The 119,320-nt window shown below is 42.8% G+C and overlaps 6 protein-coding genes across 14 annotated transcripts; 4 read left to right on the top strand and 2 right to left on the bottom strand.

Annotated features, from left to right (window-relative positions):
• The first annotated feature begins 5,710 nt into the window (after positions 1-5,710).
• Positions 5,711-15,613, top strand: LOC103057222 (suppressor of cytokine signaling 3-like). Of its 2 annotated transcripts, XR_015796509.1 has the most exons (3): positions 5,711-6,184; positions 13,608-15,420; positions 15,486-15,613. XR_015796509.1 is itself a non-coding variant. In XM_088142689.1 (2 exons), the coding sequence occupies exon 2, from the start codon at positions 13,658-13,660 to the stop codon at positions 14,270-14,272; it is 615 nt and encodes a 204-aa protein (XP_087998815.1). In that variant the 5' UTR covers positions 5,711-6,184; positions 13,608-13,657; the 3' UTR covers positions 14,273-15,593. The 2 variants fall into 2 exon arrangements, 1 of the variants encoding a protein (XP_087998815.1); XM_088142689.1 differs by having other exon boundaries at positions 13,608-15,593.
• Positions 15,614-16,449: 836 nt separating this feature from the next.
• Positions 16,450-22,154, bottom strand: RPS9 (ribosomal protein S9). Of its 2 annotated transcripts, XR_456615.4 has the most exons (6): positions 22,045-22,154; positions 20,122-20,245; positions 19,656-19,778; positions 18,488-18,674; positions 18,186-18,366; positions 16,582-16,721 (listed from the first exon to the last, which is right to left on the bottom strand). XR_456615.4 is itself a non-coding variant. In XM_007439872.4 (5 exons), the coding sequence occupies exons 2-5, from the start codon at positions 20,216-20,218 to the stop codon at positions 16,544-16,546; spliced, it is 585 nt and encodes a 194-aa protein (XP_007439934.1). In that variant the 5' UTR covers positions 20,219-20,245; positions 22,045-22,154; the 3' UTR covers positions 16,450-16,543. The 2 variants fall into 2 exon arrangements, 1 of the variants encoding a protein (XP_007439934.1); XM_007439872.4 differs by lacking the exon at positions 18,186-18,366 and having other exon boundaries at positions 16,450-16,721.
• A 118-nt stretch (positions 22,155-22,272) lies between these two features.
• On the top strand, positions 22,273-70,533 carry LMTK3 (lemur tail kinase 3). 5 transcript variants are annotated; one of them, XM_088142684.1, is made up of 15 exons: positions 22,273-22,378; positions 39,133-39,266; positions 39,494-39,644; positions 40,295-40,371; positions 41,430-41,548; positions 42,390-42,477; positions 43,119-43,267; positions 45,043-45,127; positions 45,468-45,589; positions 48,850-48,999; positions 52,455-54,961; positions 56,027-56,397; positions 57,046-57,157; positions 62,913-63,173; positions 65,020-69,188. In XM_088142684.1, exons 1-15 carry the CDS (start codon positions 22,363-22,365, stop codon positions 65,034-65,036), a joined length of 4,359 nt encoding a protein of 1,452 aa, XP_087998810.1. In that variant the 5' UTR covers positions 22,273-22,362; the 3' UTR covers positions 65,037-69,188. The 5 variants fall into 5 exon arrangements, with proteins under 5 accessions (XP_087998810.1, XP_087998808.1, XP_087998809.1 ...); XM_088142682.1 differs by lacking the exon at positions 65,020-69,188 and adding an exon at positions 70,319-70,533 and having other exon boundaries at positions 22,276-22,378; XM_088142683.1 differs by lacking the exon at positions 65,020-69,188 and adding an exon at positions 70,319-70,533 and having other exon boundaries at positions 22,276-22,378; positions 42,393-42,477.
• Positions 70,457-96,502, bottom strand: LOC103058022 (BAR/IMD domain-containing adapter protein 2-like). 2 transcript variants are annotated; one of them, XM_088142688.1, is made up of 14 exons: positions 96,484-96,502; positions 88,320-88,395; positions 88,093-88,179; positions 85,751-85,812; positions 85,430-85,501; positions 84,183-84,320; positions 79,443-79,595; positions 78,111-78,305; positions 77,592-77,820; positions 76,569-76,770; positions 75,682-75,753; positions 74,441-74,609; positions 74,218-74,258; positions 70,457-72,924 (listed from the first exon to the last, which is right to left on the bottom strand). In XM_088142688.1, the coding sequence occupies exons 2-14, from the start codon at positions 88,348-88,350 to the stop codon at positions 72,852-72,854; spliced, it is 1,524 nt and encodes a 507-aa protein (XP_087998814.1). In that variant the 5' UTR covers positions 88,351-88,395; positions 96,484-96,502; the 3' UTR covers positions 70,457-72,851. The 2 variants fall into 2 exon arrangements, with proteins under 2 accessions (XP_087998814.1, XP_087998813.1); XM_088142687.1 differs by lacking the exon at positions 96,484-96,502 and adding an exon at positions 92,678-92,781.
• Positions 96,503-97,781: 1,279 nt separating this feature from the next.
• LOC112542164 (uncharacterized) lies at positions 97,782-107,825 on the top strand. The gene is made up of 3 exons (XM_025174257.2): positions 97,782-101,683; positions 103,978-106,755; positions 107,663-107,825. Exons 2-3 carry the CDS (start codon positions 104,003-104,005, stop codon positions 107,823-107,825), a joined length of 2,916 nt encoding a protein of 971 aa, XP_025030025.1. The 5' UTR covers positions 97,782-101,683; positions 103,978-104,002.
• Positions 107,826-107,833: 8 nt separating this feature from the next.
• Positions 107,834-114,689, top strand: LOC103060658 (neuronal pentraxin-1-like). 2 transcript variants are annotated; one of them, XM_088142691.1, is made up of 5 exons: positions 107,834-109,536; positions 110,936-111,116; positions 112,627-112,910; positions 113,089-113,268; positions 113,361-114,689. In XM_088142691.1, exons 1-5 carry the CDS (start codon positions 108,820-108,822, stop codon positions 113,568-113,570), a joined length of 1,572 nt encoding a protein of 523 aa, XP_087998817.1. In that variant the 5' UTR covers positions 107,834-108,819; the 3' UTR covers positions 113,571-114,689. The 2 variants fall into 2 exon arrangements, with proteins under 2 accessions (XP_087998817.1, XP_015745679.2); XM_015890193.3 differs by having other exon boundaries at positions 107,836-109,536; positions 112,663-112,910; positions 113,361-114,688.
• The last annotated feature ends 4,631 nt before the right edge of the window (positions 114,690-119,320 follow it).

Genomic DNA, 119,320 nt, shown 5'->3' on the forward strand with positions numbered 1-119,320 from the left:
TCATTAAGCAAAGCAGTCACTAAGTGAAACTGAGACTCTGTTTACGATCTTACTTCAGCTTTCCTTTGCTTTACATACCTGCAAAGGTGGTAAATGCAAGAATTGGTCATAAAGTTACTTTTTCATCACCATCGTAACTGTGAATGGTAGCTAAATGAGGCAGTCACTAAACAAGGGCTACCTGTATTTGTCCCTTGTCATGGACAGATCACTTTTTGATTGCTTTTGATCTCTCCATCTCTGCTTCCTGCTGCAGGGAGGTAGGTGACAGCCCTTCAAAGTAGAGCAGGTCAGGAAACAGGCCCCACAAGAAATACTAGAACTCTACTTTCTTGATATAGCCTGTAATAACAACAGAATATTGAAAGTCTGAAAGCATTTCTCCTTCTTTCCCTATTATACCAAAGACAATCAAGAAGGGGCAATCTTGAGTTTCTTTCTCATACCTTCCTGGTTTCCTGGGCTGAGTTCATGTTTCCCCAATGGTTGTGGTGTATCTTCTTCAAGGTCAATTCTGTACTCCTTTACAGTAGGACCCATTTGATTTATCTGCCTCAGTTACCTGGTGGACCCTATTGGGTTTTGGAGGGTACTTGGGAAATTCTGGAAGATCTGGTTGCAGTTCAGCTAAGACCTTAATCACCTTTTAGAAGGAGAAGTTGGCTGTGGCTCTGGATCAGATTGCATCTGGGCTATCTTTTTCTGCACACAGATTCCAGAGAGTCCCCTGGTTCCTAGAGGAGCTCCAGTAGGTAAAGCAGCAGAAGAGATGCATAAAGCACCAGTGGAGGAAAATGAAACCAAATCTGAAAGGAAGAGCAACATAACATAGTTACTCTTCTACTGTTATTATGTCCATAGATTGCCATCAAGTGGCCCTGTTTAAGGTAAACCGGCCTCTTTTAGGGAAGGATGGATCAGAAGATCACTTGAAGGCGCACAATGAGGATTGTTCATGGATGACATCACTCTGATTTGCTGTACAGGTCCTGTTGAATTGGTTGAGGCACAATCTGGTGTCGTTACCTGGGAAGAGTTTAAGCCTGTTGGTTTGGAGGAAGCGATTAGGGTTCTCAGATCTGTGAGCTTGGCCAGGTGTTCATTAGAGCCATATCCTTCTTGGTTGATTCAGGCAGGTGGGAGGTAACATGTGGCTGGGTCCAAGCAGCGATGAATTCATCCTCGAGGGAGGGGGTGGTTCTGCCTACACTGCAGGAGGTAGTGTTGGACCATTTCTGACCCTTTGGCTGCAGCTTCAGAGGGCTCTGGAGGAAATGGACTATTCAAATCCGTTCCTGCTGGGTTTCAAGCCTAGGTACAGTATGGAGGCAACAGCAATCCGGCTTGTGGGTAACCTATGGCAGGACCAGGGTGGTGCATCCATCCTGCCCCTCCTTGGATTTCTTGGCAGCTTCAGTACCATCAATTATGATATCCTTCTGGACCAGCTCAGAATGAGAGGCCCAGTGCTGCAGCGGTTCTCCTCTTTCCTCCAGGGACGGTTCCAGCTGGTGTTGATGGGGTGGGGAGGGAGAGATCTGGCCTTTGACCTCTGTTCTATGGGATGTGTCAGGGCTTTTCTCTCTCGATTTAACATCTGCATGTGGCCTCTAGGTGAGGTCATCTGTTGACATAGGCTTAGGTAACATCAGCAGACTGAAATGAAACGAAGACTGCCCCCAAAGTGTGGCCCTCTTAGATGCATAAAACTGTCTTACAAGCCACCACCAGCTTGAGGGCCTCCCTGTGACTATATGATGTTACCTAAAGACGATGGGAGCTGTGGCCTGACACATCTGGGTAAGAGCGAAGAATTACTGAGGCAACATCTCAAATCCAGATTCCGTCTCAAAATAGGTGTGGGTAGGAGAACTCTGCCTGGCTGTTTTGAGTTCTCAGCTTTATATTTCCTACCCCCATGCACACATGCACATCCACACACTCCCTCTGCCATGCTTCTCCCAAAGCCCCAAGGATTCTGGCTGCTTCTCCATGTGGCTATTGGCTGTTCAGCATTCCATCACGCACTCACTTCCCCCCAATCACTGCTAGGAAACCGGTGCCTTTACCGGCAACTTCAGACCTCCAGGAACAGCTTACAACCCTGACTGCACACGATTAGCTCATAAACACCACCCAAGCCAGGAAGAGAAAGACAGCAGAGTGCCAGGATGCCTGGGTTCCTGGCCAGGCAGGGGTAGAAGAAAGCTACGCTCTTTCATGATGCCAAGGCCCATTGAAGATTTCTGATGCATCAATAGCTTTTAGAGGCTGGGCATCTTGAATGAGCGAACAGGGGCAGGACTATTAATAAAATACAGAAACTCCCTCCTCTTCCCACCCGCTTTCTCCTCCTGCTTTCCTAATGGACACACTTACTCCCTCATTCTCCATGGCACATATGACTGCAGAGATGCGTGGGTAAACACAGTTCAGAGAAATGACCGTGATTCTGCATTCAAAAGCAACACGCCACTGTACATGCCACATGTTTAACTGCACTAGAGACAAAACTATGTTCACCCACTAAGCTTACCCTTCAGGTGAGCATTTCAGACAGAAGCCAGATGCTTCAGTTATTAAAAGGGCTTCGCAAATGGGAATCAAAAATAGTCAGTTGATGCACACTTACTACAAATGTGCCAGTTCTCCATACATATTCAGCACTGTGTATTGTATGACATATACATAGATATATTTACTTGCACCCATAACAATGCAGGCACTTACAAATATGTAGCCCACTAGAGAAAATGTTCACCTTCATACCATCACTGTAGTACATATCCTTAATTGTACTGACATAGGAGCAAGATGCATTATAATACCCCTGCATATTACTCACAGTTCAGATCTGAAAAGGAAAGTCTCCTTCAAATCAGGTCCAATGTCTGCTGACTACATGGATATGTCCATGTAATCTTCTGGTTGACCGTGCAGAAGTGGTGTGCCATTAGCTTCTTCTAAGATGCTTTTTAAAACTTCCCAGTCTAGCATACAGAGCTAGGATATCCCAGTGGTCTTCCATCCAAATGCCAACCTTTTCCAATCCTGCTCAGTTTTACAAGATCAAGCAAAGATGGCTAGGTGTTGCCACTGAGCTGGGCAATTCAGATATAGATTCAGCATATATAATAGTCCTTGTATGTATGGGTCTCACTGATGTTCATATATAAATGGGATTATTTATTCAGAGTACACAATGCATATAGTATTGCTCTGAAGAAAACACATATTAATCTGGCTTCTCTCAGGCACATCTTCATGACATACTGTATGTTTTCTATATCCGTGCAAAACCTTGTAGCTATATATAAAGAAATATGCATAAGGGCAAATATGCATTTTCTGGCATGCACATACTCCAAACATACGTACTGACGTGATTTTACAAGGTGTGTTTTCTAAAGTTTCAGTACAGCTTTTATGATAGATTTGATTGGACCCCAAACTGGGCTATTTGGAATGGGGGAAACATGTATCAAGTAAAAACTAAATGTATTTGGGAGTGCTTGTGTGTGCACACCTTTGAGTCAGTGCTGATTTCTGGTGATTGCATAGAAACATTTCCTTAGCAATATTTTTGGAAGTGGTTTGCCTTTTTTCCTCAGGCTGAGAGAGAATGGCTGATCAAAATTTGCCTAGTTGACTTTCATGCCCAGGGCAAGGGAAGAACTCAGATCTCCCCATTCCTAACCCAGCCCCTCAACCAACAGAACACCCTGGCTCTTCCAAGCTAATATACAGACTCATAATATAAGAGAAAATGCTTGCATCATAGGTGGGCAATTTCAGTCCCAAACAGCCACTCTCCATAGGTCCCAAAGTCCCCACTTTTTCCCTTGCAGGCAAGTTGATCAGCCGTCTGTTGAGCGGTGGGCAAAGCTTTTAATCCATCGGCTGTGCCAAAACAATTTTCACATATTCTTTTTGGTATTTTCAAATGCTCCTGGTTGAACATTTCCATCTTCATTTTGCTTCTGTTTTCAAGTGCACAGACATAATGCATACACCTTTTCACATTCAAGTGCATTGATTTTAGGCTCTCTCTACTTTCCAGAGACTCATACAGTGGACTGAAATAGCCTATAGCCATAAAAAGAAGCTTGTGTCACATCACATGTGCATTCGCAAATGGTTTATTACACTTTTCCCACCTGTCTTTTAAGCAATTCAAGTTGTGTGTATCTGGTCCTATCACCCTTTTCACATGACACTGATGGACTGAGAAATTTGGGGTGGGGGGTGGGGGGGAGGTGGTGAACTCAGATCTCTCAAGTCTTAGCCAAGCACTACACCATGTTGTGAAGATCCTATATGTACCTCTCTAGCTTCAGATATTTGAACCCAAACCTTCATCCAGCTCCCTAGCTACCTTGCCACACTGTAAAGTAACAGTAATAATCGGAGTGATAGTAACAATACAGAACGTTTGTATACAGTAGTACTATTAAATATTCAAAGCACTGCATGTGCAGTTTTATCCTAACCCTTACAGCATCTTCAGGGTAGAAAATCAATGTATCATCTCCATATTCAAGATGGGGCAGATGGAGGCTGAAACGGAAGTGGCTTGTCAAAAGCCACCTAATGATTAGTTCACCCTGGTGTAGTTCACGGGGTGATCATTGGGGTTGTGAACCAGGTGACCCCATTAAGTTGTAAGGTGATCGATTCCTTTGGGCATGCTATGGCATATAAACAATCCGGATTTAGGGTTTAGCGCGTCGTGTGAATCTGGCCATTACATTATGGCAGCAGCGATCTTCGAACTGGGGGCGTTCAGTTCTGCGGCTCCGTCGTCTACAAACCGAAAAGCCGCTGGAATCCACGAAGCTCTCTCCACGGAGAAGCCACGCACACAACGTGCTCCTTTTGTGCAGCGATCCAAGCTGCCCGCATTCACACCGTGCGAACGCGGCCTACGGGGGACACGAGTTACAGAAACGCACGCGCGCCCAACGCGCACCCAACACAGACCCATGCAGCCCGCCCCCTTCGCTCGCATGTCTTTTCCCAGCGCGGGGAGGGGGAAGGGGGAGAGGGCAGCCTGCAATTGGCCGCTTCCGCGACCTTTTTCACGCCCCCCTGCGCCGAGAGGGTTAAAAGGGAAGGTGTGCCGCTTCGGGCGAGCGGGGGATCTCCCTCTAAAGGCCCGATCACCTTACCCAACCCGTCTTCCACTGCAGAGATAGGCGGAGGCGGGAACCAACTCGCATTCCCCTCCTTCTTACCAACAGTCCCTCACACTTCCAGGAATCACCCAGAGGAAAAAAAAAAAAAAAAGCAGCAGCAGCAAAAGGGGAGGGGGAGGGGGAGGGGGAGGGGGAGGGAGCTTGCTGGGGTTTATACAGCCACTTGCTGCCAATCAGAGCCCTGCCAGCCACTCCCCAGCGGCCAATGAAAGTTGCGACCATTCATAAAAATAAATACTCGGCCACGCTCCCCCCGCCCCAGCCACACACAGGCTCAAGGCATCCAGCGTCTCTCCTCGCTTGTCTCCGTGAAATGTACATACAAGCTTTTTTAACACACACACACACATACAGTACCCAATCCGAGCAGCCAAACTATTATTGCAAACTCTTGTGCACTTTTCCCCTCCCCCCTTAAGCTTCCCCCCCTCCCATGCCGACACACGGAGGTTGTATTCGAAGTCGTCGGACACCCCGCCCCCCCTCGCCTTCTCCGATTCCTCCGCTAACGGGAAAGGCGCTTCTCGCTTCAGAAACGCGCACGTACATTCACACGCATTTCCAGGAAACCACAGAGGGGCCGCGGTTCTTTGGCCAAAGGAAATAGATTGGCGCTGTTCTTCCATACTCCTCCTCCTCCTCCTCCTCCTCCTCCTCCACTTCACTCCCCCCACCCTCCGCAAACTTCTACCTCTTTCTACTCTTCCTGCGTCCTGAACCGGGAGCGAAAAATTCATCCGTCCGAATTGGGGAGGCGAAAGCTCCCTCCGAGACCATCCCGGCGGGCGGTGCGCCTTCGCCCACCTCCATCCTCCCGCCGCCGACGCGTGAAAGATGGGGAAAAGGGGCGCCCGCGCCGGACTTGCTTCCCGTAGCCCAGCCTGCAAAGCGGGGTCCGTGTTTTAAAGCGATCTGCTGGCCCCCTTCTCCCGCGCTCTCCCCCTTCTCGGAGAAAGACAGGCACCTCTCTGCTTTCCTCGCGCCCAAAGGTAAGCTTCGGGGCGGCGGCGGCGGCGGCGGCGGCGGCAAAACTCCGCGGGCGTTCTGAGGGAGGGAGGGAGGGCGGGGGAGATTGTTTCCCAAGCCGGGGCAGGGGGCTGCGAAAGTTGGCAAGAAGGAAAACCCGTCCCGGGCACCCTTAAGCAAGAGACGGTGCACGGGCGCTGGGGGCTACTAGCTGAGTGTGGAGCACTCTTTCAGGGCTAGTTTATTTGTGGGTAAATCAGGGCGGGAAGCCTCACTCTGGTTTTGGCGCTGACTTTTTAGGAGGGGGGAAGATGGAAGACCATCTTTAGGCTGCCGAATAACAGCAACAACAACAATTCGAAAATCAGATCCTGGAGGAATTCGGAATCTGGCAAAATTCAGAGCAACGTTTTCGAATGTGCAAACTATTAAGCCCCGTCGGAGGTTAAAAGCTGTTTTCTAAGATTACGAGTGCCACAATGCAAACAACCAACTTTTAATATGCAGTACTGTACTGGAACCCTCTCAACTTTTAAACCCAACAGCATTGCATGCCTAGGAATACTGGTGTGTGTGTGTGTGTGTGTGTGTGTGTGTGAGAGAGAGAGAGAGAAATAAAAATCAGCCAGATTTTACATTGATTTCATGCAAGTGTGTTTTCTTCCAGCACCAGATGAAAACTGTAATAAAGCTTTGTTTACCAGCCATGATTTTCCCATTTCTTTCTATGAAGACATAAATATTATTTTCATTACTCTGTAACATATTAACTAGCACCCTCCTCTCCCTTCTTCCCATTTCTTGCTATTTCCCATCTGCAGTTATGAGAAAAGACTAAAAATGAACAATACAAATCAAGCAATTGGTAGAACATCATTTGACATGGAGAAGTACTCAGTTTCCGTCCCATCCCGCTGCAGGCTGAGTGGGGCTTGTTGAGAAAGCTGCTGCGTTATATATATTATAGCAGAGAAGCACAATCTGAAGTGGAGGGTCACTTGTGCCCCCCAACCTTTCCTCAAATTGTTATTTAATGATCATTTTAAATGTGCCTAAAAGAAGAAAATATTTCCTATGTAACTGGAGAATTAATCACATCAACTCTATTTACATACAAAGAAAATGAAATTCAGCTGGGTGTGCTATATTACTTTTTGGAATATGTGCTCACAGCATGCGTGGCCCTTGGCCCAGAAAAAATGTGCAATTTCTGTTTAGAACCACAGTCCAGTCTAAGCTAGTACTGTAGGGTTTAAAATAATCTAAGTGGAAACTTAAAGCATGACTCCTGCTGTATTCACATTCTGTTGAAACATATGGGGTTTAAGAGTTCTTTCTCAGTGGATGATGTTCTACCTTTTTTGGGAGGGGGTTAAACCCTCTGTAACAACAAAAACATTCCTCCCTCCATCATGTAGAGATATATAATTAAATCAAAGTGCCTTAAGGACGCTAATACATTGGATGATTTGGTAGACTGAACCAAGAAGATGGTTCTGTAGTTGTGTTGCTTTATTTGTGCTTTCCCCAATGTGGTGCCCACCAGATGTCAACTCCTGTAACTCTCCTCTGTCACTCAGTCTCCTAACAGCTCCATGAATTGTGGCATTGACCTCATCCCTGAGAAACAGCATTACAAAAGAAAGTGGGAGATGACCTAGAGTAAAGCTAGTTGGAAGAACTCATGTGCCAGAAATGTTCACAGAAAGATGTGGGGTTTGGGGAAGATGCTTAGCTATACAAAACTCACCTTGTACAAAGATTCAACAACAAGGAGGTATCTGCAATAGCTTCTGTGACTTGAGAATTACCCAGTTGCACCTAATGTAGAAATGAGGTGGATCTAAAGGTGATTGGGTGGGTGTTTAGCATGGACTCACACGGAAAAGTGACAAGACCACTTTGTTCAAGACAAGTTAGTTTGATTATATCCTAAATGGTGGAAATTTCCTCTTCATATTCAAAATGTAAGATAAAGTTGGGTGCAACTCCTGGAGTTATTGGCAGATAAGAAAAGTCTCATTCAGAGACATAAGAGTCTCTTTTGAGGGTGGGAGTGCTTCAAAGCTACAGGATCTGCCAGTAGTTGTTTGTACATCAGTTCAAACTATTGGTTTATCTAGCCTGTTAATGTCAGCTCTTGCTCCCTACTACTTGCTACTCAGTCCATTTCTAAATGGAGTTGACAGGGACTGAACTAGGACCACCTATATTGAATGTACTCACCCCCCTTTTCTCTGCTCTCCTTATTTTCAATTGCACAACCGAACCACCCTGGAGGTAGCTGACTTCTGTCCAGGATTTGTTCATCTAAGCAGAAGAAGGGTAATTGAGAGGATTTTGGAATTTGGAGAGACGGTTGAGATGGATAGGAGTGGGTGGGGACTAGCAGAGAGTTCATAGCCCATGTGTTGTGTCCAGTGGACCGGACTCTGTCCTCTTTCTTCCTGCTGGCAGCGAAGTAGTTTCCTTCTAGGATGCAGATTGGATATGACCTAAAGCTGACAGGTTTGAGTTCAGATGCTGCTCCCCTTAAAATGTGCCACATTTTCCTGTGTAAGGCTACTTCAGGGGATGTTTTTGTTTTTTTTTAAAAAAAGAAAAAAACCCACATGGAAAGTATTTGCACAGAAGCTATAACTCACTTGGATCTGTGAACAGGATACTAGAATCTTACTGCTCTGAGACTGTGACTTTTGAACTGTGCTAAATTTACTCTCTGCCCAGTAAAGTATTATTCACAGATTACTTAAATATGTAAGTGTTTTACAGTTTTCAGTAACATCGTCTGCTCATTTTTCAGTGTAGTGGTTTGAGGCACCAGGTTAGAACCGGGAGGCTTTGAGTTCTAGGTGCACACTCTCTCAGCCCTGGGAAGGAAGCAATAGGAAACACTTTGAAGAAATGTGGCCAAGAAAACTGCAGGGACATGTCTAGGCAATTGCCAGGAGCCCTGAAGGCACCTAAAAAGAAAAATCGCCTCTGTACATAACTTTCTTCCTTAGTGCTCTTGCCTACAATATTTCATTGTTCTCCAGAGGCAACTAATATATAATGGAATTAACCCTCAGATTGGTGTAGGCACTCCCCCCCAATGTGCATTGCAATGAAATTTTCTAGAACAGTTACTTAGGGTTAAGTGTTTATGGAAGGGATTTTACAAGGCAGCCACAAAGAATGGTTTCCCACATGAAAAGTACTGCGTCCTCAAAATACAGTATGTTAGGAGAAGAGACTCTAGATTTCTATTTTTTTAATACAATTTTATTAAAAGTTTTAAAACGAGTAAAAATTAATACATGCTAAAATAGAATAAGAAGGAAAAAAGAAAAAGAAGAAATAAAAGAGAAAGTTAAAGTGCAAAAAGAAAAAAAAGGTAGAAGAAAAATAGAAAAGAAAGAAAAAAGATATAAAGAGGTGGTTTCTGATCTTCTTTACAGCAGTTATAAGTACAATTGTAGATTTACCTCGTTCTCTAAAGTTACAGAGACTCTAGATTTTTAGATACAGGGAACAGTTGATGAATATGAGCTGTCAAATATACCATCTTCAACCTACTGCTTTCTAGTGGTATAGTCCCAGAAAGATTTTTCCCCTTTATTCTTATGAATCTGAGATTAATTTTAGAGTTGAAGTTCACCATACTCCTTTCTTTGTTGGTATCTTTGTTTGTAAGCAAACTGACAAAGAATTTTAATCTATCATACATTCTTCCTGCCAGAGATTTACTAAGAAAAATATGGTAACAGTGGGATAAGATTAATCCTTGTTTACTTGACTGGTTACATGAGAATGTCTGGAGTGTGGTGCAGATAAAGCCTTCTATCCAGGTATGGAATAGTGACTCAAGAGGCAAGGTGGTATACTATTTATTATTAATTATAATCAATAATTTATTAATTATATACTATTCTGGGATAAACAAAGAGCACTGATGGTGTTACTGGGTGAGGTAATGAAATGTCTGCAAAGAGAATGCCAAGCTCAGAGATCACCGGCAACCCAACAGTCCAACCCTGATTTATGTAGATTCTCCATTATTGCAATTACTTTTATCAGTAAGTTTAGAGGAAATAAACTCAGTAATATACAACATTACAATATATTGCTCAAGACCAGACATTTTCTTTGAGTCAAGCGCAGTTCCTGTTGATTTCATGGCCATGGCCATTCAGTTTTCTTGGCAATGCATAGTAGTGATTTTGGTCAACTTCTTCTGTTGGTTTGGTATTTTCGCTTCCTGGTCTAGCTTTCAGCCGCGATATTCCCTGGAAGACTGTCATCCAAATCCTGACTAGGACTGACCCTGTTTAACTTTGGAGCCCAGATAAGGTTAGCCAGGAGCTACTACCTGCTGAGACTCCCAAAACCTTAAGGATCGTTCAATAGCAGGCTTTTTATAGGGTCAGAATGAAGATTTAGAGTAGGCTTCTTCAACCTGGTGGCCTCCAGATTCATTGTACTACACCTCCCATTATTCCCAGCTGGCCTATAATGATGAGAAGTTGTAGCTCAATGCATCTGGGGGCCACCAGGTTGGGAATGCCAGATAGCTTACTACTGTACTTACTTACAAATCAGTAAGGGCAACAATTTGAGAGCAAGCTGACTTCAGTCAAATATACAATGTAACCTTTGCTTCCTGAAAATATTTGGCAGGAGCTCCTACAGATTCTTCCTCAAAACTGCATTTCATTGCAGGTGACCACAGCTAGTAACCTTGACTGATCTTAAACACAGTTAAGCAGGATTGGACTGGTTAGTACCTGGATGGAAGACTGCTAGGAAACCAAAGGCTAGCTATAGGCTAAATGGGGAATTTGAGAAAAACATCACATCTTAGAAAAAAATCATGGCAAACCACTTCTGCATTGTTGTCAAGAAAGCAATGTGGACATGTTGGCTAGGCAGTCATTAGACATCGAGGTCAACTGAAAAGGGTCTTTGCCTTTTTTCCCGAAACTGCATGCTAGTTATCTTTCCCATTCTTGGACTGGCTCCCTCCCCCAATTCTGCTTTTCAGTGGTTGCTGAGTTAGACTTTTTCTCTTTCAAGGACCAGTTAGCTCTTTCAACCAATAACAAGCTCTCAGATTATGAAATAGAATCCTGCTTTCTCTGGCCTGAACATGTTCTGAGTTACGTAATGGTTTCAAAGCCATCTTGTAACTGAGATCCATGGTGAGATTAAACACTTTTTAAAGAAGTTAAGTTTATCATAAAAGGAAGCTGTCATGGTTGGTTTCTTAGCAAGAGAAGCGTCCAGGCTTGGTAGCAGAAAGAAGGAAAGGAGAAGCAAACGTTAGCAGTATTTCACACTGCTTCTCAGAGTCTTCTTAAAAACTGCCATCAAGTGAAAAACTAGCAACCCAAACCAGAAGTTAGAATAACATTCACTTCCATGCTGTGCTTTCTGCTTCAGGGGAATTTATGTTCTGGGGCATTTCAAACTGGATCCTCTGACTTCCATGCCAGATTTTCTGGTTAGTGAGATTGTCCACAAATCCACCGCCGTGAACTGCTCCCTACAAGTGACGGGTCTTGGGGGAAAAGGGAATCCCAGAACTAGAACAGAGCTGCAAGGCTGCACCAACAATTCTATTTTCTTATATGATTCGTGGACACTCACCCACCCCTCTGTTCTTTGTAGCCTTTCCTGAAATACTGTCCCAAAGGGAACCTCTTGCTCCTCCTGTTTATCAGTCAGTTTAAGAAGCTAACAGTTTGGCTCCTCTCTTCTATGGATTTTGCAGGGCTAGCTGGCTCTATTGCAGGAATGAATCTGCATCTTCAGAAGGACAGCTTTCTTTGAGATATGACTGTATGGGCAGCAGTATAAAAATACATGAAATTAAAGACACCAGGTTAGAAAGTGGAGACCACCAAATCAGACCAGTCCTAGTCCTTATAGTCATAAAGGGTTAATGCCAAAGGCTCAACTGGTAGAAGCTGGCACACAGGCCTTAAGTAACAAGATCAAGAATTTCTTATCCATCATGCTCCTCCTGGGAACTTTGGTCACTGTATTCTACCTTCTATTTTTACTGGAAATACTGTAAATTATTTGTGGCAAAGAATATGGGAGAACATGTGCAATTTAGCGTTGTGCTGCTTCATTGTCTCATATTTACACTAAAAGGACATTTAAAAAATGACTAAGGAATATATCTACCCTTTACCATCAGAAGTGGAAATTTATTTCTACCTCCTTACAGTAATTTTCTTTCCTGAACCCCAGGCTCAATAGAGCCAGAATTCTTCATAAAATGTCAAATTCCATATTTTGGGACTATAATTCTTTAATCCCAGTCTCATTGGACAACTCAGTTCAGGCTCTTTGCAAAAAATGAAGTGCCCTGTACTGTGATGCTTAGACAAGCTAAGCTCCATACAATAAAGTATTAGTAAATTGTTTAGAATATGTGGGATTTGGCTACTCTAGGCTATTTTCCCAATACATTTTACTAAACTTGCTAAGCTGGATAAGGCTTATCTAAGATTTTGCAAGTAAACCTTGTCAGAGATATATGAACTCAGAATGAAATATTGTGGGCGATCTAATCTCGATTTGAGAGACAGTTTGGTGTAATGGTTAAAGACACCAGGCTAGAAAGTGGAGACCATCAGTTCTAGTCCTGCCTTAGGTACAAAGCCAGCTGGAGTCCTTGGGCCAGTCACACACTCTCAGCCCTAGGAAGAAGGCAGCAGCAACCCACTTACAAGAATATTGGCAAGAAAATTGCTGGTACATGTTCAGGCAGTGGCCAGGAGTCAAGACACCCTCCCCCCCTCCCCCCCACAAAACCGGCAACCATTTAGTGTAAACATTGAAGCTTAAGCAGCTTTCTAAGCTCAGCCAATGAGGAATTTGAGATCAAGAGAAAAGCCTAACGTTTGAAATGTAAAAAAAGTGGGTGAAGAGTGGACCACCTTTAGCTTCCAGGCTGCAATTAGTGCCTCTACACTTAGGCACAGCCCTAGAGCACCTCCCAAATTCTAATCCCAAACCTATGATGTTTCAATTTTTATTCATTGGATTTACATCATATCTTTAAATAGGAGCTTAAAGTAAGATAAGTAGTACTCTCTTCTAACTTATCTTCATAAAAAGACCCTGTGGAGTAGGTTTGACGAGACATTGTCGTTGGTCCAGTATTAACTAGTGGAGGTCCATGGCAGAGTTTGAACTGGAACCTTAATCTCCTTGGTCCTTGTTCACTATACCACACTACTTCTCTCTGAAAGGGGGAAAATATTAAATGCATGGAGAAGTGAACTCACTGCACTTATTTTTTTCCTGTCTCTGCCCATTTTTTTCAATGTGCACCCTCTTTCTTTCTACTATTCAAATACCAAATGTCTACCCCCAGTCAAAACTGGGTGAGCACCCTTGATATAAGTGATGTTCGTGTGCTTCTCTGTGAATTGACTTTACCTTCCTTTTCAGATGCAGCTCTGGTAAATGATCAAACTGTCCTCTAGTCAACTGGTGGCGCGATGGTCCCCCTGTGCTGTTGCTGCCCGCCGGCATCTGTACCAGTCGTGGTGGCCATGACAGGTCCTGCCGTCCCTTCCTACCATTTCAAGAGTTTCTGTGGAGAGTTTGAGCGGGTGGAAAGTGCCTTGGAACGACTGGAGGCCAGTGGCTTCTACTGGGGCAGCCTGTCAGGGGCTGAAGCCAAGCGACTCTTGACTTCCCAGCCTCCTGGTGTCTTCCTGGTGAGAGATTCCTCTGACCATCATCACCTCTTCACCTTGAGTGTCCGCACCAGGACAGGCATCACCAACTTGCGTATTCAGCAGCAGGACTCAGCATTCCACCTGGAGGCCTTGCCAGGGGCTGGCCATCCCCCAGCCTTCAGTTGCGTGGTCCAGTTAGTTGAATATTATCTCTGCCTTGGGGCTGTAGAAGGGGGTCCCTGCTACTTGGAGAGTGAGGGTCAGCCTCCAGTGCCTTTGGCCCTCTCACAGCCACTCCGTTGCAAGGTGCCCACTTTGCAGGATCTGTGTCAGCGGGCTGTACGCGCCAGTGTGCAGGGCAGAGGTGACACCAGGGCTCAGCTGCAGAGGCTGCCAGTCCCCCAGGCATTATTGAACTCAATCTGCAGCTAAAAGGAAGAACTGGGGCACCAGTTTCAAGACCTTGTAATGAGTGCAGAGTTGGGCCCTTCTTAGAATTGATGAATAGAGCTGGTTGTAGATAGCGTATTGCTGACGCTCCACTATTTTCTTGAAATAAACCATCTGACGGATAAACCAACCATTTCATTGTGGAGCTATTTAATTGGTCTCCCAAAAACTGATGAAAATAATCTGAAACAGGGATAGGGGAGAGTGGCTTAGTCAGGTTTCTGCAGATGGGTATCCTATACAACAATCCCCTTCCCTTCCACATTTTCAAGCTAACCACTTCCCACATCTCAAAAGCTTCTTGTGTGCAGGTAGAAATATAGCAGAAAGTTTTATTCCATCCACAGGCAGAGCTGCCCTAGCATCTCCCAATTCTGTTTTCACCTTCAGCTGAAAATTGTTGAAAGATGCACAAGTTTGTGTGAAATGGTCCCATGACAAATGAAGGATCTCTGCTATCTGCACAAGGAACATCTATGAAGTCTACAAAAACACTGCCCGGTAGTAATGTCATCAATTACATCTCAAAAAGTGTTTCAACTTCTTAAAATGCTAGAGTTTGTATTTAGCTGCAACTATTGTGCCTTCTTCTCTATAAACTCTCAAGACAGACAAGGAAAGACTGTGGATATCCAGTAACAAGAATGCTTGAATCTACAACCAAGAGCATTCTTTAGCTTCTTCCTATAGAATATAGGCAACTGTAAGACCAGACTGATGGCAGATTTTCAGCAATAAGCCATGTTGCATCAAATCCGCAGCAACCCTCCCCTCCTCCATTTCCACTTTGACCACTGTGAGATCCTGACCTCTCCCTCCCCACTTCCAGTCACTGCCTTTAGTAAAGGTCATTGCTGTAACTTGACAGCTTTCAAGATTGCTGACTCAGAAGCCAGTTACGAGAAAGAAGTTCGGCGACTTGTTTGTTTTTATAGGCAGCATAGCATACATAGATATGCTGCTGAAGGGTGAGGAAGACACACCAGTCTATGAGGAAACAAAGAGGGCTTCAGTGAAGGGACAATTCCTAGGAGAAAAAAACAAACCAACCTTGCAGCACCTTAAAGACCAGAAAATGTGCTTTATTGCAGATGCCAGTTCTGTGCATTTCATGCAAAACTTCCAGTAAGGTAGCAGAGTTCAGTGATACTCCACTCTTAAGAGCTATTCAATTAAATGCACAACTTCCAGTAAGGTAGCAGAGTTCAGTGATACTCCACTCTTAAGAGCTATTCAATTCTTAGTCCTAAATTTCAAGTCTCTAAGGAACTTAAACCTCCTACTCTCAAATAAACCTTGATCATCTGCAAACTGACTGATTATTTTGCTTTTGGGTTGAAGACGTATGATTTCTTACTGGCAAGCCAGACCACTTCCTGGATCCTATTGGGAAGCCCTGCCAATTCCTCTCCAACAATAGGTAACAGTACGTGTTTTTATCAGAGGCTAGTTTGCTTTCCTGCTTCCTGAGTGAAAGTAACAAAGACGCTTACGGGGGGCAAAGTTAGCAGTGAAGTTTATCTGCTGCTAGATCCACCTTTGGGACACAGCCTAACTTGTTTCCTCTGCCAATTTATTAATTGTTCACCTATGCACTATTTTTATCTGGAAGACCTTTATCAATAACCTCTTGGGGGACTACAGAGGGTTATGTGTGCACTCATTCCAGAATTAATTCCATTTGGGACTGCACACAAAGTACGGGGAAGTGGTATTGAGGGTGCAAGGAACAATGAGTAAAGACAGCATCAGAAATGGCCTCTCTCCAGTTCAGTTTACATTTGGCAAGACAAAGACAAACGAAAGGAAAGAATGAGGTTAAAAGGAAGAAACCAATTCTCTGAAATTGTGCTTTAGAGTGTTGAGTTGGAGCTAAAGTACTATATGAAAGGAAAGAATTGTGCTTTCTCAATATAGCATTCTCATACAGCCAGGCTTGTCACCTCTTCTCCCAGCAAATTTGCATCCCCAATCTTCATCTCTGCTTCCTTCTCATATTCCATTCCCTTTTGTACAAGAAATGAACATCTCAATCTGGGAAGTGTGAAGCCAACAATCAATTCACAGAACTCTCATTGCCCGGTGAGCACAGGCAAGAAAAACCACGTTCAAGTTACCACTTATATTCATAATTCTCTTGACGCCATGGAACGACAGTATTTTATCCACAAATACTTTTTATTGGATAATGTTGCAGTAAGATAGGCTCAACGCCCCACCAGTTTGTATGGCAGGAAAGCCATACTGCACACTTTAATCTTCCTCCTCATCATCTCCACCGCCAGCACCGCCCTGGCCCTTCTTGGCGTTCTTCCTCTTGACACGACCTGGTCGGCCACCACCATAAGGTGAACGGAGGGAGAAGTCAATGTGCTTTTGGGAGTCTAGCCGAACAATGAAGGAAGGGATATTCACCACTTGCTTCCTTACCCTAAAGGGGAGAAAGGACATGATTAGACTAGCGAATAAATAACTTCTAGAACTCATGGGAAATATCTGACAAAACATACAAGCTTTACGCTGCCCAAATGTTTCCTGAGCACACAGCCTACACCCAACTTGTCAAAGCCCAACTGCCACTAGCTTTGTTACATGCAGAGTGATTGCAGAAGAGCTCTCCTGATTCATTTGTAACCTAATTTCACTCTTTAAACGAGCAATCATTACTAACAATGAATTATAGAGCAATCAGAACTGTGTTACTGCTGACTTGACAATAACTCATTCAGCCAAGAAACCTGCTTAACAGTGACAAAACTTCATGTTTTGTAATCTCATTTTATCCTCCAATCCCCAGCCTGTCCCCCAACCCTTTAAAATTTTATTTATGTATCAAATTTGTCACTGCCCATTTCGTTGAAATGACTCTAGGCGGTTTACAAAATGGTTAAATCAATAAAAATTACAATATATAATAAACTTAATAGAAAATAAATAGATCCAATGATAGATATAAAATTGGCGGTCACTCAGGGAGCATTATCAAGGCACCAGCCTGGGTGCCTTACCCCCCGGGACTGGGTAAGATTGTCGTCACCCCATGCAATCTGGCAGAGCCAGGTCTTTAATCCTTTCCGGAAAGCCAGGAGAGTAGGAGCATGCCGCACCCCCGGGGGAGAATATTCCAAAGGGCAGGGGCACCGGCAGAGAAGGCTCTCCTCCTGGGCCCCGCCAGCCAACATTCTCTCGCTGACAAGGTCCGTAACATGCCCTCTCTGCCTGACCAGGTGGGACAGGTTGATGTGATGGTGGTGAGATGGTCCCTCGGGGAACCTGAACCCATGCCATGTAGGGCTTTAAAGGTAATAACCAACACTTTGAATTGCCTCGCCAAGGTATGCATTCAGTGCCGGAAAGGAAGCAAAGTACCGGTTGCAACTTGCAGACATCAGAACCTATAATGGCTTTTATGTTCCCGTAAATATGCCATTAAATATGCACTACACTAGAATCCTATACTAATTTACTCAGAAACCAATGCTGCTATTCTATCAAGCTTACTCATTAATAAGTGTGTTTGCTTGTTTAATGTGTTGTGGCTCCTATCACACAAAACAGATACAGAACATTTCAAAACTAGTCAACGCATCAGCATATCATGGGAGAAATTGATTTACATGTGAAATTTACTGTTGCTGCCTGCATTACGTAAAACTTAACTAATGCCAGTTGGTAGTAAAATATGTTTAATAAAGGGAATGGGGAATTTGTGGTTTACCAGAAACTGTCAAACTACAGCTCCTGGCAACTTTGGCTGGGATTGCTTACTGTAACTCAGCAACTGAAGGCAGTATAATTTCTCCCAACCTGTTACAAAATTGTCAATTTACTAGTAGGAAAGGATCATACCAGGTTGCTGCTGTGCTCGCTAAGTAGGAACAGTACTAGGTGTTACCTTGGCCACCCATGTGGCAGACCTTCACAAGGTGTACGGCCAAGCCGCAGTGAACCTTGCCGAAATCTCTGAGAGTTGTTTTGACACTGCTATTCTATTGAGCTATCCAAGGTTTCGATCCACGAAAGGGTTTGGTGGGATATAAAGGCACAGGCCTGGGCCACAGTTATCGCTGCACAGGCTATACGTAAAAGACATTGCACATGTTACTTCAGAGGCAGATGTTCTGGTGCTGATACCCAATGTCAATCCACAGTTATCTTAAACTTCACCCTCCCCCAAACTGGCTCTCAGCAGCATACCGGATATGTCTCTGGCGGATAAGCACACGGGCATGATGGATGGACTTGGCCAGGCCTAGTTTGAAGACCTGAGTTTGGAGACGCCGCTCCAGGAAATCCTCAATTTTCAGACCCAGGATGTAATCCAGTTTCATCTTGCCCTCATCCAGCACCCCAATTCTGACCAAACGGCGCAGCAAGGCATTGCCTGAGAGAGATTTGAGAGACATCAACAAACTGAAGGGATCTTGCTATATGATGTTAAAAGAGACAGTGTTCAAATTAACATTTATGGATGCAGAGTTCAAAAAGATACAACTGTCACAGTAAATTGGCTATGCAAATAAATACAGATTAAATGATCCCTGGATACAGAAATGATATTGGGACAGGAAAAGCATCGGGTAGATCGTGGAAAGTATTATGAATAACTGCATGTTTCCAACTGAGCAGAGACCTTCAGATTAAAGTTCAAATCACACCTCAACATCAATTGCAGCCTTGTTCCCAGAACATATTTAGTCCAATCAGTTGTAACCAGTGGTTCTGCCAATTCTCAATTACCTTAACTGGCTCAAATTTAGGACTACAGAATCCCTACCCATTTATTTCAGAAAGAGTCCACTATCCTATCAAGCCCTTGCACAAGGTGAATACTAACAAGATTTCATCACTAACCCCTTTCTCTTTACTCAGGCTGGTAGACTGGTTTGGCCACTGTAGCCAATCTGTTTCTGGTTGGTATTTTCTCACCTTTCAGACCCTGGCAGTGAATTCCATAATAGACAGGCTCTCTTTTTAAATTTTTTTTTTTTTTAAAGGATGAGGTAAGCAACCTGGACAGGGTAGAGTTAGTTTATCCCTGTATATAACTGGGTCTGTTTACAACTAAATTTAACCATCAGTGGTAAACTGACTAGTTCAATTAATCCCTTTTTGGTGTTTCCATAACACATTAACTCTCCTCCCTTGACCCCATTAAACATGTTGTGGAAATCAGGCCTTCATATAATCTTATCACACACACTACCTATCTTAAAATCAATTAGTGACTTACAAAGCTGGCATGAGAAAACAGAAGTTAAACATATCAAGGTACTCAGCAGGCTTCTTCAAGTGAGCTGAAGCGAGTGAAAGCAACAGCACCACCAAAGCTGTTGCTCAGTATCTAGTTTTGCCATGACATTACCTTCAAAAAGGCGCCGCTGATCTTTCTCATCCAGAGTGAGCAACTCACGGGCAGCTTTGCGGATCTTGGCCAAAGTGAACTTCACTCGCCATACCTCACGCTTGTTCCGCAGCCCATATTCACCTAGTAAAAGAATCCTAAGGTTTTAAATGCAGTTACTTTAGGGCTAAAGCTGTTTCATCAAGGACAGACCCTTTTCCCAACTAGTAAGGCTTTCTCAGGATTAGCCCCATCCCTCTGGAAAAACTTGCTCTTGAGGTTAGTGCATCTCTAACCTTGTGGCATATTGGAAGATGACAAAAACAGAAAACAGCATTTGGATTTATTTGACAGCAGCTATGGATTTATATTCTTATTAGTTTTGTTCATTGGTTTTACAGACAGATCTTTCACCTCACATGGCATAAGTTACCTAGAATTGAAAGACTGAGAAACAAATTCTGGCAAACAAATGAATAAATCTTACCAATAAGTTTCAGCTCCTGATCAAGGCGTGATTTTTCAAAAGGACGCCTGGGGGTGACGTAAGTCTTCCGACATACCCAACTCCTGGCAACAGGCATTCTGGCCTAAAGAGACAGAGGCCAGGCCTGTGGACAGACAATATAACATTTTAAATAGATGCAAACAGTGTAACAGAATGAAACCTTTGGAGAGAACATTATCTATTTATATATCCACTAAAATTTGTGATAGAGTCAACTGATAAAGAGCTTCAGTTCTAAATTGCAGTCTCATCCAATATTAACATAACCTAGTAATTTGCATGACTATTTTATAATCGAACTCATCCTTCAGTTCACACTAATTCTTAACTGAGAATACTGTTCTATACAACAATGAGCTGCACCAGCCTTTTATAAATCTGCCTCACTTCAGCAACTCATTCTCCCCTGCTTCAAGCCACAAACATTACAGTCATTTTCCCCTTCCCTTTTATTTGACTAGTTAGATATTACTTCAGAGAAAGGTGGGGAAAATATTTCCACACAGGTACCAAAGCAAATGGAAAGAAAATTAATTTCCCAAAAGAGAGATGGTTTAAATTGCGTGCATGACAGTAATTGTTGCAGCTTTTGGATAAACATGGTGATACCCTATTTCCAAATTAGGGCAGGACAGAATCTCAAAGGGATGGAAAAGGCCCCATGCACTAGGTGCAGAAAGTAAAAAGACAAATGAAAACAGCTTTAATGGTGCTTATAAACATCCAAGCACTTTTAACACTGTAAATCAGTGGGAGATAAAACATCCTAGTTAATGGAAAGGAATCAGATACATGTAGATTTCACAAACAGTGGCAGCCCCCCCCCACCATTTTCATACCTAGATTTATTTTGCACCACCTCACCCCCATCTTTTATTACATTCAGTATTTATTAACCTGCACTGTTTTCTTAAGATGTCGTCAAGTGAAGAAAATTGTATTTCAATTTATTAACAGTTCAAAATACCAGCAGTTTGCCCCATGTGGCTAAGGCCTTAACTCCCTATACACTGCTTTTTCAAAAGGCCTACCTGCATTCAGCCACTCGCCAAACAACCCTGGATACAGGAAGAAGTCTTAGGCTAACTCACATTGACAAAGATTTCAATAAGCATTCTGCTGCATTCCCTCTCACTATGTTATTTATGTTTACTTGTGTTTAAGTGGTCTTCTACAATGTTTTAATTGTTAGTTTTACTGCACACTGCCCAGAGTCACTTGGTGTGAGAGGGCAGGCCATATAAATCTGACATAATACAAAATAAATGATCTCCCATCTCCCCCACATGTTAGAGGCATCTCAGAAACAGTGTTATTTTCCTTTTTTAACCTGTTATCTTTAGCAAGGTGGGGGAGGGTAGAAGAGGATACCTAGGCTTCTTAATACAAATCCATTCCCAAAGTAGAGTTCCACATTTAGAAACGAACAAGAGGAGTCACTAATTCCAGCAAAGGACAGCAATAAAGGTGCATTAACTAATTAAGCAACAGACCACCTAACAAAAAGACCAGACCCGGGAAAGGGAACATGCTGGATAGGAATAACTCCTATTATCCTTCATTCTCAGCCATGCTGGCGGGAGCGGCTGAAAGTTCCCATCCAGCAGCTCCAGAAGGGCAGGACGGCTGCCATCCCTGAGCGGGAAATCTCTCTTGAGCTCGCAGGCAGAATGCACGGACCCACTTCAGCGGCCGACGCACGTGCAGGAAGCGGGAGACGGGTAGAAAATGGAGGCTCCAGCGCCCAGCTTCTCAAGCGCATGCGCTCCAACGCCTGCTAGGCGCAGGCCCCAAGATTCGTTTCTTAACGAACTCTTTTCGATCACAACCGACGCCACCCCACTACCCGGTTCGATTCGCCAACACCAGTCCTAGTCAGACCTGTAAGCAATACTCCCTTACCTTCCACCATAGACTACGACAGCAACCAGGAAAAAAAAAGGAAGAGAGTGACCCGGGGAGGCTGCATTTATAGGGCTGTGAGCGGCTCCGCCTTCTCTCTCCACCAACCAATAGAAACAAGACACTTTTCACGCCTGGCCTATTGGCGGCGGGGTGCTTCAAAGAATAACAGCCAATGAGCGTTGGGTTTTTGTATGCCAGAGGAACTGGCTAAAGAGGCAATGACGAAAGTACCACGCGGCGTTAGGGCTCCTTCATCTTTAATGGCTGTGCCTCTGCGGAAGGAGAACTCGCGGTTAGCCCCTCCCGGCGAGGGGAATGACGTCATCGCTGGGTATGCATGACATTCTAAGAGGGTTCTATCTTCTGACAAAAGGGTTTTCTCGCTTTTTAGCCAACAACTCAAAACATCCCCCAGCGCGGTGTTCTCCAAATGGGCTGGACTTCAGCTCCCAAAATTCTCAGCCGGTGCCATTCGGGTGGAGGAATTACGGAAAATGTCGTTTTAACAAGGCTCCCTGTGCAGGTTCATCTAATCCCCAGGAGTCAATCACGACTCGCGAGCCTTTAACTGGCACAAAACATCTGGACCTGCGTGGAAAAGGTCCCCCTTCCAATAACGTGCGTTGTGTAAAATGGGTGATATGCATATGGGGTGTGTGTGTGTGTGTGTTGTGTATACCAAATCATTCAGTTTAGGTTAAAATGATCAGGCTTGTCATGGATTTACAATGATGAAAATGCCTAAACATTTCCTGAATTGATTCTTTTCACTCTTCCCCCATTCACTACAGTATCTCTTTTAAGGTTTCTTTTTTTTTTTGGTAATACTAATGTCTTACGACAGAATGCTTTTATACATCAGATTTTAATAATCACTGTATACTGACAAAAACATCAAACAATATATTTAATTAACATGCAGGTACTATATTGTGTTATTATTACACAATGAAAATTACTTTCTGAGGAACATCTTACATCCGTTGAGCCAAAATTAATGCAAAACATTAATAACCCCAAACTGGACAAATTCATAGAGGATCCAGCTAACAATTATATCTCCATCCTGGGTGACCTAAGGGATGCTGTGGCTACCCTTTGGCAGTGCCTGGAGGCTGTAGTGGCCTGGATGGGAGACAGCAGGCTTCAACCGAACCCTGGTAAGACGGAGTGGCTGTGGGTACAGGGAGCCTCAAGATCTAGGAGTTTATCATCTTTGGTTCTTGACAGGGTCGCACTACCCCAGACAGACCCGGTGCGTAATCTGGGGGTCCTTCTGGACTCATGACTCCTGCTCGAAGAGCAGGTGGCAGTTGTGGCTAGGAGGGCCTTTGCGCAGCTTTATGTTGTGAGGCATTTATGCCCCTTCCTCGATCGGGAGGACCTCTGAACAGTCACTCATGCCCTGGTCACCTCCCGGTTGGACTACTGCAATGCGCTCTACATGGGGCTACCCTTGAAAGTAACCGGAAGCTACAGCTGATGCAGAGTGTGGCGGCTTGGACAGTTCTGAATGCCTCCAGGGGGGTCACCCGGTTTGCTTCTGGGTCCAATTCAAGCTGTTGGTTATCACTTTTAAAGCCCTTCATGGCACAGGACCAGCCATCTCGCCCTTGTTATATCAGCTTACCCCACTCGGTCCGGCAGAGGGGGCATGTTGCTGAGGCCACCAGTCAAGGAATTTCGACTGGTGGGAACTAGGAAGAGGGCCTTTTCTGCCATGGCCCTGTTGAACAACCTACCTCCCGAGGTGTGGTGTGCCCCCACTCTCATGGTCTTCAGGAAAGGCGTGAAATCCTGGCTATGCTAGAAGGCCTGGGGGCCGGATGGGGGTTCCCATCAGTGGAAGTGGCTTGTGGGGTAATTGACCTTGCCCCCCCGTCACCTTGAACGTTATAGTCTGATTTTAATTGATTAATTTTAATTGTTTATATGGTATCATTTTTTAATGGTTCTTGGGTCTTTGATTTTAATTGTGAGCCACCCAGAGTCACCCGCTGGGGGAGATGGGTGGCATACTAAATAAATAGATAGATAGATAGATAGATAGATAGATAGATAGATAGATAGATAGATAGCCAAAAATCCACATCACTACCCTTGCTTCTTGCTGTCACCTGCTGGTTGTCTGGATTTCTGCAGCCCAGATATTGTAACTGTACTGTCTTGAGGCTTGCCTGCCTGCCTGCCTGCCTGCCTGCCTGCCTGCCTGCCTGCCTGCCTGCCTCCCTCCCTCCCTCCCTCCCTCCCTCCCTCCCTCCTTTCTTTCTTTCTTTCTTTCTTTCTTTCTTTCTTTCTTTCTTTCTTTCTTTCTTTCTTTCTTTCTTTCTTTCTTTCTTTCTTTCTTTCTTAGTCAAGCCGTAAACCCTGCTATATTTCTCACTTGGCTCTGGTTCTTTGGAATAGATTCCCACCAGGGTAATGCTTGGAATCAGATCACTTAAAGTCTAAAAAAGCATTAAAACACTTCTTTTTCATGGGCACCTGTAAAATTGCTTTAACATTCTCACCCGTCACTTTGAATGTATAGAGCAGGGGTTCCTAAACTTTTTGCTATCACACCTTCCTTCAGTGTAATCTTAATGTACACCTCCCCTAAAAATCCAAACACCAACATGAACACAAATGAACAATGAAAACAATATAATAAAACTTTGGGAAAAGTGGATTTATTGTAACAGTGTAAATAAAAGGTTCTTCACACCTCCCCTGGACTTTATCTACACCTCCCCAAGAGAGGTAGACCTCACTGTTTGGGAAACCCTGTTAGGGAGGATATTATTATACTGTATGTCATAATCTTTTAGTTTGGAGGTTCCTTTTTTTATATGATGATGCTATAATTAATTATATTGTTGTGTCAATTTTCTATGTCTGTATTTATAACAGTTATAAGCACATAATAAATAAAATGACCACTATTACTATTACGGCTTGTGAAAGAAGGAGTCTGTAGGTTGATGGTCGATCCATGTTGCACTTCAGTGAATGGTGATAATGGAAGAAACAGATGAACATTTTTTCAATGTTCTGAATGAATGTGATACATTGTCCCTTAGATAACATGAATGGATGGGTGAGAACAAGACAAGAGAATACAGAAAAAGAGAATTATATACAAACCCAAGAATGAATGAGAATGGTGACTATTTGGTGAGTACCTGCAAAGAAGAAGATCTGTTTGTTTTGACCATACGGTTAAATCTTTGCATACCTACACATGGCAAAGGAATGAATATAAATCTAAAAGCATAATAGATCTGACTGTTGATGAAAGATTTGTGAAGGATGAAAGGGTGATGGGAGATTCTGAATATGGGACAAAGCATTATTTGGTAGTATTACGAGTGGATTTTGGAAAAATATGGACATGGGAGAAAAGCAATTAAAGTGAAAGTAAAATGACTGCATGAAGAGAAAATACAAGTCCTGTATGAAAAAGTATTAGAAGATACAATGGTTAGAGAGTAGACGTGAGGAAAGAGAATGTGGGAGTTGCTTGGAAGAAAATAAAAAGAATTATAGTACCAGAGAAGTGTGTAGACATGGTGATAGGGTGCATAAAAACATACTGTATCCTTGATGGAATGACAAAGTGAAGGAGGTTATCAGTGAGAAATGAGAAGGAGCTATGGATGAGTGAACGGCTGTGAACAGAGATAGGGTCAAGAATGAAAGGGGGCTGAATGAATGTGGCCTGAGTACAAAAGTGAGCAATCCGTATGAAAGAACCCCATTGAGTCATACCAAGAGAATGAACAAAATGTTTAAAAGAAGAGGGAATAGGTCAAGAGGAAGGGGGAAACTAAGGTAGTTGTAGTTGGATGAAGTTGGTGAGATCCTTAAAAGGAAAGACAGTAAAAGGCAATGTATGAACCAGTGTACAGGCATGGTGGAAGCAAGGATGAGTTGCAAGAATAGAAAAGTATGGAGAGGTACAGTGAATAGTACTAGTGTAAAATAAATTTAATTATATTTCCTTTCCTTATCTGATGTCTTAATGTATTTGGCTTGCTACTTCCCACTCCATTTCTGTGGCATGCACTATGTTGCTTATCCCCAGAGGAAGTAGCATGATGTTAAGACATATGAAGAGAACATGTACTTGATCTCCTTGGTGGAAAGATGGGATATTTAAGTAACAGGTAAAATAAATGGTTTATAAAAGGCCCATAGTGGTTTCTGCATGGAACACTGGAGAGGCTGAGCTGTTGCTACTACAGCTGACCCATGAAATACACACTGTACCAGCATTGTGTAGCTTAATTGTTACAAATCAGGAACAAGCAACTTTTCTGTCACTAGAAGCTGCTTTTTTTTTTTTTAAGTGAATTGCATGCCAATTTCAGCCTGTAGAGTACACCCAGGGTGAGGGGTGTCAAAAAGGTCAAGAAGGTGGCTATGGTACATCAGTGTTACATACATGTAAAAAAGTGGCAGGGTTTCAATCTGGCAACCATGGCCACCAGCTTGTCTTTTTTGACATCCCATGCAGGCCTCCCGTGATTAGGTGTCTTAAACCTAACTGAAGCCTTAACGTGGAATTTGATTTACGTGAAAGATCAGTGCTAAATCATGTCTCTGCCAAGAAATTTGCTGCTTAACTTTCAGCGGCATAGTTTCCAGAGTCTCTGGAGGACTATTGAAAAGAGGTTCAGAAGACATAGGTTGGATAGAGGGTGGACTCTCCCTATTAAAAATCATTAAGGAAGCTCTTCTTTGAACATCCAAGAGGCTGATTTTAGGGAACAGATTCTGACACCAAAACAAGCAGCCACTCAGTAACCCAACTCCCCACACACACACCCAATCCCCCTTCCCCCCCCCCAAATCTCTATAAATACCCACAAAAGGGTCACATCACCCTGGGCACAGAGAGAACTGCTCCTGTCTGTGCTCCTGCACTCTGAAGATGCCGGTCACAGGTGCTGGTGAAACGTTAGGAAACAAAACTTCCAGAACACGGCCACATAGCCCGGAAGACCCACACCGGTCAAAGACGCTTGCTCCTTGGGAGGAAAGCTATGACAAACCTAGACAGCATATTAAAAAGCAGAGACATCACCTTACCAACAGAGATCCGCATAATCAAAGCTATGGCTTTTCCAGTAGCAATGTATAGCTGTGAGAGCTGGACCATAGAGAAAGCCGAGCACCGAAGAATTGATGCCTTTGAATTGTGCTGGAGGAGACACTTAGGAGTCCCTTTGACTGCTAGGAGGTCAAACCAGTCAATCCTAAAGTAAATCAACCCTGACTGCTTATTGGAAGGATTGATACTGAAGCTCAAGCTCAGATACTTTGGCCACCTAATGCGAAGAGAGGACTCTTTGGAAAAGATCCTGATGCTGGGAAAGACAGAAGGCAAAAGGAGAAGGAGACGGCAGAGGATGAGATGGTGAGATAGCATCACCGAAGCAATGAACATGAAATTGAGCAAACTCTGGGGGGCAGTGAAGGACAGGAAGGCCTGGCGTGATATGGTTCATGGGGTCACGAAGAGTCGGACACGACTTAATGACTGAACAACAAAAAGGCCTAATATTCAGGTAGTCCTTGTTTAGTGACTTCCTTGCACTGCAACCGTTTGCAGTTATGAAGGTGATGAAAAAGTAACTTTGCGACCAATCCTCGCATTTATGGCCTTTGTAAGTCTATAAAGCAAAGGAAAGCTGAAGTAAGATCATAAACAGTCGCAGTTTCACTTAGCGACTGCTTTGCTTAACTACCGATTTGCCAGTCCCAATTGTGATCGCTAAACGAGGACTACCTGCACATAGGCTGCCAAAGTCCAGATGAGCACTAGGTGGCAGTGAAGAGTTAGACTTTTCTGTATCTCATTGCTTCCATCTAGTGGTCACCTGAAACGTTACAGCCCCATTCTTGAAGTTTTACAGAAGATGCCACTGGTGCAACTGGGAGTTGGCATAATCCAACTGTTTTTGGTATTAATTGTTTGGTTTACAATTTTAAGAGATTTGCAAAAAGAATTACACCAGACATATTTTTAGGGAAGCCTCCCCGCTGGTCATTGGCTGATTTGTTGTCCCCTGCCAGATCTTTTCTAAAAATAGCCGGAGACCTTTATGTGCGCAATTAAAAAAAGATGCAGCTGGCGACAATCTTAGATTCAGTCTCATGGCTGCCTTAACTAGCTCTCAGTGTAGTTAAGGGGGAAAAAAAACCTTGTTCATGTGATATTTGCAGACTTCTTCAACCACCCTGGATTAGATTGAAGCTATCATGCATTTGAATTTGTTCATGCTCTGTTAGATCATCTTTTTCTTTAAAATCCTCTTAATTATATAAAGATCGCCAGGCCCTAATCAAAACCTAACTAGCAAAAGAGTATTCTAATGATGCAATGTGTGCTACTAAAAGGAATGATTTCTGGATATTTTTACGCTATTGCACATATGTGAGCAACGCAACTATACAGACACATACATCTTATTATCCAAAGTGGTTAGAAACAGAAAATTAATTTTAAAAGAAAGTCATCTCCTTGTATATTTTTACTTTCCACTTCTTTCCTGCAGAAGCCACCAACCTCTTTTTCATGGCCCCCAGAGGCCCCTGACCATTTCTGCAGAAAATCAACAGCACCTATTCATATCTTGGGACTAGTTCTGGATTAACCCTCAGTCTGCCAGGCTCCAGATCCCAGCTCTTCCTTTTACAAGATCATAGGTGAGCCCAGTTTCTCAGTTTTCGAATAAAAGAGAGCAGGCCTTTGTAGATCCCAGTGTAGAAATGAAATATATGGGTTCCAGGCTGCCCAATCATTTGGTGAGAAGGGAGCTTGCTCTTCCCCTTTTCCAGCCAATCAAGTCACCGTCATGATAGGCAATACAGGATGTGAAATATGTGAGCCTTTGAGGTTGGGTCAGAGGAATTTTGATGCCAGCTTTTGCACCAACTCTGGAAACAGATTATTGCCCAGAGAAATCCAGAATGTGAGTGTCTTAAGTAGGAGCAGGAGCTTGTGATCTTGTAAGCAGAGGTGTTGTTTAACCCAAACCTCCCACCACCACTACCAGTGAAGTGTGTGGGTAAAAATTCAACCTGCCAATGTGAGTAAACTCAACCATTTTCCCATACTGCAGAGCATGTCAGGATGCTATTTTATGGTAGGGCCGATGACTGCTGTGAAATGATGTATTCTGGTCACGTTCTCTGTGCTCTTTATATAGAAAAGCTGAAAAAAATAGATTACGAAATGATATATTTACTAATATTTTCTTTTTAAATTATACATAAAGTGGTAGACATGTTCTATATTTGGAAAAACATCCAATCAAGAATAAATTAACATGTGAAAGCATGGAAAAATCTGTTTCAGTACTTCAAAGAAGTGGAAACTGGTGATTATAATAGTTCTCCAAATTCAGAAAATGAGACTGAATAGAGAAATTTTATGGGGCAAAAATGAATATTTCGAGTCTTGTTTCCCTCCTTTTCTCAGCTTTTTCCCCCTGAAAATGAGTGCTTTTGCCACAGTAGAGGACATAGAGTGGAATAAAAAATTACTTTTTTTGTTTTACTTAGAAAATAGCTTTTTTACTGTACATTTTCATCTGTCAGCATCTTTTAAAGAGTCAAAAATGATGTTACATGCCTTAGTGTTCAATAACTTATACCTCCATTGCAACAAAAATTAAAAATTAGATTCAATCAATAATTTTATAAATATTGTTGGAATAAGTATAGCTTTCAGTTTTATGCAATAGATATGCTGTTATGCATAAATCATTTATAAGGTCACATTTCTTTATATGCTCTTAAAATAATTGCATTTATTTCAAATATCCTTAAATCATGCCTTTTTTAAAAAAAATCCCCAGTGGGTATCTCTAGTGGTTATGGTGGGGAGATCTAGGCCATGATTGACTCATTATCACCTGAGATGAAATTCCATGGAATGCAATGGGGCATTTGCACAGCTATCTTGATAGGATTGCCGTCCAGTATTTTAAAAAGAAATATTCATGTAGTCAATGGAACAATATAGATGGAGCAAATATACTGTAAAACAGTGGATTTGAATGTAATGCATCTAGCCCGCCTTGACTGATGCCAAGAAAGACTAAACTGGGATGGATCAGCTGAGTACTTGGATAGAAGTCTCATGACTATTTGCTAGACCAGGAAGCTGAAAAACATTCTGGAAGAAAGCAGTGACAGACCTCTTCCATGCTGCTGCCATGAATTGACAATATTTAGATACTTACCAGAAGTTGAATTCAACTAGAAGGTGTTTATCTTTTTTTTCTTTTCTAGTCCTGCATCAAAGAGTGTTCCATATATTATAGTGCAAAAGACTTAGGTTTGCTATTAGGTGCTCACAGCATTTTGGCTGGGTTCATACCTGGTGCTAACGCATAAGGTATTTCTTTGGTTTATTTGTATTAACTCAGTTATTTTGGTGTGTAAACCATGGTTCATGGCCTAGTGCAGTGTTTCTTAAACTTTTTTTCTCCCAGGACCCCTTCCCACTTTCAAAAATTATGGAGGACCTCAAAAGAGCTTTTGCTTGTATGGGTTATATTTATCAAACACCCTCTGGGGGAGATGGGTGGCATATACATTTAATAAATAAATAAATACTGTATTAAAATTTAAAATTGATGCATTTGTTGCCACTAGCGCTTCTCACAATTGTTTGATGAGATTTTAATATTGTATTATTTTTCAACATAGGTTGGTAAATAATTTTGATTTTGCAGACCTCTGAGAAAGTCTTGGGGGACTGCAGGGGTCCTTGGACCACACTTTGAGAAACATTGGCCTAGTGTGTTGCATGGACCCTGCTAATTGTAGTATATTCAGTAGAGGTTGGTTAAACAAACCATCCTTAATGCAATCTCCAAACTAACTCATTTTATACAGATTCTTTTATTGGTATTACAGTAGTTTCATGATTCCATTAGGAAATAAAAAAGGAAAAATATTTGTGAGGGTGTGATGCGAACAGGGAGAGGGAATTTTGTCCTTTCCTAACCCACTATTCTTCTATTCCAAATCCTCCTTTTCCACCAGCTCTCCCCTTCTCCTGAATCCTGACTGTAGTTGCAAGAGTTGTAGTACATAGTAAACCAATAGTGAAATATCAATTTATCTTTCAGTTGGAATGGTCACTTCTGATACAGTACTGTAGTTTCCTATTGTGGCTAAGTATTCCATTGAGCAAATTCTCAACATTACTACAGAACTTAAATTCTTAAAGTTATGGAGGCAAGCTAAACCACAGGAATTTGGTTTCAAACTGGTGAAACCATGACCCACTACTGAGACCATGATGAATGTTTGTGTTCTCCATCTCACCATTTCTGGATAAAGACCAAAAATGGCATGCCTTTTAAATAACTTCTATGGTTTGGAGAAAAACCAGAGCTCACTGGTGAGGTACTGCCTTTGCATGCAGAAAGCCCCTGAGTAGTTAAATTGAGGTTAAAGAATTAGGTAGCAGATGAGGGAGAAGTGTCCGTGTTAGGCCTTGAATGACCCCTGTCAGTCAACAGGGAGAATAATGGAGATGGGCAAGACATCAGAAGATGGACTTGCTAAATGTTCTCCCATCAAGGCAATGCCATCTTCAGAAATCTTGAGCTTGACCCTTCTCTGTGATAGCCCCACCTTGGGAACAGCTTCCCCCCAGATTTCCAGACCACTCACTCTTTACTACATTTTGGGGTAAAAACATGACTCTTCAGAAAGGCATTTAGGAACAAGAGAGGTCTTGCTACCCTGAACCGTGGTTCATGGACTGGTTGGTTATCATTTTATTAATTGATTTTTTTGTTTTTAATCTTCTGCTTTTCAACTGTAAGCAACTCAGAATCTCCAGAAGTAATAAGAAAGTGGTAAGTAGTAAGAAATAAATAAAAACTGACTCTGGTAAAAGATCACTTCACGTGTGTTTGTTGAAAGAGCATTGCTGTAGGCTGAGTTCATTCACCTCAGCCATAAAGCAAGCAAATCACATTATGACTAGCTTTAACACAATGTGTCAACTCAAGTTAGGTATAATAGTCTTTCTTTGTATTTCTGAGCATGAAAGAAGATAAAATTGTATAAACCCTTCTAGGTTTAGACCAGAAGCTCATTACCTTAGCCCAGTGTTTCTCACCGTGGCAACTTTAAGATGCATGAAATTCAACTCCCAGAATTCTGGGAGTTGAAGTTCACGCATCTTAAAGTTGCCAAGGTGAGAAGCACTGCCTCAGGAGAAAATAAGCTAGTTTTTGAGGAGCTCACAAAAGGATAAAGGCAGCAACTTTCCTCAGCATCTGGTATCCAGAAGCCCACATCCATGGCATGAACATCTTTCCCATGTATGTGTTTAACTCAACTGCACTGGGTAACTGTAGCCACCATTTTGTGTGAGTAAAATCCCATGCAAATTTGGGTTGGTATTTGATATTATATGTTGCATTTTTAGCAGTACTGTATGAAAGCGGCTCCATAATAAATTTATATATTCCAAGGCTGTTTTCTGGATGGGGGTGTGAAAAACATCACCACGTTGCATTCAGTTATTCATCACTTTTCCATTCCTCCCTGCCTCTCCAGGAGTTTAGGGAAGAGCATGTGTTGTCATCCCATTTTATCTTAACAAAAATTGTATGGAGTGGAGAGATGTGGCTTAAGCTAAACCATGGTGACTGACCCAAAGCTGAGGATGGATTTAAACTCTGTTCTCTTCCTTTCACAGTATGATCTGAAAGCTCTGCCTCATTTCCACCTGGGAGAGGATTAGAGTAGGACCACACAAACATGGGGTGGGGCTTCAGTTGCATAGTCACGGCCACCATCTTGGCTTTTTTGACTCCTTCACTACAGACACCCTAATTCAGTGTTGTCCAAACTTGGCCACTTTAAGATGAGTGGACTTCAACTCCCAGAATTCCCCAGCCAGCCATGCTGGGAGTTGAAGTCCACTCATCTTAAAGTGGCCAAGTTTGGACAACACTGCCCTAATTATTCAAGAAACACACAAATGGAGAAAAGGATTAACTCGGAAACTACCCTGGTCCATGTGATGGTATCTGAGTTTTTAAATATTGTTATTTAGATATTTGGTGTTAATGTGAAAGGGCGCATCCCCTTTCACAGTCATCCCATAGGATGGGCTGCTAGAGGGAGCAGGACCAGCAGTAGGTGGGCCCGAGGGAGGTGTGGCATTGGAGGTGAAATGCCACTCCTGGCTCACAAATTTGTACGCATAGGCGCCTCTCATTTTTCTTCTCCAAAGCTAGCACTCTCTGGCATGCATGAAGCCCTTTGAATGACAAAATCACTGGGTTCACACATTGCGCTAAGGGTAAAGATGATTTGTTTGTGTTCATAGAACCCAACCATTATTATCAGGGTCTGCATAAATAGGCAGCGCTGTCTCCATGCCACCATAAGAGTCAAGTTCATGTTGCCTCTGGCCACGAGCAGGTCCTTTTCAGTGGTGGCATCTCAGTGGCAGAGTTTTCCCCTGCCCCTTCTGAGATCTTGCGTACACCGTCTCTCTTTCTCTTCTATCCTGAAAAGCTTATTTCTCACATCAGATCGCTTCTGAAAAGTATTCATACATCATTTTGGAGCTGTGGCATTGTTCTGTTGTTTTCCTTTTTCGCGGTGTTGGTTTTAAATTAATTGTTGTTTTAACTAGCGTCTTAGCATTAATTTAAAAAGTGATTGTCATGTGCTGTAAATAAACAAATAAGTGTGAGAGACTGTTTCTACAGGCATGAAATATTGTGCATGACCTATTCTAAATGGGTGCGTGAGTGTACGTGCGTGAGAGGAACGATTTGATTCATGCATGGGTGTTTGGGGATTGGTGGTGCGGAGGATGTAGCTGAGTCTTTACAAAGCACCCATCCTCTTTCTGCTGATTGTTGTCCTGAGACCCTTTTTTTAAACCACTTTCTCACTCCTGCACTGCCCAGTGCTGCTGCTGCTACCCAGGAACAGATCTCCATGGTGACAACACCCCCCTCCGTCCATTCCTGCATCCTCCTCCCTTTAGCGTATAAGCGACAGGCCCGTTGTCCAATCAACAACCCCAACTGGATGGGAGGGCATTTCTCTCCATCAATTTCTCTGCTAGTGCTACCCAGAGAGCTGGATCTGAGGGGAGGGGGGAGGAAAACACCCAGCTGTCTTCCCCCTCATTTCTCTCTTCCCCCTTTTTTTCTCTCTTTCCTCCCTTCATCCTTTCAGTTGTGTTTTTAGGTTTTCTTCTTTGCCTCTTCCCCACCCCTCCCTCTTCCCCACACATTTGCTTCCCTCTCTTCCCTCCTCCTCCCCATGTGAGATCACCTATTGTTACAACCCCCCCCCCAAATCCTCTCATTCGGTTCACCTTTGATATCCTTTGCCACCCTCCCCACTTATTTTCCATCCCTCCTTTTCCTCTGCGGGCAATGAAGGAAGAAAATCCACGAAAATGAAAGGCAGGTAGCGGCGAGCCAAGCGGTAGCACATCCACTTAAGGATGCGGGCAACACAGCCTCTTGGGTGCTGCGACCATTGTTCCCGGCGCCCCCTGCTCCATTCCACCAGTTCTGATGTCTGAAGCCCACCGTGCCGCTCCTCTCCCTGCTTTGCTGGGGCAGCTGATTTCTCTCCCCGTCCCCCTGCACCTGCGTCTTGAGACCTCTCCCCGCCTCCCTTCCCCTCCTTCCTGATCCATGATTCCAGACTACCCCTAAGATGCTAAGGCAAGGCCCTTTCCTTCTCCTGGCTGCGTCCATGTCGTATTTCAACCCGGAGAAAGCTTTGGCAGCGCCTTCGGAAAATGGTGAGTTTGGGCAGGTGGCAAGGGCTTCTTGGGCATCCTTGCCAGCGGCCACCCCCTCACCCGTCTTGCTCCTGCTTGCTGTTGCCTCTCGCCCAGCCATCTGTGGCCACCTGTTTGTGCAGCTAGGTAACTGGCCTGATGGACCTGATCCCCACCCCCTTCAGGGGGCCAAGTGGGGACAGCGATTGGGTCAGGGGGTTCTTTCCAGACCAGGTGGGGAGGGGGCACCTGGGTTATAAATTCCATTCTCAGGGACAGCTGGGATTCCAATACAGAGCAAATACATCAATCCTGGGATTTTGTCAGATGCCTTAAAACAGCGGTGGTGTTCCCCATCCTCTTCCCCAACCCTCCCCTGTGGAGAAAATTGAAGCCACCCCCTAAGGCAGTAGAGGCAGGGCAGAAATTATTTGGAGAAAGAGGGATATTTTTGTACACGATCCCTGAAAAGGGGTCCAGAGTCGTTCCATGTTAATGGAGATGAGGATAAATATTTTCTTACAAAGAAAACAAAGTGATGGGGGGGGGAGGAATTTCTGAGAGGTGGGTGTGAGATTTATGCCTGACAGGTCAGTGACATCCAGAGATACCATCTGTGTTTGATCTGACAGTCATCAGTGGAAAGTGGGAGACTCAGTTGGGATGCACCCTTGGCATTGGTGAAAAGGTATTACGTGGGGCTCATTGAGGGCTTTGTGTAAGGATGGAGTATGTCTGAAATGGAGAAGATGATGAAAGGTTTCATGACTGGAAGAAGAGTATATTGAAGAAGGACCAAATGGGAGATTAGGTACAGAGATAAATTGATAGCTATGTGTTGGTGGGAGGTTTAGGGGAAACATGAGTTCGCTGGACCTGGTGTTCAAGGAGGCTTTGGCAGACCTGGGTTCAACCCTCAGATCCACCATTAACTTGGTGGATACCTTTGTGGGAACTATCATTTTCAGGCTGTGTGAAATAGGTGCAATTAAGACTGTCCTAATAGGGTTGGTATCTGGTGTACATGCAATAATTAGGACTAGGAAGTACCTGTGGGAAAAAAACTACCTAGCCCATGTCCAAAAAAATGTGGTCCACTTGATGGATTTTTGGTCTGACTCACTGGTCCCTTACCTCCTCTGATATAGGAATAACTTCAAATATTAATACCCAAGAATAATAGTTCTCAAATATTAGTACTCAATCTAATCATGCTGCAAAAACTCAAGAATTTTGAGGCATGGTTGGATTATTAAAGGATTGTGAAATTGCCAGTTGCTTCATTCTAGGAGATTGCAGCATGTTTATTATTGCAATAAGCTGCAAAGGTGTTTTCCTATAATTTATAATCAAAGCTATCTCCACTCCCCCTTCTTGACAATTCAGTTTGCTCTGATGTATTATCCTTCTACTTCCCCACCTCTACCTTTGTCTCTCCTTCTATATATCTGGTGTCATAATGCAGGCTGGAAGTCCACATATGTCACACTAGTTGCCATTGGCTTACTTGCTCTGATGCCAGAAAGGGCAGGCAGTCATGGGCCAAGTGTTAAGGATGGCTTAGTAGATTGTGCCTCTGATGTTGTCTTCAGGAAACAAAAGTTGATGACTCCCTAGGGAATGAAAAATGTGCTTTTCAAGTCTCAGCAAAGTCACTTAGTTTGTTAGAGGAAGCTGAGGCTATAACAACCTTCCCCAATCTGATCTCCTTCATCTCCCATAATTTACAGCCAGCAGTGCCTTTGAAGGTAGAAGCCCAACATGTCTGTCCCATGGTTATATGACACGGTGGGATAGATGACACCTCTGCTTTACTAGCAAATGTTCCTTGTCACTAACTGCCAAGCCTTCACATAAGCAACAACAAGAAACTTGTAGCCTGTTACACTGTCCTACAGGAACAAGGTGAATTCCCATTTCTGACATAACTTTGTCCATGCATAATGGAAAATCCAGTGTAAGCAGCCAGAGGCCTCAGAATATGAATTTGAATGTAATAAATAAAAAATAAGTACATGCCTAGGTACCAGATCATGATATGGAGGCTGGTCTCTAGAAATGTGACTGTGTGCCTAATTTTAGTACCATCCGATTAAATTGTTGTTTCTATTTCCAAAGATATCTAAGCTTTCTGGGAGAGAGGATAACATTTCCCAAGAAAAATACAATTCTGTAGATTCTTTGAGGGAGAAGGCAGGATAATGAAACAGTTTCCAATGTAATGTTTCTAATGTAGGTATGTACTGTTTTCAGAATGCTTTGGCAAAATCTGAAAATCTCATGTATGCAACTTGAAGTTGGTGCTTTTCGTTCACGTCATTTGACAGAAGGATTGTGAATGGTTAGAAGAGGATGGATAAAGCAAAGGGTGGAAGAGATAAAAGAATACAGAATGAGCACATGAAAATTGTCTGGTGAAAAGCACTTGCATAATGGGGCAAAGGTTGTAGTTTACTGGGTTAGAAGATGCCACCTCCTTTTAAAAATCATTTTTAATCTTAAAAGAGATTTCTCATTGTGCTTTGATGAGAAGTGTTTGTGTGGAGCAAGTCTCCAAGTGTGGATTTGAACCCAAAGGCCTTCTGGGAAAATAAAGATGGTGGTGGATCTTACAGCCACAATCTCAGAGCTTCTCTGCTTTGCTCAGCATCTCCCTCTGCTGTGTACCATGGGCTGGTACATTTCCATGAAGAAGTAGGGGCAAAGTTGTGGCATTCAGCCTGGCTCTCAGGAGCGAAGCACTGAGTGAAATAAATGCATCAGTCACCATCATCTTTAATTGGTGGGGTAGAGGATAGTGTGTTCAAGGCCCTTAAAACTTAGTGTTCATCTTACATTGGCAGCTGGAAGAATATAAGGCAATATAAGCTTGGCCCAAGACATTTTGTTGCCTGAAGTGAAGGATAAAATGGCACCCCACATTCAATTATTTATTTGTCTTTTTATTACAGGTAGTCCTCAACTTATAACCATTTGTTTAATGACCGTTTGAAGTTATGATGGCACTGAAAAAAGTGACTTACGACTGGTCCTCATGCTTACAACTGCCACAGCGTCCCCGGGGTCATGAGATCAAAATTCAGGTGCTTGGCAACCAGCATGTATTTACGACAGTTGCAGCATCCTGGGCTCATGTGATTGCTTGGCAACTGACATGTATTTACGACATGTCCCCACAATGACGTGACCATGGGGACACTGCAGTGGTCATAAGTGTGAGGACTGGCTGTAAGTCACTTTTTTCAGCGCCATCGTAATTTTGAACGGTTGCTAAATGAATGGTCATAAGTCGAGGACTACCTGTACTGACATTTCCATGCCACTCCACTGCAAGTGACTCTGTTGGCATACCACAGAAACAGAGATTAAAAAGAACAGAACAAACAGAAAATAATTTAAACCATAATGGTGTACTCCAATGGGGGCAGATGCCAAACGTAACATTCCCCAGATGCTCTCTCCCAGAGCCAGGTTTCACATCTCTGCAGAAGCTCATCAGGGAAGTAGCAGGCCATAGATATGGGGGCATGTTATTCCACAAGAGGGGTACCACCATGGATAAGACCCTATTGGGAGGTCCTGCTGATGGAATTCCTTAGGGGACAGGACCTTCAACATTGGCTCTCTCCCAGATTTTTTGGGATGGAAGGTGATCAAGGCAGTAGGTGATGTTTGCTTAAATAATGGCAATGAGCACCATCTTCTGTCATGCCTGCCAACTGCATAGTAACTTAAAGAAAGCAGAGCTGGGAATCTAGTCCCTATAGCTCTGTCTACAAACACTTCACAGGTGCTCCTTGGCTTTTGCTGCCTGAGACAACCTCTTCATATTGCCTAACAACAGGGCCAGACTTGGGGTGGAAGGACCATGGGGCCAAAACAGAAAATGGGAAGAACATGTTGGTCAGAAGATAAATTCTAGCAGTTGGAGTAAAGAAGTATTCGTGGCAATTCATGGAAGTATGGAGTTAGGAGAAGACTGTATCATCATCATCATAATTATCATCAATTTATATCTTGCCTTTTGGCCTTTCCACAAGCTAATATGAAGCTGGAACAATAATCATTGAAGGATAGTTCATGGAAAGAAAAAACTGCTGCTCTTCCTTAACATTTGCCTTCCATCCTTTCATCAGTTTGTATCTCAGCTTTACTGAGCGATTCTGAAAAACATGAAACTTCACTTACTAGTTCAGAACATTTTGGTTGGTCCTCATATTACCTGCTGTTTCCTACCAGGCAAACATAGGTACCTATAAATGTTGTTTTAAGATGTGTGTCCTATTTTGCCCTTTGTATCTTCTCTTCAGATGGATTGTCTCAGGGCCGGGCTCCCCTGGCCCCTCCCTATGCTGTGGTCCTGATCTCCTGTTCAGGCTTGTTGGCCTTTATCTTCCTCCTCCTCACCTGCCTGTGCTGCAAGAGGGGTGATGTGGGTTTCAAGGTGAGCTAGATGGTGGGGATGGGAGGTGGGCATGATGTGTTTCCAAAAGACAGATCTTTAAATAATGCTTTGCATTCTGTTAAATATAGGTATTATAGCATCCAGACTCAGGACTTGGGTGGCACAGTGTGACATTATGTAAGATGTGGAGATGCTGTCAGACTTCTTTGAAGTATCTGGCTTTCCCCTCCTTTTCATCTTTACATTTGCCTTTGTCTATCTGACAGGAATTTGAGAACCCTGATGGAGAAGAATATTCTGGAGAGTATACACCACCTGCAGAGGAGACTTCATCCTCCCAGTCCATCCCAGATGTCTACATTCTGCCTCTTTCTGAGGTTTCGCTCCCATCCTCCAATCAACAGATGCCCAAAACAGGTACATCCCCTGAGGGAAGGGGGTCATACTATTGTACTCCTCTTCATTTGTGATACCTTCTATATTGCCCTTGCTCTTTAGAGAAAGCAAAAGGTTAGAGTGCAGGCAGCACTTGCTACAATTCCTTGGGAGAATATACCAGTGCAGTTCTATGCCTGCCATTCCCAACCTGATGTCCTTCAGATGTGTTGGATTACATTTCCCACCATCTGAATCTTGAAATAATGGGAGCACCAAGTTGGGGAAGGCTGCTTATACTGACACTGTTGATTTTCATGACCCACTGGCTTATGCAGTGATCCTTCCTGATCTCCATATCTCCCTCAATTTCACCTCAGTTTCATTTTTGGAAATCCTAGGAATTCTGTCCCCTATCTACTTTTGCTTTAACTGAGACCATCTCACCCTCTTTCATCTCATGAGCACTTTCCCACAACCATTTCCACATAGTCTGACTGCAGTGGCTTCTTGTAGACACGTCTGGAGGGTATCATACTGTGGAAGGCTGCACTAGCTTATCTCACTCCACCATTTTTTTTGTCTAATAGCTTTGGGGCATGGGGAGAGTCAAAATGGAGCTGACTCTTAGCCTGTGACCTCTGAGCTGCATCCTTGACTCCCATTATTGGAACACTATATTCCTCTTTCAGATTTAGTGAAACACTTGGGACTCAGTAGACAACATCTCAGTTATCTGCAGGAGATTGGAAATGGCTGGTTTGGAAAAGTGAGTAAGAAAATTTCAGTTTTTTGTGGATATGATTTAAGAATGGAATTCAGGGAATTGGTTCCAGACTTTCCAACAAGAGTTGGCTTGAGTCCTATAAATGGGATAGCAATGGGCAAATCACAGAAGATACAATACACCACCAAATCTTTCACTTATTATGATTACTTTTAAACAACTATATAACGATACCCTTCAGAAAAACTTCCAGAGTAGTTGGCGACAAAATAACAAGATGCAAGGGCATTTTACACATTTGTGAAGTCAAATTCTAACAAGGAGTTAAAAAACAGCAGCCAGCTAAACAAGAAAGCTCAACAATTAATTGCAAATTGCAAAATTTAACGCGGAAAGTAAAATCGCTAGGTTACAGAAAAAGGCCTACAGCAAGCAAGAATTTCTTTCGTCGTTAGAGGTTGTAGTCAGCAGCCTTTCTTTTGGACAGACAAGGAACCATGATTGCAAAGGCTCTGTGCTCAGTCTTTAGTTGACCAAGCTTCTCCCAACCACACCCAGAGGCTTACTGGGGGAATATAAACTGAGGTTCTGGATGGGAGATTGGAGCTTTCAAAGCTGATCACACAACTTTTGGCAGGTTTGGCAACAATCAAAGGAGAAGAGCAGGGAAATATAAATTCATAGTTCCTACATTATTAAACCTAACATTCACTGGCTGTGATCTAGAGCCATTTTACTTTCTAAGAACTAGAAAAAGTCTACTTTCTCAGCTTGCTCATGAAGAAAGAAAAATTACCTATTCAAAAATACATTAGACCTGAATACTTTGAGGCACTATTTCTCCTTTGCCTTCTTGTGTCTTCCTTTTTTGCTTCTCTTATTATAAAAGTAATCTTTCAGCCGCCCAGGAACCAAGCTGTTTAGGGTTGTATAGATAATTAAATTGTACCTGGAAATCAATTGGCAGTCAGTGAGCTCATTAATGACTTTAATGACTAATGAGATATGATCTATATAGTCAGTTAGCCAAGTTATTAACTAGGCACCGGTATTTCATGGTGGTTTCTGTTTTTTTGTTTTTTGTTTTTTCTGTTTCATAGGTTATTTTGGGTGAAATATTCTCAGATTTCACCCCTGCACAGGTGGTGGTGAAGGAGTTGCGTGTGAGTGCCGGGCCACTGGAACAGAGGAAGTTCTTGTCAGAGGCCCAGCCTTATCGGTAAGAAGCAGAAGACACTAACATGAGGGGGAAAAACAATGTGGGGTAAGGAATCTCCATATGAAATATTTGTGTCAGTGCTGCTGCAACTATGCCAAGGGAAGGGCCCCAAATGATAAACTATTTTTATCTCTACCTCTTTTTCTCAATTGTTTTTCTCTTTACTGTATCACTATGGATATAGAGCCCTATCATACTGCTGGACAAGGTATTCTCAGTTGAGGAAAACTCAGCCTGGGAAGCAGGGGGCCTAGGAAAACCAAGCTGGAGGATACCCCGCTAAATGTTCCTACTTCTCTAAGCAGAGTTCTGTTGCTGTCAGGCCCAGCCCAAGAACAACGATGAAATGGTCCAGTCGAGTACAGTTCCTTTATTTGCTTACACCTCAAAGACAAAATCTTGCCAAACTAAATCTATACTACAGCAACTAGTGGATGTACCCTGGGAGATTCTAGGGAGTGGCTACCCTGAACCTCTTACTCTTCCCACACTCCCCCTGCAGACTGTGTTGCCTTTTGTCTCCTTTCCCCTGCCGGAATGCACCCCCTCCCTCCTGATAGCCTTGATCTCCCCCTCGTAGATACAGTCCATCACATCTGCAGCTCAGAAGCCTCCTTTCTGGCAATTGCAGAGCTGTTGGAGACTGGGGCTGCTGCAATGAGCTGCTACCAAATTGTAGGTTACGGCAGAGAACACGGAGGAGCTGTCCAAGAATAGAAGCAGGGATTTTCTTCTATGTATGTCAGGACTCACTGAGATTCTTGTCTGGTCATCCAGAAATACTTATCCCTTTCTCCTGCTCTTTCTGCGTCTCTCCCCATGTCTCCACCTTGCCTTCAAGAAGCCTCCAGCACCCAAACATACTACAATGCCTCGGCCTATGCACAGAGACTATCCCCTTCCTACTGATCATGGAATTCTGCCAACTGGTAAGTCAACTGGAGCCCAAGTGAGAATCAGATCTGAGAATCACTGAAGCCAAATCCTGTTGTCATGAATCTGGAATACCCAGTGCATCAGTGCTCTGCAAAATAGGGAGCTGGCTTTCCATGTAGGCACAGTTGTGTAGAATATTAACCTCATCTTTTTCTTTAATTACATCTTACTTTTAAAACAGTGAGGAGCCTGCAGTAACTGTGAGAAGACCATATCCTACACAGCCACCCTGCTACCTGATTACCATAGCTGTGACCTGAAAGTTGCAGGGCAAACTGTAAAACAGACTCCTAAGTCCTTAAAAAATACAAAATGAAGTCAGAGTTGGTGTGTCCTTATCAAATAGGTTGTGTGGCTTTATTAATATATTTAAATAAAGAGGTCTGAGAGGTCAGTGCTTGCTACATAACTTCCAAATAGGCTTTGTGATGTTATCACATAGTCAAATCTACCTGGCGTTTTCATTAAGTCCGTTTAGAGTGAGAGCAGGACGTATGGACAAAGTGAGCTTTGAATGGAAATAAGCGTATCTTGGGTTCTTCAAAAATGTCTGGATAATTTTCGTGGATTACAGACAACGCGGTGCTAGATTTGCAAACTTAGTCACCTTCTTCTCTCTTGGTGTTCCCCCCAGGGAGATCTGAAACGTTACCTGCGAGCTCAACGCAAAGCAGATGGAATGACTCCTGACTTACTGACACGTGACCTCAGCACATTACAGCGCATGGCCTATGAAATCACGCTGGGAGTGCTGCACTTGCATAAAAACAACTACATTCACAGGTAAGGATGACAGGTGGACATGCGGACCTTTGCAGCTTCGGGAAAGAACGTGTGGACCAGGGTGCAATAGAAACTGAGGCAAGTGTGAGCTTTAGAATTTCACAATTTTAGCTTAAAATGGAAGTTGAAAATTTTTGGAGACTTCCAAGGGCAAGTTCACTTGATGACTGCCTGATCATAAAGGGTAAAGGATGAATAAAGATGTGAACCTTCCTATAGGTAAAAAATATGCTGGGACATCATAGTGTTATAGCACTATGCCTCTGTCTAAAAAAAATGAACAGAAAAGGGGTGGGGGGTGGAGTTAGGATGATTCAAAAATTGGTCAATTTTTTTGATCAGAAATGATTAAAAAACACGACCAAAAAAGAGCAGCCAAATCTTATAACAAAACTGTTCAGTAGTTTAAACATGGCTTTAAAAATGCCCCCAAAGTGGAAGGAATACATTGAGGTTCCTGCCTGAAAAAAGATAAACCTTCCTGTGATGTAAGATATACCACAAATACCATTGATGTAAAAAATGCTATTTTTTAAAATACTATGGAATTTCCTATACCGAGATCCAGCTAAGAAAAATCACATATAGTCAGGTCTGTATGTGAGTATCCATGTTCAGGTCCCCCATTAAGCAGAAAGCTTGTTTGGACAGCCACTGACTACTAAACTGGATTCTGAAAAATTTTAACTAAGAACAAGCAGGCTGCCATGTCATGGAACTCAACCTATTCTCTCCTGCTTCTTCTTCAAGTGCAGCGTTTCTCAACCTTGGCAACTCTAAGATGTGTGGACTTCAGCTCCCAGAATTCCCAACCACCATGCTGGCTGGGGAGTTCTGGGAGTTGAAGTCCACACATCTTAGAGTTGCCAAGATTGAGAAACATTGTTCTAGTGTATGATCAGCTATACAAATCAGGCTTTTTAAAATATATTGTTCAAATCCAGTATTCTGCCTTGTTCATTTTGCAAGCCAGAATTGGTACTGTATACCAAGAACAGGCCATCATTTACAATCCTGTATGTAAAGAATGCAAAAAGCAAAGATGCTGGGTTTGGATGACCCATTAAACAAAACACCCCTGGTTTATTTAGTCCAGGGCTTGGGTACCTGAAGCTCTCCAGAAGTTATTGAGAACGATATCTCCCAGCATCCCTTACCATTGATTATGCCGACTGGAGTAACTGGGAGCTCTGTTTTAACAATTAAGAAGGGCCGAGGTTCTGGTTAGAGAGACAGTTTGGTGTAGTGGTTAAGGCATCAGGCTAGAAGCCAGGAGACGAAGCCAGAGGGGTGACTTTGGGCCAGTCCCTCCCTTAGCTAGGAAGCAGGCAAGGTCAAACCACTTCTGAAATCTTGCCAAGAAAACTTCATGGACTGGTCCAGGCAGTCGCCAGGAGTCAATACTGACTTAAAGGCACCCAAAAAAAAAAAAAAATTCTGGTTAATCAGCCAAACTCCTAGGAGGGTTAAGAAAGTGAACAGGTCTCCTAGCAAGATTCTGTGGAATCCTGTCTTACCATTCTAGGGGATCCCAACCCTTCTAGAGGATCCCAACCTTTTTATCTTTGTAAGTTATTGTGAGGATAAAAAGGTGTCCTCTGAGTTCTTGAAGGAAATATGGGTTACCCTCCCCCCAAAAAACCCCATAACAAAAAGCAACTTTTATCCTCACTATGTATGTTGAGAATGTTTATTATAAGAAAGAGTGAAAAATGGGAGAGTCTCCCTCTTCACCTATCTCAAAGCCATGCTAACTTAACTCTTGTCCTCCACAGTGATCTGGCACTTCGGAACTGCTTGCTGACCTCAGATCTCACAGTGAGGGTTGGGGACTATGGCCTATCACACAACAACTACAAGGTATGGGGTGAAGGTACCACAAACAATCTAGGGTGGGTTTGAAAGGAGTCTTAGGCAATGGGTAGACGTGGCAATTTATTCTTTGCAGAATGTTTCAAAGTCCTCTGCAAACAGGACTAATTCATTGTGAGATTAAACTTTTTTTTTTTTAAGGAAATCATTATGAGCAGTTTAATTTAGAGCAAACTAGTATATAATTTTGCATGGGGCTTAGAGAGAACTCTGTAGTGGGTATTAGTTGAGAAGCAGAGCATCCTGAAAACCTCACGAGATCTATGAAATGGTGGAGGCTCTGCAACTCAATTTCTGTCCTGTGCCATTTCTCATTTCTGTTTCATAGGAAGATTATTACATCACTCCAGACCGGCTCTGGATCCCTTTGCGTTGGGTTGCCCCAGAGCTGTTGGATGAGATGCATGGAAGTCTCATTGTCGTGGATCAAACCAAGGAGAGCAATGTCTGGTGAGTCCCAAGGATGTCTCTTGGACTGGGGAAATGCAATTTGTTTTCTTAAGCAGGGATATACCTTCTACCTGGGCTAAAGCTGAAACAAACATTTCCAGGGAAATACTCCTCAGTGTTTGCAAACATTCATCCAGTACAGGCATCTTCACTAAACCACAGTGATGCCACAATGGTAACACATATGCAGCGATGTCTCCTGGGAATCCTTGGTAGATTAAGCAGCATACAAACTGAATGAATGAATGAATGAATGAATGAATGAATGAATGAATGAATGAATGAATGAATGAATGAATGAATGATAATGTAAATGCTGCACTACTGTATACTGATGCAAATATGCAAGTTGTGGCATTTGTATGATCACACAAGTTTCATCGTTTATTCCCCTTTGCCCCTTCTCACAGACACCCATGCACTGAACTAGTTATTTTGAGCCCCCCACTCCAATACTCTTAGTTATGAACGTTCTTTTATTTAAGGATGTGATTTTCTCCTTCCCCTTTCTTTCCTGTTCAGCCATAAACAAAAACAAAATAGAGTTTGGCAATGAAAATCTTGTAAACAGTTTGGTTGCCATGTTCCTTTACTCTAAAGTAGACCCCCATGTTTCTGGTCGAATGGACATATTTGGAATTATACTATGGGTGCTCCCCAAAAATGGCTGGGGGAGAGGAGTTGCCTATTTACCAGATGGCCGACCTACCTCCCCACCTTCTTAGTCTCAACCCTCAAGCTCTGGACTGTCGATAATTACAACTGTTCCTTTTCTGGGTAGATGGCTTCCTTCCAAAACAAAGGACTGTGTTGTGGTGCTAATCAAGATTATGGGGCCCAGTGGGAGTCCAGAGACATTCTTGGAAATGAATTTGATGTTGGAGGCTAGTGCTTTGCTTCGCAGCAGGCCAACTTTTTATTTTTTAATTAAAGATATCATTTTAATGTAACCACATGGGACAGAAGTCTTGCCAAAAGATGCCTGTGGACATACTGATGCCCTGAGGCACCAGATCTAAGGCCTGGTTCACGCAAGATTTATTTTAGGGTTCTTCCTTATTGCACACTGCTGCTGTCCTTTAGTCGCCAGAAAAATAAGTTGATGTCAATTATGCTACTCCCACAGCTTAAAAGGCTGTGCTGTTCTTATAGATGTAAGGCAGAACAGTTTCAAGGCAGTAATGGGTGGATTCCCCTCCCTCCTCACCTGTCAGTGTGAAAATCAGCCACCAATTGAGTTCATAATGTGTGGCTGGAAGTGGATGGGGACTCTGGAAATGTACAGTAATGGTGGCTTAGCTGGATGGGGAAAAAGCTGGTTTTCTACAAGGATGCTAGGTATTCCTGTATTGAAATATATTCAGGATGATAGGTTGGTGGAGAAGAGTGGGAGAGAGCCTGTAGAGCTGTCAAGACAGGATATATATACCTTTTGACATGGGAATGCCAGTCTTCCAGAAGATCGATAGGCCCATGTTTAGGCAAAGCCAGGAGGGAAAGGGAAGGCATCTCAGAAGTCTTGTCAATTTCGCTCCACGCCCTTGCATATCCCAAACGGATAAACACTGCATGATGACTGTAGCGCTGGCACCAACTAGTGTGACCCACAGCGCTCAGAAATATCCCATGTACCACACAAAAAGCTGCCCCCTCCAAAGTAACCAAAGCAGTGAAAAGTGTGGTCCCACAAAACTACCGGATCACAAAAGAAACTGAACATCTGCCCTGCTCTCCTTTGAGACTGGAGCAACAAGAAACTGCTGGCAGAATTTGACTCTCTTTCCCAGATTAAATTGATCAGATTGTTACTATATTTTTTTAAAGACAGGTCTACCTCTTTTCCACAAGACTGCTAAACATGTGTTTAAAAAAGAGTTGTATTGCTCTTCCGGACGATTGGTAGTCCATGGAAGGAGAGTACTTGGAATGCCTAAGAAGCACTTTCCAAACCCCATTTGAGGCATTTGGGAGACACCTACTTCTGTTTGGTCGTGCAGGCAAAGCCAAAATGGGCAGAGAGAGCAGTGCCCTCCAACCAGAGGGAAGGAGCCATGCCCACCACAGCCTCAAGCAGCCGGTAGGAGCTGGGGTGATCCCAGCCTCTGACTGCCTCATTGCCAGCATTATAATCGAGGCATCATCGTTTGTTCACACAGGAAAGTTTGGGTCAGGAGTCAGGGAACATACTTTACCATCAGAGATGATTTTAGGCTGCCTCTGCAGCAGGCTGGGGGTGAGACAGAGGTGATATCATGAGGACATGTCCCTTAAAAAAGGTTAGTGAAGTGTCTTTGTGCAGCATTAGAGGGATGTAAAGATGAGCCCTTAGAGTACTGTGTAAACTTAGAGTGAATAATAAACCATGATTTATGGGTTGTATGTAACCAAAGACTTGTTGAACCATGGTTTAATACAGAGTAGTTAAACCAGGGTTCTCCATAGTGGTCAGTATTGACCCCCAAGGGTCGATGGGACTACCCATTATTATTGTTGTTGTTATTATTATTACCATTATTCATAGTGAGTGGGTGCCTTCCAGTCAGTGTTGACTCCTGGTGACTGCCTGGACAAGTCCCTACAGTTTTCTTGACAAGGTTTTCAGAAATGGTTTGTCACTGGCTTCTTCCTAAGGTTGAGAGAGAGTGACTGGCCCAAGGTCATCCAGCTGGCTTCATGTCTAAGGAAGGACTAGAACTCTTCTCATTTCTAGCTTGGTGCCTTTACCACTATACCAAACTGGCTCTCGTTATTTGTAGTACCAATGGTTAAAGTAGTATTTATTAAATTGTTTTCATATAATAAATGTTTGGGGCTCAATGAACAATCTGAAACTTCATGAAGTGGTCGATGAGCTGATGAGTTTGGGGGCCCCTGGGTTCAACAGACCATGACTTAATTTGACGTTAGAATGCGAGTGAATGTGTGTTTGTCTGGGAGAGGAGGGTTGGTCTGGAGTTGCTCAGTAGTGAGCAAAATACATGGTAGATATTATCTGGGCTGAGTTTTCGTTTCACAGGTTGAAGCAAGCCAGGGTGTCTATAGGCCATAGTCCAAAAAAACTGGTGGTCATGATGGAGCTTCAATCACAGCTTTGCAGCTACTGTTTTGGCTTTTTGACCACACTCTGCGGACAACCTGGAAATAAGAAAAAAATAGACAAATTAAGCTGGGGTGGGGGTGGGCAGAAGGCGTAACCACTGTGCCTGGACCTCAAGGGCCAGGGTTTTCCCTCTGTCTTGATCTCCCTGTCTTCTTCTCAGGTCAATGGGGGTGACCATCTGGGAACTGTTTGAATTTGGCTCCCAACCTTACCGGCATCTTTCTGATGAGGAAGTCCTGACCTTTGTCATCAAGGAGCAGCAGATGAAACTGGCCAAACCTCGCCTTAAGCTTCCTTACTCAGACTATTGGTGAGTTCTTCCTCCTTATGCCAACAAATCCATCACCCACCAGATGGGACGCCATCAGCCCCTGCCCTCTCCAGAGAGGGTCCGTCTTCTAGTAGAAGCCTGCGATGGAATGGGAGGGTGACCATGGAAGACGGGGGGAAAAGATGCCACCTGGGGAATGATCGGATAAAAGAGAAACAAGTCTGCAACAGAGTAATGGCCAGAGAAAGAAACTTAGGAAGGACCCACCCTAACTACTCAGGTGGTAAATAGGGAGGGCAGGAGATTTGTACATTCCGATTTGCAAGATTCTGTTAATGTAGCCTTACAGTGAAGTAGAATTTGCTCTTCTAGTCGTGTTTCCTGCCTGGTTTACCTGGGAGGGCTGTCATCAATCTTGCAAGTCTGAAAGTACAAATCTCCCACCCTCCCTATTTACTACCTGAGTAGTTAGGTTGGGTCCTTCCTAAGTTTCTTTCTCTGGCTGTTACTCTGTTGCGGACTCCTTTCTCTTTTATCTGATTGTTCCATAGGCAGCATCTCTTCCCCCCCCCCCCCGGTCTTCCAAGGTCACCCTCACATTCCATCACAAAGCCACAACGATATCACAAGTGCCATTAACATCATTGTGCAAATGATGTGCATGTGCACAATTTGCATCATTTGTGTAATGATACCCTGGCACAGATGGCTTCCTTTGCCCCCCCCTGCAGATGCCAGGGCCCCCTCCACCCTTGGCAGACATCTGCTGTGGTTTCATGGATACTTTGTAGCCTGGAATGTTGTCCCTGAACTTTATGATGCTTGTCTTAGCATTCTCATTTCTCCTAATGTTCTTCCATTCTCCCCTCTCTGTATTCCTCTGACTGTTCCTCTGTCCACCCATTTCTCTCTCTGCACTGTCAATCTGGCAGGGCTTTCTTCAACTGTGACCTCTTTTTCCATTTTTTCTTTTCCTGTCCTTCCTAGCTCACGTCAGCTAATTGATTGTCTACAGCTTTCTATATCGGTCAGCAATTGTCTGAGCTGCTAATCTGGGCTGAGGATTTCCTTTCAGATGTTTTAAATATTTTTCTAGGAGCAGTATTATTATTATATTCCATGGTAACATTCAGTGCAAACTTACCAAAAAATCAGGAAAGGAAGAATGCAGTGAAATAATATAAAAACAGTGAGGGTTTTTTTATAGGTGTTCTTTCTATGCCAAATATTATTTATACACAAAAGCAGATCAATCTTTGTTTGTGACACCAACAGAAACCTATTTTGATATGGGTGGCGTGCAAACATGTAGTGCCTTATGGAGAGCCCCGTAACCAGAAATCTGGTACTTAAATAATTTATTTACAGGACTTATAGGCTTCTCTAGTCAACCATATCTGAGCATCATGTAACTCCCCAAATCTGAAATTTGGGTTAAAATAAATACATAATAATAACCCAGGATCATATATTATAAAACCACCATATGCGCTGGGAGACAGACTTTCCAAAAACACTATTACAAATCTTTATTCATCCAGACGGATAGTCATAGCAGCCCTGCCTGCTCCCAAGTTTGGTGAAATAACCTTTTAAGCCATGGCCTTCAATTTAAAATTAAACATTTTTAAAAGGGTGAAAAGCACAGGACAGGAGAACCAGTGTGGTCTGTGCGATTGTATATTGGACTAGGTTCAAGGCCACTGAAGGTCCTTGGGTGACTTTGGACCAATCAGTTTCTTTCAGCACAACCTACTTCACTATTGTGTTGTGGGGAAAAATGGAGGATGGAGTGTGAAGTGTGTATTACCTTGAGCTCCTGGAAGAAAGGCCCTGGGATATAAATCAGACAAATCAAATAAAAGCATGATGCTTTCTGTAAAAATGACCAAACAATTGCAGAACCTGTTTCCTTTCTTTGAAACTATGTTTTGAATTGGAAGCCTATCTACTCTCCCTTTCCATGAGTGGACTGCACCTGTGTATGGACCCTCCTCTCCCAAAGGATCAATTTGATCTCTGCCTTTACAATTGCTGTGGAATATGCTGAATTGGGCAAAAGGGGCAGAGGATCTGTGCATGGTGACATCATTACGCACATGCCGCCACTTTACATTCTGGCAACAAGTGTTGGGAGGCAAGCATGTAAGGGCAGCGTTTGCCTGGTGATGTCAGCACACGTACGTTGTCATTTGGTGTCCTCAGAGTTTGCTGTGGACGCCATTGATGTTGCTACCCCAAAAGGAATCCCTCTGGATGAGCGATTGAGTGTTTGCTTTCCGTACAGAAGTTTAGGCCCTGCCATCTGTGGAGAGGACTCCTTCAGAAACCCTGAAGAGATGCTGTCAGACTTAACAACGTGCTTAATCAGGTCAATAAAAGATAGAACAGCAATGTTTGTGCAACATGCTAAGCTTAATTACAGCTAACCTTGTCTATGTTTCTTTTTTTAAGGGCTTAGCATGTTATAGGAGCCCAGCCCACTTAGCTAGTTTATGATTCAATGCATTTTGTCACACCAGAAAAATGGATTGATTCAGTAAACCAGAAGTGCATTGTGTGAATGCAACTCTGTGCAGCACCTAGATGTGTTGAATTACAATATCCATCTTCTTGTGGCTTAGGGGAGATGGACATCGTATCCAACACATCTGTAAGGTACCAGTTTGAATTCTAGAATCATTGAGTGTAAGGGGGGGAAGGGAACTTGGAGATCTAGTCCAACCACCTGCCTGGTGCAAGAATCCACCACAACAGCTAGTGGTGTCTGCAGGTGAAAGTTCCTTTGGGGTTAGTGCATGACATTGTACATAGAATGTGTTGAGATGCTGCAGTAATGCTTGCATCATTTTGACCTTCCTCCCCCCACCTCCCTGCAAGGGGATGCTGTTGACTTCAGCATCTCCAACAGATGGCCGTTCATTCTCTCTTTAGGCTGGGGCATGCTCCTCTTCCGCTGGTAAGATTAGATGGGCCAATGGTTCAGTGCTGTATAAGGTAGCTCTCCTATGTTATAACAATTCCCCAAGACCCATCATGGTCTGCATTTCCAACTGTTCTACTCCTCACCCATTTTATTCTCCTGATGTCATGGCCACTCCCCTGTCATTCTTGTGACTGGTTTTCCATGTCCTCTTGTACTCCTGAATGTCTGTGCCGTGGCTTCGGAATGGTGTTTGGATCTGCTTTGCTTAACTTTTTACTGGTTGATTGTTCTACTATACCTTCTCTTGTTGTAGTATTCAAGCTCTTTCTATTTTGCGTATCTGTTTCTACGCTGGCTTTTCCTTTTGCTACTCTGTAGTGTTTCTAACTCTTCCTCTTTTCCAACTGTTCTTTTGCAACACTTTTTTGTTTTAAATGTTCCCAATCCCCACTGCCCACCCTTAGCTATCCTTTCGGGCTATCTTCCCACAACTGTGTTTTTTTCCTCCTATTTCTGCCTGTTTTTCCGACTGTTCCTCTATCCTCCTTCCAACCCTGCCCCACTGCAGGTATGAGGTGATGCAATCATGCTGGCTCCCAGCTTTCCATCGCCCAACCATGGAAGAGCTGCATTTGCAGGTGAGCTACCTGTTGAATGAGCGCTCCAATGCTCAGGCAGAGGAGAGTTTTGAGTGGCGCTGGAGTGCCCTGAAACCCATGCGTTCCTCTTCCCCACCACCGGCCTCCTCTTCTTCAGCACGCCATCACTGCCCGTCAGAAGAGATCTCAGCCTACCCACTCCTGGATGGATTCCATGGTGGTGACATGGATGACATCCTGACTGTGACTGAAAGCAGTGGAGGGCTGAACTTTGAGTATATGTGGGAGAAGGCCCGGCTGGGGCGATGGAAGGGTCCTGCCTCAGCACCACCTGAATACCCCTCCAGCAATGGTGGGCTAGCTGTGCCTGGCAGCAACCCTTTCTATGAACAGGCAGTACACCGTGGGCACAGTCTGGAGACACCCAGTGTTGTGCCTGTAATCAGTGCCCGCAGCCCTTCCGTCAGCAGTGAATATTACATTCGCCTGGAGGACCACGGTAGTGGCGAGGGGCCAGTCTGTGCCCCCAGCCCTGGTTCAGCACCACAGCCCCTCTTTCCCTCAGATTGGGATTGCCACAATGCCCCCCTTCGGCCACCAGAGCAGCCTAATACTAACCCTTTCTTGACTGGGGGCAGCGGTGAAAGCAATCCTTTCCGTGTAGATGGTGAGATTCAAGAGACATCGCTGACAGAGATGCCAGCCACAGAGGGTGAAGCATTCCTTGCAGAATCACTACTCACTGTGTATCGTGAATTGGAGGATCAGCAGCGTAGCTGGGATGCTGAAATGATGGAAGAACGAGGGGCAGGGGAGACTCTTGCTGGGGACCCCTCAGAGTTCCAGGGGTCACCCTCATGGGAGCAGGAACCTTCACTGATGGAGGATCACAGTTCTGGCAGTAGCACTGATGACGGTGGAAGCAGCATTGGAGGAGGGCGGCGCAACCTTCTGCCATGTCCACTGTGCACTCGGGTGCGTTGCACATGTGCCATTCCTCGAGGGGATGTGGTAAGCAGTTGGAGCAACCATGGTCCACCTTTGAGGCGTCCTCACCGGGATAGCTATGGCACTGAGGATGACTCCTCACTCAAAGTGGAGCGGGGCTCCCTGTCTGACTGTTCTATAGTACCCCCTAGAGACTGTGATGGAGATGCTGGGGAGCACAGTGAATTTTATGACCCACTCATGGGCACAGCTGTGAAGACTTACGAACTTCAAGATTACCCAAAGCAGAGAGGTGGGGGAAACATCCGTCCACCTGGATCGCCCTTCCCAACTATGTCATCTGGGTGCTGCAATGTGATTGTCCCTGTAGAAATACCACCATTGTCCACTCTGGCTGAGAGTAATGATGAGGAGACTATTGCAATTCTTCCAGAAGCTATTGATGGATTTTCAACTGGCCCTGCAACCCTGAACCTCTCCCCAGCTGCACCCGATCGGCAAAGGGGAACCCTAGACTCTGTGGATTCCTTGGACATTCCTTCTAATACGAGTTCCTCAGATGTCTGCAGCCCAGCCTCCCACTACTCCTCTCCAGGACAAAAATTTGGGGACAGTGGTTATGAAACAGAGAGCACCTTTTCACCTGAGTTCATATTTAAAGAGGAATCACCTCTATCACCTTCTGGAGAAGAGGAAGAAATAGAAGCAGAAGATGATACTGGCAAACTCCCAGCAACACCCATCTCTCAGTCCACTAGTGATCTCACACTCTCGGTGAGTGAAGAAGGGACTGAACTTGAAGAAGAGGTAGGGAGGAGTTTGGGGCTTACAACCCCTCACCGTGATTCTGCCTACTTCTCTGATGGGGAGCCAGAATCCTCTGAGGCACCAGCTGTAACCAGAACTGAGGAGGAAAAGCCTTCAGAGAAGACAATTGTAGATGGAGGCTTTGTGGTTCAGGTGTGCAAAGAACAGCTGTTGGTCACATTGCAGGAGAATGTCACGCGGAATCTACTTTGCAGCCAGAGGGTGCCAAAATTGGGTTTTTCACCAATTGCCCCCTTGAAAGACCAGGCTGTTCTCAAGCTGTGGAATCTGGAGCCAGAGGAGACACAGCAGACTGTAGAGGAGGAAGAGAAGGAAAAAGAAGGAGGAAGAGGAGGAGAAGAAGAAAGAGAAAAAGAAGAAGAGAAGGAGGAAAAAAGTCACTTTGAGGAAATGGTGCATTCCCAATGGTCAGAGAGTGTGGAAGATAAAGCAGAAGAAGAGGAGGAGGAAGAGGAGGAAAAACAGCAGCAACAGCAAAAGAAGGAAGGAAGTAGAGAATCTGAAGAGAAGCAGCTCGAATGGAAGGAAGAAGAAAGGAAAGAGGGAGAAAAATCTATCCATATTGAGATCCAAAGTGAACCCATGGCCAATGTGGAACAATCACAAGATGCTCAGGAAGACACTTATGTAGCAACTGACCAGCTCAAAAAGGAGCAGGAGCCTGGGGTCCCTGTGAACCAAGCCAGTGAAGATATCAAAGGTAAAGTTCTGATCTACACTTGGGGGTGGCAGTAATAGGAAGACACGTTCGTGTAACAAATGGGATGGAAAAACGTTCACACGGCTTAATGTTATGGAGATTTAAAAACACTGTTTTAATGGGAAAGTGGCAGTGGCTGAGCATGTTTGCGGGGGGGGGGGGTTTAAGATGGTGGCTTAAACCACATTATTGAAACCTCAACCCTTTTTAATATGCAGTTCATATTAAAAGGGGCAGAACGTTGATGGCACAGTTGCAGCCATCATTATGACTTATTTTACTGCTCCCTGTCAATGTCCCTCACAGTGGTTCTCTGGAGCAGGTCCAGTGTTCCATTAGGTCCTCTCCTTGCCTTCAAAATAATCCTAAATGAAGGAAGGAAAGGGTTAATAAAGCCTTTCCCTAACTTGGGGACACCGGATAAGATCACTTGATCCAGTGGGCCTGTTTTGAATTTTACTTCACTTTTGCTATAAAGCTTTTTTTCCCCCTATAGACTACATGAACACAGCCCAAAGTCTTGGCAAACGCCTTTTTGGGGGGATGTTCTACTAATCAAAGTATGCTTTTTGCAAAAAAAAAAAAAAATCTTCTAATTTTGGGGAGGGCAGATTTATAGGCAAGTGTCACAAACAATAAAAATTACCAATTCTAGGCTGGTTTGTTAATCTAACCATGATCAACATAGTTCTATCCTTAGCGTTAGGGAAAAAAAGGAATTAGTTGCAGAAATTGTTACAGATTTGTTCTTCTGCTGTGAGTTTTTCCATGGATACTAGTTGTCTGCAGGCCAAGGTCAGTTTTGTAATCAAACTAGAGTAAACTATTCGTTCATCTTGGACCGATATATGTGACAAACCCATATCAGGTTATATCTGGGCAAAAATACAAGGGATGTAGTTTTAGTGAAATAACACATTCTCTCTCTCTCTCTTTCATCCCAACCCTTTCATCCTTGGCTTGCTTCCATATTATTTGTCCTTCTTGACTTTTGACCATTGGCTCTTCAATCACCCTCCCTTCTTCTGGCAATCCTCACCTTTGTCCTCCAACCTTTGCCTCCAGCCAAGCTATCCCGTTTGTCTCTGTCACTGCCGCCACTGGCTTTGCAGACGTTCCCCCCTCCTGGTGGAGCAAGGAAGGGACCATTTTGGGAAGGAACAGCTTTGGGGGAGGGTCCAGCTCTGGGAGGGAGAGAGGCTTCCCTAGGAGCTGAAGAGGAAGAGGAAGAGGATGCTGAAGAAGATGAGGAAGGAGGCTTGGCTGGAAGCGGAGGGAGGGGCGTCCCCATTGTGGTGAGTGAAAGTGATGATGCCCGCAACTTGCGTGGCCTCCTCAAGTCACCCCGCTCAGCTGAGGAGGCAGCGGCTGAGTTTGACCGCAAGCGAAAGATGGTCTCCTTCTTTGATGATGTCACCGTCTACCTCTTTGATCAGGTGAGCTGTGAGGAGGATGAGGGTGGAGGGTATGAAAGTTGGTTCACAGTAGCATAAGGAGGGGCTTGTTTAAGTCCCTTTTCCAAGCAGCTGCCTACACTGTCTTCCTCCTTTCAGGTATCCTGGGTCTCATCTCTCTCTTACCTCCTGCAACTCCTGGATTATTTCTTCCCACCCAGTTGCCCACACTTTAGATTCTCTGCCAGTGTACACAGCACATACTTCCTCTTGGGTCTGCCTTAATCCCAGCCATGGTGACCTTTCAAGCCTCCTTATAGAAACTGTTTTGCCAATGTTCTGGGATAATAGCTTTTTCCCCCAGCAGTTAGATGTCTTTGATGTATTGCAATAGTTGAAAGGATACATACATACTTGCATAATGATGACATGCAATACGAAGGCTTGTTTCTCCCTTGTAGTTTACATCAGCAGCTGAAGGCCCTGACAACCCAGTGTTTCCCCCTGTTCACATCTTGCTAGTCTTATCTCTTCTCCCATTCCACAATTTAAAGAGTCAATTGCTAAACCTTCACATTCTGACGAATAATTTTTCTTTCATATTTATTTGATTGAACTGTGCCTCAGTCCAGAGGGACTTTAGGTGGGTAATTCAAAGGGACTTTAATTCCTGTCCTTGTTTATACGTAGGAGACACCAACCAATGAACTGAGTTCACAGGGAGCCCCCGATGGTGATGCCTCTTCTCCTGGCTCAGCAGCAGAACCAGGACTTGATGCTTTCCCACCAGCTGATGGCTTCAGTGAGTACTGGGGCAAGTCAGAAATATCTCCTATCTCTAGTAGCCTTAAATGTCAAGTGGGGGATAGGCCAATCCAGCTACAGAGCCAGAGAGGAAGCAGGCTGAGCTATCCAAGTGCTTGTGATATGAAAGTAGTGTGTGAAAGAAGTAAAGGGCCAGGCTTCAGAAAGGAACAGGTTTGGGGCCAAACAAATTGTCAGGTGTAGACTGGATACGGTCCAAAAGAGGTTAAGTTGATTTTGAAGGAAGACTGACCAAGGGACCAGAGACAGCTGCAAAGGCCAGTTTCAAGAAGAGGCAAATGAAGTTTAGAACTAGATAAATGCAGATGGGAATTAAGGTCTCAAGCAGAAGGATATCCATCCATCCATCCATCCATCCATCCATCCATCCATCCATCCATCCATCCATCCATCTTCCACCACAATCTGTGTTGCATCCAGGCAGCTAGAAACAGATGCAAAGTTAGTCTAGCAGGGTCATGATCTTGGGTATCAGTCAAAAATAGGGAGCAAGAATGTTAGTAAAGTCTTCACCCTAATGACCATTTGCTTCAACAGAAGACCAAACTCAAATGCTTAACCATTTTAGGACAGGAGTGGACAATGTATGAGGTACATTCTAGAAGGCTGGAGGAGACTGTTCAGTGATGCTACGGTGTTACTGAAAGGGCAAGACTATTTTTTATTTGTTTGTTTTGGGGATGGGTTATTGTGAGAATGAGAAAGAGTGGTGTGTGAGAAACACTCCTATCCCTATTTTTAAATGAATCAAATGCCTAATCAAACAATCTGAAATGTCACTGCTGAGATTTGTGCCTTTTGCTGCTGAATGTTGGCAGTGCAAACTGGGGGTAGTGAGTGCCCACAAAGGGAATGCTGGGAAGGAGGTCTGCAGATTGCCCACCTTTAAACTTAATGTATGGGCAGTGTTCCTTAGTGATGACAGTCTTGGGATTTCAGAAAGCTTGTAACACATCTAAGATGATGTTTTCAGGGCAAGCCTTCCCAACTTGGCAACTTTCAGATATGGTGGAAATCCCATTCTCTGAAGCCATCCCATTTCTGCAGTGCCAGGTTGGCAGTGTAGTCTGAAAACATATACTCAGCCTTCTGGGCATGTAGGAAAAAAAGTGTAGGACCTTGATGACAAGAATCCCAGTTCAAGACTCTCCTTGCCCCTGGCTTTCCTGTAGTTAGCAAAACTCTGAGGTTGTTGATTTGGGTATGCAGAATCTAGAATAACTGCTGTTACTCTGCCTCCCATCTTCATCTTCATTGTTCATTGATATAGTGCTACCATCTCTTTGTGTGTGTTTTTAATGTTGCAAATCATTTTGATGTTTTACTTGAGGTGGAAAAATGGCATTGGTGAATTTACCCTTGAAAGTGGGATGAGATTTCCAGCTATAAAATGATGGCCAGGCAAGATATAGTTCCACGTTATTTCCTGTTGGTCAGATCCTATCTCAACTGTTGTGTTCAGTTTTGGGCACCAGACTTTAAGAAAATTGTTTCATAGAAGGGTAGTGAGGAAGACTGAAGGACAAGAAACTAAGTTCTGTGAAAAGAGACTGAAGAAACCGGGAGCTTTTAGCTCTAAGAAGAGAAGACAGAAGGTGGATAGTGGTGGTGGCGATAAAGTAAGAGAACATGGGTCCAGTATCTGAAAAAGTATCACATAGTAGAAGAGGAAGAATGATTCTCTATCATTTCAGAGTGCTTAATTGGGAATAATGGATTTAAGTTACAGAAAGGTAGAGGCTGGATGAATGTTGGAGGAAAAAACCTTCCTAACCATAAGAGCAGTTCAACCATGGAACCAATGATCCAGAAAGAGTATGATCTCCCCTTCACTGGATGTGATCAAGTGGAGGTTAGACAGCCATCTCTTTCAGGTTCTCAAAATTGGTTTGTTAGGGCACTTTGTTTTACTACTGTTAGATAGTAGGAACTGAGGAAAGAGATACATTGGAGATACACTAAGATCTGTTCCTGATTATACTTACGTATTTTTTACACACTAGCAGTATTTTAAGTAATATTTTTAGAATATCAGAAATAATAGTTTGATTTCAACACAGTTTAAAGCAGGGCTGGGCAACCTGTGTGGCCTCAAGCTCCTTTTTTTGCAAAAAGTCCCCTCTGCCTGCAGTTGCTAAAAACTGGGCCAGAGTTTCTCAACATTTGTGGGAGCAAATACATGTGAAAACTCTAAAGTAAACCCTCAAATATACTTGTTGTTTTTTTTTTAAATAAGGAAAACCAGGAAAAATGTAAAAACTCCTGGCATGGCCAATGTATTATATCTAGGGTGGTCCATAACCCTTCAAAAATGTTTTAAGTCCAGCCACCAAGACTTTGTCCCTCCCTGGATTTAAGTGCATTGATACAGATGTTTTCCTCCCAGTTTTTGCTGGGATGGAGAGATAATGTTTCTCTGTATCTTTCCTTCAATATGTTGGTTGGGATCACTTGGTTGTCTCCAATGCAAAGACACTGCCAGCCCTCAGGTGAACCTTCACTTTTATTTCTGCCTTGGTCTGTCTTCTTCCATGGAGACACATGCAGAAAACATGGTGAGTGGACGTCTCTGAAGATAGCCATTATTCTTTTACATTCTTCAATCTAAACCCATTTCATGGGTGAGAGTAAATAAAGCAAGCTTTTTATCGTCTTAAAATAAACGTGCTTCAGTTATCAGAAATTTTGGAGAAGTTGCATAATAATTATGCTGACATTGGCTGATTTTTTTAAAAAAAACTAATCTCCACATAGTTTATTTTTAGAATACAATTTTTATTGCCTCCATGAAAGCTCACAATCTAAAATTGTCATAATTAGGCAGATGGTGGCACAGATTCCACCTTGTTATTAAAAAAACTAATTCTGCTGTGTGCTGTGGCAAGAGCCCAATGATGGATGTACACCCAATTTTTAAAATTCCTTCCTATTTTAGGAAGTGTAACTTCCCCTGTAGGACTCAAGATACATTAATCTAAAAAATGAAATAAAAACAACAATTAGAAGGTCAGTACATAACTAAAACAGCAGCCAAGAAGAATGTAAAATAGCAGTCTCTGTTGGAAAAATAGTTTCACAGAGCTGAAAGTTAGATTAAAGACACAGGTTATATATTACTCTCTGTTTTCCAAAAAAGAGAGGTGGCTGGCCAAGCTTCTTTAGAGAAGACATTCCACTGCCTGGGTGTGATACCTGGAAGGTTTGTTCTTCTGTTATTGTCAAGAATGTCACTAAAACTTGGTAGAACATAAAGAAGGGACTCTGAAGTTGAACACAGACTGTTAGCTAGTTAACATGGGAAGAAGTAATTCTTCTGACAATCTGGTCCCTGATGTTTAGGGACATACTGTATGATTGATAGATTGATTGTCATCAAGTCGGTATTGACTCTTAGTGACCACATAGATAGATTTTCACCGTGACGATCTATCCCTAACTTGGTCTTTCAGGTCTTCCAAAGGTGCACCCATCACTAATGTAACTGAGTCCATCCATTTTGCTGCTGGGGGTCCTCTTCTTCTCATTCCTTCCACCTTTCCCAGCATTAGAGCCTTCTCCAGAGAGCTAAGGCTTCACATAATGTGTCTGAAGCAGGATAATTGGAACCTGGTCATTTGTACCTTGATTTAGGGACATATAGGCAGCCACTAATACTTTATCTGAAAGCAAACTGAAGATCAACATAAGACTACTATGTAGTGGACCACTCTGGATGATGATTTTACACCTGCTGGAATTTTCAAACATATTTCAAAAGCGGTCCCATATAATGGTTCATCCTAAATGTAGATAGTTGTGAGTGATAAGGAGCAGATCTGCCAGGAAAGGTGCAAATTGTATACAAGCCAATGTTGAGCAAAGACTCTTGTGGCCACCACAGTCTCACAGGCTTCCATAACAACGCCTGACCACTCCTGTACTCATTCAGGACCATTTGTTTAATCCATAGAATGAGTAAGACTTCAACCTAAATGCCTGCCATAAAATCCTCTGAAGCCTTCTGGAATCTTTCACAATTTATTAACTTCTGGGAGCTGACCATCCTAATCAGTCCTCTACTTCTCAAAAACAAGCCGAGTTCACATAACATGCTTCAAGATGTAGTAGCTTCAGGTGCATAACACACTGACCTCAGCTCATTTTAATCTTCTGTTGTTGTTGGTGTTTCTTGAGGATTTGCTAAGCTAAGTAAGGCAGCCCTTCTAGTTAGTTTATACTCAGTGCATTGTGCTAACCCGGTAATTAAATTAAGCATGTAATCTAAGCTCAGTTATAATTACTGCAAGCCTAAATCACAGCTGAAAATAGCCTGGCCACAACAGAGATGTCCTGTCTGTTTGCCTTTCTCTTTCCCTCTCTCCAGACCACCATCCATAGAGAATTCAAGTGAGATGACCAGCTGATTGCACTGAGCCAGTAATCAGTTGTCACTGTTGCTCATGAGATCTTGAGCTTCTCTAGACTTCATCACTAAATGCCATTCATCATCCTATCCCTGAATTTTTCTTCTGTCTTGAAAGTCACATGTACCAGTAGCCTGTGCCATGAATTGTGACAAATAGTGTCATAAATTCAGTGTTAAATTCCTTATGTGGAATTGGCCCCATTCTGGTGCTCTCCATGACTTAATAGTGGCTTTCCCAGCACTCAGAAGGGTTTCCCAGAGATTCGTTCAGTGACGGAGAGTGAGGCAAAGGATTTATGGAGCTTCCTATATTCAGAACACACTTTGGCATCTGTCTTTCCTGTCTGACAAGTTGTCTTTAGGGGCAGCCAGACATTAATCCTGCTTGATTTAAGAGATGCTTTAGGAAGCCTAAATAGCCCTGAGGTGACCTCCGTTGGCCTATAAGATCAAGTGTGAGGAACTAGAACCCCCATTCATTTTGGCAGAATCTGCACAGCAAATCATTTCAGTGTCAGTGAACTAAGAGGGAAGTTGCTGTCAGGATTTTCCAATACAAGTCTCCAAATTTCTTCCTATCCTAATGGAAGAAGGAGAAGCCAGAACTTGGAGATGATGGGAAGATTTTTTTTAATGAGATGTTTTACAAAGCATGGGTACACCAGTAAAATTTAGTTGCAGAAAGAACTTCATCTTACATATTCTATCAGTGTGTGTGTGAACATAGTTCATTATTCAGGTGTTTGTGAAATGCATATATGTCTGTGAAAATGCTAATTGATCTAAAGAACTGAAAGCAATGAAAAAGTGATTATGTTCCCATACTGAAATTAACTTGTTAAATGGGAGCTGCAGAGCAGAGGAACATGAGACAGAGTTGAGCAAATTGGAGGAATTAAGAATTAATAACATAGGGAAAATCTACGCATTGCTATTTTTTTTCCTTCTGATGCATCTAAGCACTACAAAAGAAATCTTTCTGCAGCTGTCTAGTTCCTGTTCTGTCTCCTACTTAACAGTGACTCAAAGCCTGGCTTCACACAATGTGTGGAACCTAAACCTGGGTAAACAAAACACAGTCACTTTGCTCATAAAAAGCAACATACTGTGCCCCAACAAATAAATCAGATAATGGTCTAGTATAATGGCCTGGTCATACAACATACTATTTTAGTCTGGTTTAGCATGTTGTGTGAATCCAGCCAGATTGAGGATTAAGCATGTCTCATGTCAGAGCGACTGATTATATTTTTATCTTCTCTTTACACTTGGGTTGGCTCCAATCTAGCTTCCTTCCTACCTTCCCTCTTCTTCCTTCTCAACTCAGGTGGCAGTTTTGAGTGGGATGACGATTTCCCCCTCATGGCTCAGAACCCATCCTATGTCTCCATGGTGTCAGACCCCAGCACAGCCCAGCCGCACCCAGTCCTGTCTTCACCGGTGCCCATGACACCTGCCTTGCTGCCATCAGCCAAGAGGGCTGAGTCCAGCCTTGTGGACACCCTGAGATTCTCTCGCTTCACAGTCTCTCCTGCCCTAGAGCCGCATCGGCCTCCATCCTGTGATTCTGAATTGGGACCCGCAGCTGGTAAGGGACAGAGAAGAATGCCATTCTTATCCACTATCCTGCATAGGGGAGGTTTATTGTGGGAGGTACAGGTAGTCTTCAGCTTACAACCATTAGTTTAACGACCATTCAAATTTATGATGGCACTGAAAAAAGTGATTCATGACCAGTCCTCGCACTTACGACCATCGCAGTGTCCCTGTGGTCACATAATCAAAATTTGGGTGCTTGGCAATTGGCATGTATTTATGACAGTTGCAGCATACCTTGGTCATGTGATCTCTATTTGCAACCTTCCCAGGGGACTTCCAATAAGCAAAGTCAATGGGGGAAGCTGGATTCGCTTAACGACCATGGCAAAGAAGGTAATAAAATTAGGCGTGACTCAGTTAATGACTGCATCGCTTAGAGATGGAAGTGCTGGTCCCAATTGTGGTCATATGTTGAGGATTACCTGTAGTAAGGAAGGAAAATTCCATGTGGGGCTTTGTGGATGCCTGGAGTTTTGGTTCTAGACCCAGCTACAAGCAGCAGTGGGGAGTAGAGGGATGACCCTTCACCTCTAAAAGAACCTCCCTGAATTTCATCTTCCTATGATGTTGAATTTTCACCCCCATAATTCCCAGTCAAATGTCCATGATTGGGAAATATGGGGACTGTTGCCCAGGACTTCAGAAGCGCCACAACTGAAGAAAGTTGCTCTAAGCTAATGAAACTTTGTCCCGGAGATGGCATTTAGCATGCATACAATCAAAAGAGTCTTCCATTGAGTAATGGAGCTTTAGAGTAATCATACATAGAAGAGTAACTTGAGTTTCCTGTGCCCATAAAATTATTGCAATTGGCAAAACTAGCCAAAAAGATGATAGGCCTGTGTATTTTGTCACAGAATAGACTATCTGTGAAGACTGTGTGCAATTTCAGTTCCCTAGCACTACCATTCTGTCTTTTTCTCCTGAATGAATTGGTGGAGGAAGAGTAAAAACAAAGAAGATTGACTGGGGAAACAGGGTAAGGGTACCTGTGGAAAGCTAAGTTGAGGTCTAGATTCCCCAAATCAATTCCCAGGACCTTGACTGAGGCATGGCAACTGCACAATAAAATCTGTCCAATCAGCTCCCACTTTCCGATCTTGAAAAAAACCTGTCTTCCTTTGGTATTTAATTGAGATGGGGGAAGTCTGGGAAATTGTGGAGTTTTGGAAAGCTGTCTTCACAATAGAAGACAGGACATTCCCAAAGGCTTCTTGGTCATTTTGTGATTAGAGGAAGTGCAGGAATGCCCTGTTCCACCAGGTGAATTTCACCCAGATGTTCTCTGCAGGGCAGGAGGATAAAAAAGCAAAAAGCAATTCCTTGCCCAACTGGAATCAAGTACATTTGGCTCAAAAACAAAGAAGAACTGTTCCATTTAGCAGTCCTTTAAAATCATTGTTGTAGATCAGAGGAGCATAACCTGATGTGCCAGAGCTGAACTTGGTCCCTCAAAGCCTTAGAGGCAGTCCCTTGAGGCTTCAAAAAAGTATCAAATTGGATATCAAGGGGAACATGTTTAAATACAAGTCTGGAGAGTAATAATGTTCATTAGATTTCCTTGTGCTTAAATGTAAATGAATTGAAATTAGAATTCTTTGCCTGCTACATTCTGGAATGCAACCTCCAAGCCAAATGCAGCTTTCAGCCTGAAAAGAGTTGTGCACCTTGCTGTACATCATCATCACCACCAGCACCAGCACCAGCACCACCACCACCATCATCATCATCATCATCATCATCATCATCATCATCATCATCATCATCTTCACTTTTAAAAAAAGTAGTGCAAGCTGTGCTGTGACAAGAAGTTTCTCTTTCTCCCCAACTTCCAGATGCAATTGAGAACTGAGAATCGATAGACATTGGTCAATCCTGCCACCTGTCATCTCAACATTCAGGGACAGCACCCAGTCATCCAGTTGACCTGCTGATACCAAGCTACCACACATCCGTTTCCTGCAGTGGATAGACTGACAGATGTGTGTGTGTGTGCATGTGCACGTGTGTATCTGCGTGCACGGCATGGGGCCATTATTGCTAACTAGAACCTGACATATGTGGACTTTTGCTCTCCTCCTGCTCACTGACACATCCCTGCCTGGGGAGGGTAGGGAAGCAGAACTTTTTGTACAAACAGTCTCAGGCCTCCATGTGATGAGGAAGATACCTCCTCAATGCTAGAGGCCCTTGCTCCGCACTGGCTTTTGAATGTATAACCCTTGTCCCCTTCCAGCCTCCCTTCCACTCTCTGATATGTTCCTTATAAGGACCCTCTGTGCCAAATTGAGAGGATGGGTGGGGTGGGGTGGGGTGGGAGGAACCATTCTTCAGGAAGTTGCCTACAACTGCTCATGAGCCCTTCTGCATCGTATCACCTGCAATCTTGTAATATGGAACATGGCTACCAATTTAAAAGTCCTTTTGTGCCAAATGGAACTGAATAGGGCTGGTGACCATCTCCATTTAACCAGCATTATATACATAAAAAAGACCACTATGTTAAACCTCGGACAGAATTACACTGGCAAGATGGAGTAATCAAATGCTGTGAAGTTACCAGGGACTTTGGGGCTCAACAACTTGGGTGGTGAGATTTGGTTGGATGGGTATCCTTTGTCTGAACCCAAGGGATTGTTCACCAGTACCATTTTGTGTATCAGCCAGCATCCATTCATTGATTCCTGAAGTGATAAGGAAAAACAGTAAATCGGTCACATCACTCATTTGTAGTGGCCAGATAATTGAAAGCCATTGATTCATCATGGGAATTCCTTCCATATTGTCTTGGCAGGTCAGTGAGTGGGAAAACCATTCCTAATTCATATTCTGCATTGGAGGTGGTTGGCTTTTATTGGGATTAGCCTGTTCTGATTTCCCAGTCTCAGAGATTAATAAAGGCTTCTGGGACCTACTGGGATACGGTTGAAATGATGAGGACTTTCAAGGAGTGGAAAAGTCATTGGTTGTGCCAAAAACCACAGTATGAGGAAGAAATGGGTTGGACTGGAAAAGGAGCTCAAGAAATTCTTTGGAGATATCTACTCTGTGGGCATTTTGAGGTGAAGCACCTCTGCTCTTTATCTGCAGCACACTGTAGCCAGATGGGAAATCACAAGCAGCACTGAAGGGTGCTTAGCCCTGGTGAAGGAAGAGCACTCAATTCTACTGGCTGATTTAACTGGGTGTCTTCCAGATGTGTGTTCCATACATCTGGAAGGCACCAGTCTGAAAAGTAATGCCTGTGTTGGCCGAGAATAATGGATGTTGTAATCCTCACACATCGGGAGTGCTTCTTGGTGGGGAAGATGGTTTTGACAATTCTTCAGCCTGCAAATTGCATCTTACAGGTTGGTTTTGAGCCTGTGTTAGAAGCAGTCAGTTTTGGCCTAGCTGAATGAGACCTTAGTGATTCTAAACCTTAATGGCTAATTAAGGCAACAGGTTCACTTCTGACTTAGTTTATAGCAGAGAAATGTGGACTTTCATGACTGCTCTCCTTAGCTTTAGCCATGATTAGCTGAGAAAGTGGTGACAAAAGGGGGGAGGTGGCCAATTCCCAGAGGAACTTGCAACAGGAGCCAAGATATGGGAGAGATGTTATCTGCAATCTGGGCATGGCTTGATTTATAGGGATAGCAGATTGCTGTTGTCCAATCTGACTTGTGTTGAAATAGTAGTTGCAGTACTGTCCTCTAGTTCTATGTAGTTGCTAAGCTTAGCAGGAAAGCAACTAGTAGCTGGTTCCTCTGGCAAGTTGATGTGCTGACAAGACCAAGTTCTTTTAGTCAGTCTCCAAAGTCTCCAGCCCTGGACTCTTGGTATTTTACATCAACTGTATTTTTCTTGAAGACCTTAAGGCCAGCTGTCCTCAGAACATTTCACCATTCTGTATGGTGTTCAATGAATTATATATTTTGCTAAGGAGGTCCATGACAACAAAATAAATAGGCTGCCTGGGAGCAAATTGTTTACAATACCCAAATGGCAATTTCCAGCACTGGCAACACTAAACAAACCACAAGTCTTCAAAGTCCTCACACTGTCTTCAAAAGTTTTATGGCAGCTGTCTATGCCTCCATCAGACCTGATAGCCTTTCCCTGACTTAATGCTTTCCAGATGCGTTAAAACTGCAACTCTTAGCCAGCATAGCCTGGAAATTCTGGGAATTGCAGCCCCATTACCTCTGGTAGTAGTGCCAATCAGGAGATCACGTCAAGGAAGGCTTCCTTTCGGGAACATTTCTCCTTCCCTAGAGGAGAAGGTACCCACACTGAATTGCTTTTGGAATTTTTAGAAGCAGTGGGCATAAAGAAAGAAAGGTGTTGTAGGGTTACACATCAGCTTGCAACGTTTTATGCAGAGGCTTGCTCCACTTAACTTGCAAATTGGAAGGAAGTCTGAAGGAAGAGTTGGCTTATTGGATTTGGTTGTATTCAACTGACATGCCAGTTTTTCAGTAACGAATTCATTACAAAATTAGAATTCTGAATCTGCTTAAGGCGTGGCAGGGGTGGAACCAGCAGGTGGCAAGGCCCTTCCACACTTTGCCCTTAAAGTGTTCTTTAAGTGCCTGTCAAGTGCTTGGGAAGCATCTGTATGTCAAGAGCATTGAGACTGGAAACTGGCTGGTTTTGCATGGCATCAGGCCTCCACATTCTGCCGCTTGTTGGTAGGCAGTGTGAACATTTTGGTTTTGTCTAGCTTCCATTCTTGCCATGACAAAAACATTCTCTCTGTGATCATGGCTTCCACACTGGACCAAAATCCCATTTTTGTAAATTCTGAGGGAAGCAAAAGTTTGGGTCCTATATCAATAACTCCCATTTCCATTGCCATTTGTAGCACAGAATAAAAAAGGAAAGGGACAGTCATCTTTATCAAATGTTCTGTCAAAACAGAAGAGGGGTGTGTATGTGTGTTTTGTTTAAACAAAGTGGTATTCTTTAAAAAGACTGGTGGGAGGAATGAAAGAATAGATACACCTATGACCATTTGTCTTCTATATCCATGATTCCATTGGGGATTGAAACTGAATTATGTTGGGTCGATAAGTGAAATAATAATGTGTATATTTAAGGAATGGATGGCTTAATAGGGTACAGAAGGATGCACTGTGGATAATCTGTGTTGGGGAAATAGATGGATGGACAGAGGTTTTACAGAGATCTTGATCCAGGCATGATGTTTCATCAGTGGGAACACTCTGGGAAAGAATATATGGGGATGGAGAAATATTTAAATCCCAGAACTTTAAGAGCATCTTATTCTGTTACACATAAAAGCCAGGGTTTTCTCCAGATTGTGTAAATGGGAATGCAAGGGGGGGACAGAGTTTAGTTGGTGGAAGGCAAAGGGACCTTTTCAAATTTGAAAACATCAGACAAGGAGTTGGTGGAGCCATGATTTGTAAGGAAAACTTCATGGAGGCAGATAAACTGGTGAAACCTTTAAAAGTTTCTCTAACAAAGAGCAGTTTCATTCTAAAACGAAAAGCTCTGCTATCATTTTGCTTCAAGATAATGAGAAAACCCAGAAAGGCACACATTTATATTAAACTTTATTAATTTTAAAATTAGGACATATCAACAAGAAGTTATATACATAGCTAATGAGACCTCAACATCTGCACAGCTGATAATATATATCCTGATGCAACAATCCACCCCTCTCTCTCTCATATGTGCACACACAGAGTCTGACTTCAGATGGGACCTCGTTATTTCTTATATATTATGTCCAAGCTACACTGAACACCCAAAGTGCAGGGTTACACTTTTTTTTTTTTTTGAGTAAAACAGAAAAATCATTTACCAACGGGTAAGAAACCATGGCATACATGTAATCACTTGATAAACCAGTTATCTTACATGGTCCAACCTAGAAGATAAAAATATTGTTATTCCAGTGTTTTCCAAATTTCTAAAGTGGTACAGGATGATCAAATTCCTTTTCTTTACAATCTGTTTACAATGCTATTAAAAGCATAGTATGGCAACTTCACATTTGGTAGCTGCTATCCTGCATTCACTGTTTTTCATTTTTTTTTTTTTTTGGTCTATACAAAAAAGAAGAACGAATCACATAGGAGCTGTCTCTTTTTAGGAAAAATGTGAAGGCCATTTTGATTTTGTTTTGGCATGTTCATCACCTCCTCTGTACTCTCAAAGCAGAGCGTCTTAATGTCAAAAGTTTCCATCATTCCAATTTTCATACATCAATTGCAGAATCTGTAAACTTTGATCTTAGGGATGAACATTCTATAACTTGAATTCATTCTTCAGGCTTTCAAGTGAAGGAGATTCAAAATGTCCCGGATGCATTTCAGCTGAAATACACACACACACACACACACACACACACACGCACGGGGCAACAATCATGAGGTGACTGGAGTTATTTCTAACAAAGGGCAGGAAATGCAAAGATAATATGTATACCTTTTAGCCCTATGTAAGATAAAATTAGCAACTTGCTGTTAATAAGGCACAAGTTCCCAGCTTCAGAGATCTAAGATATGTGTGTATCTGTATACAGACACACACACACATTTGGCAACCACATTGTTATGCAGAGAATTCTGTGTTACTGTGCTTAATTTGCAAACATATTTCTAAACTGGCCTTCCATTTTCAACATTCCCCCCCTCGACATTTCATATTTGGCTCTCCAGAATTCAATAATAAATTATTTCAGAAAATAGTTTGATTTGATGGGTAATAAAAATAGGGATGAAAAAGTACACCCATATTTCATGCTTTTGAAGCAACATGCCAGATGGGAACCGACGCATATACCCTGCCCCATAAATACATGCCTGTTCCTGCATCTTGAACACATACATCTTGAGCAGAGGAAATGAGCAATTTCCAGTTATAGACATTATACTGTAAACATAAAAGGAGACTGTAAATACTGTTTACCTTTCCTCTTTAAACCCTCTTTTCTTTGTGGCCACCTTGAATTGAAATGTGAACCAATATATGCAATGTCCACACCTCTTCAACTTACAGTAAATGTTGGATTTTGGAAATACAGAGTAGGATTCAGGTTACCAACCATTTCTTTGTACGGGCCCTAGCTTATGCCGCTGATCTTTTTTTTAATACACCTCTCATTTCTATTGTAACTAGGTTTTCGAACACTGTCAAGTACTTCCACCTGGAAAAGGGGAAACATCAGCTTTGACGTGAAAGAGGCCTTAATACTGCAAAGTAAAGCAAATGTTTGCAAACTGGAGCACAGGGACAGCTCCGAGCATTCGCAATCCAAAACATGCTATCTAGCTAGTCTGTCTTGTTGTCTTTATTTTTCACAAATTAGAAAAAGAATCAGGAAACACAGCTGAGCTACAAGTGGAAGGTGACTTTGTAAAACTCTATGAACCATGCACCTTCAAAACCGGAAACTCTTCTTTCACTGATAAAATACTGATCTTGTCATCTTTCTGTCAGTCCCATGTTCTTCTTAACTACTGAAAGTTGCTCCAGGGCCACAGTTCAACTATATCGTTGTGAGTTTCACCAAAGGTAGACATCTTGTGTATTTATTTAACTTATCCCAAGAAGGATGCTGTTGCTTATTTATGCCACTGCATTCAAGATTAAATCAAGATCAGTAAGCATGTAACTAGAGTCTGTAAAGGATTCTGTAATAGCATAGCTAAGCCTGCAAGGGGGCATACTTTGACTCTTAAATGACTGGGTTCTTTGTCAGAAGGAGAGGGGTGTGAGGGGCAAGGAAAGTGAGATGGCATTTCCTTTCCTCACTGGGAAAAATATTTCTTTCTTCAGACAATATAGCTGAATTACTCTATTTTGGCTTTGACCAAAATGCCTGCAGTTTGGTCTGCCAGGACAAGAATACTACTGGATAACTGTCTTTATTATACATTCTGGCAACTGAAATTAAATAAACACTTTTTTTAAAAAAATTGGCAACTTCCTTGCTTTAATCTACTATCTCCTTCCACACACAGAAGTCCTGACTCCTGGTGTTTCTCTTTCTATCCCATGTTACTGTGGAGCAGGGGAAAGTCTCTACATTTTTTAAGACCATCATATATCATAGTGTGATAAACCTCTGGTTAAATTCACTACAGAAACCAATATAAATTACAAAATGTGTGGCCTATGTTTAATGGTAACATTTTCGTATTTTCCATGAAAAGATCTCAACAACTCCTTGAAGAGGAATCAAAACACGCTAGCAGCATGGATCACTTCATGGACTATTCAGCAGACCACAGACCCACTTCAGATTCAGAGAACCCAGGAATCGTAAATCCTGGCTCCTTTTCAACCCACAATCCATGCCTTGTTAAGAAAATTCAGATATCTCTACAATCATGCAATGAATGCAGTGACAGCACGTCAATCGTCAACAGAGTTTTTTTTCATAATTTACAATCTTCTACTTGTTCAGTGGAGCTGTTCACATACCCAGCTCCCCAGAGCTGTTTCACATTTGTATGTTTATCACTTGATGACTGTAATACAAACAGATGGTTTCCATGTCTTAAGAGGCCAGTACAAAACTAACACCATAGCTAGTCAAATCTAATGCTTTTCAGTACAGCCAATTCATAATCACTTCCAAGTGATGCTATTTTTTTGAGTAAGCTGGACCCATCGTTGAATAATTCAGCAATGAAATATCAGACAAGGTACATTACATGTGTGAATCAGCTTTGAATTCGGTTTTGCTAGATTTACCAATTCCTCTTAATGCTTCTCTCTTATTCCCCTAAACCAGTTTTGCCTATCCTTTCTATCCTCAAGCTAACATCTCTTACTGCTACACAGTTGAAAAGATTAGTGTGGACTTTCCATCAGAAGTCCATATGCAACCTGTTTATCTATGACTTATGTGATGATTAGTGTAAAACCTTACTCCAGAATGGAAATTTTACATGACCCAGGTGATATATGATAACTGCAGTCATTAAATTACTCAACTGGCTAGCAGAACCAAATCTAAAGAGAGATACATTTAAGACCTGCTGAATTAAAAACAAACAAACGAAACCTTAAAATCATCGATTTAAGCACACCTTCATTCTGGTTTCAAAATACTTTCTTTCTGAGCACATACCACTGAATCAGTGGTGTTTTAGTCAAAATATGGGTAACAAAACAGACGTAGTCTGATCAGTGGAAACTTTGTCTCTGAGTTGTAAGGAATAGAAATCACATTCAAATGCCCAAATTCACTGAATTTCCCTTCATTTAAATGTTCTGTAACATGCAATGCATAGTTCTCTTCTAACCTCTTTCCTTTCATCTGACCTCCTTCCACCTGTCCCACATCCTTCACCCTTCTCCTGCTTCTGTTTATCCAACTGTTACACCTGCCTCCATCACTTGCATCCAAACTCCGTCTCCCCTGCAGCTGTTCCTGTCCTCCTGCTGTTGGCTCGCATTCCCGTCCTGGAACTGCTGCCGCCAAGTGAAACCCCACAGCCTCCTGGCTGTGAGTCGAGTCTGTGGACCTGTAGTGCTTTCATGTGCCATTGGGGAGGGTGGGGAAGAGGTGGCAAGCCAGGTCCAGCCTGGCCTGCGGAAACTACTCTGGGCCAGAAGCAGCTTATTAGATGGGAAAGGCCACGTGGTGGGGGAAAGAGGGAAAAGCAGGGTAGCGGTCTATCTCCACTCAACATTGCACCCTTCACTGGATGAGTGGGGCTGAGCGATCGTTGGTCACCGTACGTTTCAGCTTAACATGAGCAAATGGGTTGGTCCTGCAAGGGGAAAGGAGAAAGGAAGCGTGAAATGTGGCTGGCCCAGGTGTCAGGGACGCGCTCTGAAGCTGTGAAAAGGAAACTCTTATTCTTGAGGTCATGTCAACCTTCCCCAACCTAGTTGCTTCCAGATGTATTAGATTTGAACCCCCATCATTCCCAACCAGTAGGTGATGGAGCTGACAGTGCACCCTGGAAAGGCCGCTGCAGACAGAGATTAAAGCGACAAAGGGCAGCTGATGGGGGAGAATAGCCTGCATCACCTCAGGTGATGCGCTGGATTTCTGTAAAGCTTCCCACATTTCATTTGTTCATTTACTTGGCTTTACATCCTTTCTCTTCAATTCACCAGTAGTCCTACTGTTGCACAGCATAGATTTAAAAATGAATGTAACGATGCGTTTTAAAATAAAACGCTGAACTTCCTGGTGGTAAAAAGACAAGTGAAATTGGTTTAAAATGGTCTAGAGGAATTATAAGGTCTCTGCTTAATTTCTAAACCAGTGTTTCTCAACCTTGGCAACTTGAAGATGTGTGGACGTCAACTCCCAGAATTCCCATGCTGGTGGGGAATTCTGGGAGTTGAAGTTCACATACCTTCAAGCTTCCAAGGTTGAGAAACACTAGTCTAAACTATTTAAAAAAATGATCCCAGGAGAACCTCCATCAGCAAGCAATTCCATGGCTGGGGCCCCTTTCCTGAAAGACCCTTAGCTTTATAGGCTAAAATGAGCACTTTGAACTGGCCCCAAAAGTGGAGCCAATATTAGAAAAAAATGGGTTATCCTATGTATTCTGGGTACTTTTGCATAAGCCTAATTTTCTCCTACTATAAGGCACCTCAGTGCAGAATTGATTCTAGTTAACTGTTGATATATCCTATCCTATCCTATCCTATCCTATCCTATCCTATCCTATCCTATCCTATCCTATCCTATCCTATCCTATATATATATATAAAACAAACAAACAAATAATATAGTAAAAACTACTAACAACCAACCTGCAGCTATAAAATCAGCATATTTTTAAAAGTTTTAACCTGGCCTTAGATTTGTAGTGCTGGTTTATTTTCTAGAAATTTCACACCATTCATTTTTCTGCTTCTGAAATGCATTTTTACTCTTTAACAGTGATCAGTGAAGCCAGAGACACAGAGCTGGAACACATAGTTGTGATTACCACATAGTATAAATTCTGTGTTCTAAAGCACAGATGCACAAGATAAAGCCAGAACAGGGCATACAGTAGATTTAACAGAATGAAAATGAGAGGTTACAGGAAGTTTCTTACCTTGAAGGAGAGGCAGTTGGACTTCCAAACTCATTTGCCAGCTGGAAAGAAAAACAAAAGAAAAATGCATTCAGAAGTTAAGGAATCCTTTCTGTTCATACACAAAATCCAGGGCCTTGCATAGTAGACTTTACCCACAGATGGCAATGGAGAAATACAGAATCAATATTTGGGTCCTTCCTCCCTCCCTTCCTCCCTCTCTTTTATCACCCATGAAACTCACCTGTGACAGGTCAGGGTTTAGCATGCTGTAGGGTCGTTGACGAGATGCACTGATACGGGGTGAAGGGCCATACCGTAAATCATCCCCCCCATCAGGTCCAGCAGGTGGAGATCCAGCTCGATCCAAATTTCCTGTGCTGCTGCTGTTCATCTTGCTAAGAGGGAAGCCACTAGTAAGAGAGAAAGGTGAACATTGGTGGGAATTTCTACCCAATGCCAGTATGTTTGGGGCAATAATTCACACTGGTTCCTGAAGGAGATCTAAAGGCTAGTTCCAAGCCTTCCAGGTATATCCCATTAACCCCACTCTTCTTTTTTTCGGGAACCTGAATGTCAAGGCATATACCTCCTCTAAATTAGGGAAAGGAAGCTTTTGCATCTTCTGGAGCAACTCATAAAGCAGGTTTTGGATTGATCCCACAACTAATGGGAGGATCACATGGACTGTGACAGCAAAGGGATAGCATAGCTTGTTCCCATGAAGACCACTTGGAATCTTCAGCTGGTCCAGAATGTGGCAGTGCAAGGAATTATGGGTATGCTGTGGTATTTCCATGTAACAGCTCTGGTTCACAAGCTGCACGGGTTACCAGTAGGTTTCTGGGTGCAATTCAAGGTATAGGTTATCACCTACAAAGCTCTATGAGGCATAGGGCCTAGTTAGTTGAGGGACCATCTCTTTTCTGTTGTTTCTGCCCATCTTGTAAGATTAGTCAGCATGCTTTGGATTCCATCTATTAAAAAAATATCATTTGATGGAATCCAGAAGTCATGTCTTCTTTGTCGCAGCACTTGCACTCTGGAATAACATCTCCCCGAGATTTGAATGGCCCAACTCTGCCTGTCCTTTAAATGAGCCTTGAAGATCTGGCTCTTTCCCCAGCTTTGGGATAGGGTGGGATGCAGGTTTCTTCTGTGGGAGATTTTAATGTCTGATCCACCAGGATGGCTATCTTATTTTTTGGCTGCCTACTGTTATTCTATATCTGAAAAATAAATTAATCAATTAAAGAAGTCTTCCCCTAAACTTGGCACCCTTCAGATGCACTGGACTACCAGGTCCCATTGGCTTACTGGTGGGGTGTGATTCAATATATCTGGAACGCAACTATTTGGGAAAGTCTGGTTTAACTTCAGAAGCTATTGGAATACTTGAGATAATTCCAGAAGTGTAAACAGCCCTTCCTCTCCTCCACAATTTGTTTTCTTTCTAAATTACAAGACTCAGGCGCCATGACTTACCTGCTGAGTAGTTTGCTAGCTCCCTCGGCTGAGGGAAAGGGCCGAGTATAGGAAAAAGGAAACCAACCTTTCCTGAAAGAGTGTGGGAAACAGATATTTAAGACAGGAAGAAGAATAGCACAAAACCTCTTTTTCTTCTCTCTCCTCATCTGAAGGAGGGGAGTGTCAAATTAGACCCAGTGTTAAGATAAAAAAATGGGTAGATGTAATAAAGGTGGAAACCTAGAATTCAGGTGTTCTTTGTAAACACAGATCTTCTACTTCCACCCTGCCTGAATATTCATGGAGGCAAATTAAGTATGGTATAGTGGTCAGAATCTTGGACTAGGAGCAAAGAGAACTAGATTCCAAACCCTGCTCCACCTTGGACTTCACAAAGTAATTTGGGGCTAGTTGCTATCTTTCAGCCTAAACTATCTCAGAGGGGTTTATCATAAATAAATGGGTTTGGGCAGATTGGATTTATGGATAGGATAATGCCAAGCCATAATCCATGGTTTAGAAACCACAACAGCAGAGTTGCCATAGCCTGCTCAGCCCAAACCAAAGCACATTTTGGCTTTGAGCAATGTGTGAACTCAGTCAGTGTGCAATCCCTTTGGCCTTTTGATTTGTTTTAGCCAGTACCGCCCACGGTGGTTGGTGGTCTTTCCTATCTCCAGCTGCTACCTGGAATCTTTTAGCTGGAGAGAGATACCTCTGTTCCAACCTGATGGAACCCTCCCTCTTAGCAGGGAACCCTTTTATCTAAATGTCATGAACCACATATTTGAGTTGCATCCCTGTAAATTGAGATAAATTGCCTGGAGGGACCCATCCTATGAATGCGAAAGAGAATAGTAATCTAGCTTTTCTAGGGCAAAAGGAATAGAGAGGTTTTCACTCACATTCTGGTTGTCTCGTTTTCTCCATAATGCCAGCCATCCCTTGCCTCAGTCACCAATAAAAGGATGATGTCTCCCTCTTGGAAGTTGAGAAGGGTGCTGTTTTCTCCTGCTGCATGTGAGAAGACTGCCTGGACTCTCGGGCGCTCAGAACGTGGAGGCAGGACTGAAAGAGGATTAATGCGGGGCAGGGTCTTGTTCTCTACTGCGAGAGAGAGTGGGGAGAGCAGGGTGAAATTAATGGAATTCCTGGGAGATTGGTCATGTTTCTCTCCTGCTGTTTTCTGCTTAGGCAAAGTAAACCCTAGAGCAGTGTTGTCCAAACTTGGCCACTTTAAGATGAGTGGACTTCAACTCCCAGAATTCCCCAGCCAGCTCTAGGATTAAACTCCTAGAATGTCCAGCCAGAATTCTGGAAGGTACAATCTCAGGGTATTGGTAAAGCACCAGATTGCTGAAGGTTGCTATAAAATAAATGGGTGATTCTATAGAGATCCTGTATGTGTGATATAGATCTCTTAAACTAGCCTGTTTGCAGAATTTGCTTCAGCAAGCCTTGGCCTTGTATTTTGTAATATTTCTCTCTCTGCTTCCAGATCAAAATTTGGCTGGATAGAATCAGCTTGAGACTGAGTTTTGGAAGAATATTTGGGGGGTTAATTAACTGTTAATGATTGCATCTTATTTTTGTTTCATTTTATTGGGGAAATGACCCACGGTTGCATCTCCATGTAAGAGTAACTCCATATGGACTCTTGCATTTCCCTCACAGAAAGTGCTGGATTTCTCTTTACATTTTGCATCTTTTCAACCAGTATCCTCAGTTCCAGAAATGGCACAATAATGAAAAAGAGGTTTTATTGTTCTTCTTGCAAAGAATAGCATTTGCCTTTTTCCGACATTCCAGATCAGAATTTAGCAAGAACAGGATGGATCAGATGTCAACATTCTGGAACAATCACTGAAGGGTATAAAAGTGGGCTAAAAGAGGGTGGGATCAGATTAGAATGAATGCAGAGTACCCACCCAGTGTTGCCAAGCGAGTTTCCATTGACATCTTGCGTGGCATTGGCAGAGTGCAAGAATAGCTGTCCACAGTCTTGGTCTGTGGAGGGCTCTGAGTGAGCTGGGTGGGGGGCAGACCTGAAGCGATGGGGATAGGCTCGCTGACTGGCAGGTGACTGAAGTCCCGCGATCCCCGCCCACGGTGCAAATCACCATTTGGCAGTGGTGTTCCTTCCTGGGCTGAAGCCCGCTGTGGGAGATAGGTTATAGGAAAGAATAAAAGCAAGGCGCCAATGAGATATCATACAGGTTCTCAGAAGCGTCCCTTACTCCTTTTTTTTAATTCTGTAGAAGAAATGCATCCTCCATGATGTGAATTAAAGGCCAGGATATCCCTCCCCATTCCTGCTACATGCCGTATCAGAAGCTGCTGTTCAGAGACATAATCAGTTTTTGGAAACTCGAACCCAGAAGGTGAGGGCAAAGGGAAAAGCAAGGGGTGAACATCCTGTTTACCAGCTCTGACCCACAAACACTCACATGATTTTGTCCCAATTCTAAAGGCTCTTCCAGGGTCTTGGAGCTGGGAAGGGGATCCATGGCTGGAACAGGAATTCCACCCGTGGTGTTATTGGCTGTGAGCTTGACCAGAGCCAGTGCCCGCTCAGGTAAACGGGTAGGTTGGGTGCACGATGTTTGCCAGATGGGCAGTCTGGCTGCCAACAGCTCCCGCACCTGTTGCAAGTGAGATCATAGTGGTTTAGTTTCTTTTAGCTAGCCAGGTTATACCCTTTCTCTCTCAAACTTGCCAACGTTAGAAAATCCATTGAGTTTGTTCATTAGCAATTGCTTCCTAGTTGGAGGAAACAGGATGTTGTTCTGGTCCCTGCTTGCCTTTGATTCCAAGCGTTCCCATGAAGCTTAGCTGCACAGTCATAAGGGCTGGAAACTTAGAACAAGGAGTTGTAATGCTAGTGTGTCCCTGCATTTAACATCCAGCCGACATAGATGCTTGTGAGACACATCAAGTATGGAAAGGGAATTTTAATTTATTGATTAAGCAGATTTGCTGGGCTCCTGAGGAAAACTCTCCTCTGAAGCTGGTGAGTGTTTTGAGAAGGAATCCTTCATTTGTTTATTTGTGTTAATGGACAATTTCCTTCCAAGCAACAGGAGCTCCAAGGGAGGATTTTTCTTCAGAATTTCAGAAAGCAGGAAAAATTAAGCCTGATGCAGTCTTAGTAACTATCAACACCCCTAGCAGAATGGATCTGTATTTTAAAAAGCCATTCATGTTGAATGAACAGATGCCCTTAATACCACATCTAATTTCTTCTTCTTTACTTTAAAGAAAGTTAACATTTATTTCTCACCATTCCCCCTAGAAGTTCAAGCAGGAATATGTGTTTTCTGTTCTCCCTCTGGGAGTCAAGAAGACATCCAGGAGTCTCATGTTGCCTTCCCCATTACTTTACTCCAGTGTTGTCCAAACTTGGTCACTTTAAGATGAGTGGACTTCAACTCCCAGAATTCCCCAGCCAGCATGGCTGGCTGGGGAATTCTGGGAGTTGAAGTCCATTCATCTTAAAGTGGCCAAGTTTGGACAACACTGCTTTACTCTGTTTAAACATGGGGAATACTAAGCTCCCACATTGCAATCAGAGGTGTCCATGAGGAGGGTGCCAAAAAAGTCAAGACAGTGGTCACAACTGTGCAGTTGAAGCTTTTCTGACACCTCTGTTGCAAATGCAGAATCACAAATCATACAGGACCTCTTGTTTCCATCTTTGGCCAGAGGTTGTCTCAGGGGAAATTTCAGCCCAAAGCATATGCTGGGGTTGGGGGAGAGAAGGGGAAAGAGAGGGAGCTCACCTTCGTGTGATAATTGCTGAAGTGCTTAGAAACTGCACACTGGCGGTCCACCAGAAATGAATACCGTCGCCGCTCCTCTGTCAGGGCTGCTCTGTAGCCTTCTGCCACAAACCGATCCAGCTCACTCTGCTTGGTGCTCATGACTTCCACATACTAAGGGTGGAAAGAGCAAAAACATCCCAAACGATCAAGAGATATGACAATAGCCATCCTGTTTTAATCTGCAGTGTAGCTGTGGTGCAGCCAGAATGACCGAGCAATGTTACATAGGAGGAGTGTCCTCAGGGTGTGATGAAGGAAGTCTAGAAGTTGGCCATAACAGTGTAACCAAAGCGTCACCTGTTTTTTAAGTGTGGTGGACCTTCAGGCACACCATGTTGGCCCAACATCCTGACTTTCTTGACCACACCCTGAAGAGACCCCCACTGTACAGCATCCAGGTATCACACACATCAGCCTTCTCAAATTGGGAGCCTTCCACCTGTGTGGAGACTACAGCTCCCAGGATCCCAGCCACGTATCTGGAGGGTAGCAGGCTCCATCATGCCTACCTCTCAGGGGCAAAATCATAAAAACATGTACTATACCAGCCTTGCTTAATGTGCTGCTCTTCAGATGCATTGGGCTAAAATTCCCATGATCTGCAGCAGAATGAAATGGTTTGGGCTGTTCCAGCCCCATTCTGTACAGGTTTACCAAGAAGTAAGCCCTACTAGTGTGTACATATAGGCTTGTGGCTCTACGCAACTTGTTTCAACAAAGGGAAGCCCTTTAGGGACTCGATCTGGGGTTGGAAACTAAGCAGGTTTGATTGATTTCCAAATGATTCTCAAAAAATTCTGCATGGTTTTAAGAAGCCACCGTGAGTGGAGCCTGACTCAAAGGCATCTTTACATTGGTATGTTTAAATAATTTATGTATTTTACTCAGCACTCTTAGTAAGAGTTTTTACTATTATAATTCTTAGTGCCCCTGGAAAAATGCAGCCAGCTAAAATGTGCTTTGGGATAAATAGAACATCCTAATTATTATTGTTGTTGCGGTTATGTTATTATTATTATTCCAAACATAATTCTGAATCCTTCTTGCAGCCTTTTTTCCCCTCCCTTAACTGCAATATTTGGTTGGTTGGTTAGTTATTTCTTATCCAACTCCTGCAATTTGCCCTAAAGAACAAAAAACAATTTTCCTATTTTATATTGAGGTTTTGACATTTACCAGACATAATTTCTCCCTGTTTTACTATTCAAGCGTCTATGGGATCCTTAGCATATCGTATGACTCATACATATGATTATCATAAGCATATAGTTTAGCAAAAAAAGGTATTCACGTTCCCCAACACTCAGCGTCAAAACGGCAGGTTTGCACGTTTTATTTACAAAAGGACACCCCCTTCCTTGGCCAAGAAGTCCTAAAAACTTCCAGAGCCCCAAGGCAGGATTTTCTACAACTTTTGGATGCAATATTCTGGATTAATTATTGAAAAGCAGCTATCACTGTTCAGGAATAAGTAGCCTTTCATCTTCCAGATGCATTGGACTTTCCCACAATCTTTTGTGCACAGATGACACATGGAAGCTGTGGCCCAAAATACCAGAAGGGTGCCAGGCTCCCTGGTTTCTGACACCATCCATAAAGCTGTCAAGGACTCTTGGAAGACAAGCCCTAAAAGGCTTTAAGGAGCCTCAATCCCTTTGTCCCCCATGGATCGTCCCAATGACAAAAGACAAGGGAAATTCCCTGATTTGTGTTAAGTGCTGAAGGCTGGACCCTCCGTTATCTGCCCCTCAAGCTGGCACGCAGAGGCAGGGGCCAATCTCAGAGGATACGGGCAATAAAGGGTTACTCCTGTGCCCCTTCCTCACTGCCCCCCCCCCGCCTGAGCAGGCCTTGATCCTGAAGTAATGGTTACTGTGGCAACAAGGTTGACAAAAGGAGTGCAAAGCTTGCTGTGGGGATTCCCAGGATGGGGAGGGGAGGGGGGAGGGAAGGTAAATAGGGGATGCAAGGCCAGAGTGAGTCAGGGAGCCAGGAGGAAGCAGTGTGAATGCAGGATGAGTTGTGTCAGCTTGCCTGCCTGGACACACCCTGCAGCACAAGTGTGCTGTATTCAGAAGCTAGCGAGCGGCCTACTTCCTGGTGTGTGGCATTTGCAATGCAATATACAAGATCGCCAGCCCGCTTTTCTTTTCTTTTTTTTAGGGCCGCATCCATTGCTTTTTAAGGCTCGAGGGGCAACCGTTGGGGAATAACTAAAACGGCGGTGCAAAAGGAACACTACAGACACATACAGGGCTCCAGCAGGGCAAATGCACATACAAAGAGGGCATTTGTAAATGTTTTGCACAAAAACATGGCATGCTTATGGACACTGTACACAACTGTATGTGTGCGTTTGTGTGCAGGTCTGCAAAATAAAGTGTGTGCATCAGAGTTTTTTTTTTCTTTTTCGCAGGTAGCCCCTCTGTAGAGCTTATCTCTTTAAGCACCAAATGACCACAGAATATTAAACCCTTTCAAGACCTCGCCTTCTTAGTGACCCCAAACCCACCAACCAGACAGCAACCCATGGAGAAGGCAGCGACCCCATACGAACATGGCAAGGGGAGGGAGCAACAGCTGCAGGGTTTCATTTTTACACTGCAGAAGACAGGAACTCTTAACGCCCAGCCGAGAGCAAGAGACTCCACTGGAAAACTGCAGAAACCCAACCTTTCAAGCATTTTTCCCTATACCCTTTTTGCATCCAGATTGCACCAAATTTGCATTTTTAGTGCCACATCAACCAAGGCCTCAAATTCTGTCAGAATTTCAACGTGTATCCTGGTAAGATGTCTTAACTAGATACAGGATACAGCAAAGTCTTATCCTTTCTACATGCCAAATGGTTAGAGCATCTTTGAGTAGAAAATATGCTTATGTGTGGTCTGTGTTTTAGCATCTAATGCACTCTCTGTGGTTATTCAACTTTCCCTGCTAATTTATGTTCAGGGATAGCCCACTTCCTCTTGTTTGTTCAATAAGTGACAATCGTGTATGTTGAAGCTACTCATATGGGTAGAATTACAATGGCTATTGTAAACCATGGTCTTCTCTGCATGCCATTTGTAGAATTGCTTAGCATATCCCAATCTGGTGCTCTACAGATGTGCTGGATGGGTCCTGTAGTTGTTAAGCAGCATGGCCTTGTGGTTATGAGGACTGAGAGCAACACATCTGGTGAGCGACAGGTTGAAGGAGGTATACTATGATGTTAGCGTGTCATGCATTTCCCCACTGCTGATCCATATTAGTGGCTGCTCTTGTTTCAAGAGGGGAATTATATAGTATGATCATGATGCATAAGGTAAGTGAGCCTACCTATTACAGGAAAACTGTATGGAATAAATAAAACCAGGCTACTGTTCTGCTTGCTTGCAGCACTGGAGGATGCTAGCCAACAACTGGGAACCAAAGATGGTGTCTTAAGTTGGCCTGATTCACACAAAGCTCACTGAACCATAATGTGTTTGGTTTGTGTTTGGTTCAGTGTATCCTATGAATGCAACCATTGTGACTGTAAATCATAGTTTATGAACTGACATAGCACCAGGTTAGAAAAAGTTGGCCTACATTGATTTGGTGTCTTAGACAGGAGTCATTCCAGCCTTGACTTGGAGATGCCAAGGACTGAATTAACCTCTTAGCTGATAAACATGTGGACCTTTTTCTTGCCACAGCAAGGAATGGAGAAGCAAAGAGCTATACTGTTCACAGCGAGAATCATTTCATGGGCATAAAGTCATGAGCTCAACCATAAGTACCTTCAGTAGCAAGAAAACACCGCTTGATGTAATGCTGTACGACATTTGCAAGGCACGACTTCTGGTTCTCAATTCTCAAAAGCTAGTACAGTCATTTTTTTCCCCAAAGAAGAAGAAGGAAAACAATCTATGAAATTCTTACAGATCTCATCTTTCATGTTCATCTGTGCCAAAGGCCCACCATATTATAACTATCAACAAACAAAACTCTTTACCATACTCCAGTATTAGTCACTATATGATAGCAGCTGGAGTAGTTGCTATCCCCTCTCTAGTCCCTCTGTGTGTGTGATTTTGACACCTGCTTTACTTTGGAGATGGCCTAGAGTGGTGGGGGAGTATCCTGTCTTGTATTTTACAACCCTCTATCTCTCCAGCGGTCTGTAGCCTCCCTGGGTGCTTATACTCCCATTACATTTCAAGCCAAGACATTGTGGGCAAACTCCTCCTTTGGGGCTTTTCCAGAAGCTGAAACAGCCAGGGAAGTCCCAGAAAGATGAACAGATGTGCCACCAAAAATAATAGTATCTCTAGCATCCAACTTTACTAAAAAAAAAACCTGCCCAAAGAAATTGGAAAGCACAATTCAAGTGAAGTATTAAAACAGAAGCTTCTTTTGTAGAGAGAAAACCTCCATGAAATTAGCTTGAAGAGTCAGTTCTGTGTAAAGTGGAGAAATCTACTTGGCTGGATAGATTGTTTGTTGAACTCAGCATCAGGGAGGTTGGCCTGTTATCTTTTATTAACATCTTATAAATAAATCTGTTCATTGAATTGGTGGAGTCTGGCTGATCCGTCAGTGGCCTGAAATTCCACATGTCCATTTCTGACAGGATATGACACTATTCCCTCCAGAAGCTCACAATGTTCTCATTGTTTTCTTAAGACTTCCTCCTGCAATGTCATTCTCCCTTCCCTTCCCCATCAAACCTACCTGCACTTCACGATCCCCATATTTCTGTGGGTTTTTGCTGTTCTGGCATTTCTTGCGCAGTTTCTTCAGCTCTGCCTGACACTTTTCAATTGATTCGGCTTTGGCACGATGCTCCCCTTGATATTTCTTCAGGGTAGCCTAGAAGTTAGGGAAAGGGGGAATGAGGCATCATGGCCAGATCAGCTTTGAAGATACAGGGTGCTCCATGGTTTTCACATCAAAGTACAGATGTTTCCCAAATTGTTGTTGAGTTTTGAATCCTTTTCAACAAACAAGCAGATGGACATATGGGATGTCCTCACTTACTGACCGCTTTGTTTAGCAACTGTTCAAAGTTATAACAATGCTAAAAAAAAAAAAAAAGCTTTGTGACCAATCCTCGCATTTATGACCGTCACAGCATTCCACAGTCACGTGAGCACCATTTGCATGCTTTGCAACCGGCTTGCGACAAGGAGAATTAATAGAGAATGAGGAAGTAAAATCCTCAGTCGTGATCACATGATGTTGATCTGGCCCTGCCAGCTTGTGTAGGGCGATAAGAACTTTAATCAATCCCGGAGGTGGCTGGCGCCTTGCTGTCGCTTCTTGAGCTACTCGCCAGTTCCATCATTTCTTGGAATTTGTTTATTATTTATTTAAGACTCTTTTTTTATTGTATTTTAATTGATTTTATCTTCTCTGTAAACCACCCAGAGTTACTTTTTAATGAGATGGGTGGTGACAAATTTGATAAATAAATAAATAAACGTTTTGCCAGTCCCAATTGTGGTTGCTAAGTGAGGACTACCTGTATATTAATACTGACAGGAAGGAAGGTTGGATCTAACATGATAGAGAATCAGACCTATGCCAAATCAAGATGCTAGATTTCCCAACTTGGTGTCTCCAGATGTATCAGACTTTACTGTCCCATAACTTTTAATTGACAAGGAGATTATGGGAATTGAAATCCAATACATCTGTTGGTCACTAGATTGGGAAAAGTGGGTTCCCTGAGGAATGCTGGCTGACCTAACTAAAAAACCCCAAACTTAAAGTTGGGCTGATTTTAAAACATAAAATTATGTATTTAGTTTTGGCTTAACACATTGCGTCAGCATGGTTTATGACAGCATGTTATATGAATCCAGCCATTATGGACTGGATAAAATATATAATAATGAGGAGGAGGTGATGGATAAACAGACATGCACAGCAATAGAGAGACAAATTTGAAATTACAGAGTGGCGATATTTTCACTTACCATCAGATACTTGATATCTAGTTCCAGTTTGTGTTCCAGCTGGGACAGCATCTCAGAGTGGAAAAATTTCAGCTAAGAGCAAGTGATGGAAAAGCAGAAAAGGGCAGAGTGACAATCAGACAAAGGGAGATCAGTGCTTCCCTCTCCCTCCCATCTCTTCTAGGTCCCAGGAATGGCTGTGAGACATTGAGGAGGTACCAGGAGAAACGGGCCTGCAGGTCTAATCTAGGACAAGAAAGGAGGAGGATGCCAGAATAAACAGGCTGTTAATCGAACACGAGCAGGCCTGATACTGGGCTAGTATCGGATACTAGCACTCACCGTCTCCTCCAGTTGTACTTGGATCTGCCTGTGGACTTCAGCCATCTGGAACAAGGTATCACCTGAAGGCCAAGATAACTGAAAGGTTAATGCACCCAAGCCATTCCCTCAACATTTAAAGATCATTTGAACCCTGCTGACTTTCTCTGTCCCAGGGTAATCTCCTTTTGAGTTAATTCCATTCCCTGATGTTATCCAAAGAAACAGCTTTCAATTGGAACCAACAACACATGTATCCAGAAGGCCTTTCATGCCCTAAAGAGCTTTGGAGACAACTGCTGACCTTCTGCCTTGGGGGTGCAACCTGTGATCTACATATCTGAGTTACCCTACATAGAGATTAGATTTATGAGATATACATCATGCATATAGATAAGCACATCCCCACATAAGAATGTATGAGTATTTAACAATAACTTAAGAGATATACAAATATCTATTGATTTAGAACAGCCTTCCTCAACCTGGTGCCCTCCAAATGTGGTTGACATTTACAGTTCCAACATCCACAGCCAGAGCACCAGGCCTAATGCTGTGCCTGCCATTTACTGGTCTAGGTCCACAAATGTGCCCACACTTAATTTTATTTTTACAATGTGTTTTAATTAAACCAATACGTGATAATTGACTCTGCTTTGTAGCAAAACATCTGCTACAAACATAATCAGCATTCCAACAATGCCTGGGGTCCTCGTGAAAATGCTAGAGGCATTCTCAGAAAATAAAATGCTAACAATCCAAAAGCCCCCAAAATAACTTAACGTAGCTTAAGGATAGTTATACAATTAACAGCATCGGTGATAAGCCTCTTTTTGGGCTGTACCATAAATATTGATATGTATGTGTGAGGTGTGTGTGGTAGCAATACTTAAATACAGGTAGTCCTCGCTTAACGACCATTCCTTTAACTACAGTTCAAAGTTATGACATAAAAGTCCTTTACAACCTGTACTCACGCTTATGACCATTGCAAACTGTGGCACCACCCACCGCAGTCACTTGATTGTGATTTGCAACCTTTTTTACGATGCTTGTTAAGCAAATCATGTGGTCATTAAATGAATTCCAGCAAAAAAGTCCATTGGGGAAGCTAGATTCACTTAGTGACCACATGATTTGCTGAATGACCATGTGATTTGTTTAACAACCATTGTAAAAATGGTTGTAAAATCAAGTCTGGTCATGTGGTGACTCACTTTATGACTGTCCCACTTTACGACCAATTTTCTGGTCCCTATTGTGGTTGTTAAGTGAGGACTACCTGTATGAAAAAAATCCCTATTTTTCTCTCAAGTGCAAATGGCATGTTTGAAAACGCATCCCTCACCATAACCTAAAACTGTATATCCAAGCAAAATTTTCCACCTGATTCTGCTGAATGCGTAACAAAGTTTTTCATTTCAGTTTATCTTGAATGTGTGGAGTTGCTACTCTCTGAAGGTGGATTCCATGATGCCACCAGTATAATTTGATTGCCAAATTAGAAAGGGTATCAGATCACATGATATATGTATGCAAATCATAAAGGGGGAGGATGAACAGGTCACAGGCCAGTCCTTATAAAGTAAACCAGTGTTTCATAAACTTGGCAACTTTAAGATTGGGGACTTCAACTCCCAGAATTCCCTAGCTGCATGGCTGGGGAATTCTGGGAGCTGAAGTCCACATATCTTAATGTTGCCAAGTTTGAGAAACACTGATGTAAACAATACTCAGGCTACTATATCTGGGCTGCAAAAATCCAGACAGCAGCTGGATGGCAGCACAGACATACAGAAAACACTATATCTTCTCACTTAGTGACTGCTTGGATTTTTGCAGCTGGGATATGGTGGCCCAACTGACCAATTCTATGTCGTTCTAGCCAAATTCTGTCCAAAGCTTTGTTTCAACCTTCCCCAACCTGTCATTCCCCCCCACATCCGCTGATATACTACCAGTGCAATTTCTTTTGTCAGTACTGGCTAAGAATTCTGGGAGTTGAAGTCCCAGTACCTCTGGAAGATGTGGGACTTCAGGTTGGGGAAGGTTATTTACATTATGCTTTATGATGCTCTATAGAAAATCTAGATCAGTGTTTCTCAATCTTGGCACCTTGAAGACATGTGGACTTCAACTCCCAGAATTCCCCAGCCAGCATGCTGGCTGGAAAATTCTGGGAGTTGAAGTCCACACATCTTCAAGCTGCCAAGGTTGAGAAACGCTGATCTAGATTCTCCTGCCTATCTCTTACTAGAACATTGGAGAAGCCATATAAGAGTTCTCCACAAGGAGTGTGCAGCAAGAGGAAATGTGGTTTGTTGTTCTGGAAGGGTCAAAACATGTTCAACCAAGAAACCTACCCAGCTCCTTGGACCCTTGGCTGTCACTGGCCAACTCACCAAGTTTCACCAAGGCATCGAAGTAGCCTTTGGCAGCAACAGTAACCCCTGTAAAGGAGAACAGGGAGTAGGAGAGAACAGAACATCGAACAGTTAACTACAGATGTTGCAGAGAGTTTTTCTCCTTTAAGGATCATCAATGCTGACCTGATACAAAGTCAGGGAATTGGACCGTGGTATTCCATTACCTGAGAGGGCTTTTTGATAGTTCTTTCCCATCGTAACAAAATTCCTTAAACTTGGGTTGAACTGGTCCAGAATCACCTGGTCAGAATAAGGAAGAAAATAAATAGACAGCATAATTTTAATTCTGGCCTGATCCAGATGAAGTTAAGCCAGTGATGGCAAACCTTCTGGGCTTGGCATGTCAAACATTTGGAAAATGCTTAACTTGACTCTGCTGGTGTGTCCCCCCCCGCCCCCGAACAAAAGACAAACAATTCGTTACACATTCATTAAAAAAAAAATACAGTCCAATCATGTGCGGTATTATGCATTGTATAAAGAAACGTCAAATAATTACAAAAATGAAATATGAATAAAACAAACCCAGTTTCTTTGATAACTCAAACAGGAAGCATAGTTGTTTTTGGGTGTTGGTGAATGTTGGCTGGTCACCCAAAATGTCATGGCGTGTCACCTTTGGCACGGGTGTCATAGGTTCGCCATCACTGAGTTAAATACCTCCACATCCTCCTGAAAAAGCCTGAAGTGTGTTTTTAACTTCCCAGTAGGAACTAGTAGGAATTTAAAAGTCCATAAACTTTGGCAGGATTACTGTTAGCTACCTCTGAGCTTGAATGTGGATGGAGCTTTTTGGAAAAAAGATCCAATACACGTACGGTGACCATATTTTCTTGGAAAAAATAAAGGAGAACCCTGAAAAGGGGGCAAATCTGAAAGGTTCATAAGGATAAAAAAAAAAGTTTATGTTTATAACTTGGCTTTACAAAGGAAAATTCAAGAGCAAAACCAAGAAAAACTTTACAAAAACACATATTCTAATAAAAATAAAATCAAACTATATGTACATTTATTTAAAAAAGACAATTCCATTTCCATATTTTTCACATGAATGTGAAAGACTGCGTTAACTGGCACCATTTGTATGGTAAAAGTTAAAGGACCAAAATAAAGAACAAAAGTGAGTTTTTGAAAAATAAATCTAAAGGACAGCTTTCCGAAATAAAGGACTATCTTTTAAAATAAAGGATGTATGGTCACTGTAAATACATGGGAGAAAGCAGAACAGATGGATTAAGTGGGGATGGATCCATTGCTCAGAAATATGGAGAAGATGCAGAGGTGTTGTGAGGAGAATGTGAGTGTGTGCACCCAAGTTCACGCAGAAAACCTCAAGAACAGACAAAGATTTGAATAAGAGGCTACAGAGTTCTCATCTGGCACAGTTGCCCCTTATACTACAGTGGGTTTCCAGGATTATTCAGACACAGCACCTTATGTTTCAGCTTTCTAACTGTGCTAAGCGGAACTAGATCAGAGCTAAGGATGGGAAGCATGGTCCTAGAAAACATTATTCACAAACTGTCATTCAGGATGAAAGTCACATATAAATGGGACAAGGGTGAGAATCCTCTCAACTCCTCTTTTTATGCTACTTCAGAAGTGGACCACTTTCTTGAAGACAAAGCCTAAATATTTGCCCTCAGGGCAGGGCAATCAAGAGGTAAAGAGGGAGCCTTAGGTCTTACGAGTATATACTGAGAATATACCGTCCCTTCAAATCCCATAAAAGGAGGAAAAAAATGGCATTTTAAGAAGGGAAAAGAGTGCCTAGCAGTTGCAAAGAGTGTGTTGGAGGCCACATGTAGCCAAAGATTGTCCACCTCTCTCACATCAACTCAAATCATGCAAGTGGTGGATTGATGCTTAGCAAGGAGTATCCATGGGGGGGGGGAGGGTGTCAAAAAGTTAAGATGGTGGCGTCAATCATGCAATCAAAGCCTTGTCCCTTTTTATGTGTGTTTGACCCCCTTCCTGCAGACACCCATGATGCCTAGAGAAAAAAAGGAGCATTATAGTGAAGTACATGTGGACAGATGAAGAATAGCGGTTGGGTGGGAACAAGAGCGGATGGAGGGCAGTCCATTGGAACAAGCAGAAATGGGGGGGGGGGGAGAGAATGGATAGGTGGGGAGAAGAGGGAAGCATCACCAAAAAATGGCAAAGGGAAGAGTTTGTTTTATGAGTTGTCTGCACATCAGGCAGAAAAGAATTGGGGGAACAACACTTGTGGCTGAATTTGGTCAGATCTGCTTTCGTGCCACAAAACAAACTCCCGTCAAAACAAACTCCCATCTACGGCGGGGCCACAGGGAGGGTGAAAAAATCCAGGTGTCGGCTGTGGTCATGTGATCAAAACCCTGCCCCTCTTTACACCCATCCATCACGAGGTCACAGCCCCGCCTCTTTTGATACCTGTCCATCACAAGGACCCAGCTGTTATCTTGACTTTTCCAAACTCCCTCCCTACTTCCACAGATGTCCCTGCCCATCTATAAACTCGAAATTGAATGGTTGGCTGGTGAGTCACAGTGGGGGCCTGCTACGTGAGAGTCTTTATAAGATAACAGCACATCTGTTCAAACCCCTGGCATGTGTGCCTGGATGCCACTGGAATGCTCCTCAGGTAAAACATTTCCTGCATGCAAAAATCTAGCCCAGCAGACATTGTAGTCTGTACTTGCAGAGATACCTTTTTTTTTAATTAATGCAGAGAAATGACATCCCCTCTTGAACTCAGAAATGAAATGAGCCCTCCTGCCACCGCAAAAGCCGGCCACTTCATTCCTGCCACATGTGGCTGCATGTATAATCCAGCCTGCTTCATCACCTAAAGGGCATGTTCCTGCCTGGCACTCAAAACAGGCGTCAGGTCACAGACAAGCCTCTGTTGGCTTCTTTTCAAGACATCTCCCTCTTCTTGTCAAAGTCAACAAAATCAACACCAAACCATAAATAGTAATTATTTTTATTATTTTTAGCAGGTTGTATCCAAGGAGCTCTAACAGCTCATTGTGAAACATGGTTGGAGTGCAGACCTGGTTCAGGAAGACCAGGATGAAACATCCATCTGATTCGGCCAATGGGTCTAATAAAGTCTCTAATCTCTCATACTGTTCTACCCTATAGGATTGTTGTCTTGACTGGGATAAAATGTCACCATCATTTAAGAAATACTGGTGAGTCTCAGGATAATCCCACTTTCCGTAGTCATTACTACCCTCATGATCCCAATTTAGCAGACCTTAAAGGAGCTTTTCTCCACCCACTCCCCAACAAGATGGCTCCTCCGCATCTGTTTTAGTAGCTGTCATGCCAGATGTGGCTTTCCTGAGTTATGACAGCAATAAACAGAGACACAGGAATCCTGGCTGAAGCGTGTTTCCTTTACGGTTAAGAAAATAACCCATTCAGTTGCAATCAAGATCGCTGGGGAAGGGGAACCAAACATTTCAAATGAGTGTGAGCAACAAATGGGTTAAGTTTCCTTCTTCATCTCCAGCCAAGTACATGGGGGGGAGGGGGGGCGTGATTTGGCATGAAATTTGCATCATTTCCATTGGGGGGATGGGAGGGGAACATCCCCACCGAACTTTCATCTTCATCAGAACCTTACTTGCCAAGTTCCCTGCCTTCTTTTACTTATTACTTTATTTTTGAATTTATATCCTGCTTTTACTTATGAGATCTCCAGGAACCCTTCCTAGAGATTCTCCTGGTCGTTTCAAGGAAGGAACTGACTCAAGAATCTTTGACAAACTTTTCCCACATTCTTCCAGCCGCACACCCAAACTCATGGTTCGGTGTCAAACAAGAGAGCAGAAGCAGAGAGAATGCTTTCGAACGCCATTCGCGCGATGTGCTCCTACATGCTACAAGCCATGAAATGTGTCAACTAAGAGCGGAATCAAACTTTTTCCCCCTCCCATCTCTGCAATTTCTGTTTGGATTTAGCTCCTAGGCAGTGGGTTTTTAACAGAAAGAAAGGGCAAAACTTACTAGCTCCTGGTACTAATTTTGCCTTGAAGTCTGGCATTTTCTCTCCATCCAAAAGATGCGGGGGGGGGGGCTTCCTGGAGGGGGGGCATGCTGTCCCGCCCCCTACTCCTCTCTTTCCACATACCTCCTGTTGCTTCCCCCCCCCCCGCCCTGCTCCGATTTTTAGGAGGTGAACAAAAGCCTGATAAGACCGACCAGAAGGCAAAAATGCGTGATCCAGCGCAGAACCGAGGCGGAAGAAGGGAAAGACAAACTAGGGTTACAAATGGGGGCTGGGGAGCAGGAAGAGGGCATACAGTACGCGAGGGGGGAGGAGAAGGGCAGCGGGAAGGGAGGGGGGAGGGTGGATCGATGGACTGGCCAATTTGCGGAGGTAGAGTAAACAGGAGAAGGGCCAGTCGGAGGGAGGCATGGAAGGGAATCCAGGAAAATGGGGAAGAAGAAGAAGGGACGGGAGGACAGGGAAGAGAGGAAGAAGTTCTGGAGAAGAACCCGGAGCAAAAGTGTACGAAGCGCGGCTCACCCGATAAACGTTCTCGGTCAGCCGGTTCACCTCCTCCGAGCGGGACATGGTGCCTGGGCGGTCAGGGAGCGCCAGGGGCCTGGGCGGGCGGGTTGGAAAGGGGGTGGGGCGGGGGGAGCGAGGGGGAGGGTCTTAAAGTGGGGGACGCGGGGGGGGGAGAGGGAGCCGGATCCACGAGGGAGCAAAAGGCCAAAAGCAGCGCCGATCCCAGCTGGATGCTCGGCGCGCCGACCGCACAGAGCTTTAGGGCTGGCCGACTCGGCCTGCAAAATACGGGTGGCCGCTAGGGGCGCCCCAGAGCTTTGCAGCCCAGATCTGAGAGCCTTACGACAGATCTCGAGTACGGGGGCGCGGAGGGGGGAAAGCGGGTCAGGCTCTCCCCGCACTTACGAACCGGGCCATACCTACCTGTTACTAAGTGCAGCATCCTGCCTGTCCTGGAAGTCTGTAGAGCGAATCCCGCTCTCGCTGAGGGAAGTCCCATGCTTAAAGTTGCTAATGACCGCAGAAAATGGTCATCCTCCTATGCTGGAATGGTTTTCAACCTTTGGACGGAAGAACTAGCAAACGCTGCCAGTCCAGAACCTCCTATGTCGGTTACAGCATGGATACAAGCTAGGTTTTTTTCTCAAAAGTTAAGAGGAGTTTGCAAATCACGCCGGGGTCTGAAGGGGTCAGCATCCCCTTTGGTGGGGCCAGGCCCAAGGAGGCATCTTAGTATGATTTGGTAAGGACTTAGGGCAGTGTTTCTCAACCTTGGCAACTTTAAGATGGGTGGACTTCAACTCCCAGAATTCTGGCTGGCTGGGGAATTCTGGGAGTTGAAGTCCACCCATCTTAAAGTTGCCAAGGTTGAGAAACACTGACTTATGGCTAGAAGGCTAGGGGCCCACTTGCCAGAATGACCTGGAGAGGAATTCTCCATGCAGCAAGATCAGATTACCAGGTTAAAGAAATAAAATGCATACAGGGGCCATACATCCTTTATTATAGTCCTTTATTTCAGAAAGCTGTCCTTTCTTCATTTAGTTTTCAAAAACTCATTTTGGTCCTTTATTTTGGCCCTTTAACTTTAACCATACAAATGCACTGTCTTCCACACTCACATGAAAAATAGGGAACTTGAATCGTCTGTATAACATAAATGTACACGTACGGTTTGATTTTAGATATTATTATTAGAAAATGCGTTTTTGTAAAAGTTTGTCTTGGTTTTGCTCTTGAATTCTCCTTCGTAAAGCCAAGTTACAAACATAAACTTTTTTTTTTTATCCTTAGGAACCTTTTCCAGGTTTGTCCTTTGTTTTTTCCAAGAAAATAGGATCACCGTAAATAGACATGACCCTTGAAAAGCAGCACTGAGTATAAATCGCTAAATGTAGTGCCTAAAACCCACAAGGGAAACTGACCGGCTTGCTTCCCCTTTTCCCGCTGAGTTCCCTTGCCCAGGTGGGTAGCCTTGGGAAAGCGGACTCTGGTAGCTGTTACTTATCATTTACAGTGTTTTCTGTGCCGGCAGATGGCCTTGGGGAGAGGCCCACAGTGAAATCCCTGAACTTCTACTGTCTGCCACCTTTCTCCCTCCCAAGTGCTGGGTGTCTCTGCTGGAGGGAGAAATGAAGGAGAAGGGCCCCCTACTTTCATCACCAATCCCACCCCAGCCCACCTACTGATATCCACTGCTGTGTGAGACCCCTTGGAGCAAAAATCTAGAGAGCCCAGACTCAGGTGATCTAAATGCCCCACTGGGAAGGGACCCCGATTGCAGTGAGCCCTAAAACTGTTGGGGCTGGTCCTACCGTTAGGAAGAATGTCGGGGTACCATTCAATCATTAAATAGCTTTTATCCCAGGGCTGCAACTATATTGAACTCTACTGTATAATGTAATACTAATGTAACATCAGGGGTTGTGCAATGGTAAATAGCATGTGAAGGATGTGTATTTTTATTTTATGCTTTTTATATTTATAAGGTACACTGGGGATGGCATTTAATTTCATTGTACAAGGTACAATGACAATAAAGGTTACAAAGAAGGGGTAAATCATTAAGAAGGGGTTAGTAATTTGGCCTTTTTGCGGGAAACAAAAAAAATGAAATTATGTTGTATGGGTTTGACGATTAGAAATAATATGGGTTGATAGAAATAATGGAAGTTATGTTGTAAATTGAGAGCAAGAATTTGATGTGTATTGTTATTGCAAAGAGGGTCAGAAGTCAATTCTTTTCTTTTCTTTTATCACTTCTCTTCTTTTTTTCCTGCACTTTTGATCTTTACTATTCTCTTTTCCCTCCTCCTCCTCTTCCTCCTCCTTTCTTGTTAGTTTTTACTGTTCTTTTTTAAAAATTTAATAAAGTTATTACAGAAAAAAGAGAGACAGGATCAGTCATTAATTTTCAATTTTGACTACCTGGCAGAAATACTTATGAAATTTTCAGCCTCAGCTTTAGGTACCAAAGAAACTTGGTTGGTTTATGCACTACACACGATGACTTTGAAGGGTCATTATTCTTTATTTTGTCTCAGGGAGAAGACAATGTGGGCTGGTCCAAAGAATGGTGTTGCTAAGGATGGAGCACATGTGTAATCTTTGTAAATACCCACTCATCCTCTGTATTTCCCCTGCAAGGGAAATGGGGCAATGGTGTGGATCAGATACTCCCAATTCCCAACCTGTTTCTCCAAGTTGCAAATTTCCACCACAAAGTTACATTTAGTTAAACGCAATTGAGAGAACTTACCTGAATTTTCTGCAGTAATGTGTAGTTTGGCCTCAGTGACAAACCCTTGGTTTTGATATGATACCATAAAGACCTGAATAGATGGAATTCAGCTTGGTTCCCCTAAAGAGTGTCACCCGTGTAATCCAATTTACTTAAAGGAAGAACTATTGAAAAATAGACTGTGCCTTTATAATTCCAGTACCAGTTGTTAGGAAAGTGGGTTTAGCTGCTAGCTTGGTGGAGCAAAGCAACAATCATCTTTTGGTTCTGTTACACTTTCTATAAAATACAGAATAAATGCTTACAGGCTACAAAACAAGGCAAGAAGGAACAAGAAGGGCCTACTTATAAACTTCCAGGCGCACTGTACGAAAGATTTCTCTCCATCCATTTTCTCTGAGTGAACCTGTGCCTAAATCCAAGCTCTTAATCAAGGCAATAATAAGTAACTAGTTTGGCTGGGCTGGCTCTATTGATTTTATTTGGAATTCTTGGTGTGCCAATGTTGTTCTTCCTATTTTTTCATTTCCTTCAGATTTGACTTCCTTATCTTAACAGGGAATCTCTCATATCCCCATGTGCAAAACAGCATGGTTACCCAGCTACATCTTGTGATTCCAGACTGGCACAAGGTTTATAAAATTCTGCATTTCTGGACTTTTTTCCTTCCTCTTTTCCTAGGTTTCCTCCTGGGCTGAAGGAGAATCTCTGGCATTTCAAGGGCTGAGACCTCCCCATGGGGATAGACAAAGGGGTGCCAGATTGGGCTTGATGGCAGTCTATCGTAATATCATAGTGGGGAACCCTTGGAAGAAGGGGCCTGCTAAGAAGGTTTAAAATTATCCCCCCTCCCTGTTTGTAAGTCTACGAAGGCGAAGGTGGTTCAGCTCAGCTTTTCCTTGAGCTCTGAGTTCCTCAAGTACTTGTAGATAAGCTGCAAAGTCACAACTTCTCCTCCCATTTGCCATGCCCAGATAATAATGTCACGGGGGGGGGGGGTTGGATGTAAGGAATACTGAGGTATTTGAAATTAGCTCTATAAATCAGGGTGGGGGAATTAATGGCTGGCATTTGGGGGTACCTGCCAACACGGGGCTCCCTGAATCCTCCAGCTTCGCCTCCTGTTTCCAAGCGAATGAGGAATGACGACAGCAGAGAGAAAAGCTGTTTGCCTTGCTTGCCCGCTTGATGGGCATTGCACCAATAAATAATAAATAACAATTATTAACCAAGGCTTTTGCCCTCTAGTGACTTAACAGTGACTTCTAGAGCAGTGTTTTCAGACTATGATCTGCAAAATCCGAGAATTTGATAGAGTTGTATGAGAGATTCCAAGCAACATTTTTCTTCCCTTTTATTAGAGCTTTGCCTCTTGAACAGGCGTTCTGAGGTTTGGTTTGGCTTTAACTAGCAGGTCCCACAGTCTGAAAATGTCCAAACCCCTGTTCTAAAGCCACCCGACCATTATTGTACCGAAAGAGCAGTAATGAGCATCAACTTTCTATCACTTCTGTGATGGCTGAGGGATGCTCTTATGAAGATGTTGTACTGTACCCTAAGTCCCAAGTGAAAAAATGGCCTCGGTCAATACTTTTCATTCATTATTTACTGTTTTGATGATGCCTCCCACCTTTCCTCCAGGAGGACGCAGTTCTTCCTCCTTTAATGTTTTACCTCCACAACAACAACCTTGTGAGGTAGGCAGCTTAAGCAATAGCAAGTGGCCCAAGTCACTGGGTGGGCAACTCTGGCTGAGGCTGTCTTTGAACGTGGATCTCCCGAGTCCTAGTCCCACATGCTACACTAATGTTTATTCTCATTGTCCTAAACTACTTTAAGATTTGTACAAAGAGAAATGGAATATACGTCCTTAAATAAGCAAATACCAAACTAATCCCTCCCTCCTGCAATATCAAGAGTTATAGCTGCATAAGTCCTACTTTATTCTAGATACAAATTTCCTTCCCCTATGGGATGGGGGCAGCAAATCTGACTTCTCTATAGTGAAAATCCACTTCCAGTATTGGTACTCTGAACATCCACAGGTGTGCAAAAAATGTGGATGGCCGTGACCGCATGATCAAAGCCCCCAACCCTTTTAATGCATTGATGTAGAAGTGGGAGGGGGCTTTCAACGTGTGATCACAACTGCCATCTTGATTTTGTCGGCAGACACACACACCTGGACATTCCTGGTTGCAGCAGAGAAAGCCCTTGAATTCTGCTGTTGGAAGACCCAACGCCATGCTTCTCAACCTCAGCAACTTTGAGATGGGTGGACTTCGACTCCCAGAATTCCAAGCTGGCTGGGGAATTCTGGGAGTCGAAGTCCACCCATCTCAAAGTTGCTGAGGTTGGGAAACACCAAAGTAAGGAACAGATGCTGTAGGCCAGCCGAGCTAAATTGGAGACGAGATTAATATGGAGACATTCCCAAAGTGGTTTGCTACAGCAACAGCGGTTCTGGATGCTGGGCACTAACAACATTGGCTCTGCTTGGCAGGGGGTTTGGCTGGGCTGTGTCGCCCTTTGTTGCTTTGTGGGGCTGGCGTGATTCCCAGCCGCACCGTGCCAGCTCTGGGCGACTCGTTTTTTCCCACGGGACTCAGTCCAGGCCCCCCGTAGCGCGCAAGTCCAGGCCCTCAGACTTTTCAACTGCTGATCTTGCACTGTGAGCGAGAGGCCATTGTGCGGCTCGGCTTGGCCCTGCCCCCTGCTGGCTACAATGAGCAACTGCAGTTGTAGGGAAGACATGAGAAAAACTCCTTCATTTCACAACAGGTGGGCAGACCCAACCACCGTTGCAGCTGGGAAACTCTGAGCATCCTAGACCAAGCCAAATCCAAAAATGCCAGGGGATTCCTGGAAGCGGTGTTCAGACAAATCACCCCTTGATAGGCACGTAGAGATAGATCACATTTACACACCATTCAAAAGAGGTAGTAAAAAACCTAGGCAGGAAACAAAAAAACTAGAACACATCCCCTCCAGCAGCCCACATTCAGACAAGCAGGGGTGAACAACAGACAAACAGGCAGAAAACAATACAGTACTCGAATCAAGGAGCCACCAAGAAGGAAAACTTACCTCTACCAAAACTAGCAGGGCAAGCTACTATATATAAACAGGCAGTAAACCCCACACTCCTTTGCACTGATGCGATTACCTAGTTGGGTGATGAAACATCTGCAAGCAAACAACCAGGTTCAGAGAGCACCAAGTTAGAAGAACAGACAGAGAGGCCAACGTGGTGGCTGGCATGCCACAATACTGCTAACTCCTAAACCCAGCTCAAGTAAACAATGGTTATGTTCCTACAACATGCTACTTTCAAACAAGCACTATTATGGCTGAACGTGCTGGCCTGAGTTCTCACCGTATGCTGAATCCCAAATGCCCAGTCCTCTTTTAGGCTAGTTGAGCATGTTGTGTGAATGGAACACCCCAGTTTCACCAAACCTTGTTGAAGGGGGCAGCATTCTGGTTCTGTGGGGTACCTGTTGCATTCCCACAGGGTCCCTTTCCTGCCTCCAGCACTGATTTAAAAGCCACACAAGGGCGTTTGTGTTCCTCATTCACACTGAAATGGAGAAATAGCCTTGTCTGACGCCCTGAGGCCTATTTTCAAACTGTGAGCTTCCCACAGTAGGAAGTCTATCTGGACACCCTCGCCCTTCTTCTCAATAGAGGAACTGAGAAGATTTGTCACATTTTTGCAAGACCTCACCCTGTATGATCCAGTGGCCTTGCAACCAAACTATTTCTGAGATGTTTGGATGGCTGGGAGCTAGGTTACCATCACTTAGTGTGATTTTTGCCATTTTTCCTCTTCTCTCCCAATACTTTTTCCTTTTATGTTGAATGTCTTAGACAGCAAGCCCAATGGCCAGGTTTATTTTACTATTGATCTTTGCAAACTGTTCTGGAAGCCAGTCTTAGCTGTCAGTGATTTTTGTTAAGTTACAATTGAATTTAGTGGTTTTAAGACTGGATAAGGGGAAAGAGAGTAGATGGGTAGAGGAAATAAAGATGCACTAAAATTGACAAGGTCTCATTAAACTGTGGTTTCCTTTTCAAAGTGTTTACATTCTGCTTTCACAGGGACATCAGATTCAGGCTGCAAAATAAACAGGACAAGCATTAGATGGCAGCAAAGTTATACAGAGAACTCTCTTCTGCATCTAGAGAACATCTGGATTTTTCACCCAAACCATTTTCCTTTTCGTCTCACCCACATCTGCACTGCTCACATTCTAGAAAATCCACAGATTGCCACCAAACCCAAGAAGAATATTTATTTCCGCTAGAAATAAAAGCATAAACAAATAAAATGGCAGGCTCTGTTGCAGAACCGACATAACTTTAATGTAATAAATTCTATCTATCATCTATCTATCATATTTGTATAGCCGCCCATCTCATTTATAGTGACTTATATTATGCCTAGCCTGACATTCTGCATATATGCTGTGTGCCATTCCATGTTATCATTTATTTATTTATAAAAGCACAAGGTTTGTATTAATGAGCATGTATCTATTCTCTGCTCTGAGAGTTCACTTTTAGAAACTCTGGGGGGAATCAAGTTTAATCCTAAAGAATAGCAGCAAATCTAGTGGCTTATATCAAGAAAGAATTCTTAAAAGATCAAAAATATGAACAAAGGACCAATGGAGATTTTTTCAAAATTGGAAACTGGGAAATAAGAACTATTCCTGGCTGCAGTTCTGTTTGTCTGTATCTTACTTTTTAAAAGCACACTGTAAAAAACATTTTAAAAAAGACACATAAATTGGGAACATTGGAACATTTGACATGCAAAGAAATAATTTGTAGTATATTCTCGAGAGAGTTTGAGTGGCAATGTTGATAGAAATCCCATGCTTAAGAGGACTTGTAAAAAGCCAGAACATTTTGAGTTCAAATACATACAACGATACAAAGAATTTTAAAGACTAATATTCAACTGAAACCAGAACTCTTCTTGTTGGGATTAATGGACAGACAATTAGAAAAGAGTCATGGAAGATTACTTTTATATAGGATCACTGCAGCGAGATTATTGTATGCACAAAAATGGAAAGATTCTGAAATACCCACAATGGAGGAATGGTTGGTAAAGATAACAGAACTAGCAGAGATGGCAAAATTAACTTGTTTGCTTAGAAACTGATCAATGACTATATTTAGTAGCGACTGGAAACCCCTTATGGACTTTTTGCTCAAAAAAGAAAAAAATGAACTTGTGATTTATAGATTAGAAAGGGTAGTTTACAGAAAGATGATTAGAAAGGGTAGTTTACAGAAAGAAGGAAATTATGATATAACTTTAGAGAGGGCAAAATATAAATGCATGTATAACTGCTGTTAAGAAGATCGGAAGCCGCTTCTTTATACCTCTTTCTTTCTTTTTTACTTCTCTCTTCTTCTTTCTTCTTCTTACTTTCAACTTAAAATTTGTACTGTTTTTATTCTGTTGAAAACCTCTTTAACATAAAAAAGAAATTCCATGCTTAATAACTTGCCTTTCCCCCCATGAATATTGCCTGTGTCTTTCATAGCACAAGTCCCTTTCTCTCCCGCAAGCCTGTGGGTGTATTCGTTTCTTATTTGGCCATTCCAGAGGTGCGGCTTTGCTGTAAGTCACAGTTTTGCCAGTAACGTGGGGTGCCTGGGAGGAAGTGGAGGGGGAGAGGAAAAAAAACAGCCTAGGGTTATTCCCGACAATAGTTGTGCCACTTCCTTCTCCCTCTGATCAATAGAGGGTGTGTGTGGGGGGGGTGGTTTCACTTTCCAAGGGGCATGTAAGTGACATCGTTTCCACGGTGGAAAGAACTGCACTCTGAACGAGAGGGTGGATGCAGAAGAAGACGGAAGACGGTGTCTCACTCACCGCTACGAAAAAGATCAAAGAAGACCCCGGGCTAAGGATAGATTTAGTCTGCCAATCATTCCGCAGAGCCTGGTTTAGACCAGAGGTTTTCGTGTTGCACAGGCCCAGCTGATAAGGAGGAAGTGTGGAGGCTAAAAGGAAAGTTTTTTTGTAACCCTGCCCTGCAGTCTGTGGAGCCGAAAAGGCACGGCAAAGGCAGGGCTTCTGTGCTGTGGAATCTATGGGGTAAAACAACCACCTGCAGACTGTTTGGAGTTGGCTGTGGACGTCAGCCACAGGGCTTGTGCCTGTCACTGGTATGTGACCCTTCTGAATCCACTCAACCACGCTGCCTTGAAGTTCTCTTCTAGTCATGCTCGTCAACCAATGGGCCGTTTGTCCTGCTAAGGTGAGGTTCTACAACATCTAAAACGATGCCTTGTTGAGCAGGGAAGCGTTGCTAATGCCCTTAAAAGTGATTGTTATTTGGGGCCGGCGCATCTTGTTACACTGCTTCCACCTTTCTTGAGTCGAAAGATATTGGGGGGAACTGGGAGGAACCGTACTAGGATTGCTGTCCCCAGAGAGACTTGCCTGCCATCTACGTTACTGTACGGTTCTTTCAGCACCAGTTGCAGCCCTTTTTATGTATCCAGCTATTCTGAAAATCATTTTAGTGTTTTTAGAACTTCAGGGTTTTTCTGCTTTTCTTAATAATGCAATTTAATACAGGTAGTCCTCAGCTTACAACCATTCATTTAACGACTGTTCAAAGTTATGATAGCACTGAAAAAAGTGACTCACGCCTGGTCCTTGCACTTATGACTGTCGCAGTGTTCTCACGGTCACATGATCAAAATTTGGGCACTTGGCAACCGGCATGTATTTACAGCAGTTGCAGTGTCTCAGGGTCATGTGATCACCATTTGTGACCTTCCCAACTGGCTTCTGACAAACAAAGTCAATGGAGGAAGCCAGATTCGCTTAATGACCATGGCAAGAAAGGTCATAAAATCAGGTGTGACTCACTTAATGGCTGCAACGCTTAGTGATGGATGCTCCAGTCCCAATTGTGGTTGTAAGTCGAGGACTACCTGTACTGCACTTCTTGCCATTGTTGTTCCTGCCTCTAATTTTCACTTTGGTTGATGGTGCATTTTTTTTCTGTTGGTTTTTAGTATTATTATTATTATTATTATTATTATTATTATTATTATTATCATCATCATCATCATCATCATTATTATTATTTTAACTTTAAAACATATGTTTTCACTGATTGTATACTGCCGTGATAGATCAGGTGGTTGTACAATTAAAGATAGTAGAAAAATACATCATTTAAGTAGAGGCCAATTTAAGCTAATTTCAGTTAGAATTTCTTCATTTCCTTACCAGTTTTGTCTCTTTCCAAACAGAGGGGAAGAAATAAAGCCACACAATTATTTTCTTTCAAATTAGGCAAAGTTTAGTTCATCAATCTGGCTGCTCAAGAAACTACACAGCTTGGAAGAGCACATCAAAATATCCCCCACTCTTTCCTAAGCTATATGTGTTTGTGTGTGTGATTATAATTACCGATGACTTCTAATCCTAAAATTCTGATTCTGTTTAATTGTCATCCCTTAACAAAGTCAAAGGGTATTCTTCAGCCTTGTGCCTAGCTAGTAAGAAGTAACTGGGGTGACATTTCCCCATCTTACTGTTCTTTAGGTTGAAGACTTTTGGAGATGCACATTTTTTTTCAATATCAGCTTCATTTAGAAATGTACTGGTACAGAGCATCCCCGGCTTAAGAATGCCCAGGTTACAGATGACCCATCATTAAGAACAGAGCCTACTGTAGCAAGATTCGAGTTAAATACACAAGGATTCGAGTTAAATACACAATGGTTCAAGTTAATTACACAATACTACTTATACAGTATTATACAATAATACTGTTCCAGCTTACATACAAATTCGACTTAAGGACAGACTTTGGGAACAGAACTCGTTCTTAAACTGGGGACTACCTGTACAACATAGAAAGAGCTAGGACTCTAAGAAGCTATCAGTTCTGCTATCTCGTATCAGACACCTAGGCAGAAGCCATCTCTTGGATATTGAATATAATATCTGCTATATTTTTATCTAACTCTCTTTCATTTCCAATATGCAATCTGGTATTTTCCACAGTGCAAGTTTCCATCAGTTCACCTTCTTTAGTTGGCACGTATGTCATCTGTTAAAGCTCTGATCCCTACACTCCCTAATCGCGAGACATCACCCAGCTGTTGGGAGCTTACCTAATCAAATAACGGCCAGAAACTGATGCATTTTGGCGATGCTGCAAAAATCTAAATTCCTTCCCAAGGAACGGTGATTTCTCTAAGAGTGGTATCTATCCATCATTTATGGCACTTCCTTTCCATGGCTTGCACCTAGATTCAGTCATTCTTAGTGTGGCCATTGAAATCAATGAGACTTACATTAGCCTCAACTTAGTTTTAAATATGGATCTACCTCAATGTACAGTTGTAACACAGTCATCACAATAAAGAAGAAATACTGCAACACTGAACTGGAGGAAAGTGGGAGTTGAACTCCTGGATCTAATAAAGGTTACATAAAGGTTGAATTCAGGTTACTGCTTAAGCACCAGCACGTCTATTCTCCACTTTCTCTTCAACTAACCTGAACTATTTTATATTCTTATTTCAGGACCTGTGAAGTTGCTTCACGATCAATGATGAACCCCACAATAAACTTAGAGCCAGTATATCAGCCAAATACTTTTATCATTATGCCTGTTTTAAACCAGATGCCCTTGAAACTTTGCAAGCTGCTATTCCTTTTCACATGGACACATTGGGGTGTTGATTCTTTTGGTTTCAGAAACTGTATCCTTCCCCATAACAGAACTGGCCTTGCTATTTGCACTGGCCATGCCATCATCAACCTGAGTTCTGCCATCGCTTCTTTGCCAAACATGACTTATTGGCTCAATGCCTCCCACAACTCTGTGGAAAACCTGACTTCTACCACCTTTTCCCACCTTCCTGATTTATTGGAACTTTATCTGGACCATAACTTCATATCAAGCATTGAGGCCAACACCTTTCAGTGTCTGGGAGGCCTTGAAGTTCTAGATTTGAGCTGGAACCAACTGACTGCTATAGGTCCCCCTTTATTGGCCAACTTGAAACATCTCCGTGTATTGCACCTGGATCATAACAAAATTGCCATAGTGCACTCCAGTTTTCTCATGTTCCCTTTGGCTCTTCAGGAACTTTATCTTCCCTCCAATAGACTCTCTAGTTTCCAAAAGGTGGCAACAGCTGTAAAAGACTTGCACAATCTCACCATCCTGGATCTGGATTTCAATCACATCTCTACCCTGTGCATTGGTCCTTCCCGGGTCAGTTTGCCCACCTTGAGGAATCTCAGTTTGAATAACAATGCCATTTCCAGACTGGACTTGTCCAACTGTTCCTTTCCTAATTTGCGACAACTGAATCTAACTCATAATAACATGTCAGAAGTGGAAGCTGGATCCTTTCAAGCCACTCCTGTTTTGACGGAGCTGTCTTTAGACATGAACCCTCTAAAGGTCTCTGAGCTTATCAACATATCCCTTCCTAACCTGACTATGTTGGATTTATCCAGTATGAAGCCACCATTAAACAAGAATTTATCAGTAGCTTGCTCTGTCTTCCAAAGTCTTCCATCCTTAACTTCTTTGGACATCAAACGTTGCAAATTTAATAATACTCAGTTGAGACAGTTGGGTTCTTGTACTAACCTCACCTGGTTGACTCTGTCTATCACAGAATATAGATACCTGATAAATAAGACATTTGACACATTTCAGAACTTAAAGTATCTTTCTCTGGATAGGTGCAAGATATTGCAACTCCATTCTAAAACTTGGGGAAAAGGGTTACCGTTGCAAACCTTGATCCTGAGTAGAAATGATATCTCTGAATTAGATTATTCTGTTTTCTCTGCTTTGAAGAATTTAAGCTATTTGGACTTATCAAAGAACCGCCTGACCAATCTACGACAGAAATCCTTTTTTGGCATGGCAGCATTGCGGACACTTATTCTACATAACTGCCAGATCACAGCTGTAACCCGTGATACTTTCTACTATGCCCGTAAGATCGAGTTTTTGGATTTGAGTTTTAACAGCATTACGTTAATCAAGAGTTATGCCTTTTCACGTCTGCATCTGAAGACTCTCCTGCTTTCAGCAAACAGAATTTTGACTGTTCAGAAGTTTGCCTTTAGGCATCTCAGTTCTCTAAAATACCTTGCCTTGGATCAAAATTTCTTATACAAGTTTTCTAAATCAGTCTTTGCACCCCTGATTAAGCTGGAAACATTAGATCTCAGCCGCAACTATCTGTTTGCTTACAACAAATACAATTATCCAAGCCCCTTTATGGGTCTCCACTCCCTTGTGAAACTGGATATTAGTTTTCAGACACCTAGATTACCAATCTGCCCTCCAGACAATCTCTTCCAAGGGCTGGAAAATCTAAAGTTCCTGTCTTTGAGAGGCAACCCTAGCAGTTTGTTTCTCAACCTTTCATTTATAAATATTACAACTCTAGAATCCCTAGACCTCTCTGAAATCAAGCCAGGGAAACATGAGTCTTGGAAACTCCATTCACATTTCTTTCAAGGACTGAGTAACCTACATAATCTCTGGTTAGAAGATAGTGCCATCAAGGACCTGCCTGAAGAAGTCTTTTCTGATTTGACATCTTTGGAACAGCTTGTCCTGAGCAACAATGATTTGAGGAACTTCAGTAAAGAATCGCTTAGTGGACTTTCCTCCTTGAAGTATTTGGATGTTTCTGGAAATTCACTGTCATGCTCTTGTGAGAATGCATGGTTCCAAAACTGGTCAGTATCTGTGCCAAACGTTCAAGTGGCCTTGCTGAATTCCTATTATTGCTTTGGCCCTGGAATGCCTGATCGTCTTTTTGCTTATGAAGACATGTCCTTGTGCTCTGAGAACTGGGGAATGTTCTTTTTTATTGCCACCACAGTTACCACCCTCCTGCTCCTGCTTCCATCTTTGGTCTATGCCAAATTTGGCTGGACACTTCGACATGCTTGTTATCTTCTCAGAGGCTGGGGCTGTAGCCAACTGCACCACAAAGGACAGGACTACCAATATGATGCTTACATTTCCTGTTGTAGTCATGACTATGAATGGGTGATCAATAACATTCTGGAAAAGCTGGAAAAGCAACATGAATTCCACTTCCGGTTTTGTTTTGGGCCTAGAGATTTTGCCCCTGGAAAATACTATATAGATAATGTACAGAATGGAATAAGCAGAAGCCGTAAGACCTTGTGTTTGGTGAGCAGAAGTTACTTGGAGAGTGAATGGTGTTCCCTAGAAATTCAACTTGCTTGTTCCAAGATCTACTATCATGGACATGACCCTTTGGTGGTGGTCTTTATGGAAGAAATCCCTAACTACAGGTGAGTTGGGACAGTTGATCCTCAAGAAGGAGGTCTAAAAAAGATTGTATGATAAAGCAGGAGTTTCATCTGCTTTCATTTTAGTGGGAAGAAGAGAATTATGACATGAGGAATGCAATTAGGATGCAGAAGATTGGAGCAAGGGAGAAGGAGCAGGAGATATCTTAGCTCTTTCCATAACATAAAAGAGATCCACTTGATATAGCTTTCCCCAACCAGCTGTCCTGCAGAGCCATCTGGACGGTATCTGGTGTAGTCCACATTGTTTTGACTAAAGACAGAAGGAAGATGTAACAGATGAACTAGATAGAGAAGATTTCCTCTCACCCATACTAGGACAGATTCTCCACCTGGCACTCTCCAGAAATGTAGCTAAGAATTCTGGGAGTTACAGCCCAAATGCATTTGGAAGGTGTTTGCTTGAGACACTATGCTAGAACTTGGAGGGTCACCCAGTGATTGGAGGTGAACAACAACAACAACAATCTTTACCTAAGTGGTCATTAATTCCTAGAATTTTTTTGTGCTGCATGATATGGGGATGATAATAACCAGCTCAGAGATGGCTTTAGAAGAGAGACAAATGTGTCTATTTGTGGTGGAAGAAAAGTCTACAGCAGAGTTTCTCAAACTTGGCAACTTTAAGACATGTGAACTTACATGTCTTAAAGTTGCCAAGTTTGAGAAACACTGGTTTACAGTATCTATTCAAGATGGCGTCCCGCCCAGCACCAGTTGCTGAAGAACAACAGAAGAGGGCAAATGCTTTCCTAATGTCTAGAGGCTTCCCCAACAGTTTGCTTGGGTGTGATCCAGGGTGCCTTTTCCTTGCCCACGATTGTGTGTCCATTCTTGTGTCTGAGTTAAGGAAAGAAAAAAAAACTTCAATCCTTTGGTTATTTCCTAGGTTGTCTCCTTATCATCGCCTAAGGAAACTGATGAAGCAAGAGAGCTATCTCACTTGGCCTGAGGATCCCAAGGCTGAGGATCTGTTCTGGACCAAACTGTGTGAGGCTTTAGGCTCTGAGAGACAAGAAGAGACCTTCACACTATTCACTATAATTGAGTAGCCAAAACCAGGAGGAATGCAGCTACGATTAGCCTACTGGCATTATTTTTTCATGTAGTTAAAATTATTTGATTAGGCCCTTGAGTGGAAAAGGAGGATCTGTCTGTAGATCATCTAGCTATGCATTTGTTTTATATATGTGTGTGTGTGTGTTACCTACTTGGCACAACTGTCTTTCTGATATTCTTGGAGCTCCATGTACTCTAAATCCACCTGTGAGTAATATACTCTAGGTAAGGAATTGTCATTTGAAGAGAAAATGGGGAATCATTTCATAGCTCGGAGTTAGCTTATTTCTTTCTGGCTGATACCTTAATTCTTCTGAGTGAAGCTTTAGCTTCTCAGGAGGGGTTATATATAGGCTGCCAGGCTAGAAGCCTTAGCAACAGAGAAGAAACGGTAGGCAGTGGAGAAGGCAAAAGCTTTGCTGTAACACTTTAAGCCCATTAATGTCTCAGTCGCCAAGGGAAACGATGCTTTGCTCCTTGTCACCAGTGGATTTGGCAAATTAGACAGGAAGGAGAGGCAGGAAAAGCACAAATCCCACCTGCCTATAGTGCCTGGATGTCTGCTGGCAGTTTGTTCTGCTGGGAAGCAAGGAATTGACATCTGGGAAGGAAGAAAATCTTCAGTTTCTGAAACAACGGAACCAGACATTGTGGGTATTGAAGGCTTGGTGACCCGTGAACCAAACATGACTTGAATAGCTCCATCTAAAGTATCTTCTCCTTCCCTGCCAAAGACATTTGTATCTCCTTCCTAATAGAGGCCGAGTTTCTTCTGGGGGAATTTTGTTGGTCATCTAAGAGAGGATCTGGGTGATGGCTGCTGGATTGAAATTGATTGTACAATAGGATTCTTTAAGCTCTAGAGACTTGGCCTTTCTGGAAGTTATCATCTGTTTCTGTGGCTATCTGATCTAACCTGAACTGCCCAACCCTTTTCCATCCCCATTCCTACCCTTTTCCCATCTGCCAAACATCCCACCTGTGGTGATGGCAATGCACTGGACATCGCTCTGCCTCATCTTTTCCCCACTAGTGATAGCCTCTGAATATGGCTTACCCAAATTTATCTGCAGTCCTATGCCATTGGACATGGATAATGGCTGCCAGTCAACTGGCCAGCAACGACATGGAGCGGCAGCTAACAGTGGAGGCAATGCCCATTGGGTGGGGACACTAGAAGAAGCTAAGGAAACAATCCTGCATCTGCGAGAGACAGTGGTGCATCAAAAGGAAATGATCCTTGACCAGAGGGAGACAGTGAGGGAACTGACAGCCAAGCTGAGCCGCTGTGAAACCCATTCCCGGAGGCATAGTGAGCACCATGGAAATCACCAGGAAGAGAATCATAGCCATAACCATGGCCGTCATGAAGGTGGGCATCAGGCCCCTCATGATAATGGTCAAAGGGGACATCATGAGGATGTCCACCAGTCTCACCATGAAGATGGCTATAAGGGACACCATGAGACTGGCCATCGAGATCTCCGTGAAGGCCTCCATGCCCAAGAGAATGAGTATCATCAGAGTGGACAACTGGAGCACCATGAACCTCAGGCTGAGCACAACACGCATGATTCTTTTCACAAGGGACCTGCATCTGCTCATGCTAATGCTATGGAAGAGCCACCCAGTGAGGCATCTGCTGCAATGCATGAGATGGAGAGAGTGTTGAAATCACTTAAGGAGAGACTAGAGCATTTACAGGTATTAGCTGCTACTTTTTGAAAACAATTATTCCTTATCCATCTTAATGCACTTTATCTTTTCAAATCTATCTATTCCCTAACTACTCACTTGTTTACTATCCATCAATCCTTGTACTCATCCTCGCATTTACAACCCACACCCCCTCCTTATTTCTTAATCTGTCCAAAATGCTGATCAGCCAGCACTTATTGTAAACATTTTACTCTCATTCTGTTTATCAGTTTCCATGTATGATCCTTCATGCAATCCTCTCTTCTTCCTTGTATATTATCAGATCAAACAATTCCAATGAATGCTGTTACCTTCCCTGATAAAAGCTAAATGCCCCTCCACTCAAACTCCTACCAGAATTACCTACTCACAACAAACCTTCCTGCCGCTTCTTCTAATCTTTCTAATGTACCTACCTACCGTAGTGTTAGTTTGGACAATGTATGGGATGTAAGGGATAGTTTAAAAGTAATTATTTAAGCTCCTATTAATAACTATCAATAACAACATCAATAACAACATTTGGATGAGAAAATCACAAGCCAGAGAACAAAAGACAGTGATGAAGAAAATGCAGATATGGTGGAAGCAGGGATGGCTTGCAGGAAGAAAGATACGGGGAAGTATAGTGAATGGTGTTTGTATAAACTAGATTTTGCTATATTTCCTTTCTCTTCCTTATGTCATGCTTTTAATTTCTTTAGCTTACTATTTCTTATTCCTTGCTTTGCAATTGGCATAACTTTGCTTACCTAGAAATGAAAGAGCATGATGTGCACACGCACGCACGCACACACACGCACACACACACAAACATAGATACAAAGTATGAGGAGTTAAGATGCTCAGGTTCACTTTTGATTCTGTTGAAGTTTCAGATGGAGCAAAGTTATTCAAAATGATCTTCGTGTGGCTTTTGCAAAACTAGCAAAAGTTCCTCCTTTCAGCTGTTCTTCCTCTGGAGCTCCATGAGGTTCTTTGTTGTATGACAGGGTTAGTGCAGGAAGTTGGCTAAGTCTACCATCCTCTGCACACTTGCAATGGAAGGAAGACCCATCGAGCTCAAGAAGACTAAACAGACATGCGTAGGACTGCATTGCAAATGGGTTAATAGGAATAATAACGAGGTACAGAACATGAATAGATGATGTGATTAGCACCATCAATGGGAATGTCATTTCAGACAAGAAGAAAACACAGCATTATTGTGTTCAGCAGGTACAATCTAAAATTCGGCTTGGGCAACATATAGGAACTCAAGAATGATACAAAATGCTTAATAATGGCTTTCAGATGGAATTTTAAGGAAGAGAGGGGCAGCACATTAGAGGTGGTCTAGGAGAAGGGTCCAGAGAAATGGCAGAAAATTTGAAATTAATGTGAGCGCTTGCCCTGACTTCTCCAGCACAATTGGAATAGTTCAACCTTCTCCATGTCCCTGTGGGATGCTCTTCAGGAAAAGATAAGCATTTTGGAACGTCAGATCCATGAGAAATCAAACACTTCAGAACATCACACATATGGTGTACCAAGAACGACTGGGATGAGACAGAGACATGTTTCTCATGGACACACTGGGGAGAAAGGTGAGTGACTAAACCTGAGCTTCCAGGTGAGTAGTGTTGCAACCCTCTTGCAAATAAAAACAATTGAGTCTTGTGATACTTTCAAAAGCTTTGAAATAATATGATTAATTTTTAAGGTATCAAAAAAAATTCATTGTTGTGTTGGTAGAGAAAGGAGACTTTGGTCTACATTCATGGGGTAAAAATGGATGGATAGATGGAAGGAAGGTAAATTAAATAAACAGCTAAATAGAAAAAGTTGATGATAAAAGGTGGGTTTAATGACAAGTAGATGGATAGTCAAGACGCTAGATGTTTAGGTGCTTGTTGGCAAGTTTGTAGAGGGGTGGAGAAATGGCAATAAGAGTAGCCTTTCCCAGTGATGCCCTCCAGTTATGAGAGACTATAATCCACTAATTCCCAAACATAAGATTTTGGGTCATACTGCCTGAATAGTAGGACAGGGCATTGGGTTGGAGAAGGCGGACATAAGGATATAATTAGTTCTGAGACAAATGGAGAACTACAATGATTTAATGTGTGCATACTGCTTTTCTACCTCATTTTCTCTCAAAAATCTCTGCTTGTCTTCACGGGTGATTCTATGAGATAGCTAAACCTGAGAGACAGTGACTGGCTGAAAGTGTTTTCATATGGAAATTTGAATCTGAGTAGTCCCACTCTAACCTAGTTTAGATTTTGATTCTCCTCAGACCCAATCAACATAGCCAGTGACAAAGGATTATGAGAAATGTTAAGTCCAGAACTTCAAAAGGCTTGTAGGTTGCTTTCATTTAACCCTGATTTTAAATAAACTATTAAATAAATGGTTTAGGTAAATATGTTAATGAACCTTTCAGTGGTTGAGTAAGTAGATTTAAATATTTGATGGATTATCTATTTATTTGCTATACTTATATGCTTCTCCAATTCTGAAGAATCTGAGTAGTGTACAATCACATAATCATTAGGAAAAGAGATGGGCACAAAGATGGATAGAAGAGAATGATAGTTTGAGGAACATTTCAAATATCTCATTATCCTACTGGAGAGACAGGCCAATGGGTAGAATGAAAGAAATGGGAATGAATGTTGACTGAAAATATAGCTTATTCATAAAAGCAGCCACATGTGATTGATGTGGAACAGCGACGATCTTGATGAATAATGATAGAAACAGTATGACAGTGTTTTGACAGCTAAAAAATGTGAGATGTATGAATGTTAGCATTTTTTTTTTAATGTAGTGCTATTTGTGTTTTATAAAGAATAAAAGAAGAGACTTCTGCCTTAAGATCCTTACATCACCAAATCTAAGTCAAGAAAAGCATCAGAGAGAATGAAATGGAGGCCAGGTAGCTAAGAAAAGAAAATTTGGTCAAGTACACGAACCTCGGCTAGTTGACAGTGGTCATGGGATTCCATTAATGGACAGAGAGTAGCAACTCTGGAGAATCAATTCTTGATAGGTCAGCAGATCAGTTGGCAGCGTATGGATGATCCACTTCCTCTCCATTTCTCTGTGCTGCAGCTCAGTGCCACATTTCTGCTTCCTTCTGTCCTCCAGGGAACAAGTTAGAGAAGCATTCTGAACATTTTCAGGTGGGTTTCCCCCTTCGCACCAACTACATGTATGTCAAGATCAAGCACACTCTGCACCGTGAAATCTTTGCCTTGTCCATCTGTCTCTGGCTCAAGTCAAGTTCAGCCCCAGGGATAGGCACACCTTTCTCCTACTCAGTGCCTGGCCAAGCCAATGAAGTGGTACTTATTCAATGGGGAAATAACCCCACGGAGTTGCTCATCAATGATAAGGTATGGGAGCAAAACGGGGATTGGGGATAACTCTGACCTAATCCAATTGTTTGTTAACTTGTGTAGCAGATATATTTAAAGAAGGTGTCATGTTCAATGCCTTGCTATGTTTTTGTTTATAACTCGCAGGTTTGCTCATCCCCACCTTTATCTGAACTCTTCTTTCCTTACTTTGTAGGTTGCAACATTGCCATTGGCCATTAATGATGCCAAATGGCATCACATCTGTGTGACATGGTCAACTAGGAATGGCAAATGGGAATCTTACCAGGATGGTGTCCAAAGAGGGAGTGGGGAGAACCTGGCTCCTTGGCATCCGGTGAAACCTGGGGGTGTTCTCATACTAGGCCAGGAGCAGGTAAATAGCCCTCTCACTTTAAGTTCTGTCACTATCTGTGAGTCATGCTTGGTTCTTCTGAATACGCTATTCGTTGCACTCTTCTTCCACAGGACACTCTTGGTGGCCGCTTTGATGCCACTCAAGCTTTCATTGGGGAAATCTCCGATTTCAACATGTGGAGCTATATTGTGACCCCTGGTGAAATTTACAAGATGGCAACCTGCAGTAGTTCCCTTGGTGGTGATCTTATCAACTGGACTGAAAACTCTATGGACCTTCATAGAGAAGTGGTCAAACTACCATATCATGCCTGCCACTAAGAATCAACAAAAGAAACACGGACATGACATTCTCTGGAAGAGAAAAACACCTAATGGTTAAAGGCAAAGCATGGGATGGACTTCAGATTTATTTAACATAGTGGTTGGGAAACCAAAATGTTTGAGTTCCTTGGGAAAAGAATGGGGACCTTTATATTTGGGACGGGTGCAACAGAGAGTGTATATGTATGCAGCCCATTATGGCAGATCTACAGTGAAGCATAATTTGGAATATATATTGTTTTGTGAAGATGAGCAATTTCCAAAATAAGAAACATTCCCACATATGATGTCCTATACTGTGTATTGGGATTTTCTTAATGTAGGAGCAGGAGCAAAAAAAAAAAGAAAAAAAAAGAAAAAGTTCCTCACGATGACAACATGGCCAATAGGACACTTCATTCTCAAGTGTACCTTGATGTTGTAGCATTGGTCCACTAGGAAGGTACATAGGATAGGTCAAAGTCCTAATTTTGACAAGTAGCTTTCTACAGTAACCTTTTTGGATATGAACGTCAGGAACAGGAAAAAAATTGCAACCATTTTTTCAGAATCTTTTTCCTGAATGATGTTTCATTAGAGAAGTAGATGAACACCTTACCAGGCAGACTGGATGGACGATGTCCAGCTGCTATGTGGTTTTTATATTGTGTATTTTATTTATTTTATTATAAGCTGCCTACAGCTGCCTACCATGTGAGATGGGCAGCTATATAAATCTAACTAACCAACCAACCAACGTGAACATTCCCAAGATTCATTCATTCAGTCTTCTAGCATGTAAGCTCTATACATAAAAATGGGTCATGAGGACAATAAAAATGGCAAAGGATGTAGCATGGCTTTTTTGTAGATCATATATATGACTGAACGAATCTCAACATTCCTGTTCAGATGTTTTCCACCAACTTAATGGACTCATACCTTAACCTTCTTCTTTTCAGGAAATCACGGTCATGACCCAGTCGTGTCTAGGGGAGGAGCTGTAGGGTATATGAAACACATACCTCTTTATTAATCTCTCAGTACCTAAGTTTACTTTTTCTGAATTCACAATTTTTCTGTCTCTCATTCCTTTCCCCCTGCCCTTCCATCAATTCAAATAGTGTTCATTTTATGTATACATCTTCTAAAGTAGTGTTTCTCCACCTTGGCAGCTTGAAGATGTGTGGACTTCAACTCCCAGAATTCCCCATGCTGGCTGGGGAATTCTGGGAGTTGAAGTCCACACATCTTCAAGCTGCCAAGGTGGAGAAACACTGTTCTAAAGAGTCCAACCTGAATAAAGCCATGTGTGAAAAAAATATTCCACCTGTGAATCAACCAAGGTAACCTGGATGTAGATCTGGATGTGGACTAAACCAAAATTAGAAGCCATGTTACCCAGCTCTAGAAAGCACTGTGTCACTCTGCAAATATAAAGTGACATTATGCATCACTGTAAAAATCATGTTTGGCCAGCATTCTGGTACAGCATGGCAAAAACAATTGTACATCATTGTGTTAAATGTTCAACCCAACCTATGTTAAAAGTGACCATGGAAGCACTGGAGGCCTGTAAAAACGTTTGTGGTCACATAAAACATGCAGACTGATGACAAAGCTCAAAATGGTTTGGAAAAAATCATCACCTAATAGAAATCTGTGCTGAATACATAGAGCTACTGGATTGCCTGATTATGTGAGGAAATCTGGTGTTGTTTTCATGATTACATATAGAGAGACAACAATTATGAGGTTCATTGAGGCATGTCTGAACCCAAGGACGGAAGGACGGAGGGAGGGAGGGACAGAGGGAGGAAGGAAGGAAAGAAGGAAAGAAGGAAGGAAATATTCAGCATTTAGCGTGAGTAGGTTAGAAGCCTGATGTCTGAATTTTCCCTGTACTGCAATTTTGATCAGCATTGCTGTGTCTGAAGTTGCTTAGAAGGTTTATGCTGTAAAAAATATAAGCATCATACAATTATCTGCTTCAGTTTTGCAGCAGCAAAGATGCCAGGGTGCAACTCTGGTGAAAAGATTAAGGGAAATCATGTCTCCAGTTGCTACAGGGCTGGCTTACCAATGTTGAGGTAGATATGTGAATACAGATTACCATTTAAAGTGGGGGAAATGAAGAATGTAAACCATTAAATCCAAAGATTAAATTAATTGAACTCCTGGGTAACTGACCATAGCAATCCTCCATATTATATCTGCTTTGGTTGAAGTCTTAAAAAAGCTAGATACCCGAAGTTTTTTGGAAGGAGCAGACCAAAACTAGAGAATGCTTTCTGAACACAACACCAAACGTCCTTTATTGCATATGTGTACACGTGTGCAGAAGCACACACACATTTTTTTAGTTTAGTATTTCCTATCCTGGTTTTTGTTTGTAGGTGCTCTGCCTCACTTTGAGAGAATGTATTTTCTTCAAGGAAGGGGATGTGGAATTTTAATTGTCTTGACTTTTCTCATAGCAGTGGGATGCAATAAAGCTGCCAAAGAAACTGCAATCCTTTCCCACATGCCTTGGCTCTTACTATTTTTAAGAACCCAAATATTTCTTCAGTAGCACATCTTGGGTGTCCCAAAAACTGAGCCTGTTCCTAGGACACTAAGCTCGTGGTCTAGCTAGAGATGATGTGGACTTTTCAGTTAACCTAACTTTGTCAGCATGACAGGTCCGAATAGGAGAAAGAGGGGTAGCGGAGTCTGTGTAAGACTTCCCCTTTAGCAAGGGTGGCTGTTTTTTAACCCCTAAAATCGTTCATCCCAAATTCGTTTTCTGGGGTGAGAGTGGCAGGTGGAGAGAAGACATTGGCATCTTTTGCTGCCTGCAAGGGGGAAATGATCAAGTGCATTATTTTTTTCCTACTCTTCTGCATTCACTTGCACACGCTCACTCTAGTGTGTATGTGGGTGTGAGACAGAATCAATTATGGTAGCCCCCCTCAGTTCTGTTTTCCCCAGATGTCTCATGATTGTTATCCCTAAAATCCCCAGTCAGTTTTGCATTGCTTGCTTGGAATTCTGGGAGCTGTAGTTCCATTCCCAACTTGTTTGGAGGGTGCCAGACTGGAAAAGGTTGGATAGTGAGAAACCAAAGATACCAGCCTTTCTTGATGATCCATTGTGGGTTTAGAACAAAAGCATTAATATAAGTGTAACATTTTACTTCAGCATTTGAAAACTGTATGCATTTTTAATCCAGGAGACCTTTTTTTTAGATTTCAGAGTAAAGTCTGATTTAGTTATGGCTGGATTCTGTAAACCTTTATACGTAATTTCATGTTGACTGGTAACAAATCAATTAAACATGTACCACAAGTAAGAGATAGGTTTAAGTTTTTAAATCCTTAAAAATAAAAACACCCTCCAAGTGTCATTTTAAAAGGAATGTTTTTCTAACATGAAGAGACAAGAATATCTCAGCTATGGAGATGTCTCTTACTGCATACGGGTGTCTCATCCAGAAATAAAATTATTACTTAAGAAACTCTGTTTCTTCCCTATGCAAATTCAATAAATGTACAGTCCTAACCTCATTACAACTATCAATATTAAATAACATTCCCTATCTCCCATCAGGTGAGATCACTGAACAGAGATGAATTATTCAGTGAATACTTGCTGACCCAACACACAAAACTTTGGATTTCCTGTAACCCTGCCTCGTGAGCATGAAGCAGAATAGGATATGGGCTATTAATAGTATTAATGTTATTAGTAGCATTCATAGTAGCATTTGTAGAGTCCAGGAAATGTTCAACGTCAACATTCACAAGGAGAAAACTCAGCATTTATTTTGGGACAAAAGGGGCTCAGATTCGTTCTTCAGGTAGGTCACTCGTTCACAATCTTATTAGCAATGGTATTTACTGTATTACATCTGGTTCCTTGGCACTGAGTCAGATGTGCAAGGACAGCAGTACATTAATAGCCTCAAGAAGGATTCCTTAGCGACCCTGAGTCCAATACTGAGTTCTAGCCTGGCTTTTGGGAAGCCCCTGGTAGAGAAAAAAACCTACTTCTTCTTCCTTACAGCAGACTGACTTCAAAGGTTATATTTAATTAATTCTTATCCATTTCTGGCATTTTTCAGATGCCGTGTCATAAATGGCATTTCCTTTTCCCCTTTCCTAAACAAAAAGGATGCCTATGAGCAACAGAAAGCCAGTTTTAGTGTGTTCACAAGAGTTACAACACCAATGTCTTCACTTGGGCTATCCTTGTTCCTTAATAAATATAACAATAAAATAATGAATCAGCCAAAACACAGGTAAGTTTGTGGTGTTTACATATCATCCAGAGATGTATACATTAATATTTTAAATAATACTTAACATTTCCTTTAAAAACAAATAAATCAAAAACATCACCAACAAAGGAAATATATTTTTTAAAAAGAAAAATGCCCTTCTTTCTCTTTCTTCTGCCGGAGCAAGTTAGGAGGGGGGATTGTTACTATCTCCTTCCTTTGTGCTCCTACAACAGAGTTATTCAAATCCACAATGAGGAGTGGTGGAGAAAAGGACTTTACCATTTGTATTGCTGAAGAACAAACAATAATCAGTCCCAATGTCTACAAATACATTTTCCAGAGATATAAAATCAGTAACTTCTTGCTGAGTTCCAAAAACGAGACTTGGCTTTTTGTGGGGGTAGTTTCTCTGTGGAATTTGAGAGAAGAGTTGCTAAAAACTGGGGGGAAGGAGGGGCAAAGAACCAAGGACAATATTAAGTGCGGAAAGTGAATGTTTGTGTGTGTGTGTGTGGGGGGGGGTTTGATCCTTATCATGTTAGCAGATGGAGAGAGAGAGAGATTTTGAAGTGGTCCTGGTGAAAATGGATCCTTCAAAGAAATAATGGGAGCTTTCCCGTGCCTCCCACCCCTACATGAATAATAGCCTGGGAGAAGTAATTTGGCTCAGGATGCACAGCAGGATGAAGGTGAATTCTTCCCTTCCTGCCAGCTATGAGACTAATCATTTTTATCTCCCTCTTCTGACAACTCTTGCGTTTATAAAAATACGCATATTAAACATTCGGATCTGAATCTGAAATAGAATTAAATCTTAGCTGAGAAGGGGAAAGGCTAGTCACTTGGGGAAGGCAGTGAAATTAGTATTGGAAAGGAGGTATGAATTAGGGTATCAGGGGTTTCCTAGGATGGGTTTTAGCAGTCGTAAGGCAGATGGTTCAGCTTTGAGAAAACTACTTAATGGGCTGTGATGGAAAATGCCGGTTTACAGAGTGCCCTGGATTTTCTGGTAATTTTTTTCACCTGCCCGTAGAAAGACTGAAAATGAAGGTGGATCCTTTTTTTCCCCTTGCTGCCTTTAACTTTTTTTTTCATGCTTTTCTTCTATATGGAATGAAACACAATCCTTATTCTGAGAAAAGCAAAACCACAGCGTTTCTAACTTGGGGGTGATGCTTCATGTTTAAATCCAACAGGATGTGAACTAGCTGCTGGCAGCAACAATGCTGTTTTTCCTGGGGCAGGGAATACTGATCAGGCTGAAATGCACGTGGGCAAAGATACTACAACATCGTGCCAGAGACCTTTGCAGCTCCTGAGGACTTTGCACTACTCCTCTGCAAAGACCTGAGCTGTGCCACAAAGTGCTTTGCGATTTAGAAAGCTCAACTCGGGACTCGAAGAAGCCTTCAGACCCGGAATTGTTATATACCCAAGGGACTACCTGAGGAAAGGCAGTGGTGGAAGACTAGATTTGGAACTCTGAGTTGCAAGATATGGAGGTACA

The sequence above is a fragment of the Python bivittatus genome, unplaced genomic scaffold (assembly GCF_059951505.1).
Source record: "Python bivittatus isolate LINGU-HERP-01145 unplaced genomic scaffold, Pbiv_v1 ctg000440_np1212, whole genome shotgun sequence".
Classification (NCBI taxonomy): Eukaryota; Metazoa; Chordata; class Lepidosauria; order Squamata; family Pythonidae; genus Python; species Python bivittatus.

What these genes read in the sequence shown, in the direction of transcription:
- LOC103057222 (XM_088142689.1), top strand. Translation starts at nt 13,658, where the DNA reads ATGGTCCCCCTGTGCTGTTGCTGCCCGCCGGCATCTGTACCAGTCGTG.
- RPS9 (XM_007439872.4), bottom strand. Translation starts at nt 20,218, where the DNA reads ATGCCTGTTGCCAGGAGTTGGGTATGTCGGAAGACTTACGTCACCCCC. An exon ending in TCAGGAGCTGAAACTTATTG is followed by an intron (nt 19,779 to 20,121) that starts GTAAGATTTATT and finishes TTCTTTTACTAG; the next exon opens with GTGAATATGGGCTGCGGAAC. An exon ending in TCAGCGGCGCCTTTTTGAAG is followed by an intron (nt 18,675 to 19,655) that starts GTAATGTCATGG and finishes AATCTCTCTCAG; the next exon opens with GCAATGCCTTGCTGCGCCGT.
- LMTK3 (XM_088142682.1), top strand. An exon ending in AAAAACAACTACATTCACAG is followed by an intron (nt 43,268 to 45,042) that starts GTAAGGATGACA and finishes TGTCCTCCACAG; the next exon opens with TGATCTGGCACTTCGGAACT. An exon ending in ACCAAGGAGAGCAATGTCTG is followed by an intron (nt 45,590 to 48,849) that starts GTGAGTCCCAAG and finishes TCTTCTTCTCAG; the next exon opens with GTCAATGGGGGTGACCATCT.
- LOC103058022 (XM_088142687.1), bottom strand. Translation starts at nt 92,725, where the DNA reads ATGTCCCGCTCGGAGGAGGTGAACCGGCTGACCGAGAACGTTTATCGG. An exon ending in TAGAATTGGGACAAAATCAT is followed by an intron (nt 77,821 to 78,110) that starts GTGAGTGTTTGT and finishes TATCTCCCACAG; the next exon opens with CGGGCTTCAGCCCAGGAAGG. An exon ending in AACTCGCTTGGCAACACTGG is followed by an intron (nt 76,771 to 77,591) that starts GTGGGTACTCTG and finishes TCTCTCTCGCAG; the next exon opens with TAGAGAACAAGACCCTGCCC.
- LOC112542164 (XM_025174257.2), top strand. Translation starts at nt 104,003, where the DNA reads ATGATGAACCCCACAATAAACTTAGAGCCAGTATATCAGCCAAATACT. An exon ending in GAAGAAATCCCTAACTACAG is followed by an intron (nt 106,756 to 107,662) that starts GTGAGTTGGGAC and finishes GTTATTTCCTAG; the next exon opens with GTTGTCTCCTTATCATCGCC.
- LOC103060658 (XM_088142691.1), top strand. Translation starts at nt 108,820, where the DNA reads ATGGCAATGCACTGGACATCGCTCTGCCTCATCTTTTCCCCACTAGTG. An exon ending in TGGACACACTGGGGAGAAAG is followed by an intron (nt 111,117 to 112,626) that starts GTGAGTGACTAA and finishes TCTGTGCTGCAG; the next exon opens with CTCAGTGCCACATTTCTGCT. An exon ending in AGTTGCTCATCAATGATAAG is followed by an intron (nt 112,911 to 113,088) that starts GTATGGGAGCAA and finishes CTTACTTTGTAG; the next exon opens with GTTGCAACATTGCCATTGGC.